The 121,896-nt window shown below is 38.6% G+C and overlaps 5 protein-coding genes and 2 pseudogenes across 6 annotated transcripts; 3 read left to right on the plus strand and 4 right to left on the minus strand.

Annotated features, from left to right (window-relative positions):
* Positions 1-11,379, plus strand: part of LOC138316689 (uncharacterized) — a 25,072-nt pseudogene extending 13,693 nt beyond the window's left edge.
* Positions 11,380-11,718: 339 nt separating this feature from the next.
* On the minus strand, positions 11,719-15,011 carry LOC138315803 (uncharacterized). Its single transcript, XM_069257075.1, has 5 exons — positions 14,775-15,011; positions 14,450-14,535; positions 13,587-13,648; positions 12,868-12,932; positions 11,719-12,471 (listed from the first exon to the last, which is right to left on the minus strand). Exons 1-5 carry the CDS (start codon positions 15,005-15,007, stop codon positions 12,408-12,410), a joined length of 510 nt encoding a protein of 169 aa, XP_069113176.1. The 5' UTR covers positions 15,008-15,011; the 3' UTR covers positions 11,719-12,407.
* Positions 15,012-26,389: 11,378 nt separating this feature from the next.
* LOC138315804 (uncharacterized) lies at positions 26,390-45,179 on the minus strand. The gene is made up of 12 exons (XM_069257076.1): positions 44,429-45,179; positions 43,679-43,896; positions 43,362-43,491; positions 42,948-43,090; positions 40,822-40,926; positions 40,497-40,623; positions 39,586-40,223; positions 39,277-39,420; positions 38,925-39,099; positions 38,303-38,408; positions 37,818-37,966; positions 26,390-27,327 (listed from the first exon to the last, which is right to left on the minus strand). Exons 1-12 carry the CDS (start codon positions 44,667-44,669, stop codon positions 27,221-27,223), a joined length of 2,283 nt encoding a protein of 760 aa, XP_069113177.1. The 5' UTR covers positions 44,670-45,179; the 3' UTR covers positions 26,390-27,220.
* Positions 45,180-48,590: 3,411 nt separating this feature from the next.
* On the minus strand, positions 48,591-64,104 carry LOC138315805 (partitioning defective protein 6-like). Its single transcript, XM_069257077.1, has 3 exons — positions 63,944-64,104; positions 61,911-62,133; positions 48,591-54,563 (listed from the first exon to the last, which is right to left on the minus strand). The coding sequence occupies exons 1-3, from the start codon at positions 64,004-64,006 to the stop codon at positions 53,824-53,826; spliced, it is 1,026 nt and encodes a 341-aa protein (XP_069113178.1). The 5' UTR covers positions 64,007-64,104; the 3' UTR covers positions 48,591-53,823.
* Positions 64,105-65,682: 1,578 nt separating this feature from the next.
* LOC138315806 (serine-rich adhesin for platelets-like) lies at positions 65,683-94,469 on the plus strand. Of its 2 annotated transcripts, XM_069257078.1 has the most exons (12): positions 65,683-65,918; positions 70,074-70,180; positions 71,785-71,878; positions 75,160-75,248; positions 77,413-77,466; positions 77,906-78,198; positions 78,914-79,012; positions 89,496-89,648; positions 90,474-90,514; positions 91,187-92,216; positions 92,871-93,178; positions 94,040-94,468. In XM_069257078.1, the coding sequence occupies exons 1-12, from the start codon at positions 65,802-65,804 to the stop codon at positions 94,151-94,153; spliced, it is 2,499 nt and encodes an 832-aa protein (XP_069113179.1). In that variant the 5' UTR covers positions 65,683-65,801; the 3' UTR covers positions 94,154-94,468. The 2 variants fall into 2 exon arrangements, with proteins under 2 accessions (XP_069113179.1, XP_069113180.1); XM_069257079.1 differs by lacking the exons at positions 65,683-65,918; positions 75,160-75,248 and having other exon boundaries at positions 94,040-94,469.
* An 887-nt stretch (positions 94,470-95,356) lies between these two features.
* Positions 95,357-98,545, minus strand: LOC138316690 (short-chain collagen C4-like; annotated as a pseudogene).
* A 3,049-nt stretch (positions 98,546-101,594) lies between these two features.
* Positions 101,595-121,060, plus strand: LOC138315807 (zinc finger protein 142-like). Its single transcript, XM_069257080.1, has 4 exons — positions 101,595-101,688; positions 107,361-113,908; positions 114,238-114,264; positions 115,916-121,060. Exons 2-4 carry the CDS (start codon positions 107,369-107,371, stop codon positions 116,162-116,164), a joined length of 6,816 nt encoding a protein of 2,271 aa, XP_069113181.1. The 5' UTR covers positions 101,595-101,688; positions 107,361-107,368; the 3' UTR covers positions 116,165-121,060.
* Positions 121,061-121,896: the final 836 nt, after the last annotated feature.

A 121,896-nucleotide genomic window follows, 5' to 3' on the forward strand; every position in this document is an offset into this window, starting at 1 on the left:
TAGTTTGATGGTGACGGGTTCTTTCTGACAATAGTTTGATGGTGACGGGCCCTCTCTGAGAATAGTTTGATGGTGACGAGCCCTGTCTGAGAATAGTTTGATGGTGACGGGCCCTGTCTGACAATAGTTTGATGGTGACGGGCCCTGTCTGAGAATAGTTTGATGGTGACGGGCCCTGTCTGACAATAGTTTGATGGTGACGGGCCCTGTCTGAGAATAGTTTGATGGTGACGGGCCCTGTCTGAGAATAGTTTGATGGTGACGGGTCCTGTCTGAGAATAGCTTGATGGTGACGGGCCCTGTCTGAGAATAGTTTGATGGTGACGGGCCCTGTCTGACATTAGTTTGATGGTGACGGGCCCTGTCTGAGAATAGCTTGATGGTGACGGGCCCTGTCTGAGAATAGTTTGATGGTGACGGGCCCTGTCTGAGAATAGTTTGATGGTGACGGGCCCTGTCTGAGAATAGTTTGATGGTGACGGGCCCTGTCTGACAATAGTTTGATGGTGACGGGCCCTGTCTGACAATAGCTTGATGGTGACGGGCCCTGTCTGACAATAGTTTGATGGTGACTGGCCCTGTCTGACAATAGTTTGATGGTGACGGGTCCTGTCTGACAATAGCTCGATGGTGACGGGTCCTGTCTGATGGTGACTGGCCCTGTCTGAGAATAGTTTGATGGTGACGGGCCCTGTCTGAGAATAGCTTGATGGTGACGGGCCCTGTCTGAGAATAGCTTGATGGTGACGGGCCCTGTCTGACAATAGTTTGATGGTGACGGGCCCTGTCTGAGAATAGCTTGATGGTGACGGGCCCTGTCTGAGAATAGTTTGATGGTGACGGGCCCTGTCTGACAATAGTTTGATGGTGACGGGCCCTGTCTGACAATAGTTTGATGGTGACGGGCCCTGTCTGACAATAGTTTTGATGGTGACGGGCCCTGTCTGAGAATATTTGATGGTGACGGGCCCTGTCTGAGAATAGCTTGATGGTGACGGGCCCTGTCTGACAATAGTTTGATGGTGACGGGCCCTGTCTGACAATAGTTTGATGGTGACGGGCCCTGTCTGACAATAGTTTGATGGTGACGGGCCCTGTCTGGAATAGCTTGATGGTGACGGGCCCTGTCTGACAATAGTTTGATGGTGACGGGCCCTGTCTGAGAATAGTTTGATGATGAAATGTTTGATGGTGACGGGCCCTGTCTGACAATAGTTTGATGGTGACGGGCCCTTTCTGACAATAGTTTGATGGTGACGGGCCCTGTCTGACAATAGTTTGATGGTGACGGGCCCTGTCTGAGAATAGTTTGATGGTGACGGGCCCTGTCTGAGAATAGTTTGATGGTGACGGGCCCTGTCTGAGAATAGTTTGATGGTGACGGGCCCTGTCTGACAATAGTTTTGATGGTGACGGGGGCCCTGTCTGAGAATAGTTTGATGGTGACGGGCCCTGTCTGACAATAGTTTGATGGTGACGGGCCCTGTCTGACAATAGTTTGATGGTGACGGGCCCTGTCTGAGAATAGTTTGATGGTGACGGGCCCTGTCTGAGAATAGTTTGATGGTGACGGGCCCTGTCTGACAATAGTTTGATGGTGACGGGCCCTGTCTGACAATAGTTTGATGGTGACGGGCCCTGTCTGAGAATAGTTTGATGGTGACGGGCCCTGTCTGAGAATAGCTTGATGGTGACGGGCCCTGTCTGAGAATAGTTTGATGGTGACGGGCCCTGTCTGACAATAGTTTGATGGTGACGGGCCCTGTCTGAGAATTAGCTTGATGGTGACGGGCCCTGTCTGAGAATAGTTTGATGGTGACGGGCCCTGTCTGACAATAGTTTGATGGTGACGGGCCCTGTCTGAGAATAATTTGATGGTGACGGGCCCTGTCTGAGACAATAGTTTGATGGTGACGGGCCCTGTCTGACAATAGTTTGATGGTGACGGGCCCTGTCTGACAATAGTTTGATGGTGACGGGCCCTGTCTGAGAATAGTTTGATGGTGACGGGCCCTGTCTGAGAATAGTTTGATGGTGACGGGCCCTGTCTGAAATAGTTTGATGGTGACGGGCCCTGTCTGAGAATAGTTTGATGGTGACGGGCCCTGTCTGAGAATAGTTTGATGGTGACGGGCCCTGTCTGACAATAGTTTGATGGTGACGGGCCCTGTCTGACAATAGTTTGATGGTGACGGGCCCTGTCTGAGAATAGTTTGATGGTGACGGGCCCTGTCTGACAATAGTTTGATGGTGACGGGCCCTGTCTGAGAATAGCTTGATGGTGACGGGCCCTGTCTGACAATAGTTTGATGGTGACGGGTCCTGTCTGAGAATAGTTTGATGGTGACGGGCCCTGTCTGACAATAGTTTTGATGGTGACGGGCCCTGTCTGAGAATAGTTTGATGGTGACGGGCCCTGTCTGACAATAGTTTGATGGTGACGGGCCCTGTCTGAGAATAGTTTGATGGTGACGGCCTGTCTGAGAATAGTTTGATGGTGACGGGTCCTGTCTGAGAATAGTTTGATGGTGACGGGTCCTGTCTGACAATAGTTTGATGGTGACGGGCCCTGTCTGAGAATAGTTTGATGTGACGGGCCCTGTCTGACAATAGTTTGATGGTGACGGGCCCTGTCTGACAATAGTTTGATGGTGACGGGCCCTGTCTGACAATAGTTTGATGGTGACGGGCCCTGTCTGAGAATAGTTTGATGGTGACGGGCCCTGTCTGACAATAGTTTGATGGTGACGGGCCCTGTCTGAGAATAGCTTGATGGTGACGGGCCCTGTCTGACAATAGTTTGATGGTGACGGGTCCTGTCTGACAATAGCTTGATGGTGACGGGCCCTGTCTGACAATAGTTTGATGGTGACGGGCCCTGTCTGACAATAGTTTGATGGGTGACGGGCCCTGTCTGACAATAATTTGATGGTGACGGGCCCTGTCTGAGAATAGCTTGATGGTGACGGGCCCTGTCTGACAATAGTTTGATGGTGACGGGCCCTGTCTGACAATAGTTTGATGGTGACGGGCCCTGTCTGACAATAGTTTGATGGTGACGGGCCCTGTCTGAGAATAGTTTGATGGTGACGGGCCCTGTCTGAGAATAGTTTGATGGTGACGGGCCCTGTCTGACAATAGTTTGATGGTGACGGGCCCTGTCTGACAATAGTTTGATGGTGACGGGCCCTGTCTGAGAATAGTTTGATGGTGACGGGCCCTGTCTGAGAATAGTTTGATGGTGACGGGCCCTGTCTGACAATAGTTTGATGGTGACGGGCCCTGTCTGACAATAGTTTGATGGTGACGGGCCCTGTCTGAGAATAGTTTGATGGTGACGGGCCCTGTCTGAAATAGTTTGATGGTGACGGGCCCTGTCTGAATAGTTGATGGTGACGGCCTGTCTGTTTGATGGTGACGGGCCCCTGTTCTGACAATAGTTTGATGGTGACGGGCCCTGTCTGACAATAGTTTGATGGTGACGGGCCCTGTCTGACAATAGTTTGATGGTGACGGGCCCTGTCTGAGAATAGTTTGATGGTGACGGGCCCTGTCTGAGAATATTTGATGGTGACGGGCCCTGTCTGACAATAGTTTGATGGTGACGGGCCCTGTCTGACAATAGTTTGATGGTGACGGGCCCTGTCTGAGAATAGTTTTGATGGTGACGGGCCCTGTCTGACAATAGTTTGATGGTGACGGGCCCTGTCTGAGAATAGTTTGATGGTGACGGGTCCTGTCTGAGAATAGTTTGATGGTGACGGGCCCTGTCTGACAATAGTTTGATGGTGACGGGCCCTGTCTGAGAATAGTTTGATGGTGACGGGCCCTGTCTGACAATAGTTTGATGGTGACGGGTCCTGTCTGAGAATAGCTTGATGGTGACGGGCCCTGTCTGAGAATAGCTTGATGGTGACGGGCCCTGTCTGACAATAGTTTGATGGTGACGGGTCCTGTCTGACAATAGTTTGATGGTGACGGGCCCTGTCTGAGAATAGCTTGATGGTGACGGGCCCTGTCTGACAATAGTTTGATGGTGACGGGTCCTGTCTGACAATAGTTTGATGGTGACGGGCCCTGTCTGAGAATAGTTTGATGGTGACGGGCCCTGTCTGAGAATAGTTTGATGGTGACGGGCCCTGTCTGAGAATAGTTTGATGGTGACGGGCCCTGTCTGACAATAGTTTTGATGGTGACGGGCCCTGTCTGACAATAGTTTGATGGTGACGGGCCCTGTCTGACAATAGTTTGATGGTGACGGGCCCTGTCTGACAATAGTTTGATGGTGACGGGCCCTGTCTGACAATAGTTTGATGGTGACGGGCCCTGTCTGAGAATAGTTTGATGGTGACGGGCCCTGTCTGACAATATTTGATGGTGACGGGCCCTGTCTGAGAATAGTTTGATGGTGACGGGTCCTGTCTGACAATAGTTTGATGGTGACGGGCCCTGTCTGACAATAGTTTGATGGTGACGGGCCCTGTCTGACAATAGTTTGATGGTGACGGGCCCTGTCTGACAATAGTTTGATGGTGACGGGCCCTGTCTGAGAATAGTTTGATGGTGACGGGCCCTGTCTGACAATAGTTTGATGGTGACGGGCCCTGTCTGACAATAGTTTGATGGTGACGGGCCCTGTCTGAGAATAGTTTGATGGTGACGGGCCCTGTCTGACAATAGTTTGATGGTGACGGGCCCTGTCTGAGAATAGTTTGATGGTGACGGGCCCTGTCTGACAATAGTTTGATGGTGACGGGCCCTGTCTGACAATAGCTTGATGGTGACGGGCCCTGTCTGAGAATAGTTTGATGGTGATGGCGGCCCTGTCTGAGAATAGTTTGATGGTGACGGGCCCTGTCTGAGAATAGTTTGATGGTGACGGGCCCTGTCTGACAATAGTTTGATGGTGACGGGCCCTGTCTGACAATAGTTTGATGGTGACGGGCCCTGTCTGAAATAGTTTGATGGTGACGGGCCCTGTCTGACAATAGTTTGATGGTGACGGGCCCTGTCTGAGAATAGTTTGATGGTGACGGGCCCTGTCTGAGAATAGTTTTGATGGTGACGGCCCTGTCTGAGAATAGTTTGATGGTGACGGGCCCTGTCTGACAATAGTTTGATGGTGACGGGCCCCTCTGAAATAGTTTGATGGTGACGGCCCTTCTGAGAATAGTTTGATGGTGACGGGCCCTGTCTGACAATAGTTTGATGGTGACGGGCCCTGTCTGAAATAGCTTGATGGTGACGGGCCCTGTCTGAGAATAAGTTTTGATGGTGACGGGCCCTGTCTGACAATAGTTTGATGGTGACGGGCCCTGTCTGAGAATAGCTTGATGGTGACGGGTCCTGTCTGACAATAGTTTGATGGTGACGGGCTCTGTCTGCCAATAGTTTTATGGTGACGGGCCCTGTCTGAGAATAGTTTGATGGTGACGGGTCCTGTCTGAGAATAGTTTGATGGTGACGGGTCCTGTCTGACAATAGTTTGATGGTGACGGGCCCTGTCTGACAATAGTTTGATGGTGACGGGTCCTGTCTGACAATAGTTTGATGGTGACGAGCCCTGTCTGACAATAGTTTGATGGTGACGGGCCCTGTCTGACAATAGTTTGATGGTGACGGGTCCTGTCTGACAATAGCTTGATGGTGACGGGCCCTGTCTGACAATAGTTTGATGGTGACGGGCCCTGTCTGACAATAGTTTGATGGTGACGGGCCCTGTCTGAGAATAGCTTGATGGTGACGGGTCCTGTCTGAGAATAGCTTGATGGTGACGGGCCCTGTCTGAGAATAGTTTGATGGTGACGGGCCCTGTCTGACAATAGTTTGATGGTGACGGGCCCTGTCTGACAATAGTTTGATGGTGACGGCCCTGAAATATTTGATGGTGACGGGCCCTGTCTGACAATAGTTTGATGGTGACGGGCCCTGTCTGAGAATAGCTTGATGGTGACGGGCCCTGTCTGAAAAATAGTTTGATGGTGACGGGGCCCTGTCTGAGAATAGTTTGATGGTGACGGGCCCTGTCTGACAATAGTTTGATGGTGACGGGTCCTGTCTGAGAATAGTTTGATGGTGACGGGTCCTTTCTGAGAATAGTTTGATGGTGACGGGTCCCTTCTGACAATAGTTTGATGGTGACGGTTCTGTCTGACAATAGTTTGATGGTGACGGGCCCTGTCTGAGAATAGTTTGATGGTGACGAGCCCTGTCTGAGAATAGTTTGATGGTGACGGGCCTGTCTGACAATAGCTTGATGGTGACGGGCCCTGTCTGAGAATAGTTTGATGGTGACGGCCCTGTCTGACAATAGCTTGATGGTGACGGGCCCTGTCTGACAATAGCTTGATGGTGACGGGCCCTGTCTGAGAATAATTTGATAGTGACTGGCCCTGTCTGAGAATAGTTTTGATGGTGACGGCCCTGTCTGAAAATAGTTTGATGGTGACGGGCCCTGTCTGACAATAGTTTGATGGTGACGGGTCCTTTCTGACAATAGTTTGATGGTGACGGGCCTTGTCTGAGAATAGCTTGATGGTGACGGGCCCTGTCTGAGAATAGTTTGATGGTGACGGGCCCTGTCTGACAATTGTTTGATGGTGACGGGTCCTGTCTGAGAATAATTTGATGGTGACTGGCCCTGTCTGAGAATAGTTTGATGGTGACGAGCCCTGTCTGAGAATAGTTTGATGGTGACGGGCCCTGTCTACAATAGTTTTGATGGTGACGGGCCCTGTCTGACAATAGCTTGATGGTGACGGCCCTGTCTGACAATAGTTTGATGGTGACGGGCCCTGTCTGACAATAGCTTGATGGTGACGGGCCCTGTCTGAGAAATAGTTTGATGGTGACGGGCCCTGTCTGAGAATAATTTGATAGTGACTGGCCCTGTCTGAGAATACTTGATGGTGACGGGCCCTGTCTGACAATAGTTTGATGGTGACGGGCCCTGTCTGACAATAGTTTGATGGTGACGGGCCCTGTCTGACAATAGTTTGATGGTGACGGGCCCTGTCTGAGAATAGCTTGATGGTGACGGGCCCTGTCTGACAATAGTTTGATGGTGACGGGTCCTGTCTGACAATAGTTTGATGGTGACGGGCCCTGTCTGAGAATAGTTTGATGGTGACGGGCCCTGTCTGAGAATAGTTTGATGGTGACGGGCCCTGTCTGACAATAGTTTGATGGTGACGGGCCCTGTCTGACAATAGTTTGATGGTGACGGGCCCTGTCTGAGAATAGTTTGATGGTGACGGGCCCTGTCTGAGAATAGTTTGATGGTGACGGGCCCTGTCTGAGAATAATTTGATAGTGACTGGCCCTGTCTGAGAATAAGTTTGATGGTGACGGACCCTGTCTGAAAATAGCTTGATGGTGACGGGCCCTGTCTGAGAAAAGTTTTATGGTGACGGGCCCTGTCTGAGAATAATTTGATAGTGACTGGCCCTGTCTGACAATAGTTTGATGGTGACGGGCCCTGTCTGACAATAGTTTGATGGTGACGGGCCCTGTCTGACAATAGCTTGATGGTGACGGGCCCTGTCTGACAATAGCTTGATGGTGACGGGTCCTGTCTGACAATAGTTTGATGGTGACGGGCCCTGTCTGACAAAAGCTTGATGGTGACGGGCCCTGTCTAACAATAATTTGATGGAGACGGGCCCTCTCCGAGAATAGCTTGATGGTGACGGGCCCTGTCTGACAATAGTTTGATGGTGACGGGCCCTGTCTGACAATAGTTTGATGGTGACGGCCCTGTCTGACAATTGTTTGATGGTGACGGGTCCTGTCTGAGAATAATGTGATAGTGACTGGCCCTGTCTGAGAATAGCTTGATGGTGACGGGCCCTGTCTGACAATAGTTTGATGGTGACGGGCCCTGTCTGACAATGGTTTGATGGTGACGGGCCCTGTCTGAGAATAGCTTGATGGTGACAGGCCCTGTCTGACAATAGTTTGATGGTGACAGGCCCTGTCTGACAATAGTTTGATGGTGACGGGTCCTCTCTGAGAATAGTTTGATGGTGACGAGCCCTGTCTGAGAATAGTTTGATGATGACGGGCCCTGTCTTACAATAGTTTGATGGTGACGGGCCCTGTCTGACAATAGCTTTGATGGTGACGGGCCCTGTCTGACAATAGTTTGATGGTGACGGGCCCTGTCTGACAATAACTTGATGGTGACGGGCCCTGTCTGAGAATAGCTTGATGGTGACGGGCCCTGTCTGAGAAATAATTTGATAGTGACTGGCCCTGTCTGAGAATAGCTTGATGGTGACGGGCCCTGTCTGACAATAGTTTGATGGTGACGGGCCCTGTCTGACAATATTTTGATGGTGACGGGCCCTGTCTGACAAATAGTTTGGTGGTGACGGGCCCTGTCTGGGAATAGCTTGATGGTGACGGGCCCTGTCTGACAATAGTTTGATGGTGACGGGTCCTGTCTGAGAATATTTGATGGTGACGGGTCCTGTCTGAGAATAGCTTGATGGTGACGGGTCCTGTCTGACAATAGTTTGATGGTGACGGGTCCTGTCTGACAATAGTTTGATGGTGACGGGCCCTGTCTGACAATAGTTTGATGGTGACGGGCCCTGTCTGAGAATAGTTTGATGGTGACGGGCCCTGTCTGAGAATAGCTTGATGGTGACGGGCCCTGTCTGAGAATAGTTTGATGGTGACGGGCCCTGTCTGAGAAAAGTTTGATGGTGACGGGCCCTGTCTGACAATAGTTTTGATGGTGACGGGCCCTGTCTGAGAATAGTTTGATGGTGACGGGCCCTGTCTGACAATAGTTTGATGGTGACGGGCCCTGTCTGACAATAGTTTTGATGGTGACGGCCCTGTCTGACAATAGTTTTGATGGTGACGGGCCCTGTCTGACAATAGTTTGTTGGTGACGGGTCCTGTCTGACAATAGCTTGATGGTGACAGGCCCTGTCTGACAATAGTTTGATGGTGACGGGCCCTGTCTGACAATAGTTTGATGGTGACGGGTCCTGTCTGACAATAGCTTGATGGTGACGGGCCCTGTCTGACAATAGTTTGATGGTGACGGGCCCTGTCTGACAATAGCTTGATGGTGACGGGCCCTGTCTGAGAATAGTTTGATGGTGACGGGCCCTGTCTGAGAATAGTTTGATGGTGACGGGTCCTGTCTGAGAATAGTTTGATGGTGACGGGTCCTGTCTGATGGTGACGGGCCCTGTCTGAGAATAGTTTGATGGTGACGGGCCCTGTCTGACAATAGTTTGATGGTGACGGGCCCTGTCTGAGAATAGTTTGATGGTGACGGGTCCTGTCTGACAATAGTTTGATGGTGACGGGTCCTGTCTGACAATAGTTTGATGGTGACGGGCCCTGTCTGAGAATAGTTTTGATGGTGACGGGCCCTGTCTGACAATAGTTTTGATGGTGACGGGTCTTCTGACAATAGTTTGATGGTGACGGGCCCTGTCTGACAATAGTTTGATGGTGACGGGCCCTGTCTGATGAATAGTTTGATGGTGACGGGCCCTGTCTGACAATAGTTTGATGGTGACGGGCCCTGTCTGAGAATAGTTTGATGGTGACGGGCCCTGTCTGACAATAGCTTGATGGTGACGGCCCTGTCTGACAATAGTTTGATGGTGACGGGCCCTGTCTGAGAATAGTTTGATGGTGACGGGTCTGAAATAGCTTGATGGTGACGGGCCCTGTCTGACAATAGTTTGATGGTGACGGGCCCTGTCTGACAATAGTTTTGATGGTGACGGGCCCTGTCTGAGAATAGTTGGTGATGGTGACGGGTCTTTGATGGTGACGGGCCCTGTCTGAGAATAGTTTGATGGTGACGGGTCCTGTCTGAATGAATAGCTTGATGGTGACGGGCCCTGTCTGAGAATAGTTTGATGGTGACGGGCCCTGTCTGACAATAGTTTGATGGTGACGGGCCCTGTCTGACAATAGTTTGATGGTGACGGGCCCTGTCTGAGAATAGTTTGATGGTGACGGGCCCTGTCTGAGAATAGTTTGATGGTGACGGGCCCTGTCTGAGAATAGTTTTGATGGTGACGGGCCCTGTCTGAATAGTTTGATGGTGACGGGCCCTGTCTGAGAATAGTTTGATGGTGACGGCCCTGTCTGAGACAATAGTTTTGATGGTGACGGGCCCTGTCTGACAATAGTTTGATGGTGACGGGCCCTGTCTGACAATAGTTTGATGGTGACGGGCCCTGTCTGAGAATAGTTTGATGGTGACTGGCCCTGTCTGAGAATAGTTTGATGGTGACGGGCCCTGTCTGACAATAGTTTGATGGTGACGGGCCCTGTCTGACAATAGTTTGATGGTGACGGCCCTGTCTGACAATAGTTTGATGGTGACGGGCCCTGTCTGACAATAGTTTGATGGTGACGGGCCCTGTCTGACAAATAGCCCTGTTGATGGTGACGGGCCCTGTCTGAGACAATAGTTTGATGGTGACGGGCCCTGTCTGGAATAGCTTGATGGTGACGGGCCCTGTCTGAGAATAGTTTTTGATGGTGACGGGCCCTGTCTGAGAATAGTTTTTGATGGTGACGGGCCCTGTCTGAGAATAGTTTTGATGGTGACGGGCCCTGTCTGACAATAGTTTGATGGTGACGGCCCCTGACCAACTAACAATCTAGAATTTGACAAGTTTGATGGTGACGGACGGGCCCTGTCTGACAATAGTTTGATGGTGACGAGTCCTGTCTCCTGAGAATAGCTTGATGGTGACGGCCCTGTCTGAGAATAGTTTGACGGGCCTGTCTGACAATATTTTGAGATGGTGACGGGCCCTGTCTGACAATAGTTTGATGGTGACGAGCCCTGTCGTGCCTAGGTGGTGATGGAGTCGTTGCCCTTGTCTGACAATAGCTTTGATGGATGCGGGCCCAGTCTACAATAGTTTGTGATGACCGGGCCCTGTCTGACAATAATTTGGTGGTGACGGGCCCTGTCTGAGAAAAGCTTGATGGTGACGGGCCCTGTCTGAGAATAATTTAAATGATGACTGGCCCTGTCTGAGATAAGTTTGATGGTAACGGACCCTGTCTGAGAATAGCTTGATGGTGACGGGCCCTGTCTGAGAAAAGTTTTACGGTGACGGGGGGCCCTGGTCTATATTGCACTGTACATCTAATTATTGGTTTGTACAATGATCCTATTCTGAGTTTATTCATGTCCTTGTTATTAATAGAATCCGTGTTCTACACCTACATAAAAAACGCCAGTGTGATCGGGCCTTAAGTAATGCTTTATTGTTTTCTTGTAGAGACAACCTCGCCAAAAACGATGGAGTATCTTACAAAGCGAAAGAACATTCTGACTCTCTAGTGGACGAACTAGGCAAAGCCATCTTCAAAAAGAATAAGTAAATCTTCTAAATCAAAGAATAGACCAGTTCATTATGAAATTTCAGGGGTAAATGAGTTAAACCTTGTATACCTGTAACGTGTAAATGAATTGTTAGATAGGTCCTGTGTAGTAAATGAAAGACGTAAATTTATGCCAATGTCAACTTGATAACGTGATTTTCATATTAAATAAATAGTTATGTGAAAATGGATGATTAATACTATTCAGTTTTGATGGTTCGGGACATAGCCCTCAGAAAACACACTGACATTGCCAAATAGAGCGTAGCGTCCATGCTTTAGCAAATATTGATAGCATAAATCAATATCATGTTTCTAAACGAAAAACAGCAATAAACGATTGTTTTGTAAATATTTATTTACAGAGATGTTTAACACAGCACGGCATGATAAAATAATAGTTACTTAACAACAATAATACTGATGGTTATGAACATAACAGGCTTCATGGTAAATATATGATCAACTTCTATAAAAAAAAACCAAACATTTCAATATTATAATTCTATATCTATATCGTCAATAAGGATTTAATTACCAAAAATAAATATTGTTATTTTTTCAATCACAATTATTTTCATTGTCAAATATTTTTATAGACATAACTTGTCTGGTTCCGACTTAAGCTTGATATAACGAACAACGAGTATAAAATGGTGTATGTATAGTATAAATATCACAAAGAAATAAGAGTTTGTAAACAACAGTAGAAATAGGCCTCTTCTATATGTAAACTATGATAAAATGAAACATATAACAACAAATACTGAGATGGGTTTATCAAATAATACTTTGGGGTATTTCGAGATCCACATCTTACCGTAGTGATCATTTATGTTCTCGTTCGGCTGTATGGATACTGATTTATTTTTTAAATATTTGAGCAATGTTTATAATCACATGTTTACAGTTCTGATTGGCTAAAACGTTTTGTAACAAAATTCAGCATCAGTCCTTAAGATATTTTGTCACACATCTTCTGATTGGATATCTCCTTTTGAAACAATGAATACTATTGGTTGGATGGTTTATCTCCATGCCTCTGACGAGATATTTCTGCTATACTGTGGGTAGGTGTCCCTGTATCGAGCACTGAATAAAAAAACAATAATTTAAAATAACTTTAAAAATCACAATTAACAGTAATTTGTCATAATTAGCAGCAATGTGTATTTAAACTGTATAATACAGCAAAAACAACAAACTCGCAAGATACATCATCAATTAAAATACAGTTTTAGTTCAGTGTATGAACCAACAAGCTGATAGAGTTCTATAACATTATGCCTGTAATGAGTTTGAGTTTATGATTAAACAAAATAGTTTTTGCCATGTTAAAGTGAAGGATTATTTTGCATATAACACATCCTACTAGAACGTTTTAAACACAGACAATCGTTTTTCCCATTATAAATTAATGTTGTCAAAAGCTGTGGCCCAAACATTATAGACATGGTGCATATTATAAAAGTGATGCCATTAACTTACAAGACGTTAGCGGGCATTGGCCTCTGTCCGTACTGGTCCAGTGTTGGCTCCTGTTTCAGTGTGTACTGCAAACAAAATATACACTTTAAGTCTCAATTGCATAAGTTATTAAAATACATGAAAAAATAGTAGTTTATTATTATTGGTTTTTTTTAATCATTTTTACCCTTTTTTTCCGAATTTCCTTTGCTATGACAGAATATCCAGTATATACTTCAGTATTACCGAGTTGTTAACCTTCTCATAAACCAATTAAAGCTACCAGCACGGACACTAAAGCCTTTCGTGTCCTGGATAATTCACTATCAATTTTTTATGTTATGCTGAAAATTTGGCGGAAGTGTCCAACACATGAAGAGCTAATTCGAGAGTTTTTAGTCTTAAAGTTTGTATACAACATCATCGTATTGTGATTATCTTTTACATATTCTTGCATTATAAGCAATATCAAAAGAACTGAATCAGAAAGGATTACTTAATTTGACCAATAGCAAAGGAATTTATGCTGAAGACACGTTCGATTTCAACCAATCATGAACGAGTTTACAACACAAAACAGCTCATTTTACATAAAATCACGAATGGCCATACTGCACTGACCAATCATAATGGGGCTTATTGCACATGACCGGTCACGAACGACCAATCGTAAACTCGCTGTTGACGGAGAATGTTTATCCTCTATAACAAAGTTTTGAAGTTTGCCTATAAATGCTTACCCTCCAAGATTTGGTGATTTCTGGTCGGAGGTATCGTACAGAGTATCCTAAAAATCTTTGATCTGTAAACAAATCAAATTAATGTTACAAAATTGATGAATAAATAAGTTTCAACGAACATGCATGGCATTAATATGATAACATAAGCATTCGATATTGAAAACAACTGAATATGTACAATAAAAGTCAAACTGTAAAACTCAAAAGAACTTGACTCGCAGTAACCGCTGCAAGCAACACACGTCCCCTGCCGCCAGTTAAAGTCTCTAATCTATGGCCAGTTATTATTGGCAGTGCTTAGTTATGCTATCATTGTTTGAAGTTTGAACAAAATTCTGTCTCAAGTTATCATCCGGAAACGAAAATTTGTGAAACAAATTATTTTTAGTAACAGTGACCGTTTGACCTTAAATTCAATCCCAAGTTATGTTTTCTCCTATGTATTTATTGTATGAAATTTGAACAAATTCCGTTGATGTGTTATCAAGTTATCGTCTGGAAACGATTTTTTTCAAGAAACTATTTTTTGTAACAGTGACCTTTGTAATAGACGTTTTTACCCCAAATTCAATCCCAAGCTGTATTTTCCCATGTACTACCATTGTGTGAAGTTTGATCAAAATCCGTTGGTTTTTCTCGTCTGGAAACGAAATCCGGACAGACAGACGGGAACAAACACGATAGTCCCCTCCGGTTTCACCGACAGGGGACTGAAAATTGGTCTTAAGAAGTTCTACTAGTAATATTTTGTGACAAAATTTAAGTTAAATTATTAATGTTGCTTGTAATTAACACTGACTGAACAAAATCACACACAAAGTATTTGTTCATACTTTATTCATTCTATTAAAAATATTACATACCTTTGCTGTCTGGAAGTTCAGGCAGTTTAATGTTAAAACGTTCTGGAGATCTGTTCAAGAAATCTGACCATTCCTCTTTCGCTTTCCTATTAATAAACACAAAATGCACATGATAAATTCAATTTGGCATAACCTTTGACTACATCCTGGCAACGGCACCGTTTTGTATTTTGTGCATTATTTGAAAATCCTGGTCACGGCACCAATATTTGAAATATCCCAAATAATTTATAACGAAGTCAAATTTTGTTCAGTGATTATTCTGAGATAACTTGTCTATCGTTTTGGGTTTCTTTGAGGATAGGTAATACATTTAAATACTTACTTGAGTTCATCGGGAGTTGTGTAGTGTCTGTGTAACTGTTTTCCTGTTTGGATGTGATTTCCTGTCAAACAGAATATTCCCGTTAATACATTATATTGAAAACCATAGCCCAGAGAATGATAACAATGGCAGATGATTATACATAATGTATACGTCGACAAAAAAACAAAATACACTGTAGATAAAATAGCAGGGTATATCAAATAGAAAAACGTAAGAGAATTCACATACATCTGTGTAGTGTGTGTATTACACAGGGACCCGATAAACACTTCTGTACTGTAACAGTGGTGTGTGTGTGTATTACACAGGGACCCGATATATACTTACTGTAATATAACAGTGGTTCGTGTGTGTATTACACAGGGACCCGATATACACTTACTGTTCTCTAACAGTGGTTCGTGTGTGTATTACACAGGGACCCGATATACACTTACTGTACTGTAACAGTGGTTCGTGTGTGTATTACACAGGGACCCGATATACACTTACTGTTCTGTAACAGTGGTTGTGTGTGTATTACACAGGGACCCGATATACACTTACTTACTGTTCTGTAACAGTGGTTTCGTGTGTGTATTACACAGGGACCCGATATACACTTACTGTTCTGTAACAGTGGTTCGTGTGTGTATTACACAGGGACTCGATATACACTTACTGTTCTGTAACAGTGGTTCGTGTGTGTATTACACAGGGACCCGATAAACACTTCTGTACTGTAACAGTGGTGTGTGTGTGTATTACACAGGGACCCGATATATACTTACTGTAATATAACAGTGGTTCGTGTGTGTATTACACAGGGACCCGATATACACTTACTGTTCTGTAACAGTGGTTCGTGTGTGTATTACACAGGGACCCGATATATACTTACTGTTATATAACAGTGGTTCGTGTGTGTATTACACAGGGACTCGATATACACTTACTGTTCTGTAACAGTGGTTCGTGTGTGTATTACACAGGGACCCGATATATACTTACTGTTATATAACAGTGGTTCGTGTGTGTATTACACAGGGACCCGATATACACTTACTGTTCTGTAACAGTGGTTCGTGTGTGTATTACACAGGGACTCGATATACACTTACTGTTCTGTAACAGAGTGGTTTGTGTGTGTATTACACAGGGACCCGATATACTTACTGATATAACAGTGGTTCGTGTGTGTTACACAGGGACCGATATAACTTATGTTTAACAGTGGTTGTGTGTGTATTACACAGGGACTCGATATACACTTACTGTTCTGTAACAGTGGTTTGTGTGTGTATTACACAGGGACCCGATATACACTTACTGTTCTGTAACAGTGGTTTGTGTGTGTATTACACAGGGACTCGATATACACTTACTGTTCTGTAACAGTGGTTTGTGTCTGTATTACACAGGGACTCGATATACACTTACTGTTCTGTAACAGTGGTTTGTGTGTGTATTACACAGGGACTCGATATACACTTACTGTTCTGTAACAGTGGTTTGTGTTGTATTACACAGGGACTCGATATACACTTACTGTTCTGTAACAGTGGTTTGTGTGTGTATTACACAGGGACTCGATATACACTTACTGTTCTGTAACAGTGGTCGTGTCTGTATTACACAGGGACTCGATATACACTTACTGTTCTGTAACAGTGGTTTGTGTGTGTATTACACAGGGACTCGATATACACTTACTGTTCTGTAACAGTGGTTTGTGTGTGTATTACACAGGGACTCGATATACACTTACTGTTCTGTAACAGTGGTTTGTGTCTGTATTACACAGGGACTCGATATACACTTACTGTTCTGTAACAGTGGTTTGTGTCTGTATTACACAGGGACTCGATATACACTTACTGTTCTGTAACAGTGGTTGTGTCTGTATTACACAGGGACTCGATATACACTTACTGTTCTGTAACAGTGGTTTGTGTCTGTATTACACAGGGACTCTCGATATACACTTACTGTTCTGTAACAGTGGTTTGTGTCTGTATTACACAGGGACTCGATATACACTTACTGTTCTGTAACAGTGGTTTTGTGTCCGTCGATATACACACTGGTCGATTACACTACGTATAACTTTACTGTAACAGTGGTTTGTGTCTGTATTACACAGGGACTCGATATACACTTACTGTTCTGTAACAGTGGTTTGTGTGTGTATTACACAGGGACTCGATATACACTTACTGTTCTGTAACAGTGGTTTGTGTGTGTATTACACAGGGACTCGATATACACTTACTGTTCTGTAACAGTGGTTTGTGTGTGTATTACACAGGGACTCGATATACACTTACTGTTCTGTAACAGTGGTTTGTGTGTGTATTACACAGGGACTCGATATACACTTACTGTTCTGTAACAGTGGTTTGTGTGTGTATTACACAGGGACTCGATATACACTTACTGTTCTGTAACAGTGGTTCGTGTGTGTATTACACAGGGACTCGATATACACTTACTGTTCTGTAACAGTGGTTTGTGTGTGTATTACACAGGGACTCGATATACACTTACTGTTCTGTAACAGTGGTTGTTGTGTGTATTACACAGGGACTCGATATACACTTACTGTTCTGTAACAGTGGTTTGTGTCTGTGTATTACACAGGGACTCGATATACACTTACTGTTCTGTAACAGTGGTTTGTGTGTGTATTACACAGGGACTCGATATACACTTACTGTTCTGTAACAGTGGTTTGTGTGTGTATTACACAGGGACTCGATATACACTTACTGTTCTGTAACAGTGGTTTGTGTGTGTATTACACAGGGACTCGATATACACTTACTGTTCTGTAACAGTGGTTCGTGTGTGTATTACACAGGGACTCGATATACACTTACTGTTCTGTAACAGTGGTTCGTGTGTGTATTACACAGGGACTCGATATACACTTACTGTTCTGTAACAGTGGTTTGTGTGTGTATTACACAGGGACTCGATATACACTTACTGTTCTGTAACAGTGGTTCGTGTGTGTATATTACACAGGGACTCGATATACACTTACTGTTCTGTAACAGTGGTTTGTGTGTGTATTACACAGGGACTCGATATACACTTACTGTTCTGTAACAGTGGTTTGTGTGTGTATTACACAGGGACTCGATATACACTTACTGTTAATATAACAGTGGTTCGTGTGTGTATTACACAGGGACCCGATATACACTTACTGTTCTGTAACAGTGGTTCGTGTGTGTATTACACAGGGACCCGATATACACTTACTGTTCTGTAACAGTGGTAGTGTGTGTATTACACAGGGACCCGATATGTACTTACTGTTCTGTAACAGTGGTAGTGTGTGTATGTGTGTGTGTATTACACAGGGACCGATATAACACTTACTGTAATATAACAGTGGTTCGTGTGTGTATTACACAGGGACCCGATATATACTTACTGTTCTGTAACAGTGGTTCGTGTGTGTATTACACAGGGACCCGATATACACTTACTGTTCTGTAACAGTGGTTCGTGTGTGTATTACACAGGGACCCGATATGTACTTACTGTTCTGTAACAGTGGTTCGTGTGTGTATTACACAGGGACCCGATATATACTTACTGTAATATAACAGTGGTTCGTGTGTGTATTACACAGGGACCCGATATATACTTACTGTAATATAACAGTGGTTCGTGTGTGTATTACACAGGGACCCGATATACACTTACTGTTCTGTAACAGTGGTTCGTGTGTGTATTACACAGGGACCCGATATGTACTTACTGTTCTGTAACAGTGGTAGTGTGTGTATTACACAGGGACCCGATATATACTTACTGTAATATAATAGAGGTTCGTGTGTGTATTACACTGGGACCCGATATATACTTATTGTAATATAACAGTGGTTCGTGTGTGTATTACACAGGGACCCGATATATACTTACTGTAATATAACAGTGGTTCGTGTGTGTATTACACAGGGACCCGATATACACTTACTGTACTGTAACAGAGGTTCGTGTGTGTATTACACATGGACCCGATATGTACTTACTGTTCTGTAACAGTGGTAGTGTATGTATTACACAGGAACCCGATATGTACTTACTATTCTGTAACAGTGGTAGTGTGTGTATAACACAGGGACCCGATAAACACTTCTGTACTGTAACAGTGGTGTGTGTGTGTATTACACAGGGAAGATAGGAATGATAGTTTAATGCTCAAGGGACCCGATATACAATTACTGTACTTTAACAGTGGTTCGTGTGTTTATTATTACAATGACCTGGTTAGTCTTATGTGTATAACAGAGGGTCAGGTGGTCAAATGAAATGTCTTGAATGTCGTATTTTAAGAAAAAATAGAAGAGCCCATACGATTTTATGTATTATTTCCTTTCTACTTCTAGTTTTCAAACTAGGCCTCTGCTGGTGATGTTGTATTTGGTCAAAATTTTATGTTGAAATAACAAAGGATTTTGCATCTATAATCTATCATTCGTTATCGTCAAGGATGGAACAGCCATTTGGACAGCCGTTTTCCATGGTCGCTGTCACGACAATTGTGACGTCACAATGATAATGACGTCATAATAAGCGATTCAAGTTCATAGTCTGTATGATTGCCAAATGCCCTTGGTAAGTTTACATAGTGCGACTGTGCACAGTTAAAATGTAAGTTTAGCTTGTAGAATTGTGACGTAAATAAAAAAGAGCTTATACGTAGATCTATAGAAGAAACATCCGAAAGTATATCTGTATATGTGATTCACAGCAGTTATATTGACACCATATCTGTGTTTCTTGTACCCTCAAACCGCTATATACTTAACGAACCGTTATTCAAGGTTTTATATACTTGTTATGAAGTCATAATATAACTGGTCATGCTTGGATGATTTACTGTAAAAGGTTTATCAATAATAGGCTTAGAACAAGCTATTAAGTCTTTTACACTCATATAAGCCTTGCCAAACCTGATATTTTACGACCTTAAAATTAAATTCCGTTATATACTGTTGAAAGCGTAGTCTCTTAATATATACGAAATGGGGTTTTATGATCTAACACTTATAGTGTTGTAACAAATAACGGAGTCATGTTCATTTATTCCAGATAAGGTTATAGGCATAGCCTTATTTTCATCTTCGATATTCGATTTATTTATCTATTGACAACAACTGTTGAATAATTATTTTTCGTTTGATTTATTTTAAAGGTCTCAAACAATTTTTGAACATGAATTTAATGTATTAAAATATTTTTATGCACATTAACTCTAAATTATCAAGATTTGTTAATTTCACTCAAGTTACATGTTCACGTTTGCTTAATCAAAAGGGGTTATAAAACGGACAAAGACTATTCATAGGAATATAATAGAATTCCTTATCTCATTCTCAACACCGTCTTCTAAAACAGGATAATGTGCCCGCAAAGGTCTCGCTTCTTTAATATCCTTACTTGCTAATTTTCATGACCAAACAAGAATAAGATTTCAACATGTGTGTCTAAGTGACATGAACGGAATACGAACTGATCATTCGCCATTACGAAATGAAAATGGGAAAATAATTTAGGACCTACTAAAAGAAGAATAAACACTCGAAGAGCTAATTATTATCACCAGGCGCTCGAACATTAGCAAGAACACACCTAGAAATAATGTTTGTACTTCTTTCTAATTCTGTCCTAGGCGACACCGCCAGATCTCCAGGTGTGCTTACACGTTACAAAGGTTGTGAAAATCCTATTCAGATTTACTTAAATGCAGTCCACCTTTAATGAATATATACCTACCGTAAGTCCATTACATGAAAAGTGTAGGAAACCATTTAGAACGTCATGACTTACCTAAGTAAATATACAATAGATGGATTTACCGACTAACACTGGGGAGACGTGTTAATGGTTTGGATATATTTTATCTAACGTCCTATCAACATATAAGGGAATATTAGTTAAGTCCGGTTCTCCTAAACACGCCATATTAATTTAAAACTAGGGGAGATAATAGTATATTGGGCGAGATAATCTTGCATTAGAATTCAGCTGAGGAATGGCCTGGTGGCCAGTCTAGCTTCTGCACGCGATAGTATTTCTGTCGCTGTGTGATGTCGTCTGTATAGCGTTATCACACTGAAGCATACCACCGAATATAGTTCTAGTATCATACACAAAAGTGATATAGATTTGTATAGTGAATGTGTTTACGTAATTTCTTATAAATATGCGAGCCCGAATGTACGAATGAATAGGATTAAAATTCTTTGACGAAGGAACTGTAAGCCGTTAATTCAAACGTCGATTTCGATCAAATCTGAAAAGGGGAGTTATAAATATATAGGGCAGCAGTGACAGTGGTCTCTACCATAGTCAATACTAGCGAGACACGAATACAAAGTGTACAGCTGGCCTGAAATACATTAAATCTTATGTACATAGCGTTTATATACAATGATACGATATCTTGTTTCATTGATTGAGTTTGTAAAGCAACACAATGCCAGCAGTTTTCAGTATAAACGTGTATGTTTTACAGGGACTTGTGTTGTATAGATAGTTATATATGTGTGTATCAGGTTTTGTGATTGTCTTCAATCAATCTGATTATAAACTACAGATCTCTATTATACAATTACGTATGTTAAGTTCATCAGAGTAGTACTTTAATGTTAAAACGTATATAAAATTAGTCCGTGTCAGGGTGCCGATATGTGTACGTGTATATTAGATTTGAGATTGTCTAAAATTGGTGTCGGAGTGACGAAATGTACACGTATAATATGTTTTATTCTATGTACAATGTGTATGACTGAGTCACTCGGACATTGTAATAAATGTATAAAGCCAATATTTGCAGTACTTGTAGTGTAATTTATATCCATTGTAGTAGGTATTAAAATGGATGTCTAGCCTTAATGAAAACAAGAGTACATAAATTCCGATTTTCACATTATTAGTTTTAAAGGAGAAGAGGATCTCGTTTAAAACGTATTTAACTAGATATACTATAAAATACATTCATGTGATTTTATTTACTTGGGACTTTGATAATTCAATTTAAAATCGGCATGTAACCACAGGAATACAGATGAGTAAATAATATGGACCCCATGTAGAGTATGATTTTTATCGTTGTTTTTTTATCTATACCTCTAAAACTTCTAAAATTGTCTCAGGGCACTCTGGTGGGTCCATGATTATATAATCTGTAACTAATTCTCAGATCCCTGCCGAGAACTGCTGATGTGTTCCAGTTTATTTTACAGGTTCAGAACATTAAGTGAATATGCATGGAAACATGTATTGTAATGATTTTAGATTGAGAAATCTTTACTGTAGACCAAACGTTTATAAAACTGTCCTTTCCCAGGCTAAATCAGCCCGAAAATCAACAGAATCGAACAATTAAATCGCTAAGTTTATCGTATTTTTTTCGAAATGCATCCAACAGTCCTCTCGAGTATGTTTTTTTTTTAGAAATGTTGGCAACAGTTATTACATAAACATGAGGACCTTTATATCAATGTTCTCTGCTTCAGATCCGCTGAAAGCAATGCATTAACCTCTATATTTAAGTCACATAGCTTGTACAGCCTTCAACATGATCTATTGAAAATGGACCCCTTCAAAGTTTACCTTCTTTGAAGGCCACGTCGGTCCTATCTATATGTAAAATAAATTATACATAAACTTTTCCATAAAGGTAGCATGATTATCCAGATCGCCTGAAGCCCTTATTGTAATATTGAACTCACAAGCTTCAGTAAATAGGAAAACCAGCTTTCATTTGACGTACAGTGTAAAAGTGAATTAATTTGTGAATGTAGCAGCTCGATAATTATTCATTGAAATAAATGTATACGTCTACACCATTATCATACATATCGCTAGGCCTACATGAACAAAAGAACCTACGTACATTGTCTTCAGTAACACGAAGCGTGAAGTTATAGTAACGATAACTAAGTGACTACCGCCCGGTACGTTTTACCTGTGTCAGCTGCCGTACCAATCGATGGCCGATCAGCCGCTTAGTCTTTGTACTAAATAATTGAACAATCGGGTTAGGGAAGTGGTTTGTAGAATTATATACCGTTATACTGAATAGTTATTGTATTGTTGTCAACATTTGTAGATTAGCTTAGATTTGTGTTTCTGTCTCTGCCTATATCATAATCACAGGCTTTTGATTCTATAGTCATACAGACACCTATATGTGTGTAACAATTCTGGTATTATACATATATATATGTAGGTGTATGTGTAAGTATACCGGTATAACCAAAAGCCTGGGACCTCAGTTCATTCTCTCTTTACAAATATATAAGTTATTTATTCATAGTTAAACCAGAATCGTATCTGAATGAGTTGGACTGGAGAGTCGATGTTAATTGTGTCCGAAAGTAAAACAGCGAAAATGAATTATTGATACGAAATAGGATTAAGTTAAAACCCTTCTGGAACATGGTGCGTTTGGATTATTTGTCCTTCTGCGACTATGTGTATCAGTAGTTATATTGTATTGTATAAATGTACTTTGTACTCATATGAGATTAAACCAGTTTATCAGCTTAAAAAGGTTCGCCAGATACATGTACATATATATAGTATTACACACACAAGATTGCAGTAAAAGAAATTCAGACCAAAACAACAAAATATGCTTGTACGTCTTGGAAGGAGGGGGACATAAAGTCTAAATGTGGTGACCTTACCTGGGCCACATGTGGTGGTGGTCCTACAGTGTTCGTAGGGAAGTTTGTGCCCGGCTGTATCCATATCCATCCTGCGGAAGCTGGGGAGTTTTGGATGAAAAAGCCCCTCCTTCACGGCAGCCAACTGGACTTTCCGATGGGAAGGATACTGATAGGAGTAACTGGGAATCTGCATGGGCTGAGCCCGATTGCTATATCCCGAATCTACGCCCACAGTAGTCATCTTCCTAGACGAATAAAAAAAATCACAAGTTTTTTAAGTCCTCAAATATATCCGATCACATATATATTTGGCGTCTATCCTTGTAGTATTCAAGTTATGAAATGATGTATTTCCTATTTGCTTTTTGTACCTACGTATTATTCCGTCTCGTGTGTATGACACTCAACTGCTATTTCTTACCTTTATTGTTCCGTGAGTTAACGGTAGACAAAGTACACCACTGCCAATGTTTGCCGCCAACTGGACGTCCTAGCCACCGACAACGTCACTCATAGCAACCGACAACAATGGGATTGTTACGTCACAGTTAAACGATAAACCCCGAGGAGTAACGATACTTTGGGTAACTTCTTCATACAGATTTTGTTTTGCTCAATCTTCGGATTTTCAAAGCATTAAGTGACACGTAAAATTGAATAAAGCGATAATAGAAGATATAGTTATTCACGGAAAGAGATAAATGGCTACGTAGGTATAGGTATTTCAATTAGACAATCGATCGGGTGTATTGGTAGGGGCGGAGGGCCGTTTGTACACCTGACAAAGGGTCTCAATAGTAAAGAATCACGACTGTTTATCGTCCCTCATTGTATAGCGCGTTATCTACAAGACCTTACAAATGTTGAGGTACCCTTTTAAAAAATGACAATAAATCACCTCGGCTAATATTTCAGAATATATCAATGTAGTGCCACGTGGACAAGTAGTAGCAAAAGTGGCACAGGATAAATTTGGTCCATAACTTTATTAATCATCCGTGGAATATTTGTCATTGAGAATTATACCTGGAATTACATTTGATGTTATATATTTTACTGCGAGGAAACTCTCGAAGTTTTGTGACAACATACACTGGTGGAGAAGGAAGGTCCGTATTTCTGTTACATGTACATGTACAGTACTTGATCCATAATCCGCTGAACCTGCCTATATTACTAGGCTTTTTTCTTTAAATGAAGTTTTTTGCCTTATATAAACATAAAGAAACCTTATGATATATTCAGGTTTTGTGGAATATTGAATCACGGGCCTTTGCTATTATAGATCTTTTTTCTCTATAGAGGCAAACGCCAGTGGTTGAATATGAATTAGTATTTGTCATTAATGTATTTTGAGGACTTTATAATTCAAGAACTACATTATATCTGTTAATATGTGTTTATTAATATAGTTTATATGTAATGATGGATTTTAAAATTTTGAAAATATTTTCATTTATAGACTCTTAACTCTTTATGTCATGTAGTTGGTGGGTCATCCGTGTTTTAATAAAAAGTCACCTTTGAAATCATAATCATTCATACGTGTCACAGTTCTGTATGGGTTAGTTTTGTTTCTTAATGCATTTTCACAACACACGGTATCATTATTACAATTGTAGAAGTATAGACAATAGTAAACATGTCGTTGTCTGTTGACAGTCCAAAACTTCCAACGTAGGGTCAAAGTACGGGCGATTATCATCGTCCGTGTATATTTGAACCACCTACAAAATTAATGGAAGTTAGGTGAAAGTTTAAAACACAGCTGGAGAGAAAATTATTGAAAATGAAATCCAATTTTCACAAAAATCTTATCATGATTGATATAAGACAACCCTTTGTAAACACAAAGAAACTGTATGGATTCATCCTAAATTACCTTCTCCCGACGTTCTTGGCCACAACTTTGCAGGCACATACGAGTTAGCTCCCTTAATCAACTTGAATTTTTCCTTGAAAGATGCTATGGCATTTATTCTCTATCAAAAACAGTTGCAGGCAAATTTATATGTTTCTTTAGTTACAAAAGTTACTTACTTTACATCATTGAAAGTTTGAGCGTCTTATTTTACTTCGAGATAAAAATACTAAATAGTCATCTAACGTTGTTGGGTAATATCTTTATGAGTTCTTTAACAAGATATTTAATTACCGTGTAGGTTATTTATGTTGAATATAACTATGGATATAATAACTATGTCCTTATGTGTCTACTATGTATAAGGTTATAGTTTAAAACGGTAACAGGCTCTGCCCTGCAGGTAGGGCGTTAGAATTGTACCTGCCGCCCCTATTGCATGATCGTAAAAGGCGACTAAATTAAGGATATCTTTTTCTCTTCTTCCTAGCTGACTTAATCTTTCATAATGCCTCCCTTAGCACTGCCTCAGCACTGCCTCACTTTTGGCCTTGAGTTGAACGTTCGCACCTGTGAGGAAGGCTCTGGGTTCTGTCCCCCTGGCCGTGACACACCAAAGTCTATAAAAGTGGTAGTTTCTGCTACTACTTAGCGCTCAGCATACAGTGAGCGGGACGACTGGTTCACCCGTTGTCATTATAATGTGACCGGGTGGGGTGTGTTGCTTGGTGTCTTCAGCGGCATGCTTCAGTGATATAGCACTATAAAAAGGGCAACAATTCCACTATACAAGAAGACACTACATGAATATACCGCAGTCTCCCAAAACACGCATCCTCGCACAACATACACGCAACACATGTAGCATACATGGGAGACCGTCCTTACATGACCATAGCTGTTAATAGGACGTTAATTAAACAAAAAACAAAAACAAACTATGATTCTTTGTTGAGGTCAATATGGTGTGATAAATCCCTGGTCAAATCGAATAATGACAGAGGGACGGCATCATTTAATACATTTTATGCACAGGTCCAATATCAGGATTATTAAAAAAACAACTAAACTACTGATATCTACAGACGTTTTTATATATAAATATATAAGAATTTTGGCTTTAGCGACAAGAGTAAGCAAAATAATGAGTATTCACACCACAGGGGGTCAACTCAATAAAAATGGATGTTGTCATACATCTTTTTGTATTTGGTGGATTGACTGATGAGTACATGAAAGTCATATGATTTTTTCAGAAAATACGAGATTTGATTTTTTTTAATCTGGATATTTACTATGAAACAGGGACTTTCTCTGTTTTATAGTAAATATCCCGATTTTTTTAATGATTTTTCAAATCTCGTATTTTCTAAAAAAAATCACATGACTGTCATATATTCATCAGTCCATCCACCAAATACAATACAAATGTATGACAACATCCATTTTCATTGAGTTGGCCCTCTGTGAATTGCGCGGACATCGATTCTTTTGTCGTACATCGAAACTGCGGTCACCGAAATATTATTAACAAAGAAACGATATTCACATACGTTGCAATTGCCATTTTAGTACATAACCTTAAGTACCTGTTGAAATAATTCCACTTTTTTATTTTCATTTGGAACAAATGTTCCACGGTGACACAAAATATTATATCGGAATTGGAAATAAATCTTTAATCAGTTACAATATATTTTTTCATTTACATGTATAAAATTTCGTAGATTCTTACACCATTCTGACAACAAAAGTGAAGGAATTATAGTTTCATTTTGGCGGATTTAAACCGTAAGAAAATATCCCTTTCAACGAAATCTTCATTTGTGTTCGTGGCTGATTCTTTTTTATCTCTGCTGAGGTAATACTGGTAAGTATGCCTTGTTGTTTTTTTTGCAATGTTCACATCAATCTTCCCCTTTGGTGAGGTTGGGGAGGGGCCCGAGCTGTATGGCTACAGACAGCACAACATCATATGCCTTGCCTCGGAGAGCTACACTTTCCTGGTAGATATCTGAAGATTCAGAATGTTTTCTTTGCTTAATTTCATTTTCATCATAAAATAAGGAAACTAAGCATGATTTTTTCAGAATATACGGTGTAAGGACAGTCGGACGAGGTCAGTACAGAATATACTGTGTAAGGACAGTCCGGCGAGGTCAGTACAGAATATACTGTGTAAGGACAGTCCGGCGAGGTCAGTACAGAATATACTATGTAAGGACAGTCAGACGAGGTCAGTACAGAATATACTGTGTAAGGACAGTCAGGTGAGGTCAGTACAGAATATACTGGGTAAGGACAGTCAGGTGAGGTCAGTACAGAATATACTGGGTAAGGACAGTCAGGTGAGGTCAGTACAGAATATACTGGGTAAGGACAGTCAGGTGAGGTCAGTACAGAATATACTGTGTAAGGACAGTCAGACGAGGTCAGTACAGAATATACTGTGTAAGGACAGTCAGGTGAGGTCAGTACAGAATATACTGTGTAAGGACAGTCAGGTGAGGTCAGTACAGAATATACTGTGTAAGGACAGTCAGGTGAGGTCAGTACAGAATATACTGTGTAAGGACAGTCAGGCGAGGTCAGTACAGAATATACTGTGTAAGGACAGTCAGGCGAGGTCAGTACAGAATATACTGTGTAAGGACAGTCAGACGAGGTCAGTACAGAATAGACTGGGTAAGGACAGTCAGGCGAGGTCAGTACAGAATATACTGTGTAAGGACAGTCAGGTGAGGTCAGTACAGAATATACTGTGTAAGGACAGTCAGGTGAGGTCAGTACAGAATATACTGTGTAAGGACAGTCAGGTGAGTCAGTACAGAATATACAGTAAGGACAGTCAGGTGAGGTCAGTACAGAATATACTGTGTAAGGACAGTCAGGTGAGGTCAGTACAGAATATACTGTGTAAGGACAGTCAGGTGAGGTCAGTACAGAATATACTGTGTAAGGACAGTCAGGTGAGGTCAGTACAGAATATACTGTGTAAGGACAGTCAGGTGAGGTCAGTACAGAATATACTGTGTAAGGACAGTCAGGTGAGGTCAGTACAGAATATATACTGTGTAAGGACAGTCAGGTGAGGTCAGTACAGAATATACTGTGTAAGGACAGTCAGTGAGGTCAGTACAGAATATACGTGTAAGGACAGTCAGGGGTCAGTACAGAATATACTGTGTAAGGACAGTCAGGTGAGGTCAGTACAGAATATACTGTGTAAGGACAGTCAGGTGAGGTCAGTACAGAATATACTGTGTAAGGACAGTCAGGAGGTCAGTACAGAATATACTGTGTAAGGACAGTCAGGCGAGGTCAGTACAGAATATACTGTGTAAGGACAGTCAGGTGAGGTCAGTACAGAATATACTGTGTAAGGACAGTCAGGTGAGGTCAGTACAGAATATACTGTGTAAGGACAGTCAGGTGAGGTCAGTACAGAATATACTGTGTAAGGACAGTCAGACGAGGTCAGTACAGAATATACTGTGTAAGGACAGTCAGACGAGGTCAGTACAGAATATACTGTGTAAGGACAGTCAGGTGAGGTCAGTACAGAATATACTGTGTAAGGACAGTCAGGTGAGGTCAGTACAGAATATACTGTGTAAGGACAGTCAGGCGAGGTCAGTACAGAATATACTGTGTAAGGACAGTCAGGTGAGGTCAGTACAGAATATACTGTGTAAGGACAGTCAGGTGAGGTCAGTACAGAATATACTGTGTAAGGACAGTCAGGTGAGGTCAGTACAGAATATACTGTGTAAGGACAGTCAGGTGAGGTCAGTACAGAATATACTGTGTAAGGACAGTCAGTCGAGGTGAGGTCAGTACAGAATATACTGTGTAAGGACAGTCAGGTGAGGTCAGTACAGAATATACTGTGTAAGGACAGTCAGGTGAGGTCAGTACAGAATATACTGTGTAAGGACAGTCAGGTGAGGTCAGTACAGAATATACTGTGTAAGGACAGTCAGGTGAGGTCAGTACAGAATATACTGTGTAAGGACAGTCAGGTGAGGTCAGTACAGAATATACTGTGTAAGGACAGTCAGGTGAGGTCAGTACAGAATATACTGTGTAAGGACAGTCAGGTGAGGTCAGTACAGAATATACTGTGTAAGGACAGTCAGGTGAGGTCAGTACAGAATATACTGTGTAAGGACAGTCAGGTGAGGTCAGTACAGAATATACTGTGTAAGGACAGTCAGGCGAGGTCAGTACAGAATATACTGTGTAAGGACAGTCAGGTGAGGTCAGTACAGAATATACTGTGTAAGGACAGTCAGACGAGGTCAGTACAGAATATACTGTGTAAGGACAGTCAGGTGAGGTCAGTACAGAATATACTGTGTAAGGACAATCAGGTGAGGTCAGTACAGAATATACTGTGTAAGGACAGTCAGGTGAGGTCAGTACAGAATATACTGTGTAAGGACAGTCAGGTGAGGTCAGTACAGAATATACTGTGTAAGGACAGTCAGGTGAGGTCAGTACAGAATATACTGTGTAAGGACAGTCATGTGAGGTCAGTACAGAATATACTGTGTAAGGACAGTCAGGTGAGGTCAGTACAGAATATACTGTGTAAGGACAGTCAGGTGAGGTCAGTACAGAATATACTGTGTAAGGACAGTCAGGTGAGGTCAGTACAGAATATACTGTGTAAGGACAGTCAGGTGAGGTCAGTACAGAATATACTGTGTAAGGACAGTCAGGTGAGGTCAGTACAGAATATACTGTGTAAGGACAGTCAGGTGAGGTCAGTACAGAATATACTGTGTAAGGACAGTCAGGTGAGGTCAGTACAGAATATACTGTGTAAGGACAGTCAGGTGAGGTCAGTACAGAATATACTGTGTAAGGACAGTCAGGTGAGGTCAGTACAGAATATACTGTGTAAGGACAGTCAGGTGAGGTCAGTACAGAATATACTGTGTAAGGACAGTCAGGTGAGGTCAGTACAGAATATACTGTGTAAGGACAGTCAGGTGAGGTCAGTACAGAATATACTGTGTAAGGACAGTCAGGTGAGGTCAGTACAGAATATACTGTGTAAGGACAGTGGAGGTGTAAGGACAGTCAGGTGAGGTCAGTACAGAATATACTGTGTAAGGACAGTCAGGTGAGGTCACTACAGAATATACTGTGTAAGGACAGTCAGGTGAGGTCAGTTCATAATATACTGTGTAAGGACAGTAAGGTGAGGTCAGTACAGAATATACTGTGTAAGGACAGTCAGGTGAGGTCAGTACAGAATATACTGTGTAAGGACAGTCAGGTGAGGTCAGTACAGAATATACTGTGTAAGGACAGTCAGGTGAGGTCAGTACAGAATATACTGTGTAAGGACAGTCAGGTGAGGTCAGTACAGAATATACTGTGTAAGGACAGTCAGGTGAGGTCAGTACAGAATATACTGTGTAAGGACAGTCAGGTGAGGTCAGTACAGAATATACTGTGTAAGGACAGTCAGGTGAGGTCAGTACAGAATATACTGTGTAAGGACAGTCAGGTGAGGTCAGTACAGAATATACTGTGTAAGGACAGTCAGGTGAGGTCAGTACAGAATATACTGTGTAAGGACAGTCAGGCGAGGTCAGTACAGAATATACTGTGTAAGGACAGTCAGGTGAGGTCAGTACAGAATATACTGTGTAAGGACAGTCAGGTGAGGTCAGTACAGAATATACTGTGTAAGGACAGTCAGGTGAGGTCAGTACAGAATATACTGTGTAAGGACAGTCCGGCGAGGTCTGTACAGAATATACTGTGTAAGGACAGTCAGGTGAGGTCAGTACAGAATATACTGTGTAAGGACAGTCAGGTGAGGTCAGTACAGAATATACTGTGTAAGGACAGTCAGGTGAGGTCAGTACAGAATATACTGTGTAAGGACAGTCAGGTGAGGTCAGTACAGAATATACTGTGTAAGGACAGTCAGGTGAGGTCAGTACAGAATATACTGTGTAAGGACAGTCAGGTGAGGTCAGTACAGAATATACTGTGTAAGGACAGTCAGGTGAGGTCAGTACAGAATATACTGTGTAAGGACAGTCAGGTGAGGTCAGTACAGAATATACTGTGTAAGGACAGTCAGGTGAGGTCAGTACAGAATATACTGTGTAAGGACAGTCAGGTGAGGTCAGTACAGAATATACTGTGTAAGGACAGTCAGGTGAGGTCAGTACAGAATATACTGTGTAAGGACAGTCAGGTGAGGTCAGTACAGAATATACTGTGTAAGGACAGTCAGGTGAGGTCAGTACAGAATATACTGTGTAAGGACAGTCAGGCGAGGTCAGTACAGAATATACTGTGTAAGGACAGTCAGGTGAGGTCAGTACAGAATATACTGTGTAAGGACAGTCAGGTGAGGTCAGTACAGAATATACTGTGTAAGGACAGTCAGGTGAGGTCAGTACAGAATATACTGTGTAAGGACAGTCAGGTGAGGTCAGTACAGAATATACTGTGTAAGGACAGTCAGGTGAGGTCAGTACAGAATATACTGTGTAAGGACAGTCAGGTGAGGTCAGTACAGAATATACTGTGTAAGGACAGTCAGGTGAGGTCAGTACAGAATATACTGTGTAAGGACAGTCAGGTGAGGTCAGTACAGAATATACTGTGTAAGGACAGTCAGGTGAGGTCAGTACAGAATATACTGTGTAAGGACAGTCAGGACGAGGTCAGTACAGAATATACTGTGTAAGGACAGTCAGGTGAGGTCAGTACAGAATATACTGTGTAAGGACAGTCAGGTGAGGTCAGTACAGAATATACTGTGTAAGGACAGTCAGACGAGGTCAGTACAGAATATACTGTGTAAGGACAGTCAGACGAGGTCAGTACAGAATATACTGTGTAAGGACAGTCAGACGAGGTCAGTACAGAATATACTGTGTAAGGACAGTCAGGTGAGGTCAGTACAGAATATACTGTGTAAGGACAGTCAGGTGAGGTCAGTACAGAATATACTGTGTAAGGACAGTCAGGTGAGGTCAGTACAGAATATACTGTGTAAGGACAGTCAGACGAGGTCAGTACAGAATATACTGTGTAAGGACAGTCAGGTGAGGTCAGTACAGAATATACTGTGTAAGGACAGTCAGGTGAGAGGTCAGTACAGAATATACTGTGTAAGGACAGTCAGGTGAGGTCAGTACAGAATATACTGTGTAAGGACAGTCAGACGAGGTCAGTACAGAATATACTGTGTAAGGACAGTCAGGAGAGGTAGGTCAGTACAGAATATACTGTGTAAGGACAGTCAGGTGAGGTCAGTACAGAATATACTGTGTAAGGACAGTCAGGTGAGGTCAGTACAGAATATACTGTGTAAGGACAGTCAGGTGAGGTCAGTACAGAATATACTGTGTAAGGACAGTCAGCGAGGTCAGTACAGAATATACTGTGTAAGGACAGTCAGGTGAGGTCAGTACAGAATATACTGTGTAAGGACAGTCAGGTGAGGTCAGTACAGAATATACTGTGTAAGGACAGTCAGTGAGGTCAGTACAGAATATACTGTGTAAGGACAGTCAGGTGAGGTCAGTACAGAATATACTGTGTAAGGACAGTCAGGTGAGGTCAGTACAGAATATACTGTGTAAGGACAGTCAGGTGAGGTCAGTACAGAATATACTGTGTAAGGACAGTCAGGTCGAGGTCAGTACAGAATATACTGTGTAAGGACAGTCAGACGAGGTCAGTACAGAATATACTGTGTAAGGACAGTCAGGTGAGGTCAGTACAGAATATACTGTGTAAGGACAGTCAGGTGAGGTCAGTACAGAATATACTGTGTAAGGACAGTCAGGTGAGGTCAGTACAGAATATACTGTGTAAGGACAGTCAGGTGAGGTCAGTACAGAATATACTGTGTAAGGACAGTCAGGTGAGGTCAGTACAGAATATACTGTGTAAGGACAGTCAGACGAGGTCAGTACAGAATATACTGTGTAAGGACAGTCAGGTGAGGTCAGTACAGAATATACTGTGTAAGGACAGTCAGGAGGTCAGGTCAGTACAGAGTACAAATATACTGTGTAAGGACAGTCAGGTGAGGTCAGTACAGAATATACTGTGTAAGGACAGTCAGGTGAGGTCAGTACAGAATATACTGTGTAAGGACAGTCAGACGAGGTCAGTACAGAATATACTGTGTAAGGACAGTCAGGTGAGGTCAGTACAGAATATACTGTGTAAGGACAGTCAGGTGAGGTCAGTACAGAATATACTGTGTAAGGACAGTCATGTGAGGTCAGTACAGAATATACTGTGTAAGGACAGTCAGGTGAGGTCAGTACAGAATATACTGTGAGTAAGGACAGTCAGAGGTCAGTACCCTTTAATGTCTAAGGGTCAGGTAGGTCAGTACAGATATACTGTGTAAGGACAGTCAGGTGAGGTCAGTACAGAATATACTGTGTAAGGACAGATTAGGCAAGACAGGTGACAGAGAGGGTCAGTCTAAGAACAAATATACTGTTGTAAGGACAGAGCAGGAGTGTTAGTGCCCAGGTCAGAATTGTGACAGGTCATCGAGGATAGGAATGTCTAAGGACATTTATGGCTGTTTAGGTCATGGAAGAGAAACCGTCGTGAGATTTTAGGCCCAGGACAGAATTGTGACAGAGAGGGAATGTCTAAGCTTTCCCATTTACAGTGGTCCTATAGTGTAGAAGGAAGAGAGCCAACCGTGTCAAGGCCAGAGATTAGGCAAGACAGAATTGTGACAGAGAGGGAATGTCTAAGAACAATTATGGCTGTTTAGGAAAGAAGAGAAACCGTCGGAGTTAGGTCCAGGGCAGAATTGTGACAGAGAGGGAATGTCTAAGGACATTTATGGCTGTTTAGGAAGGAAGAGAAACCGTCAGAGTTAGGCCCAGGACAGAAGGAATTGTGACAAAGAGGGACAGAACTTAGCCAGGGATTTACAGGCGAATGGTCTATATTGTCTCATGATAGCCAAGGTAGAGAAACGTCGGAGTTAGGCAGACAGAATTGTGACAGAGAGGGAATGTCTAAGGACATTATGGCTGTTTAGGAAGGAAGAGAAACCGGTCGGAGTTAGGCCCAGGGCAGAATTGTGACAGAGAGGGAATGTCTAAGGACATTTATGGCTGTTTAGGAAGGAAGAGAAACCGTCGGAGTTAGGCCCAGGACAGAATTGTGACAGAGAGGGAATGTCTAAGGACATTGATGGCTGTTTAGGAAGGAAGGGAAACCGTCAGAGTTAGGCCCAGGGAAGAATTGTGACAAAGAGGGACAGAACTTACCGGGATCTACAGTGGTCTATATTTGTCTCATGATAGCCAGGTAGGCCAGGACAGAATTGTGACAGAGAGGGACAGAACTTACCGGGATCTACAGTGGTCTTATATTGTCTCATGATAGCCAGGGTAGGCCAGGACAGAATTGTGACAGAGAGGAACTTACCGGGATCTACAGTGGTCTATATTTCTCATGATAGCCAGGGTAGGCCAGGACAGAATTGTGACAGAGAGGGACAGAACTTACCGGGATCTACAGTGGTCCTATATTGTCTCATGATAGCCAGGGTAGGCCAGGACAGAATTGTGACAGAGAGGGACAGAACTTACCGGGATCTACAGTGGTCTTATATATTGTCTCATGATAGCCAGGGTAGGCCAGGACAGAATTGTGACAGAGAGGGACAGAACTTACCGGGATCTACAGTGGTCCTATATTGTCTCATGATAGCCAGGTAGGCCAGGACAGAATGTGACAGAGGGGAATGTCTAGGACAGATGGCTGTTAGGCCAGGACAGGAGAATTGTGACAGAGAGGGACAGAACTTACCGGGATCTACAGTGGTCCTATATTGTCCTATATTCTCTATAGCCAGGGTAGGCCAGGACAGAATTGTGACAGAGAGGGACAGAACTTACCGGATCTACAGTGGTCTTATATTGTCTCATGATAGCCAGGTAGGCCAGGACAGAATTGTGACAGAGAGGGACAGAACTTACCGGGATCTACAGTGGTCCTATATTGTCTCATGATAGCCAGGGTAGGCCAGGACAGAATTGTGACAGAGAGGGACAGAACTTACTGGAATCTACAGTGGTCTTATAATGTCTCATGATATCCAGAGTAGGCCAGGACAGAATTGTGACAGAGAGGGACAGAACTTACCGGGATCTACAGTGGTCCTATATTGTCTCATGATAGCCAGGGTAGGCCAGGACAGAATTGTGACAGAGAGGGACAGAACTTACCGGGATCTACAGTGGTCTATATTGTCTCATGATAGCCAGGGTAGGCCAGGACAGAATTGTGACAGAGAGGGACAGAACTTACCGGGATCTACAGTGGTCATATATTGTCTCATGATAGCCAGGGTAGGCCAGGACAGAATTGTGACAGAGAGGGACAGAACTTACCGGGATCTACAGTGGTCCTATATTGTCTCATGATAGCCAGGGTAGGCCAGGACAGAATTGTGACAGAGAGGGACAGAACTTACCGGGATCTACAGTGGTCATATATTGTCTCATGATAGCCAGGGTAGGCCAGGACAGAATTGTGACAGAGAGGGACAGAACTTACCGGGATCTACAGTGGTCCTATATTGTCTCATGATAGCCAGGGTAGGCCAGGACAGAATTGTGACAGAGAGGGACAGAACTTACCGGGATCTACAGTGGTCCTATATTGTCTCATGATAGCCAGGGTAGGCCAGGACAGAATTGTGACAGAGAGGGACAGAACTTACTGGGATCTACAGTGGTCTTATAATGTCTCATGATATCCAGAGTAGGCCAGGACAGAATTGTGACAGAGAGGGACAGAACTTACCGGGATCTACAGTGGTCCTATATTGTCTCATGATAGCCAGGGTAGGCCAGGACAGAATTGTGACAGAGAGGGACAGTCTAAGGACATTGATGGCTCTACAGTGGTCCATATATTATCTCATGATAGCCAGGGTAGGCCAGGACAGAATTGTGACAGAGAGGGACAGAACTTACCGGGATCTACAGTGGTCTTATATTATCTCATGATAGCCAGGGTAGGCCAGGACAGAATTGTGACAGAGAGGGACAGAACTTACCGGGATCTACAGTGGTCCTATATTATCTCATGATAGCCAGGGTAGGCCAGGACAGAATTGTGACAGAGAGGGACAGAACTTACCGGGATCTACAGTGGTCCTATATTGTCTCATGATAGCCAGGGTAGGCCAGGACAGAATTGTGACAGAGAGGGACAGAACTTACCGGGATCTACAGTGGTCTTATATTATCTCATGATAGCCAGGGTAGGCCAGGACAGAATTGTGACAGAGAGGGACAGAACTTACCGGGATCTACAGTGGTCTTATATTATCTCATGATAGCCAGGGTAGGCCAGGACAGAATTGTGACAGAGAGGGACAGAACTTACCGGGATCTACAGTGGTCATGATATATATTATCTCATGATAGCCAGGGTAGGCCAGGACAGAATTGTGACAGAGAGGGACAGAACTTACCGGGATCTACAGTGGTCCTATATTATCTCATGATAGCCAGGGTAGGCCAGGACAGAACTGTGACAGAGAGGGACAGAACTTACCGGGATCTACAGTGGTCTTATATTATCTCATGATAGCCAGGGTAGGCCAGGACAGAACTGAGACAGAGAGGGACAGAACTTACCGGGATCTACAGTGTTCTTATATTATCTCATGATAGCCAGGGTAGGCCAGGACAGAACTGAGACAGAGAGGGACAGAACGTACCGGGATCTACAGTGGTCTTATATTATCTCATGATAGCCAGGGTAGGCCAGGACAGAATTGTGACAGAGAGGGACAGAACGTACCGGGATCTACAGTGGTCTTATATTATCTCATGATAGCCAGGGTAGGCCAGGACAGAATTGTGACAGAGAGGGACAGAACTTACCGGGATCTACAGTGGTCCTATATTGTCTCATGATAGCCAGGGTAGGCCAGGACAGAATTGTGACAGAGAGGGACAGAACTTACCGGGATCTACAGTGGTCTATATTGTCTCATGATAGCCAGGGTAGGCCAGGACAGAATTGTGACAGAGAGGGACAGAACTTACCGGGATCTACAGTGGTCTTATATTATCTCATGATAGCCAGGGTAGGCCAGGACAGAACTGTGACAGAGAGGGACAGAACTTACCGGGATCTACAGTGGTCTTATATTATCTCATGATAGCCAGGGTAGGCCAGGACAGAACTGTGACAGAGAGGGACAGAACTTACCGGGATCTACAGTGGTCTTATATTATCTCATGATAGCCAAGGTAGGCCAGGACAGAACTGTGACAGAGAGGGACAGAACTTACCGGGATCTACAGTGGTCCTATATTATCTCATGATAGCCAGGGTAGGCCAGGACAGAATTGTGACAGAGAGGGACAGAACTTACCGGGATCTACAGTGGTCCTATATTGTCTCATGATATCCAGAGTAGGCCAGGGCAGAATTGTGACAGATAGGGACAGAACTTACCGGGATCTACAGTGGTCCTATATTGTCTCATGATAGCCAGGGTAGGCCAGGACAGAATTGTGACACCGTCTTCCAGTTTCATATCCCAATGGCCACGTAAACATTTTGTCGTCTTCGATTTTGCAACACATACACCACCGAGTCTTATCCTGAAACACCATCAATGTTTAGTACAGAAAGGATACCGAGTAGAAAATCCGACTGAGCCGAATGAGATAAGAGAGAAGGACGAAGTTACCAATAACATTAAAATAGTTTATACTGGCTACAATAAGAAATAATGTGTAGTTTAAACAATACTTATACAGTTGGAAATCGGTAATGAGGCAACATCCCTTTGCTTTATTTCAGTTAGTGAAGTGATTTAGTTCCCCATACTTTATATAATAATTACATTATAAATTCTATGTCAATGGTGCCATTGTTTATGTACACAACAAACACCTGTAATTGCTGGAGTGTAATAATTTTACGCAAGTTTTTACCTGGCTGGTTTCAGGAATTCGTTGAGAATATATTTGTATCGTATGAAATCCTCGTTTGTTTCATCAACTTTTACCACTGTATTGGATATAGACAGAATTTGGTGATCTAGAAATAAAGATAAAAACAGTTTGTTCAATATGTTTTCATTTGCCAGCAAAAGAAAGTTCGTTAATACAATAATTGGTTTGTTTACATTGTTGTGAACGGACAATGTTACTGTCCAATATTAATACAAAGGGCCATGTTTTAGGAAGGGTAGAATCCTAAAACGGTCTATAATGTGAAAAAATGAGCTGTCTTTGGCTTCTATCCATTACTTAAGCCTCTTTTTTTCTTTTTTCTTTTTATTTTCAATATCTCTGGACAAGTAGCGTCTTATTCAGTTCTAGTTCCAATAGTGGTCCTCATCTTTCATTTATGAGAAGGACCTTGGGGCCCCAGTTTCAACAGCATTCCTTAACTTAAAATCCCCATATGAAAACATAACAAAAGGAAATCGTAACGGTTGTAATATTTCCTATGGAATTTTTTACAGTTAAGTAAACTGGGCCCAGAACTATTGTAATACTCCAATGCTTTTGCCAGAAGAGCTATAGATAAACACCTCGTGACGTGTTTTACCTTGCTGAAATGGCTCTAACGACTCCATAATGAGGATGTCACATCCTCCAAGCCAATCCTCCATACAAACTTGGGGGGTACTCTTGAGCCAGTTCTGGGCCATGTCGTCACTTTCAAACGTAAAGATGGCCATGAGGCTAGCCTTCTCCCACTTACCAATGGACACAGTCGAGACCTAAATTGCATTACAAGAATATGAAAACATTTTATTATATTTACCTACATAGATACTTTAAGGCAGTCTGATTTTCCTTTACCTCAAACACCTGACAGCAATATGTATGATAGGAAACACAAACTGGCAATCTGGCAATCTAGAATCGTATTGGTATAAAATGGATATATGACTTGCCTTGTGTTGTAGAGCTGAAAGGTAGCCGTGGAATTTTTGTAGCCCAGTACTGTAGTTTTTCATGGTATTGATAAATTCCTCACGCTTTGCAGATTTGAATCGGATGAGCAAAAAGACCTTTCCTGTGGACGTGTCTTCTTCTTCCTAAAATGCAAATAGACGCTTTTAATTGATATGAAGTAAAATATGTATTTAAAACACTAAAAAAACTGACACTTTTCTCAACAAAGTCATATCATATGAAGAATTCAAAAGTATCTGTAACAGTGATTGAAAATATTAAATTTAGCAATATCGAATGATACTTACGATTTTTCCTTCTGCTTCCCCCTGACCAAATAGCTCCTCATAGGAAGGAAGAGATATCCCCGTCATTTTATTGGCCTCGTTTTCATCAGAGAACAATGGTGGTGCAGATGGCTCTAACCGACCGGTAGTTCCTGTCGCCACTGTGTTAGAGGGAGATCCCGAACCTTGGACAGAAGTCAAACTATTGGAAGCTTGTGTGGCAGAAGGCTTGGACACCATTGACCTAGTGGCAGCAGAAGGTCGGACTCCAGTGGTATTCGTTGAGGCCTGTGCTGCAGTTGTCACTGATGCTGTACCCACAGCTCCAGAAGCTGCAGACTGGGCCCTGGCTGGGCTCGTTGTAGCTGGTACTGTTGTAGCCACTGCCTTTGTACCAGAAACTGCTGAAGAAGATGATGTGACTGTTTTTGGTCTCGATGCTGGTGCTGTTTTAACCTGAACAGCTGCTGATTTTTTGGCGGCCACCTGTTTTAGAGGACTAATTACTGCAGTCTTGGGTTTGTACACGTAGTTTGGTACATAGACACACATGGGAGTGTAACAAACATATTCGGGTATAGCGTTGTCAGTTGACAAGCTAAACCTCTCCCAACCTCGGTTACATCTGGTGTGGGTCAGTGTATTGGAAAGATCAATCACTGGAACAGAAAAAGAGATACGTTTTAAGGAAAGTCCAGCTATACACCTACAGAAGATACCAACTGTGACGACTGAAAAGTCTGGTGAACGTCCAACTGCTAAGATCAAATCAATGGCAGTTCTTTGTAAACATTTCAGAAAAACTATATAACTGTAGAGAAAGACAAATGAAATTTAACTATAAGAATAATAAAGAAGTAATTTGATCATATGTCATTAAAAGATGATACCAAATTCGACTACTACATTATGCAATCACTTGAATAACCTACCCGGTATGTTATGAGTCGCAGCAGTCGCTGGTGCAGTTTTCTTGTAGCCTTGGTGATATGTTCCTATGGTGATCGGCAACCAGAGGACAAGATCTCCGCCACTCAAAAACGAAATGTCAACATATACCTGGAAATATGAATTGAGATTCATTAGTACAGAGACCTTCACAAACAGATTCTCAGATACCAAATGTTGGTATCATCAAAATTTGTACACCATAATATAATAAAAACTTACTTAATACGTGTATATGTATAGAAACTCAAAACTCCTCATACAAGAGAACATGAAAACAAATAATGGACATAATGACATTGTACTGACCTTGATGTAGTAGGAGACCAGCAGACAGTACGAGGCCCTCATTCGGGTAGACGGGGGGACAGCATCTATATGTATTAACTCATCTTTCCAACTTCTCGTCTGTCCCTGATTAACCATAGAAATTAAACACAAATGTGGGTACTCTAAACTAACTTTCTTTAGCGTGCGTTTTATTTTCGAGAATTTTGCGATCAAGTTAAATTCGCAAAAAGTTAATCTCCGCGAAATAATATCTTAGACCATTCTTAAACAATTAAATGAAAATCTCGAAATTCAGCAACCGCGAAAAATAGTTGGTTTACAGTATTCTATTCTCAATCTCTCAATATTAAATCAGCAACCACACATTGTATGTTAGAATTCCGATACTTTATTAGTTATTTTGACCTTGAACAGGGACCAGTTCCATCCATTGGAAGCCCTTCACAAGTCTTAAATGATGTCTCTTGAACATTCAAGCCGTCCCAATTCAGAGGTAATGCGTCAACTACTCTAAATTGTGTGCTGGTAGCACGGGAGACAAATGCGTGCTCAGTGTTTATGACCATCACATCAACATGTAACCTGTCCCAAACCCATACCATCTGAAACAACGACGGATTCCGTCACCATTCTGTCATTCTACGTCTAGGTTATCAGTCAAGATGTCCAAACAGCTTAAAAGAAAATTGACGTTTGTAGAGAAGTCCGTCGCCAGACAGATAATCAACAGGACAGATCAATGTTTAGGGAATATAATGTATGTGCACCAAAGAGTCGGACAAAATATGCACGCCCAGGAAAGCGCCCTACCCGGTCATGGAAATACTTGTGTGCAGGGTCGTGGTAAGACTGAGCCTTCGAAGAGGAACTCCTCGCAGGACATTGTCCTGTTTGGTCCGCAAAGAGGCACAAAGTCTTTCACTGACCGGGTTAAGGGAAGCATCGCTTCCCATTCCTTAGATACTGGTATCGAAAGAAACCTGGTCGGCGATAACGAACATCTGCAGAGGAATGTCTAAACATTCCAATCGGAACACAGCTGCGAAGGAGTTGGGATAATTTAAAAGTCTGAGATACCAACCACATGAACGTCTTGATTAGGTTTGGAACCAAATATCGAGCCTGATGAAAGTCATCTGTTGGAAAAATCATCCTAGGAACCGTTCACAAAGAATTATTTTCTGAGATAACGAAGCATAGCTATCTCCGGCAGAAGAGGGGCAAGCGAATATCCTGATCGTGTGCATTGAGGGAATCATCAAAGTTAATATAAAAATATATGCTCCGAGAAAGAAAATAGTTCAGAACCACCTGTAACAGCTTAGTAATTTCAGATGTACCGACAAGGCTGTGATGAGACGGAATGACGTGGCCCGGAATACCCTTCTGGCGCAAGTGAAACAGAGCTACTTGCAGACTTCTTGGAGATATGAAAATAGGTATCCTTTAGATCAACAAAGTTGCCCACATACTCTTACCTACGAGATCAATTATACTCCGTAGGTTCTCCCTCTTTAAAGCGAAAATATTTCCAATGCTCGTTGAAAGCACTCAGGCCGATGATGGGCTGCCATACTCAGGATTTCTTCCTGAGAAGAGACAGGAGTAGACACAAAGCGTACATCCAAGCAGAGGAACCTCCTCGACCGCATCCCGATTCCTTGGGTGAGGAAGAAAATTGGCTTGGCCGACAGGGAGAGGGTCCAGAAAAAAAAGGCATCCAGCAGATCGCAGAGAGTATGAATTTGGCTCCTAAAAACATATTAACTCTTGTGTTTGAAGCATATGTCTATTTGTCATTTGTGTTGACTTGACTCTTCAGATTTCTGAGAAGTTTTGATTTGACTCCTGAATCTGCTGAAAGTCAAGGGTCAACTGTATGCCCTTAATGATATCCCTCATCCCTCCGATACCACTGACAGAACACATCTATCCTCAATGACCTGCCTCAGATGAGAAAAAATAAAGTAAGACAACCACCAACCCGGTAATGTAAAGGTCCAGGCCCTTCCAAACAGGAGAACACTGTTTCAAAAACCCCGGAGCATACAGATCTGAAAGGACACAGACCGAATCATTTCACAGCTATCATAAAACAAGCCATCACCTCAACTCTACCCCTCACGAAACATGTTTAATAATACCTGTTTGATCGGATCCGATCCGGTCTTCGTGTAAATTACTGTATTTTCTACTTTCTGCTCTCCATTTGCTTTATAAACCACTTCTTGTACAAGGGAGACCTTCAGCTTACCCAGGTCTTTCGAGGAGGAATTGACAGCGTCCACTTCAAATGAAAATACCAAAATTAAAATAGATTAACTTCTCACTATATACAGCCATCTTCACTACTAGACTCGGTTTCCTCTCAAATACGGTAAGACCTTTTGAGTCCTGACATCCGAGTTGCTATTTTTTCGCAATTGTTGTCTACTAGACGGACTTCAAATTGTACAGTAATTTAACGTTCTATGCCTAGTCATTATGATTCTAAATAGCTTGTCCACGCGTATTGAGAAGAAGTTGGTTTTAGCAGGAAAACTGAAAATAGCTCTTACCAGTAACCGGTACCGCCTCGCCAGCACAATACCCAGTCCTGTTGATCTTGGCTGTGAGAGTTACTACCCCTGCGTCACCAAGTCCCAACATCTTTGACAATCGTGTGGATTTTTTTCTTGTGAGTGGTTTCTAAATATCAAGAGGAAATATTTGTTTAATGCATGTGTTGTGTCTGTTCTCTATTAAAATACGCATTCCATAATGTTTTATACAGAATGTGCAACACTCGTGCAGTCCGAAAATAATCCAATAGCTCCCAAGGACAAAGATGAAATTACCACAGCTTACCAACACAATTTGTTAGTTAAAGACTTACAGCATAATATTGCAGATTTATATCCACGTCATCAGTAAATGTGATACATCTGTCACTGACCACATCTCTCCATGGCAACGGTCGGGAGATCTTCAGGTACAACCAATACCGTGAACAACCTCTCTTACCCTCAAACGAGGATGGCATTTTGTCGTTTGGTAAGCGATAGCTGAACGGGTACTCATGTACCCCTGCCTCCAATGATGTTTTTTCGAATACTGAGATTTGAAAAGAAAAATCGTCAGTTTAACTTCTTGTTTTTTTGCAAATATATCATGTGCATTTTTTAAAAGACATCTTTGACCTTTCTAAATGAATAACATTAAACATTTAATCCTGCAATTGCATATAAAGAGTTATGTACCGTCGTTGTGGTAGAAATAAGTCAATAATTATAAACAAACATAACATTACGTATACATGACTAATTTTATGTTATATTTGAGTGTATTAGTTATCAGTAAAACGGTAACTTATGAATTGTGTCCAATACCTCTGTTATAATGCATTGATTGTTGCCAAATTGCTAACATTATCTTTTGATGCCTTATATGATAAATTGCTTAGAGATAAATATTAAACCAAAACTCAATACAATGCTGTGTCCCTCAATTTCTTGATGTGATGCATTTCTTATTATCATGCAAAAGGGAAGAGCAGATTCAAGTCGTCAAGTTAACAAAAACACCCTGTGTAATTTGTTAGCTTCGCCAATTTATGATAATGATAGTTTAAAATACTGAAACTTACCAACATATTTTATCTCCCTAGTGTACTTTTCTCGTGATATGAATTTAAGGTCGGGTGCCCTTACTTCGGAGTTGGTCTCTGTCCATTTCACATAGGACTCTCCGTGGAAGCTGTGATAGATATCGTCAACCGTCACGCGCTCATTTACATTAACGCGCCACACACCCTTCACCTCATCTCCTGCTCGATATACCTCCTTCCCGCCATCGATCTCAATTGTTATATCGCCGATTTTACCCATCACACGATGAACGTAAAATTGTATTTGATAGTGACACTCTAAGTTTGAGCTTATATGTGAATTTTATCTTGACCTATCCCTTGGGTGTTGAAATATACATCTACCCCTTAATCAGTGATTATTGACAATCTAAAGTTAACCTACTTTCGGTTTGAGTGTAACATGCACTACCAGTCTATATCACTGTTTCGCAATATATTCACGAGACTGAATGTTTCAAGCTCTTACTTTATGTACAATTTAGTAATATAACTTCGTGAGGAAGAATATCCACCTTTTTTCTTAGTAAATAAAGCTTTGTTGTTTGTTTAAGATATTGTGTTTAAATCATCCGAAAATCTTCATTTTGAATGTTGCTGCTTAATCAACTAGTCACGATTCTGTACTTGATGAAAGTGAAATAAGCAAAGTTCAATAAATAACTACTACAGAAATTCTAGCTGCGATGACGTAGCTCTGAACGGCGGACGGGAGATTTCAGACAGATGGTCGTCGTCAGGGTATGATTATTCGTTCCACAGAAATTCAGGCACTGATTATTCGTTCCATAGAAATTCAGGCACTGAATCATAAGACTGTAAAAACCATTCTAAATGTCCAAGTATAACGCAGTGTTGTGAATCTATATGTGACACCTATACTCGGTGGCAAAGAGCGTGCCATAAAGGTTTATTTGCCGACCTAGATAAATTGTTATAATAGATAAAGGGTTTGTATCCTTAGATTAGAGTGAGTGACGATACACCAACAGGGATCTGTAATCCTGGTTCAATGCAACATCTTTATATGATAAATCACTGAAAATGTTATATTTTACTAAAGCTATTTACTTTGATTACAGTGAAACATCAACCATAGAGCAAATCTACACATTTTAATTTGGGATCTTGACCGTTCGTGCGGTATATATTGAAACTATAATACAAGTATTTAACCAGTTTTCATATCTGGAACTGCTATAGATATGTCAGGACAGGTTGAAATACAGATATAATTCCGTGTCCTTGACAATGACCAGACCACTGTAATGTATTAATTGGTATTGTTACAATGGTGTTAGTAAGATATCTTGAAAAGATCTTGGTCCGCCCTCACTATTCGTAAATGGAGGCAGCGGTGGGATTCAAATTATTTTAGCACTTGACATAACCAGGACATGAAATACAAGATGATTTCTCCAATGATTACCTAAATACAACCTCTGGATTGCAGCTCCATAGACGTCATCAGTCAGGTCCACCTTTCCCTAAACGTTTCGACTTCTAACCTGGAACGTCCTCAAGATGGCGAGTCGACAGTGATTGGCCAAATCACTGCCCGTCTGTGGATAGCTTCCAGCTCATGGGTTGTCGTCTCCACCACAGCCAGCTGGACGACTTCTCTGTTGTTCTTGACAGTCAGTCCACTGCTGCTGTCTCCGCCCTTCACACTCAGTGCTGCAAACATTCTCCATGTTGAATGTGCATGAAATCCTCTGCATCCGATCTCCAGTGGGAAGACCCAAACACTCCACCCTAGGGCCCTGATGTATCCTACTAATTCTTCATACTTCCCCTTCTTTCGCTCAAATGCCTCCTCACATCTTTTTTCCCATGGAACTGTCAATTCCACCATGATTATCTTCTTTTTCCCTGCGTTGACCATATGAGGATATCTGGACGCAGATTGATCTGGATGATGTCGGGGAATACCAGTCTCCTATCTAGATCGACCTTCAGATTCCTCCCTGGTGAACAGTTGAAGAAATGTGTCCTCCCTCCCCGCCTCGTACAAAGTTGATGAATGTACAACCCTTCGCAAGCTTCCGCTTCTTAGTCCTCTCCCTCTCCAGGATGTCAGCCAGTTGTCATGGCGCTATCTGTAGCGTCCTTGCTTAAGGGCGACATTGCATCCAGATAGTACATGCGCAAGGTCCCCTGGTCGGTTGCACAATGGACAGTCTGGAGTCTCAGTCAATCTCCACCTATGAAGGTTTGTAGGCAAGGAAGCAGGTCGTAAACTGACCTCAGCAGGAACTGGATTCGTCAAGGTTCCATACACCAGATGTCCGACTAAGACAGTCTTCTGTCTGTAGGTCCCCACCTCGTCCATGCTCCCTGGGCTCCCATCTCCACCATTTTGGCCTTTCTGATTTCCTCCTCCACTTTCCTTATGTTCTCCTGTACCATCTTCATCTTGCCAGCTTTATCTGATGTCCCCCAGCGCTGCACATGACTTGTACCCAGTCCCTAGCGTCCTACGCACGTTGTACCAACGATGTCTTGATGTCTAAGGCGGCTCTCAGCTGCTTCTTCTGCGTTGCTTGCACACCATTTCCTCCCCGTTTTTTGTCTCTATGCCCGCGAGTCTGATCTTATCGTCTTTAGAGTCCCTCACAGTCATCACCTGTCTTGTCTTAGCCACCTTGAACTCCTCAACCAGTGATGAAATTGGGAGCTATAGTTTGGCTGATGAGCTGTACAGGCCAACGCTGGTGAAGCTTGGGGGTACTCCTAGAACGAATATACGTACCCGGCCTACTATACCTTCGGCCGGGTACGAATTGATCCCTATGTGTTGTAGTGGAGCGCTGCCTCCGAAAATCACTCACAGTTTTCTATATTTTTTGTAGGTTTCCAATTATTTTATGTGTATACATGCATTTACACATCATTTTTTTTCCAAAACAAACATAACTACCATTCTTAATCTACCGTACCGCTCACAAGACGTCAAATTCACAATTGTGGACTTGCCGTATAAATTCCCTTCAGAAAGACCTTCATAGGTGTTATGTAAAAAATAATGCCTCGATGAGAATTTGATATTTTATGAGGTTCAGTTTTATTGCCGAGTAGGTAAGCGATATCAAACAAGTACGATAAAATGCAAACAAACGTTTTATAATGGTTTGCATAATCATTACTTTGCTCCATGAGCAGTACTAGGCACCAATTGAAGCTTTAAAGACGACACCATTTTCTGCCAAAAAGTCTTTTAAGCTACAATATTGCAGCTAGGGTACTCCTAGCCATCTTTCCAGTGCCTCTACTGTCGTTGTGGTAACCTCATACAATATGAGCGGCCACGTCAGATGAGGTAGTCCTGTCTTGTCGATCGCTCTGAGTCCTTCTTTTACCTGTCCTTGCAGCTTCCTGATGTTGTTAGAGTCATTTAGGCTAGCATCGAACCACTTTCCCAGACACTTAATCGGGTTGTTAACGATTGAGGAAATGAAAGCATTTCCCTCTATTTCCTTTTCAATCGACTTATCAAATGCTAAAGATTTGTCTTGTTTCTTCAAGTTTGAGCTGGAAATGTGTTTGATATCATGATATGTAGATTTGTTTTCATACATTTTAAACAACATGTATTAATAGTTTCCTGAAGTTATCTATATATTCAGTACTTGCATAATAAAAGAACTCTTGTCAAAATCACTGCTATCTTGTGTTTTGTGAAAAATACCACACCACAACTTCGCTAGCCAAAGATACTCAGGCCGATACTCTCAGGTAGAGAATAGGACTAAATACCCTTGGCTAGAGAAGTTGACCACACCACACCTTTTATATCCCAGACAATACTCTTATGTCATATGAATTAGTCACTAGCTACTGAAAGGTCAAGTCACATTAAAATTTCTGTTGTATTTTTTCTGGGTTATTAACCAAATTATTATACTCACAATATAATTTAAGTGAGCATAAATCATCATTCTTTTGTGGTTGCTAAATTTTGTTAATTCCGTTTCAAAAGCAAGTTTGCAAAGATTGATTTTTTCACATTTAACAAACAAAAGGAAAGTTGATTTACAGTAAACACAGGTACACAGATCACAGTGTTACATACTGTACACATACATTTCTTTAAATTCTATTCTCCTTATTTAGTGAATGACCAACATTAATTCATATCCAGAAACACAACAAACTAACAAAATTCTTTTTAGTCTATTAGTTTTATTGCATATATAATGGTATATCATGGTAAAAACTGTTTATAACATCAGTGATGTATGACATCTCATAAAAGTGGAATCATGCTTAATGAAGACACCTTACCCCCAATGCAAGGTCTTATTGACACAACACCTTAACCTCAAAGTGAGGTCTTACCCACAGGACACCTCATCCTCAAAACTCGCTCCCTGGCTATAAACATCAAATGAGATAGATCTTTTATCTTTACATAGTTAACATTTACTGTCAGATACAAAATTGCTTCCGTTCGGAAAAGAAAAACTGTGTAGTAATTGTGAAGACACAAATATCATTATGGCAAGATTTACAGACAAAATGACACGTGGTAATGTATAAAGATGTGATCATGTTGTGTGATATGTGTCGATAAAAAAATAAAACTAGTTGACACCTCTCCTCGTCAATAGGAATAAAATGTCTGTTGTTCATGGCAGGACAATATTAAAGGCACATACGGCTAAAAGGACTGTCTGTGTCAACTAATTGTACTTTAAACGTCGCAGAAATACTAACTTGTATTAAAAAAGGTAATAATAATAAGTACATATACAGAGCATATGTACAGACCATTTAAATGTTAGCAAGAGATAAAGACTGATCTGAAACTTTAGGCATGATTAACATATGTCTTAAAAAATGTTAAGTTTGCATGAAAATATTTTAACAATTAATATACCAAGGACAAACTCACAAAGTGCAAGGGGAATTTGTTATGTAAATAACCAAAGATATACATGCACAATGCACAACTCTTAAAGAAAAGATGCCCTTGAGTCCCCGATTGCAATGGTATAACGATATATACATGTATGTAAGATATAAAATCACAACCTTTCGTTAGTCACATAAAAATTGCCCTAACTTCAAAATAACAATGATAAATATTTTAAAAAGTTACAAATGGACATGCATTAATTACTGAAGTCTTTTCTTTTCTTTAAAAATTGTATAATAAAAATATTCTGACAAAGAGCAGGTTTATTTAGAAGCTTCACTATACCCGGTAGTATACAAACACTTGATAAGTCCTGCTCACATCAAACTCAACAATTGTCCGATAGTATGTTATATGAGTAATAGAATTGATAATTTTTGAAATTAGACTTTGTAAATTCAAATATAACCACCAATTTTCTATAATTTTTTTGGTCATTTTAATTACAATTCAGACTTTAAAAGACTGCCTTCACCATCTAAATCCTCTACATACTTTCCTTAAAGGCCCACTTCCTTTCCGAAACGGCTTTTAGTTTCTAAAATGGGAAAGTAAAACGTGATCGATATTTTTGTATAGTCGCTAAAGTTATTAACTTACCGTTAATACTACACGTGTCATCACATTCTGAACAATTTGATTAAAATCAATAAAATGTAAATTTTCATAACGCAGGTCGTCTTATGTTTCCCGCCATTGTCCTAAATACAGCGCGGTAGTTGACTATCACTGCGCCAAACGGCAAAACAGCGACAAAACTCTCCAATGTTATCAAACATTACGCAGGAAATCTTGCATATGTTTGGTTTTGTAACCTCATCTTAGGCCATTGATATATATTTTCTGATGTTATCAATGTTTTTAAGAAACCTTTATGTTTTCCTCCGGAAAGGTAGTGGGCCTTTAACTGAAAAATAATAGTTTTAGAGAAATATTGGAGTAGCTTGACACATCAAAGCTAAATTATTGAGATTTCTTTACCAAAATCAGTTCTATGAAGTGTACATCCAAAATCTCAATTGTCTTAATTAACACAAATCACTTTTTTATAAAGTCTTACAGTGAAGTGATCATTACTGAAAAATACAAAGTAATAAATTTATAACAAACTTTACATTCATGCACAATTATGTATATGGTATCTATATTTAGATATACTATTTCATTGATCTACAATATATATACATTGATTAATAACTAATAATTAAGACATTATATTACTCTTCTATCTACAGTGGCTTTGCTGCACAACTATTAAATGTTCGGTAATAATTTGTCATAACAAATTTACTAATTATGCCAATGATCAGTCTAGTAACCGTACACTGGACTTTTTTTCTACTTTATATTTAGGTATAGAAATGCCTTAGGATACATTGTTAGCACACAGATAGTATGATTTCATCATCAAAATTAAGATATTGATCACAGATGAAAATTAATTAATGTTTAAATCTAAATGTTAATAGCTTGATTAGTTTTTCTTATTTACTGCTGTGAAGAAAGATATCTGTACTTTGACATTTAAAAAAGCAATCAATAATGAAATGAAAAGAAAAATAGTATTCCTTGACACCTGTAGAGAAAGTATCCAATAATGGAGAGAGAAAAAAATGTTCTTGTTTATATTTTCGCAAAAGATTTAGATGAAATAAAGACCAAGAATTACAGAAATGACATAAATGAAACATATACTTAAGTAACTTATTCCCAGTTCATACTGCTTAATGCTTAAAATAAAGATGCACTAAACAAACTCATGAAAAAAAACTTGACAACAGAAAATGGTCACATCAAACAATTGCAAGTCAACTGTCAACTACAGGTATATCTTAGTAATTACAGAGTTACCAGTACTTCCCTTGTGGGTATTGTGACGTCATTATTTTGTGAACAAAACTTATGTTGTTTTCTCTGAAAAGTATGTTACACTCGCAACCATTACAATCAAATACCTACTCACAAGGGCAAATAACTCTGTAATATGCAAATACGGAATATAATCTTACAATTTGGTCTTAATTATCTCCCTTGACAATGTCAATGTTTGGACCCAATTTATTTGCAACGATACTTTATGTCTTTAATTTTATTGCGCTAGCCTCAAAGAATCAAATAATTCACTTGTAAATACCAACATATGACTAATAAAATGAGTTACACGACATTAAAATACTATTAAATGTGCTCATTGTTTTCCAACTAAAAAAATTAATCAAAACATTTACAAGGATTTGTTCCTAAACAATCAAATGCCTGTTTTTTAACTATAGCACATAACATATTCGCAATGAATTTGATTAAAGAAAATCAAATTATAACACATCAAATACTCACATGTTTTGACTACCGTAGTAAAATTATTTTTTACATGGACATGGATTAATTATTAGACTTACTACGTTTAGAAAAAAAATGTATAAACATCATAAACACAAGATTTGTAAAAATGAAATATTAAACAAAAGAATGACAGTGTATAAGATAGGAATGTATAGAACGGAATACAACAATACAATGTGTTAGTTTATAACAAGGTACTTGTCACATCTACCGTAGGTATTTCTTGGGTCAGTCGTGGAAAATTATGTAGTTGTGACTAGTGCCTGTAATTCTGAACTTCATAATAAGTACATATAGGGTTGTTATGTGTATAAACAGTGCATTATATTGGCATCATCACAAAGATGATCTGTCAAGGGGGACATATAAAGGGCTGCTAATGTAAGAAAGCATAGCAACAGGGAGGTAACTCAATACTTCCTTCTATTATATTATATAAATGTTTGGTTTAAAGTCATACTAACAGCCAGGGATGAACAGGTGATTTAAGGATGTGCCAGGATTAGGTAGTGGAGGGAACGCCTCAGTGCATGGAAAAGACCTGCCAACTGGCAGTCAGTACCCGGCAAATGCCCCACATAGGATTCAAATTTGTGACCAAGAATTAGAGGCTGTTGTGGTAATCTGTAGGGATATCTAAACCCAACTCCTAATGACCATCACCGCTTACATGATGGTGTTGCATGTGCTAATGAAAAACATGTTATAAGGTTGTTTTCAATAATCAATAGCTTAATTACATCTGAAATGTGTCTTTGTTGCATTTGAATTCATAGTCATTGAAAGCCAGAATCTGCTTCTGATTTTCCATTCAGAGGAGACAATGATTTCAGCATTTCATATTTACTTCTGACAGTTGAATGAATAAGAAAAATAATACTGCACAACCAGAAAATAAATAATAGTATACAATATTGAAGTTTTTGTAAAACAAAATTTGAAACTATCCAGAATTTTCCATCTGATTGCATAAAATGTATGTATATATATAATGGTTAAAGTTTTGTGTATATCAACTTGCAGATTTAGCCAGGTTTACTCTCCAAATGTCCCTTATCCTATATCTATAACACTTCTTTTTGAATAAAGGTAAATCATTGCTTATAGTAGGCCTAACTTTTCCAATCTTATACTCACGATCATTTCAAGTCGGTCAAGTGTTACACAAAAATAAATTGTTGTACAAGTATTTGTAGTTATTTTGTATTTTTGGGAAAAAATTAAATAAATCCACAAAATATTTCCTTCTCATTTCTGACGAAGCAAAAATTAAGTATCTACATTGTATAGTGTTGATATGTCATATTAGAGATACATGTACATGTATACAAAATACCTGGTATATGCCAGGCTCAATTCAATTTTAAAATTTATATATGATCAGTATTAGAAATCATTTTGATGGTTATCTTATATCACATGATTGATCTAGTTTAGATTTAAATGAAGTTTAGATTGAATATACATGATAAAAATAAATTCAATAAACAAATGTCAATGTGATATTTGTCCTGCTCCAGTAAATGGAGTAAAACTTGTAAACTCTCGAATAAGGCAGAAAACATATCAAAATAGTATAATGTACCTTAAATCACATTTACATCATATGTACATTTGTAGTTCCACAAAAACTCTAAAGCATGATTTTCACTATTGGATAAACATTTCATAATTCATTAAAAGAAATTAATTACTCAGTGTGCCAAAAAGTTGTGAGTGTTAATGTTAAGTACCTAAAACCTTGAGTAAAAACCAAGAAACAAAATCAACAACAGCTAATTACAGATACAAGCGTGATCAACAAAAAAGCAGATTGCAACACCAGTGTTCCATAAAAACTCACACTTCTATACAAAACTTTAAATTTACAGCCAGAAAAAAAAGTTCATTAAAGAAGAAATCCACATCAAAGGTAAAATTCATCATTATTTCTAAAAGAAAATTTCTTTCTTCAAAGATGGGACTAAAATAGACAGGAAGCGCCAACATATCACATGATTTAAGTTAACTTTAAAATGACTTTTAGGGCAGTAAAATCTAGCTATGTAATTTTTTATCATAAGCTAGAATACACTAGCTAGTATTAATGTTTACCCAATAAAATGGTTATCCTACATGACATGCAGTAGACAAGCTATAACGTTACAACAGCACTGTCTTTACTCTCCGTGTCCAGACTGGCATTGCTGTGTTGACTAAGACTGTGATCACTTCCTTCTCGTCTAAAATGGTCACTTTGTTTGGTGAGATGGTCCTCAACCTCATCATCCTCATCCTCCTGTTCATGAATCAGGGGAATGTCACTGTCAAATGACTTGGAGGAATGGTAGGAGCCCTGTGACTTTTGTGAACCAGTGGACATTTGGGAAGTGCGAGCTGATGACCCACGCATCGGTGCCAGGGTCATGCGCTGATTCACCGGTTTCACAGTTATGATAAGGTTGGAGCTGTTGGCTACCATCATGTCTGTAACTTGATCAAGGGTCTTGCCTGCGACCTCAATACCATTAACCTCTAGTACCTCATCATTCACCGCCAGGAGACCTGTGCTCTCCGCCAGGCCACCTGGCACAAGTCTTGAAATAAAGATACCAGGCACTTTCTCTAGTCCATGTGGTGTTACACGCACACTTGTGCCATCTCGAATATAGAACCCTAAAGGCTTGTCCGAACCATTCTTCATGAGTTTCACACGCCGGTGAGTTTCAGGAACAACATCAACATCGATGATGGCAGACACCCTTCTGAAGTCCTCTGGCATGCTGATGTTGATTCGAGGTTTCGGAGGAGCCTCAGCACTCATTAACTTGCTTATCGGATTACGTCGCTTCACACCAAGTGTGCCATAGCCGTTAGCCTCACCATAACTTTCACCTTCAACATATAACATAATCAAACTTATAGTTTCTAAAAGGTTGTCAAACATATTTTTCTTCTTTTTTATATATTTTAAGACAAAGATAATTTTATATTAATAATTTTTAGCAATGCAATCAATTTAACCAATGGCCAAAAATAATATTTTCCTATCACAAAGATATAACATCATGAACACGCCGAAAAAGCCTTTCAAATCACACATACACGTGTATAATATCCATTTAGTGTCTCTGCCATAGAGAATATCTTATGTACTAAATACACTGCCAGTCTGTGACTTTAAAGTGACAGTCGGGCAAGGATGGCTAAAGTCGGTAAAAATGGTGTGAATGTATCCCGTATAATTTCTTATGAAATGGAATAACAAAATCTCTCGTCAAAATCTGTCTGCGTACGAAGAAATTAATTTAAAGTATGGGAATTCTAAAACGTCCTCCCGGCTCACTATGTCCGTGGTTACATTTCCACGCAACCTCGCTTTCAATGCTTTCAACTTTTCTTTACTTTAATGGTCAGAACTGGGAAACTATGCAGAACTTGACCGTCGTATTAATATGCGAGAACTTTTGGAAGGCCAATGAACGCATTTAGACTGGTTTTCTTTGCTCGACTATTCACTTTAAAGTTATATTTCCAGGGAATTTCACTGTAACAATATTTCACTTAAACATTTGAACATGGACATGTAACTTGATGACTTATAGCTCCCCAAAAGCATATGTCGGCCTATAAGAGAGCCGAAATCTAGGGATCATATATTCCTGGTTTTGAATAAAGTGCCTTCAATCACTGCCACATTTAGTATCTTCGTGTTTTGTCAGAATTCCGAATCGTATCATATGACTGACGTCGACACACCTGCACATGGTAAGCCAGGTAACCAGCATAAGCACACATGTGTTTGTTTACATTTTCCTTCTGGCTGATTATATATATAGTGATACCAGCAAATCATGCTGGTATATGTCCACAGAGTGAGTATTTGAAACATCTAATTACATTGACGTAAAATATTGTGTGTATCAAATATAGGTCGACCACATGTTTTGTTTATGAAAAATTGTTGACATTTTCTCTTGGTTTCACAACTTTCGTGTTCTTTCGAGGTTGTCGCGACGATGTTCGGCAGAGTTCGGAATGATTCAGCATCTTTTGAGACTATTTTTCACGTGTAAACGTTAAAAAGATTTTTTACTTTTATAATTAAAAATACTCCCAGTGCTGCAACTTTATAAAAAAGTGGTAAGGCCACTCATAGATGCTGTGACTGAAGGACTCAAAAAGGAATAAAAGAATTGGTTTATCATTTATATTAAATTTAGTTAACATGTTGTAGAACATTGTATTTATATAATGTACACGTGTACAATGTTGAATTTTTGAGTTAAACAAAGTTGATTCAACCACCACAAGTTAAATAGGTTTTTTTTCCTGAAATGACTGAAATCTATTTTATATATTAAAATTTCTTATTTCTGAAATAAGTAGATTTATTAAACCAATAAATCTGGTAAAAATCTGAGTGCCATTTTCGTTTAATACATGTAAGTAATCTATATACTAGTACACATACTAATTACTGAAATTATCAATTTCATCAATGTCTCTTTAAAAGAAAAGAAAATGAGTTAATTAATATCCATTTAATAACAACAGAAATATATTGCGATTTCCTTGTTAGAAAGACTAACATGGCTGCTTGCATGTGTACCACTTTGCTTTGCCGACTTTTGACTTATAAATCATGGCCAGATACTTTTGTCAAATAAAAAGTCATAATTTGGTTACCTTTTACAACAATCCTTTGATGTTATGGAACATTGTTGCAAATATGTTGTGTATCTTTGTTTAAACACGGCTTGAACAAATAGAACAGCAAGTGTTATGCAGTGCACTTTCACTACGATAATATAGTATTGAGGTTTAAAGGGAGGCAACTCGAGCTTTAACATCTCTAGATGGAAGAGAGCGTAGTAATTTCAATTGACACCACATGTATAATTTCTATATGAATTTGTTTGAATTGATCTTAGTTAAATAATTAAAAGGTAGCTATAAATAATTAATTCCTGCAATGAAAGGCCTAATAGCAATGACGTTTAAAGTGAGGCAACTCGAGATTTCACATCTCTAGATGGAAGAGAGCGTAGTAATTTAAAGATATAGTTCGCAACGTCAACTAAACAAAAGACTTTTGCAAACACATTTAAATCTTATTTTTTGTATAAATCATTAAAGCAAACATAATTTATCATCATTTATAGCATCAATTTTGTACCATTCACCTAGATAGATAAATAAAGAAAATCTACTGCGGATGAATAAATTAAGAAGGCGTTGTGTGTGATTTTCGGGAATACACAAGATCTGAACCAAGATCAAAACGAAATAGTTCTAAGTAAACATTGGAAAACATCACCGATTGCGTAATTGTACACATCGATTATCGTTGTGACAATTATTATATGTGTGTGTTTTATTATTTTATACCTTCAATTAGGGTGTGAAAGTAACAAAACAGCATTTAATTTTCATCGCGGATTATTATTGTTGTTTTGATGTGCTCAGGCTTGCTTAGCGTACCTATGATTGCTGTTTCGCTGCAACTTTATAAAAAAGTGGTAAAATTAGAAAGTTTTAACCTCAGACAGACAGAGAACAAGAGATCCCAGAGGGATCTTGGCGCCCACCAAAGAATGATCTATGTCTGACAAACGAAAGAGGGATCTTTCCTCTGCTTTTCAAACTTTTACTACATATTACTACATATGAAATTTGAGAAAGATCCTTTGAGAACTATCTGAGATATATAACGGTAACAAATATCAATTATCAAATTCCAAGATGGTGGCTTGTCGGCCATCTTGTTGACCGATTGGTCCTAAAATTCAACATGCACAACTAGACCAGTAGGGGAACCTGCAAAAATTGGAGACAGATCCCTTCAGTACTTTTTGAGAAATAGTGGTAACAAGCTTCAACTAACAAAATCCAAGATGGAGGCCTGTCGGCCATCTTGTACATCAATCGGTCTTGAAATGCAATATGCACAACTAGACCTCTAGGGGAACATGGACATGCAGTTTGAGACAGATCCCATCAGTACTTTCTGAGAAATAGTGGTAACAAGCTTCAACTATCAAAATCCAAGATGGCTGCCTGTCGGCCATCTTGTTCACCGATCAGTCCCAAAATGCAATATGCACAACTAGGGCCCTAGGGGAACCTACATGTGAAATTTGAGAACAATCCCTTTGATGCTTTGTGAGAAATAGCAGTAACAAACTTTATCTATCAAAATCCAAGATGGCAGCCTGTCGGCCATCTTGTTCATTGATCGGTCCCAAAATGCAATATGCACAACAAGGGTCCTAGGGGAACCTACATATGAAATTTGAGAAAGATCCCTTCAGTACTTTCTGAGAAATAGCGGTAACAAACTTTAACTATCAAAATCCAAGATGGCGGCCTGTCGGCCATCTTGTTGACCGATTGGTCCCAAAATGCAATATGCACAACTACACCCCTAGGGGAACCTACATGTGAAATTTGAAAAAGATTCCTTCAGTACTTTCTGCGAAATAGCAGTAACAAACTTTAACTATCAAAATCCAAGATGGCCGCCTGGCGGCCATTTTGTTAACTGATTGGTCCCAAAATACAATATGCACAACTAGGGCCCTAGGGGAACCTACATATGAAATTTGAGAAAGATCCCTTCAGTACTTTCTGAGAAATAGCGGTAACAAGAATTGTTAACGGACGGAAGGACGGACGGACGGACGGACGGACGGACGACGGACCACGGACTAAAAGCGATTTGAATAGCCCACCATCTAATGATGGTGGGCTAAAAATATGTATAACACTTACTCCACCACCGACGGAGCATAAATGATATAAATCATTTGAACAATAATTGGTGATTAATCGTGTATGGATATGTCTAAAAACACAAACAAGAGATCCCAGAGGGATCTTGGCGCCCACCAAAGAAAGATCTATGTCTGACAATGGAAAGAGGGATCTTTTCCCTGCTTTTCAAACTTTTTCAAACACATGACATATAAAATTTGAGACAGATCGCTATAGTACTTTCTGCGAAATAGCAGTAACAAACTTTAACTATCAAAATCCAAGATGGCCGTCTGGCGGCCATTTTGTAGACTGATTGGTCCCAAAATACAATATGCACAACTAGGGCCCTAGGGGAACCTACATATGAAATTTGAGAAAGATCCCTTCAGTACTTTCTGAGAAATAGCGGTAAAAAGAATTGTTAACGGACGGAAGGACGGACTAACGGAAGGAAGGACGGACGACGGACCACGGACTAAAAGCGATTTGAATAGCCCACCATCATCAAAAATATGTATAACACTTACTCCACCACCGACGGAGCATAAATGATATAAATCATTTGAACAATAATTGGTGATTAATCGTGTATGGATATGCCTAAAAACACAAACAAGAGATCCCAGAGGGATCTTGGCGCCCACCAAAGAAAGATCTATGTCTGACAATGGAAAGAGGGATCTTTTTCCCTGCTTTTCAAAACTTTTTCGCCAAACACAATGATCCATATTAAAATTTGAGACAGAATCGCAAACCTTCATGACATATGAAATCTAAGGTGGCGGCCGGTTGCGCCATTGTTTGAGACAGATCTAAAAGGCTATAAAGGTCAGAAGTACACATAAAATTTGAGAAAGATTTCTAAGAAATAGTGGTAACAAACTTCAATGGCCGTCTGTTCACCCTTCTCCAATGGGTCGGCCATCAATCCATGTTTACCGATGCGGTGCCCCCGGGGGTCCAATTTATACAATTAACAATTGGCCCCGCCCCACCTGCCCCAGGGGCTCAGTGCCAAATATATACAAGTTCAGTTCACCTTTCTCCGAAAGATTGTTAGTGGCCAAATTCGGTCACAATCCAATGCATGCACTCTAGGACAATTGGGCTCCGCCCCCTCCTGCCCCCAGGGGCTCAGAGCCAAAAATTTATACAATTCTGTACCATCTTCCCTAGCTCAAATTTGTCCTCTAGACAAGTAGTGATTTAAAGGATTTACCTTTATTTCCCCTAATGGGTGGGCCCCCCCCCTCTGCCCGGGGGCTCAGGCAAAATTTATACAAGTTCTGTTTCCTCCCCACGAAGCTGGGCCAAATTGGTTACAAACCTTCATAACTTACCTTTTATTTTCCCTATGGGCCCTCCCCGCCTCCTCCTGCCCCCAGGGGGTCAGAGCAAAATTTAAAATACAAAGTTCTGTTCCCCTTCTCCTAAGGAGTTTGTGGGCCAAATATGGGTCCAAACCATGCAGACTCTAGGACCAAGTAGCCGATTTTGATTTACCTTATTTCCCCTATAGGGCCCCGCCCCTCCGCCCCCGGGGCTTACAGAGCCAAAATTTAACAAGTTCTGTTCCCCTTCCCCGAATGTTTGTGGCAAGATATTGGTTACAATCCATGCAGAACTCTATGACTAGTACGTGGCAAAATTTGTCACCAAATCCTGCAAGAACTCTATGACTATAGTACGGACTGGACCGACGGACGACGGAGCGCCGCGCTCATGGCATAAGCTCACCGGCCCTCTTTGAGAAATCTAAGATGGCGGCCGGTTGGCGGTCAGATCTCCCCCAAAGGCGTAAAAGATCCCTTCAGTACTTTTTGAGAAATAGCGGTAACAAACTTTAACTGTCAAAATCCAAGATGGCCACCTGTCGGCCATCTTGTTCACCGATCGGTCCCAAAATGTAATATGCACAACTAGGGTCCTAGGGGAACCTGTATATGAAATTTGAGAAAGATCCCTTCAGTATTTTTGAGAAATAGCGGTAACAAACTTTATCTATCAAAATCCAAGATGGCAGCCTGTCGGCCATCTTGTTCATTGATCGGTCCCAAAATGCAATATGCACAACAAGGGTCCTAGGGGAACCTACATATGAAATTTGAGAAAGATCCCTTCAGTACTTTCTGAGAAATAGCGGTAACAAACTTTAACTATTAAAATCCAAGATGGCCACCTGTCGGCCATCTTGTTGACTGATCAGTCCCAAAATGCAATATGCACAACTATGGCCCTAGGGGAACCTATATATGAAATTTGAGAAAGATCCCTGCAGTACTTTTTGAGAAATAGCGGTAACAAACTTTAACTATCAAAATCCAAGATGGCTGCCTGTCGGCCATCTTGTTGACCGATCAGTCCCAAAATGCAATATGCACAACTAGGGCCCTAGGGGAACCTATATATGAAATTTGAGAAAGATCCCTTCAGCACTTCTTGAGAAATAGCGGTAACAAACTTTAACTATCAAAATCCAAGATGGCCGCCTGTCGGCCATCTTGTTGACCGATCGGTCCCAAAATGCAATATGCACAACTAGAGTCCTAGGGAAACCTACATATGAAATTTGAGAAAGATCCCTTCAGCACTTTCTGAGAATTAGCGGTAACAAGAATTTTTAACGGACGGACGGAAGGGCGGACGGACCACGGACGAAAGGCGATTTGAATAGCCCACCATCTGATGATGGTGGGCTAAAAAATAATATAAAATAATTCGTTTCACCTTTGGTGCATGCTCAATCAGTACTTCATTCCATATAGGATATAGTGACACTGAATTTTTTCAGGATGCAATTAATTATTTTTCATATTTTTAACTTGAAGTAAAATTAGAACCTCAAACTTTTCAATGGTGGTAATGGTGTAAAGTAAGTAACTTTTGTAACTGAAGAAAAATACTGAATTTTCTGCTCCTGTTATTGATAGTGAAAAAATAACATTTTTCAGCGGTGGAGCATCTTTAAACAGTTTTCACTATGACAAAAAGAGCGAAAGTTATAGACCAATGACCATACAACTTTAAGCACTAGTTCTATGGCTAGTCATTTTACAGCCGGACTAGAGAAAATTGTAATGAACAGATTGGACTAGTGACTCCCCACCTGATTAAAATCGCTAAATATATTATATATACAGGGCAGTGGTAAATTGCATTTTTCAACACAGTTTGAGTGCATAGCGATTATTTCAGTTTGGATGCATGATTTTGTGAGAATTTGCATTCATGAACACATCCACACTGTAATTTGGGTCAAAAATCGTAAACTGATCATGACTGAAATGCTGAAGCAAAACAGCTGTATATTTAATTTGGACTAGTGATTAAATAGTCGGACTAGTATTTAAAAATTTTGGGGTTTAAAATTTACTTGTCCAAATGACTAGCAGTGAAAATAATTAACGTCACAGACTGCACTGCTGTATATATATGTGTGATGAATTCTTTTAGTCCAGTATATGTTTATATGAACTACTTTACCTTTACGTTGGACCATGACCCGCAGTAAAGGTTTGGCCATGCTGACAGCTCTGTAAAAGTTGTCATCATTGTTGATTGGTAGAAGGTCCCCATTGCTGTCGGTATACGTGACAATGAAAGGAATATCCTTCAGGCTGTGGATTTTACCAAGCGTCGCCTCAAACTGGGTGAACTCGCACTTCTTGGTGTTGTCAATTGCAAATCTTCGGAATTCAGCATCAAACTAAAACGATGCAAGTTTCAATAACAATCTATTTCGATACACAAAATTATATAATTTTACACACAAACACTATTGTAATACCAGATAATTTTTGAAATTAGACTTTGTAAATTCAAATATAACCACCAATTTTGAATTTTCTATAATTTTTTTGGGTCATTTTGATTACAATTCAGACTTTAAAAGACTGCCTTCACCATCTAAATCTTCTACATACTTAACTTAAAGGCCCACTACCTTTCCGAAACGGCTTTTAATTTTTAAAATGGGAATGTAAAACAAGATTGATAATTTTGTAGAGTCATAAAAGTTATTAAATTACCGTTATTACTACATTTATCATCGCCTTTGGAACGATTTGATTAAAAATAAATAAAATGTTTATTTTCATAACGCGGGTTGTCTTACGTTTCCCTTAAATACTGTGCAGTAGCTGACTAACATTGCGCCAGACGGCAAAACAGCGAATTGACTCTCCACTGTTTTCATATATTACACAGGAAATCTTGCATATGTTTGGTGTCGTAACCTTATTTTAGGTCATCGGTATGCATTTTCTGATGTTATTACTGGGTTTTATTAAGAAACCTTTATATTTTGCTCCTGAAACAGAAAGGCAATGGTCCTTTATGGACTCATAGGATCTTATTATAATATGTCATATTGACTTCATTCCAGACTGAAAAAAAATAATCAAATTTAAGCTGTATTTCCCAAAAATGCAGTGTACTCTAGCTAGGAAATTCTTTTCAAAATGAGGGAAAAAATACCCCTTTCCAAGTAAGTGAAAAAAGTTGTTGTATCGATGAATACAGTATTTGGTTTCTGTGTTTAAATTTGTCATTGACTTGTAATTAATATTGCATGTGCAATACTTCATTGAATGACAAGGTCTGAAATTGCATAAACTGACATAACTATATCACAGACATGGGTCTTATAACTTAAATTTTAAGCTAATCGCTTCTAGGATTATTGTTTAATTTAATTTCTGTGTGTGAGACATAATATGAATTGTTTATTTTTCTAATGTTAAGCCTTTTTTAGATAAAATTAATGATAAAAAGGCACTTCGTCAAGTTAATCAAAATTGTCAATGGTGGAATCGCCATTTCATCATTATATCTTTGTCATTCGTTTACACACACCTAAAACAAGCTATTGAACATAACGTTAACTTGCAATGGTTAAAAAAAATCCAATCGAACAATGCCATTCATGTAAGATTGTATTCTTAGATTTGTTTTCTTAACGAATGACTCACGTTCTAGGCATGCAATGAAAATTGACAAACCTGCAAGTCTGTTGTAGTGATTGACAGAAAATGTAACAGGTGTTACAGCAGGTTGTGAGCAATCATGCGAAACGCGATTGAAAAACATCTAGATCTAGAGCTATCTCGTAAACTTAGTTTAAACGTTGCAAATACTCTGTGATTGCAAAGCAAACGTATTAAAGTCGTGTATAAAAAACCTAATGAACATACATTTTTATATGTAAAATGGGTTGAAGGATCGGCTGGCGTCAATTTAAACTGCTAGTAGTGTTGTTTGGCCAGGAAGCCATAGGTGAAATAAGCCATTGCTCGGTTAACAGACTAATCACAATACTTTTTGTTTATCTTATATAAACAAGTAAGGCTGATGATTGCTAAAATTGTACATGTAATTTTAATCAATTGTTGGAATGTAAACAAATGGATGTACGCTAAAAATAGAACCCAGGAAGCGAGAGAAACTTTGGTGACACACCTAGGTATTCGACCTTACCTGTGCATTGAATTAAGTTTTCATATATTGTTCAAGCTTACCTTGCTTTTTACTTCCACCATTCCGTTCTGCTGCCTAAGCGGCATCCGTGCAGACTTCGACATAGTGAAAATTTGCCCCCAAACGGGCGATTTACTTTGACAAATTCCGACAACAATATTTTTTATGTTTTAGTAAGCGCTTTCCGGTGACGTCACAACACAAAATGTGAAATAATCTTTAAAGTAACATTTTACAAATTCGCTTAATATACACTGGCTAAATATTACAATACAGTGTTTTGTAAAAAAATAAATATCACAACAGAGTGATAAAAATACCAATTTAGTAATATGCATCCTAGTTGACACTTTGGTTTGAGGTTATACGAGCTCAAAATGAGGGAAAAAATACCCCTTTCCAAGTAAGTGACGGAAAAGTTGTTGTATCGATGAATACAGTAACAACAAGGCCAAACCGTTGATGTAGTATTGTTTATTTTCTGTGTTTAAATTTGTCATTGACTTGTAATTAATATTGCATGTGCAATACTTCATTGAATGACAAGGTCTGAAATTGCATAAACTGACATAACTATATCACAGACATGGGTCTTATAACTTAAATTTTAAGCTAATCGCTTCTAGGATTATTGTTTAATTTAATTTCTGTGTGTGAGACATAATATGAATTGTTTATTTTTCTAATGTTAAGCCTTTTTTAGATAAAATTAATGATAAAAAGGCACTTCGTCAAGTTAATCAAAATTGTCAATGGTGGAATCGCCATTTCATCATTATATCTTTGTCATTCGTTTACACACACCTAAAACAAGCTATTGAACATAACGTTAACTTGCAATGGTTAAAAAAAATCCAATCGAACAATGCCATTCATGTAAGATTGTATTCTTAGATTTGTTTTCTTAACGAATGACTCACGTTCTAGGCATGCAATGAAAATTGACAAACCTGCAAGTCTGTTGTAGTGATTGACAGAAAATGTAACAGGTGTTACAGCAGGTTGTGAGCAATCATGCGAAACGCGATTGAAAAACATCTAGATCTAGAGCTATCTCGTAAACTTAGTTTAAACGTTGCAAATACTCTGTGATTGCAAAGCAAACGTATTAAAGTCGTGTATAAAAAACCTAATGAACATACATTTTTATATGTAAAATGGGTTGAAGGATCGGCTGGCGTCAATTTAAACTGCTAGTAGTGTTGTTTGGCCAGGAAGCCATAGGTGAAATAAGCCATTGCTCGGTTAACAGACTAATCACAATACTTTTTGTTTATCTTATATAAACAAGTAAGGCTGATGATTGCTAAAATTGTACATGTAATTTTAATCAATTGTTGGAATGTAAACAAATGGATGTACGCTAAAAATAGAACCCAGGAAGCGAGAGAAACTTTGGTGACACACCTAGGTATTCGACCTTACCTGTGCATTGAATTAAGTTTTCATATATTGTTCAAGCTTACCTTGCTTTTTACTTCCACCATTCCGTTCTGCTGCCTAAGCGGCATCCGTGCAGACTTCGACATAGTGAAAATTTGCCCCCAAACGGGCGATTTACTTTGACAAATTCCGACAACAATATTTTTTATGTTTTAGTAAGCGCTTTCCGGTGACGTCACAACACAAAATGTGAAATAATCTTTAAAGTAACATTTTACAAATTCGCTTAATATACACTGGCTAAATATTACAATACAGTGTTTTGTAAAAAAATAAATATCACAACAGAGTGATAAAAATACCAATTTAGTAATATGCATCCTAGTTGACACTTTGGTTTGAGGTTATACGAGCTGGCGCGAAACTTCCAAAACAAAACTTACATAGGTTAGATCTAGTAGACCTACGTCCATCATCGTTGATTTGCATCAGAAGATGTAGTGAATTCTACACAAGATGTCACTCTCCAAATTTGGCCCACGGAGAAACTGTCTAAAACAACATCCATGGATTGTAAATTGTATTTGTAGTCCAACTCGACAACAACAAGGCCAAACCGTTGATGTAGTTCGTGTAAGTAAACAGATATAGGCCTAGGCCTGACCCCCCCCCCATGCCTTAGTTTTAAAATAGCGTTTGGTTCACTCCTGCCCCCAACAACTGCAAACTATGTAGCCCATTTCTAAGGAATGAAAAAAAAATAGAAGAGTATACATATGTAACAGACTGGCTGAAGGCAAACATCACTAGCGTCTACAAGAAGGGAGATAAACACCTGGCTGAAAACTACAGACCCATATCCCTTACCTGCGTCTCATGCAAAATTCTCGAACACATCATCTGCCGCCATCTCATGTACCACCTAGAGAACAATATCATACTTACCAACCTCAACCACGGCTTCAGGAGCGGGTATTCATGTGAATCACAACTCATCGTCACCATGGAAGACCTACTGCACTCGCATGTAGAGCTGTTATCATATATCGGCATCGCGATATATCACGATTGTAGAGAAGAGACGACGATATCGTTAAAAAAACTTATACCTACGATATCGTCGTCAGCCGTAACACATCATGTGTTAGTTGGAAAGGAAACAAAAACATTGCACTGTCGGACACGGACAGAATCCGATTGACTTGTAAACAAAAATCTAATTAAAAGTATAACAAATAAATGTTTGTTTTGATGAATGTTTCACTTTATTTATTTACAAATTACACTCTATATTGTACTTTCATGATTGGCCCCCCATGACTTATATTTCCATAAATTCCTTTTATATTTTACTTGGCAAAACGATATCGCGATGCACATTTTCTCTACGATAACAGCTCTACTCGCATGATAGTAATACGCAAACAGACTGTGCCATATTTGATTTTTCCAAAGCGTACTAGGACCAATATTGTTTCTATGTCATATCAACGACCTCCCTGATTGTGTCCAATCACAAACCCGCCTGTTCGCAGACAACTGCCTCCTTTATAGGAAGATAAGATCGCACAACGACCATGTAATTCTACAACAAGACCTTAAACACCTGGAAACCTGGGCTAACACATGGGGTATCAAGTTTAACGCTAAGAAATGCTACATCCTAAGTATTAAACAAAAGACCACTCACTTCTACAACTTAGACAATACCATCCTCCAACAGGTGCGATCAAATCCATACTTAGGTATTACCATCTCTGAGGACATGAAATGGCACCAACATATAACCAACATATCCAAAAGAGCAAACTCCACCCTCGGCTTCTTAAGAAGGAACCTACGCAGCTGTCCACAATCTAGTAGGTGTAGCGCATATTTTGGATTAGTAAGACCAATATTAGAGTACGGATCAATAGTATGGGACCCATATTACCAAAATGACATCAATACCCTAGAGCGTATACAGCACCGTGCAGCAAGATTCATCACTGGAGACTATAGATCCAACAACACAGGCTGTGTAACAACAATGCTAAACAATCTGGACCTACCACCATTAGAGGTCAGACGTCGACACAACAGACTCGTATATCTATACAGGGTCGTGGAGGGGTTAATGCCAGCTATAACTCCATCAGATTACCTTATACCAAAAAAACAGGGAAGACAAATTACTGCTAAGAACCTATGTGACTTTAATTCCATCAACATCGTTCACAGATCAATATGTAACAACGACAGAGGCTTCAGAGTTAAATCGCCAAAGACTGACCAATACAAGAACTCATTCTTCACTAGAACTATACTAGATTGGAACCACCTGGAAAATACTGTAGTTCATTGCAGCAGTATCGAGGCATTCAGATCAGCACTCGAAACACGCTACTAACCACCTCCTGCGCTCTCTCTCACCCGCCGCAAAATTACCAGTATTGGGATATAGCGGCGTAACAGATACAGATACAGTAACAGGAGCAAAACGGGCCCAGTTTGCAACAATGTCAAACTACGCCCGACGCGCCCCTAGTGCAACCCAGGTTTGGGGTATTATTTAATATGCTTGTCTATTGGTAGGAGGAAGAACAAACTACTGGGTTTATATGATAAGGAACAGTTTATTATGACTATAACAGTAACTATTTACAACATACAATTGTACATCACACATACATCCACACAAATATTATGCCCAGCCCCCCATTCCCATACCTAATTCCATATTACGGTTTTTATTCCCACCTAATTACCAAATATAAAATAGTCACCTATAGTCCTAGTAGCGGAGCTGGCAGCACACAGGAACTTAAGAGTAAAGTATATAGATAAAGCCCAGTCTACTAGGACTACCCCGAATTTATCCCCATACCCGAGTCTAGGCAGCCAATCACAACAGAGAAAACAAAGACACACATTAAGGACACTTTACGAGAAATGAATGCATGATACAAACACTACCACAGTATAGAGAAATACAAAGGTCACAACACAGGTACACAATACACCTAGGGACAAAACATCTTGACTGGTTAGCTTGCCTAGACAGTAAACATATAATTAATATCCCCCGCTACACATAACTTAAGTATAGGATAAACCACGAGTCGGTGTAGAATCTATAGGCTAGAGAAAACACACCTACAAGGGCCCAAGACAATTGTATTTTCTCTGGCCTATTCTACACCAACTCGCGATCGTAGTTTATCCAACTTCAAAAATGCCCATTCCCTTTTGAACCCCATCAGACATTGCAAAATTCAACTATTCAACTGTTGGATAGTTGAATAGAACTTATGTAGAACAATGAATCTACCAATGTTCCAATGGATCAAATTTTTCATTGTGTTTGTAATGTGTTTGGTTTAGATCTGTTGTATCCATTGTAATGTTTCATGTAATGTCACAGCCGAATCTAGCTAATGTTGTAACTTCTGACTGACTTTTCCCCTGCAAGGTCCGTTTGGTGTGGAAAACAAATCAGGTACGGCTGATCATGACAATAGATTATGTCCTATCAGAATATATTCCGATCAAACATGGTTTTGATATATACCTAGATGTAAGTAGAGGATGTTATTCTAGTTGTAGACGTCGAGTTTGAATGCATTGCCTAAATACTTATAATTCATTAATTTGATTCATATTTGCGCGACCCTCACAGGTAATGTTCTCTGAGATTGGTGCATACGCGGCGGTTGTTTACAAAATGTCAGTTGATTTTAGGGGGAAAATTGTCAACACTAGATTCAAATGCATCTATCTGATTAAATACTTGTGACAAAGTTAAAAAAGATCTACGCCTACAGCTGGAATAGCATCCCCTACTAGCATCCAGGTATGTGCTAAAGGCGTGTTTTATCGGAATATATTTTGATAAGATGCGATGGTCGGTCGTACATTGTACCCAATTTGGTTTCCGACACCTTGCGGTAAAGTTATAATTAGTCAGAAGCAGGTGATATCTTTTCCGTACAACTTCTGAGTGACTTTTCCGCTACAACAGAAGCTCTTTTCATCCATACTTCACTGAGTAGCGCTGATTCAGAGTCTATACATGAGGTAATTAAAACGTAATTTGTGTAATCTTTTTACATGATGAAGCTTATGATGCCGATCATCTTATGTATATATGGTCTTGGTAATCGCCAACAGACTGTTTAGCTCCGCCCCTACATTAAAGCGATAGCCAATGGGAGCCGCGCTTACACAGCTTATTGAATATGTTGTTGGCAAACTGACTAGCTACCAATCAATGGAGCCACCTACTAGACTGGCCGTCACACGTATGCTTATTGTAAGGGCGCTGTAAAAGATATGACAGCTCATGTAATGACAGCCCGCTTCAGAAATTTAGACGGTACGCCTGGCATCTGCAAGCTATATTAAAGGTTGCGCAGGCGGATATCAAAGGAAAATCAGATGTCGTCTGACGTCAAGGTCCATGCACAAACACAAAAGTGCTTGTGATGTATTTGTCCAAAACCCAGAGTGTCAAATCCTTCGATTCTGACTTGCCAGAATCCTTGCTATTACATTGAATGCTATATATGCTCAAATTTTAAAGGAGCAATCAAACAAGACACCTTTTATAAAATGAAATGCATGGTTCTTTGTTTTTAATACATGTCACTAAATAGTGTATGTGCATGTATGGAGACATGTAGACATATATAGCTATAGATATAAGTATAATGATAACACGGAATGGCAATGCAATCTTGTATAATTATAAGAAGAAATCAATTTCAGTTGTTTTATGATCCAGGTCTAATGAATATTTATTTTCTTCAGCATGTGGAGACACTGGATGATGGCAGTTTGTTGCGGGATATAAGTGATGGCCAGGTCATTATACGGGCAATATTTTCTCCAGAAGCAGTTCAGCAATTCAAAGCAGAGTAAGTATATGGAGTTACGTACTTATATTATTATTTATTATCCCCCGTCCAACGAAGTTGGCGGGGGATATATACAAATGGTTCCGTCCGTCCGTCCGTCCGTCCGTACGAATGGTTTCCGGAGCATAACTCTAAAACCAGTAGAGATATTTCCACGAAACTTCATACACACATTGGTCTTATGGTCTCGTAGTGCCTTTTGCTATTTTCAGGTTTTCACTTTTTGTACTTTTTTCTGTAACCATGGAAACATTGCTGAAAATGGCAGATTTTTGTGTAAGAATTGTTTCCGGAGCACAACTCTAAAACCAGCAGAGATATTTCCATGAAACTTCATAGACACATTGTTCTTATGGTCTAGTATTGCCTTTTGCTATTTTTAGGTTTTCATTTTTTTGCACTTTTTCCGTAACCATGGAAACATTGCTGAAAATATCATATTATTGTACCAGGTTCGTTTCCGCAGCATAACTGGAAAACTGGATGAGATATATGCACGGAACTCCATAGGCACATTTGTCTTATAGTCTAGTAGTGCCTTTTGCTATTTTAAGGTTTTTACTTTTTGTACTTTTTTCTGTAACCATGGAAACATTGCTGAAAATGGCAGATTTTTGTGTAAGAATCGTTTCCGGAGCACAACTCTAAAACCAGCAGAGATATTTCCATGAAACTTCATAGACACATTGTTCTTATGGTCTAGTAGTGCCTTTTGCTATTTTTAGGTTTTCACTTTTTGTGCTTTTTTCTGTAACCATAGAAACATTGCTAAAAATATCATATTTTTGTAGCAGGTTCATTTCCGGAGCATAACTCTAAAACCAGCAGAGATATTTCCACGAAACTTCATAGACACATTCTTTTTATGGTCAAGTAGTACCTTTTGCTATTTTTAGGTTTTCATTTTTTGCACTTTTTCTGTTACCATGGAAACATTGCTGAAAATATCATGGTAAATGGTAAATATTACTTTGCAAAACTCCACCCATCTTTGTGTATATAATCTAATATAAATGTCAAGGCTGTATACCTGATTCAACAATTGCAGCCCCGCTCTACTTGAATTATACTCCATCTTTCTTTAGCCCAACTTCCTTTTTCCTGGTTTTTTTCATACACATAAGTCTCAACAATCAAACTTACTTCAGCTTTGATATCTCCATTGGGGGGATCTGAATGACTATGTCCTTGTTGATATCAAAAACATATCCTTAGCTTAAGTTAGAAGTGGTTGAGATATCAGTTACTTTGCTACTGTAAATTAAACATCAACTTTTGTTGTTGCACAAGTACGCATGTACAATGAATGGACAGGTGTTGCCTACCTAGTAATAGTGTGAATAGATGAAAACTTTTTTTAGAAATATACTTTGTCTTTTGTTTTTAAAACTGTTGCAGTGTGATTGTGTACTATAATCGTGATATATATATATATATATTTATATATATAAGTGCTGCAAATATTATAACAATAATAATAGAGATAGTGTTTGTTTTAGTGATTGAGATGTCCTAACATCCATTCTACCACCTACATAAACCCTGATAATAGCTAACTTATAAATAAAATATGCTTTATATATATCATAGATGTTTTGTTTCAGGATAGATGATTCTGATAGCAGTCAGATAGAATGGAACCATGCTTTGCTGCTTGTTATCAAGTACCGGGCAGAATTCAGACCTCACAGGAATCTGGTGTGTATTTTTGTGCTTTTTAGGTCATCTGACCGAAGTGTCAGGGTGACCGATATAATTATAGTCATTAAATTGCTTCATCTGTCGTTGTCAGCAGCTGTCGTGCACCGTCTGTAAACTTTTCATTCAGATGACATCTTCATAATAACCAATTGAAAGCCTCAAGGTTCTCACACCAGGCCTGTATCAAGCTAGGATGAAGGACTACCAAAATGCAAGTTTGTTCAAATTAATTACATTGACCTTAATTTAAGGTCATGTATCAAATAGGCTAAAATCTTTAAATGACTTCTTGTGAATAGCGAAGAGGCCTAGAGATACTAGACCTGATATTGAGACAGTAACGTGATCATTAATTTTGATTAGTTTAGCAATATCAGCACAATATCACACAGAAACTCATAGCATTCATTAATTAGTGAGTGCTGATTGTTTTCTCCTTTGCAGTCATGTATAATTTGGTACCTCAGTTTTAATTCCCATTGTAGTCTGGTATCATTTGGTACCTCTGTTCTAGTGCCCACCATGGTAGTCTGGTATAATTTGGTACCTCTATCTACTAGTCTGTTCTAGTGCCCACCATTGTAGTCTGGTATAATTTGGTACCTCTATTCTAGTTCCCATTGTAGTCTGGTATAATTTGGTACCTCTATTCTAGTTCCCATTGTAGTCTGGTATAATTTGGTACCTCTATTCTAGTTCCCATTGTAGTCTGGTATAATTTGGTAGCTCTATTCTAGTTCCATTAGTTGGTATATTGTAATTCTAGTTCCATTGTAGTTGGGTATAATTTGGTACCTGTATAAATTCTAGTTCCCATTGTAGTCTGGTATTATTTAGAACCTCTATTCTAGTTCCCATTGTAGTCTGGTATAATTTGGTACCTCTATTCTAGTTCCCATTGTAGTCTGGTATAATTTGGTACCTCTATTCTAGTTCCAATTGTAGTCTGGTATAATTTGGTACCTCTATATATTCTAGTTCCCATTGTAGTCTGGTATAATTTGGTACCTCTATTCTAGTTCCAATTGTAGTCTGGTATAATTTGGTACCTCTATTCTAGTTTCAATTGTAGTCTGGTATAATTTGGTACCTCTATTCTAGTTCCAATTGTAGTCTGGTATAATTTGGTACCTCTATTCTAGTTCCCATTGTAGTCTGGTATAATTTGGTACCTCTATTCTAGTTCCCATTGTAATCGGGTATAATTTGGTACCTCTATTCTAGTTCCAATTGTAGTCTGGTATAATTTGGTACCTTTATTCTAGTTCCCATTGTAGTCTGGTATAATTTGGTACCTCTATTCTAGTTCCCATTGTAGTCTGGTATAATTTGGTACCTCTATATATTCTAGTTCCCATTGTAGTCTGGTATTATTTGGTACCTCTATTCTAGTTCCAATTGTAGTCTGGTATAATTTGGTACCTCTATTCTAGTTCCAATTGTAGTCTGGTATAATTTGGTACCTCTATTCTAGTTCCCATTGTAGTCTGGTATAATTTGGTACCTCTATTCTAGTTCCCATTGTAGTCTGGTATAATTTGGTACCTCTATTCTAGTTCCCATTGTAGTCTGGTATAATTTGGTACCTCTATCTATTCTAGTTCCCATTGTAGTGTTCCCATTGTATTCTGTTATAATTTGGTACCTCTATTCTAGTTCCAATTGTAGTCTGGTATAATTTGGTACCTCTATATATTCTAGTTCCCATTGTAGTCTGGTAAAATTTGGTACCTCTATATATTCTAGTTCCCATTGTAGTCTGGTATAATTTGGTACCTCTATTCTAGTTCCAATTGTAGTCTTGTATAATTTGGTACATCTACTCTAGTTCCCATTGTAGTCTTGTATAATTTGGTACCTCTTTTCTAGTTCCCATTGTAGTCTGGTATAATTTGGTATCTCTATTCTAGTTCCCATTGTAGTCTGGTATAATTTGGTACCTCTATATATTCTAGTTCCAATTGTAGTCTGGTATAATTTGGTACCTCTATTCTAGTTCCCATTGTAGTCTGGTATAATTTGGTACCTCTATTCTAGTTCCAATTGTAGTCTGGTATAATTTGGTAGCTCTATTCTAGTTCCCATTGTAGTCAGGTATAATTTGGTACCTCTATATATTCTAGTTCCAATTGTAGTCTGGTATAATTTGGTACCTCTATTCTAGTTTTCATGGTAGTCTGGTATAATTTGGTACCTCTATTCTGGTTCTAATTGTAGTCAGGTATTATTTGGTAGCTCTATTCTAGTTCCAATTGAAGTCTGGTATAATTTGGTAGCTCTATTCTAGTTCCCATTGTAGTCAGGTATAATTTGGTACCTCTATATATTCTAGTTCCAATTGTTGTCTGGTATAATTTGGTACCTCTATTCTAGTTTTCATTGTAGTCTGGTATAATTTGGTACCTCTATTCTGGTTCTAATTGTAGTCTGGTATAATTTGGTACCTCTATATATTCTAGTTCCCATTGTGGTCTGGTATAATTTGATATCTCTATTCTAGTTCCCATTGTAGTCTGGTATAATTTGGTACCTCTATTCTAGTTCCCATTGTAGTCTGGTATAATTTGGTACCTCTATATATTCTAGTTCCAATTGTAGTCTGGTATAATTTGGTACCTCTATATATTCTAGTTTCCATTGTAGTCTGGTATAATTTGGTACCTCTATTCTAGTTACCATTGTAGTTTGGTAAAATTTGGTACCTCTAATTTAGAACCCATTGTAGTCTGGTAAAATTTGGTACCTCTATTCTTCCCATTGTAGTCTGTCATAATTTGGTACCTCTATTCTAGTTCCCATTGTTGTCTGGTATAATTTGGTACCTCTATTCTAGTTCCCATTGTAGTCTGGTATTATTTGGTACCTCTATTCTAGTTCCAATTGTAGTCTGGTATAATTTGGTACCTCTATTCTAGTTCCCATTGTAGTCTGGTATAATTTGGTACCTCTATTCTAGTTCCCATTGTAGTCTGGTATAATTTGGTACCTCTATCCTATTTCCCATTGTAGCCTGGGATAATTTGGTACCTCTATTCTAGTTCCCATTGTAGTCTGGTATAATTTGGTACCTCTATTCTAGTTCCCATTTTAGTCTGGTATAATTGGTACCTCTATATATTCTAGTTCCCATTGAAGTCTGGTATTATTTAGTACCTCTATATATTAGTGTCCATTGTTGAGTTGCTTGGAAAACGAAATATTCTGAAATCAAAATTTAAATTTCTATTCCACAGATAATTCTGTATCATGAGGTAATTACATTTTTTTGTTTTTCACAGGCTCAGTGTGAATTTGTTATCCATATTGATCACTTCAGACTATGGTCGTTCATGGATGGCTTCTCAAGGAAACGACCTTCAATATACAGGTTCCAATATTTAAATATCTCTAAATATATGATCTTACATGAGTGCTCATTTCATATGAGATTTTATGAAACAAGTCTTTGTGAGCCTTTGCAAGCATAAATTAAAACTTAGAAACGAGTTTCAAAAAGTCTCATATGAATTGAACACAAATTTAAGATGCTTTTTATCACATATCTACAAATACCTACATAACAAAATGTATTCCGAAAATCCAGTCCACGTAATCCTGACGTCATTTTATTGTTTCTGTAATGAAAATCGTTCCAGGTCATATTATACTAGTGACATACAAAAATATTACACGGGCGAAATCACTGGATATCAGGCGGATTATGTGATAAATTCTAAAATGTAATCATCTGAAGATTTCCTGAGGGTTAGAAAAACCTAATGCTGTGATAATTTAGGTGTTTCAAACTAATGGATCTGTAACATAGGATTGTTGTTTTTAAATATCTCATATTGACATTATTTTTACTGATTTATCAAATGAATTGAGTTTGAATGCTGAGTTTGCAGCTTTATAAATGAAACAAAATCTTGGAGCTAAGTACGATCTTGTTTATTCAAATTAACTAGTAACAACTTGAACAAATCAAAGTCCCTTCTGGTCTTATTCAAAGTCTTTTGTTGGTGACAAGTCTTGACCAAACTTCATCCTAAGCATTTGAATTTTGAACTCGTTAAAGTTGAATACAAGTCTATAATTACAATGTACAGTGGAACCTCCCGAAACCGATCATGGTCGGTGCACATAATTTCGGCCGGTTTAGAGAGGGTTCGGTTTGGAGAAGTGAACCGAATACCGATCATTACGATCCGGATTTAATCGATCGGAAGTCGTTTTTTACACTAGTGTACCGCATGTATGCCTAGTGTTCGTTAAAACCGACCGATATTGATTGTTAATGTGAATGTTATCACAAAAGAGAGAATCATACGTTTAAAAGGAATGGATTACAACAATCTTGATTTTGTTACCGCTTATAAACGTAGTTTAGTTAGTTAGTTGCGTGAATGTTCTTGTGGATGTTCTCGTCTGCACTAACCTACATACGGCCGATCGCTTCCGGTTACGTCAAGAATCAAATTATATGGTCTAATTACACGATGATCAGTCGATGCCGGTCATTATATGACATAGTCATTTTCTAAAACAATACATGGCTTCGGCTTCTTCATACAGATAATTTACGACATATGTAAATAAAAAAAAAAACCGTGTGATTTGAATACGAAACTATCTCTTTATTACTAGCTCTGCTTGTTTTCATACAGTAAACAAACCGCGTGCACGTGGTAGACTTTCGTTAAATATCTACCCTAAACAATAGACATGATTAAATAATTTCACCACTATCTCGGGTATAATTACCGTGTACCTATAGCCTTCACATCTGTATACATGCCCCAGGACATGGCATGCGACAACTATGGTACAGGTACGTGTGTATTTCACGGTCGGTTGATCAGACCTCAATGCAATCTATCGGTGTCGCTCAGGTAAGGCCGGTTTTCAGAAGTTTATTTTAGTTACATTTGACTATTCCGATCTCAAAATCGGTCCGGTATTCGGAATTGGGAGGGATCGGTTTTGGGAAGTTTTATATACTATTAATAAAGAGGAATTCATTCCGTACATGACAACCATGTTCGGTTTCTAGAGGTGATCGGTTTTGAGAAGGTTCGGTTTTGGGAGGTTCCACTGTACATAAAAAGTTCTTCCAGCTATAAGATAATTCATTATGATCCTTAAGATTTGAGTGTATTTATGACTTTTGGATCACACAATGTTACTGTTTCTGAGATGCATATGTTCAGGTGACTTGTTACCATATATGAAAGAGACAAAAATTCTGTTATTTCCCATATTGTGATTGATGTAGTGTGTGTTGAAAATGTATGAATTCATTCATACACATGATGATCATGAGTTTTATTTACAAATTGTGTTATCAAAAGTGCCCCCTGAAAATATTACACATTGCTTTGCATAGTAACTGAATCCCATTCATAGATCACCTTTTCCATTGATCACTAAGTGTACAAATCACATGGCAACAAGCTTAAAGGGGAATGATTTGTACAGGATGTATGTCTCTTCCATAATATGATAATTCAGTCAACCTGATGTTCATTTAATAATCATCTCTTTATTAACAGTGATGAAGACCCTAGAATCCAAAAGAAAACAAAAGAATTGTGGGAAGAGAAGATGTGAGTCTTATCAACGATAGATTGAGTCATTTTGGCTTGATTACAATGCTATAGCATACCGGTAGTGTTGTATAATCACCAGTGCAGTCCAAAATTGACATCAAGCATAAATTTTCGAAGACAACTCATACTTTTTTTTAATCATTTTTAGACTCATACCTTTTTTTGTATACTTTATGCTGCCTGGTCAATTGTCTGATCAAAGTGACGTTGTACACATCATACTGTCATTAAAATGTTGCATATGGCACATTCTCTGGTTTTGTAACAAATATCATTACCTCAAACACACTTTCCCAACCTGAAGAAATTAAAATGTTTAGAAATTGTCTTGATGTTTGTATATATATACATTCATTTAAAGTGGATTTCATAATGCAGGATATTGTTGTTGAATATTTCATATTCATAAAACTGATTTACTTGGCAATATTTTCAGGATAGAATGGCGAAGAGAAGAGGATCTGAAAAAATGCCAAGCAGCAGAATGCCATCAATCAGAGCAGAATCAATCGATGTCTAGCGAGGCAACATTAACTCAGTTACTGGAGGCTATGGCGCAGGTTGAGGAGGACTCACAGACATCTAGGGACTTAGTGGGAGAAACAACCAAGCAGGACACACAGAGAATGCAAACTAGAAACAGTTCAAAAACTACACAGCAAAATACACAGGACGGTACAAATAGCCAAACAACCAACAAGAAAACTACAAACAAGGCTACACAGAAAGGTAGGTAGGTGGTTATACTGCCACAGAACAAAGATGCATATAAGGCTACTCAAAGGTGGGTGGGTTTTATTAGTTTAACGTCCTATTAACAGCCATGGTCATGTAAGGAAGTGCAGGTTTGTTGGTGGAGGAAAGCTGGAGAAAACAGTTCCTGGCAACTGCCCCATATGAGATTTGAACTCGTGATCAAGAGGTGGAGGGCTTATGGTAATATTTCATGACATCTTAACCATTCCTTTACCGCTGCCCCAAAACTACTCAGAGGTAGGATGGTTATACTGTCCAAAAAAAAACAGGTCAAAGATCATTGGGCCACACAAAATGGTAGAATTTTTATTGTCAAATGTGGTTGGGTGGTGTAGTGGTTAAGCCTTTCATCTAGCCAGGGTTAGATCCTGGCACAAACATGAAAAAGTCAGGGGTCATCTGCTCAATCATGTGTTGTTTTTCCAGACTCACCTATATCCTCCCATTTAAGACCCACTTACATCCTGACCATCAAAAGTGATTTGTTGAAGTTATATGACTGGTTTTGCAATCAATTTCAAATCAATCAAGCTTCATTGGAAGTCTGTGGTACTGACAAAGTTACAAATCTAGCTGTCAAAGTTGTAAATAATTGTGATCATGCCAATAATACTAGTACATTGTATATAATTATAAATAAGACAAATGACTGATGAAAATAATTTAATCTTATGGTTATCTTTTACAGAAAGAAGTGGTAAAACCATACAAGATTTCAAGAGGCCCTTTGAAATGATGGAACTTTTGATACCAAGCCATGAACAAGTCATTTTACAGGAAATTGCAGGTTTGAATTTTTAATTATGTTAACCTTAGAATGATTTCAGTTGATGTTGGAACAAGTAGTAATAACTATGTCTGTCTGTTTGTCCTCAGTCGGTTTTCAGAGATTTGCTCAAAGAAGTCCAGCCAAATGCTTTAAAATTTCACATGGTATTACTCTTTAGTATATAGATGTGCAGTAGGGTTTATAACCCACTATCATTAGATGGTGTGCTATTCAAATTACCTTTTGTCAGTGGTCCATCCGTGAACAATACTTGTTACTGCTATTTCTCAGAAAGTATAAAAGGGAACGTTCTCGAAATACATATACATTACCCTTTTGGATTGCATTTTGGGATTAATCCGTCAACAAGGTGGCTGACAAGTAGCCAACTTGGATTAAGGCCGCAATGAATATTCAAGTAATCGTGGATCGTGTATTTTTCAAAAATGATTTACCCTGCATAATGTTAACATGGAATATAATAAAATACACAGGAAGGCTGAATTGTATCAATGTTTTCATTAATCTGTTGCTTTTGTTTCACTTACCCACAAGTACATATTTATGATGTCATTAAATAAAGCTAGATTTGTATTCACACATCAGTCCCATTTTCACTATATATTAATCTGTCGTGGTTCGATCTGTGAATTGTTTTGGCCTGAATTGCTAATTGGATCTAATCACCACTTACTTCACAATCCACAACGCTAGCCCTATCTTGGACTTTGATAATTAAAGTTTGTCACCACTATTTCTCAGATAGTACAGAAGGTATCTGATTCAAATTTCATACTTAGGATTCCTATGGGCCTTAGCCAGTTGTGCATATTGCATTTTTAGACTGATCTATTAACAAGATGGCTGCGGCATTGGATTTAGATAGTTGAAGTTTGTTTCCGCTATTTCTCAAAGAGAAATTCTGAAATGCATTTATTTTGCGTATACTGTATTGATTTAGATTTAATTTTAAGTTTCTTGCATTTTTGAATAAGCATAGCAATATTTATTAGTTCCCCTGCCAGTGAAACCAAAGGGAACGACAGTGTTTGTTCCCGTATGTCTGTCTGTCCTGATTTAGGTTTCAGATAATAATTAATTGATGGATTTTGATCAAACTTCACACAATGGTAGCATATGGGAAAATACAGCTTGGGATTGAATATAGGGTCAAAAGGTCTACTGCAAAGGTAACTGTTACTAAAAATAGATTGTTAGAAAAAAAAAATATAAAAAAAATTGGTTTCCAGATAATTACTTGAGAACAAATCAACAGAATTTGTTCAAACTTCATTTGATGGTAGCATAGGAGATAACATAGCTTGGGAATGAATTTGGGGTCAAAAAGTCAACTTCAAAGGTAAGTGCTACTAAAAATAGATTGTTTCGCAAAATATTAGTTTCTAGACAATAACTTGAGAAAACATCAATGGATTTTGATCAAGTTTCACACAAAGGTAGCTATATATATAACATAAGAATAAATACAGCTTGGAATTGAATTTGGGGTCAAAAAGTCAACTAAAAAGGTCACTGTTACTAAAAATAAATTATTTCACAGATTTTAGTTTCCGGACGATTTGTTCAAACTTCATACAATGTTTAATGTCTATATTTTGTTGACCATGTTGTTTGGTATTATAAGTGATAATGGTGTTGATGAAAGTGTTGATGACGGTGTTGATAATGATGGTGTTGATATTGATATTGTTGATATTGATAATGTTGATGTAGGTGTTGATATTGATGGTGTTGATGTTGATGTTGATAATGATGGTGTTGATATTGATGTGTTGATAATGATGGTGTTGATGTCGGTGTTGATAATGATGATGTTGGTGTTGATAATGATGATGTTGATGTTGATAATGATGTTGGTGTTGATGTTGGTGTTGATAATGATGATGTTGGTGTTGATAATGTTGGTGTTGATAATGATGGTGTTGATAATGATGATGTTGATGTTGATGATGTTGATGTTGATAATGATGATGTCGGTGTTGATAATGATGATGTTGGTGTTGATAATGATGATGTTGATGTTGATAATGATGATGTTGATGTTGATAATGATGATGTTGATGTCGGTGTTGATAATGATGATGTTGGTGTTGATAATGATGATGTTGATGTCGGTGTTGATAATGATAGTGTTGATGTTGGTGTTGATATTGATGGTGTTGATGTTGATAATGATGGTGTTGATATTGATGGGTTGGTGTTGATGTCGGTGTTGATAATGATGGTGTTGATGTTGATGTTGATATTGATGATGTTGGTGTTGATAATGTTGGTGTTGATAATGATGGTGTTGATGTCGGTGTTGATAATGATGGTGTTGATAATGTTGGTGTTGATATTGATGGTGTTGATGTTGATAATGATGGTGTTGATATTGATGGGTTGGTGTTGATGTCGGTGTTGATAATGATGGTGTTGATGTTGATGTTGATATTGATGATGTTGGTGTTGATAATGATGATGTTGATGTTGGTGTTGATAATGATGGTGTTGATGTCGGTGTTGATATTGATGTTGTTGATGTCGTTAATGATGATGTTGGTGTTGATAATGATGATGTTGATGTTGATAATGATGATGTCGGTGTTGATAATGATGATGTTGATATTGATGATGTTGATGTTGATAATGATGATGTTGATGTTGGTGTTGATAATGATGATGTTGATGTTGATAATGATGATGTCGGTGTTGATAATGATGATGTTGATGTCGGTGTTGATAATGATGATGTTGGTGTTGATAATGATGGTGTTGATGTTGGTGTTGATAATGATGATGTTGGTGTTGATAATGTTGATGTTGATAATGATGATGGTGTTGATAATGATGGTGTTGATGTTGGTGTTGATAATGATGATGTTGGTGTTGATAATGATGATGTTGATGTTGGTGTTGATAATGATGTTGATGATGTTGGTGTTGATGTTGGTGTTGATAATGATGGTGTTGATGTCGGTGTTGATATTGATGATGTCGGTGTTGATAATGATGATGTTGGTGTTGATAATGATGATGTTGGTGTTGATAATGATGATGTTGGTGTTGATAATGATGATGTTGGTGTTGATAATGATGATGTTGGTGTTGATAATGATAATGATGATGTTGGTGTTGATAATGATGGTGTTGATGTTGATGTTGATATTGATGATGTTGGTGTTGATAATGATGATGTTGGTGTTGATAATGATGATGTTGATGTGTGTTGATAATGATGATGTTGTGTGGTGTTGATATGATGATGTTGATGTTGATAATGGTGTTATTGTGTGTTGATAATGATGATGTTGATGTTGATAATGATGATGTGTGTTGATAATGATGGTGTTGTGTGGTGATGATATGATGATGTGTGTTGATGATGGTGTTGATGAATGATGTGTGGTGTTGATAATGATGTGGTGTTGATATGATGATGTTGATGTGGTGTTGATATGATGATGGTGTTGATGATGGTGTTGTGTTGATAATGATGATGTTGGTGTTGATATGATGATGTTGATGTTGATGTTGATAATGATGATGTTGGTGTTGATAATGATGATGTTGATGTTGATAATGATGATGTTGGTGTTGATAATGATGATGTTGGTGTTGATAATGATGTGTGTGTTGATAATGATGATGATAATGATGGTGTTGTTGATGTTGATGATGTGGTGTTGATAATGATGATGTTGATGTTGATGTTGATAATGATGTGTTGATGTTGGTGTTGATAATGATGGTGTTGATGTCGGTGTTGATAATGATGATGTTGTGTGTTGATGATGTGTTTGATGTTGATATGATGATGTTGGTTGTTGATAATGATGATGTTGGTGTTGATAATGATGATGTTGATGTCGGTGTTGATAATGATGATGTTGATGTTGATAATGATGATGTTGGTGTTGATAATGATGGTGTTGATGTCGGTGTTGATAATGATGATGTTGGTGTTGATAATGATGATGTTGATGTTGATAATGATGATGTTGATGTTGATAATGATGATGTTGATGTCGGTGTTGATAATGATGATGTTGATGTTGATAATGATGATGTTGATGTTGATAATGATGATGTTGATGTTGATAATGATGATGTTGTTGGTGTTGATAATGATGATGTCGGTGTTGATAATGATGATGTTGGTGTTGATAATGATGATGTTGGTGTTGATAATGTGATATGATGGTGTATGATGATGTGGTGTTGATAATGATGATGTTGTGTTGTATGATGTGTTGATGTTGGTGTTGATAATGATGGTGTTGATGTTGGTGTTGATAATGATGGTGATGTCGGTGATATAATGATGTGGTGTTGATAATGATGTGTTGATGTTGATGTTGATGATGTCGGTGTTGATAATGATGATGTGGTGTTGATTGATGTTGATGATGGTGTTGATAATGTTGGTGTTGATAATGATGATGTATGATGTCGGTGTTGATAATGATGTGTTGGTGTTGATGATGTGTGTTGATAATGATGTGTTGATGTCGGTGTTGATATTGATGGTGTGATAATGATGTGTGTTGATGATGATATGTTGTTGTGTGTTGATAATGATGATGTTGGTGTTGATAATGATGATGTTGATGTCGGTGTTGATAATGATGATGTTGGTGTTGATAATGATGATGTTGTGTGGTGTTGATGTTGATATGATTGTTGAGGTGTTGATAATGATGATGATGTGGTGTTGATAATGATGGTGTTGATGTGGTGTTGATAATGATGGTGATGTGTGGTGTTGATAATGTTGATGTTGTGATGATGTTGATTGATGTTGATAATGATGATGTTGGTGTTGATAATGATGTGTGTTGATGTCGGTGTTGATAATGATGATGTTGATGTTGATAATGATGGTGATGTTGATATGATGTTGATGTTGATAATGATGATGTGAGTGATGTTGATAATGATGATGTTGGTGTTGATAATGATGATGTTGGTGTTGATATGATGATGTCGGTGTTGATAATGATGTGGTGTTGATAATGTTGATGTTGATAATGATGGTGTTGATGTGTTGATAATGATGATGTGTTGATAATATGATGTTGATGTTGATAATGATGGTGTTGATGATGTGTTGATGTTGTGTTGATAATGATGTGTGATGTTGGTGTTGATAATGATGATTGGTGTTGATGTTGGTGTTGATATTGATGGTGTTGATAATGATATGATGATGTTGATAATGTGTTGATGTGAGTTGTTAATGATATGTTGGTGTTGATAATGATGGTGTGATGTCGTGTTGATAATGATGTGTTGATGTCGGTGTTGATAATGATGGATGTTGATGTTGATAATGATGATGTTGATGTTGTCGGTGTTGATAATGATGATGGTGTTGATAATGATGTGTTGATGTGGTGTTGATGATGTTGATGTCGGTGTTGATAATGATGATGTTGGTGTTGATAATGATGGTGATGATGTTGATAATGGTGATTGTGTTGATAATGTTGATGTGTTGATAATGATGATGTTGATGTCGGTGTTGATAATGATGATGGTGTTGATAATGATGATGTTGTTGATGATGTCGGTGTTGATAATGATGATGTTGGTGTTGATAATGATGGTGTTGTCGGTGTTGATAATGATGATGTTGGTGTTGATTGATGATGTTGTGTGTGTTGATAATGATGATGTTGATGTTGATAATGATGGTGTGGTGTTGATAATGATGGTGTTGATGTGGTGTTGATAATGATGTGATGTTGATAATGATGGTGTTGATGTTTGATATGATGATGTTGATGTTGTGTTGATAATGATGTGTTGATGTGTTGATAATGATGGTGTTGATAATGATGGTGTTGATGTGGTGTTGATGATGATGGTGTTGATAATGTGATGTTGATGATGGTTGATGTTGATAATGATGTGTTGATGTCGTGTGTTGATAATGATGGTGTTGATGTCGGTGTTGATAATGATAATGATGTTGGTGTTGATTTAATGTTGTGTTGATGTTGTTGATGTGGTGTTGATAATGATGATGTTGGTGTTGATAATGATGATTGGTGTTGATAATGATGGTGTTGATGTCGGTGTTGATATGATGATGATGTTGATGTCGTTGATAATATGATGTTGATGTTGATAATGATATGATGGTGTTGTGTTGATAATGTTGATGGTGTTGATAATGATGGTGTTGATGTTGATGTTGATGGTGTTTGATGATGTGGTGTTGATAATGATGATGATGTTGTGTTGATAATGATGATGATGTTGTGTTGATAATGATGATGTTGATGTTGATAATGATGATGTGGTGTTGATAATGATGTTGTTGATGTCGGTGTTGATATGATGATGGTGTTGATAATGATGATGTGATGTGTTGATAATGATGGTGTTGATGTGTCGGTGTTGATATTGATTGGTGTTGATGTCGGTGTTGATAATGATGATGTTGTATGTGTGTTGATAATGTTGTTGATGTGATGTTGTGTTGATAATGATGGTGTTGATGTTGTTGTGTTGATAATGATGTGTTGATGTGTGTTGTTGTATGAATGTCGTGTTGATTGATGTGTGTTGATAATGATGATGTTGATGATGATTTGATGATGATGCGGTGTTGATAATGATGGTGTTTGATGTCGGTGTTGATAATGATGATGTGTGGTGTTGATATTGATGAGTTGTGGTGTTGATAATGATGATGTTGATAATGATGGTGTTGATAATGATGATGTTGTGTTGATAATGATGGTGTTGATGTTGATGGTGTTGATGATGTTGGTGTTGATAATGATGATGTTGGTGTTGATAATGATGTGTTGATTTGATGTTGATAATGTGTTTGATGTCGGTGTTGATAATGATGATGTTGGTGTTGATAATGATGATGGTGTTGATAATGGTGTTGATTTTGTTGATGTCGGTGTTGATAATGATGATGTTGATGTTGTGTTGAATGATGATGTTGGTGTTGATAATGATGGTGTTGATGTCGGTGTTGATAATGATGATGTTGTATGATGGTGATGATGTTGGTGTGATGATGTCGGTGTTGATAATGATGATGTTTGTGTTGATAATGATGATGTTGGTGTTGATAATGATGATGTTGATGTGTGTTGATAATGATGATGTTGATGTGGTGTTGATATTGATGATGTTGATGTCGGTGTTGATAATGATGTGTTGATGTGGTGTTGATGTTGATAATGTTGATGTTGGTGTTGATAATGATGGTGTTGATGTTGATAATGATGATGTCGGTGTTGATAATGATGATGTTGATGTTGGTGTTGATAATGATGATGTTGATGTTGATATTGATGATGTTGGTGTTGATAATGATGATGATGTTGGTGTTGATAATGATGGTGTTGATGTCGGTGTTGATGATGATGGTGTTGATGTGTGTGTTGATATGAGTTGTGTTGGTGTTGATAATGATGTTGTGATTGATGTGATTGGTGTTGATAATGATGGTGTTGATAATGATGTGTGTGTGGTGTTGATATGATGATGTTGATGTTGTGTTGATAATGTGAGTGGTGTTGATAATGATGATGTTGGTGTTGATAATGATGATGTTGGTGTTGATAATGATGTGTTGATGTCGGTGTTGATAATGATGATGTTGATGTTGATAATGATGATGTTGGTGTTGATAATGATGATGATGATGTTGGTGTTGATAATGATGATGTTGATGTTGATAATGATGATGTTGTGTTGATGTTGATAATGTTGATGTCGGTGTTGTTGTTGATAATGATGATGTTGATAATGATGATGTTGGTGTTGATAATGATGATGTTGGTGTTGATAATGATGATTGTTGATGTCGGTGTTGATAATGATGATGTTGTGTGATGATAGATGATGATGTGTTGATAATGATGATGTTGGTGTTGATTGTTGATGATGATGATGTCGGTGTTGATAATGATGATGATGTTGATAATGATGGTGTTGATGTTGATAATGATGATGTTGATGTCGGTGTTGATATTGATGATGTTGATGTCGGTGTTGATAATGATGATGTTGGTGGTGTTGATAATGATGGTGTTGATGTTGATAATGATGATGTTGATGTTGATAATGATGATTTGTGGTGTTGATAATGATAATGTTGATGTTGGTGTTGATAATGATGATGATGTCGGTGTTGATATTGATGATGTGTTGATGTTGATAATGATATGTTGGTGTTGATAATGATGATGTTGATGTTGATGGTTGATAATGATGTGTTGTGTTGATAATGATGATGTTGTTGATGTGTTGATGATGATGTGTTGTCGGTGTTGATAATGATGATGTTGATGTTGGTGTTGATAATGATGGTGTTGATGTCGGTGTTGATAATGATGATGTTGTGTTGTGATGATGTTGTGTTGATAATGATGATGTGTTGATAATGATGATGTTGTTGATGTTGATAATGATAATGATGGTGTTGATAATGATGATGTCGGTGTTGATATTGATGATGTTGGTGTTGATAATGATGGTGTTGATGTGTGGTTGATAATGATGATGTTGATGTCGGTGTTGATAATGATGATGTTGGTGTTGATAATGATGATGTTGGTGTTGATAATGATGATGTTCGGTGTTGATAAATGATGTTGATGTGTGGTGTTGATAATGATGATGTGGTGTTGATAATGATGAATGTTGGTGTTGATAATGATGATGATGGTGTTGATAATGGGATGATAAGGTGTTGATAATGATGATGTGGTGTTGATGATGATGTGTTGATAATGATGATGTTGATGTCGGTGTTGATAATGATGATGTTGGTGTTGATAATGATGGTGTTGGTGTTGATAATGATGATGTTGATGTGGTGTTGATATAATGTTGATGTCGGTGTTGATAATGATGATGTTGATGTCGGGATGTTGATAATGATGATGTTGATGTTGGTGTTGATAATGATGTTGATGTTGATAATGATGATGTTGGTGTTGATAATGATGATGTTGATTTGATAATATGTGATGTGATGTTGATAATGAATGATGTCGGTGTTGATAATGATGATGTGTTGGTGTTGATATGATGATGATGGTGTTGATAATGATGGTGTTGATAATTGATGTGTTGATGATGTTGGTGTTGATAATGATGGTTGTTGTGTTGATAATGATGATGTTGATGTGGTGATAATGATGATGTTGATAATGATCGGTGTTGATAATGATGGTGTTGATGTTGATAATGATGATGATGATGTGTGATGGTGTTGATAATGATGATGTTGAATGATAATGATGTGTGGTGTGTTGATGTGTTGATGTTGATAATGATGATGTTGATGGTTGATGTTGATGAATGATGGTGTTGATGTTGGATGTATATGTTGAGCGGTGTGATAATGATGGTGAATGATTGTTGATAATGATGTGTTAATGTTGATAATGATGTGTTATGTGATGTTGATGATTATAGGATAATGATGATGTTGTGTTGATAATGATGGTGTTGATGTTGGTAATGATGATGTTGAGTGATTCGGTTGATAATGAGTGTTGTGTTGATATTGATGTGATGGTGATGTTGATGTTGATTTGATCTGTTGATGTTGATAATGATGGTGTGTTGATGGGGGAATGATGATGTTGATAATGATGGTGTTGATGTTGATAATGATGATGTTGGTGTTGATAATGATGTTGATGTTGATAATGATGGTGTTGATGTTGATAATGATGATGTTGTGTTGATAATGATGGTGTTGTGTCGGTGTTGATATTGAAGTGTTGATGTCGGTGTCGATAATGAATCAGAACTGTATTTTGAATACTTCATTTTATTTGATGTCTATAATGATGAAGTTTTGATCATTTGTTTTGTATTATATGATGATTGGTGTTGATAAGGCAGTGATGATGACTGATGTTGATAATGACGGTGTTGATGTTGATGGTGTTGATAATGATGGTGTTGATGATGATGATGGTGTTGATAATGATGGTGTGTGGTGTTGATAATGATGGTGTTGATAATGATGGTGATGATAATGTGTTGATGTGGTGTTGATAATTTGATGTTGATAATGATGGTGTTGTGTCGGTGTTGATATAATGTTGAAATGATGTGGTGTTGATAATGATGGTGATGGTGTTGATAATGATGGTGATGGTGTTGATAATGATGGTGTTGATGTCGGTGTTGATAATGATGATGTTGATGTTGATAATGATGTTGTTGGTGTCGGTGTTGATATTGATGGTGTTGATGTCGGTGTCGATAATGAATCAGAATCTGTATTTCTGAATACTTCATTTTATTTGATGTCTATAATTTGAAGTTCTTGATCATTTTGTTTTGTATTATAAGTGATTGGTGTTGAAGGCAGTGTTGATAACTGTGTTGAGAAATGACGGTGTTGATGATGATGACGGTGTTGATTATGATGACAGTGTTGATGATGATGATGTTGATGATGACGGTGTTGTTGATGTTGATGATGATGATGATGATGATGTTGTAGAATGGAAGGAAAGCTACATGCCGGAGAGAAGTACGCCTGGCAGTTCTGAGGAGACTGGGTCAGGTGACAAAGCTCCCAGCTACGTACCACACACGTTGGTGGATGATGAGTCTAGCATTGAGACAACTGGCCAGCCCTCACCGACTAAAAAACGTGAGTATTTGGCAGCGCATTACAACCCTGTGATTGTATTTACATTGTATGCTTCTGGTTTCTAGCAGGATAGGAATTTAGCATTAGCACCAAGGACAGTAGTAGGCTATAGTAGCACTATGGGGAGATACCTGCTAGATACTATAAATAGCTGCAGCGAGAAATGAAAAACATGAAAAAAATGTTGTTTCCAAGCAATCATAAAATATATTAATGTTTTACCCTTTTGAACAATATGATTTATCTCAGTTTCTGAATATCTTAAATGGTTGTCTTTCAATAACTTATTGGAAGGAAGGACATATATTAAAAGTAATTCCATAAGAACAGAATTAAGTGACTGTTTGGGTTGGAGTCCACTGGGAAGCTGCGCGTTATTAGATATAATACATGTAGTATATGATGTTAACAGTCCTGACCAGTTTTGTTTTCCTTTGAAAGCTCCGAAAGATTCAATGATAATTCAGTAAGAGCCTTTAAGAAATCAAAGCAGGGTCACAATATATAAATGATTAAATGTTATTGTGTAAACACTGACCACTTTGATATAAGTAACTACACCTATGGTAATTAAGTCAGAGCCAGTCCAGTGACCAAATGTGTTTTAATATTGATATTAAAAGAGGATTTTCTAGAGACCTGACCTGATATAAGGCCAGCTTTATTATAAATTCTAAACTGGGGTAAATATTGCCAATGTAATACTGGAAAGTATGGTAAGTACTCTAAAAAGAGTTCAGACTCATTGGGTCATGCTACATATTAGATAATTGGTTGGGACAGAATTTACATGCTATTGTACAGTACAGTATTTGACTTTTACAGGGAAACAAGACCGTAGACCTGTGGATGGGACAGACAATCTGGTGAATATGTCTTAATATATTACATATGAATAAATCAAAGTAGTGGCCAGGTCTGAATAAAACTCTTAATATATAGAAGATAATACTGACCTTTGACAATCCAAAAACAAAAATCATAAAAGAATTTCTATTGTTATCCTTTATATCTAGCTTTTCTGAGTTAATTGTGGTTTAATTAATATTTTATTCAATTTCTCAACTTTTTAATCTCAGATAGACCGTTAAGATATCTAAAGCCCACTTTTAATTTTAATAATGATTTTTCAGTGCCTTGAGATTAAATTGAAATTTAAAATTACTAAAATTTAATTTTTGAGCATAACATCATATATTGCATATTGCGCACAAACTACAGAGGTAAAATGATCAGAATGATATTTTCACTGTCAATGTTGCATTCCGATTGGTCAAAAGCGAGTGAAAGTATAAAAATTGATATTGTCACTGGAGTGAAGTATATCACTTCTATGTCCTCCGTTAAACCTTATATTTCAGTGCGGAAAATGTAAAAACACTGTTATACAGTCAAACCTTATTGTTATACAGTCAAACCTTATTACCTTAAGGAAAAATTGGTGCAGACCAACCAAATGCTGTGACATAATGTTCAACTTAGTTAGGTTTGACTCAAATTATGTTTAAATGCTGATAAAAGCCTCCCTTGTGTTTCAGGAAAAGTCAGCAATTCCACAGACATTGTCAGAAGGAAATTCAGACCCTGGAACTCAACAGCAAGCCAAAACATCCGCCCCGCCTGAAACCAGCCAGAATTTGTCTACACAAGGAAATTCTGACCCGGGCAGTCCGCAACAAGCGAAAGTATCTGCCTCGCCTAGAACCAGACAGAATTTGTCTAAACAAGGAAATTCAGACCCGGGCAGTCCACACCAAGCAAAAGTATATGCCTCGCCTAGAACCAGACATAATTTGTCTACACAAGGAAATCCAGACCCGGGCAGTCCACACCAAGCAAAAGCATTTGCCACGCCTAGGAGCAGACAGAATTTGTCTACACATGGAAATTCAGCCAATACACAACCATTTCAGGAATCCCAGGGGTTTGTACCATGTCTTTCTCCTGAGAATGTTTCCTCAGAAAGAGTTAATGTGCTTTTAGAACAGTTAGAAATGGAGGAAGAGGTCAGACTGAGAAAACTAGCAACACCAAGTGATAGTTTCCGAGGGTACAATTCCAAATCTTTGGAGAAATTTGTAAATGATCATCAAGAATCCACTATTAAAAAAAGAACTTGTCACATAAATAGTGATAGGGACACAAATGAGGACGAGGCATTTAATGATACAGTTGTGGACAAAACAAAAACAGGAGAAAAAGTGTATAACTCTTCTTCACAAACAGATAGTGATTCTGACATTCGCGTGACAAAGCGACGTCGTCTTGCGTTCTCTAATGCTAAACAAAAACTTGGCACAACATCATCGCCACATAAGAAAAAAAACATAGATAGAACTTTAATAGGCCATGACATTACAGGCCAGTCAAGTCTTGAAGAAGATGTACTAGTTCTTAATTCCCCAGAGTCACAAAAACAAGACCAACTCAACAGTGAGAACACATCAAATGGGACTGATGACAACCTCCAGCACCCAGAAACAACGACTGCTAAAAACTCTAATAATGAGACTATTAAAATTCCTGGCAGCTCGGAGAGTATGTCTTCAAGTGAGAATAGCCCCTCAGGTAAACTTTTATAATGTATCACATTATCTAAAAACACCTGTATTAAAATTGCCAGCCTGCATCCCTGATGAGCTTATGCAATGGTGCTATATCCATCCATCCCTCCTTTAATTGTCCACTAGCCATGAATAAATAAGCTTTTTAGAATTTTAATTAGGTGATTTGGTTCAGTTTGTTTGATTAAACGCCTGATAAACAGCCATGGTAATTTAAGGATGAGTCAGGTTAAGGAGGTAGAGGAAAGCAAGAGGACCAAGAAAAAAACCCATCAACTTCTTCAGTATCTAGCACATGCCCCACATAAGTTTTTGACTCACAACACACAGATGGAGGGCTTGTGGCAATATATCGGGACACTGTGGCACCATGGCCCTGTTCTGGGTTTTTATAAGGAATTAAATTTTACATTGTATATGCAAGTCATTCTGGCCACCACTGACCTGGTCAATTGCATTGCAGTAGGCAAAATTATGTGGAAAATCCTTCTTCCTCTGTAGAAATATAGAATATTTAGCATTAATCACTGCAAAATACATTCAGTTGAACAAGACAGGAAGTTACACATTTGTAATAAGTGATTCATATATGAAAAACATTAAATTCCTGTAGTCATCATATATTTTGTAACATTTTCAATTTTTTGTTGCTTTTCAGTTTTAACATTCAAAAGGAGGAGAAGAGAGTCTGATTTGATTTCTTCTTTGCCATCTTATCAACCACCAATGCCTAACCAATCACAAGATGAGTTTTCTCAGCCAGAGAACCAATCACAGAAACTGTCTGTTCAGACACTACCGAGCCAAGCACATGATTTGTCACTGGAGACACTCCCTAGCCAATCACAGGACCTGTCTCCACATGAATTACCTAGCCAATCATTGGGTCTGTCTCTGAATGTACAGACACAATCTAGCCAATCACAGGACTTGTCTCTTTCAATGACACTTGAAGATAAAGTCAAGGTAACTGATTATTATATCCCAGAGGGGTAGGGAGGGCTCACATAAGTGTTTTCCATGCATGGCAGTAGAGTCCATTTAGAGTAACCATTTACATTTATTTATTGTACATTTATTGTGATCATATGCAGGTGAAACCAGATCTAGAGGGAATGAGTGTTTCCTTTTCCCTCCCTCCATCTGCCTGACGTTTATCAATGCTATTGTCTTTTCTAAATTATCCATGCATTATCATCAAATTTCACGCATTTACATAGAGAAATCAAAATGTCTGACTATAAAGGACTATGTAGGTGCCTTTTTAGTACATCCCTGATTCACTTGTAATGGAAGTTAAATTTTGTAGCTTAGGATGTCTGGTAACCATTCGAAATATACAGAAATTAGGCTTATTTGACAACTTTATCATTTGTACCATTATTTTATAAATTTTTCGTCCTAGAAGCAATAGATTGCAAAAACTGATAGAAGCAGATACTTTGATACATCTTCAGAAGAATTGTAAAATTTGTTCAGCTTTAGATCAATTAATTACAAATGAAAAACTTGGTCAGAGTTGACAGGTTGACAGCTGATTTGCACATTGTCATGATTTACACATGTTTATGATGGTTGCCATAGCAACTTTAACAGCAGTATCAAGGAAGTACTAGTTATTTGAATGATAGATTTGAAAATTTGACAGATTTTGGGGCCAAAAGGGCTTAAACCATTCAGTCTTTTTGGGCTAGATCCAAATAAGGTTAAAATTAGAGTTAGGTGCATTTGAATTCACCATCAAAGTAATGTTCTCAAATTGTTCAGAGTGTATATATATGTGTATATTATATATAATTCAGTAATAAATAAACCCTTTGATTTCAGCTCCTGTGTTCGATTACAGACATTACACCAACAGGAAGAAAACTGCTGGAAATGAACTTTTGTGATAGGTTGTTAGAGCAGATCACTACGTACTATATAGACCATGATGTATGATATATATGTTTTGTGTGATTTATAGCCAGTAATGAAGATCATGACAATTACATACAGTAGGTGTGAAAAAACGTGTGTGTAACTTATAATACTGAATTTCTAGATAATGTTTTATATACTCGTATGATTATATAAAAATTGATTTGTCAGTTTTGAAGTAATGAATTCTACTTATATACAGAGTTTATACAACAGCTTGATTTACAGTGAATAGAAAAACCTGACTAACTTACACCTTACATCTAGTTTCTTGGTACACTTATTACCTATTACTTTGTTTATATTGAAATGTCCTTATTAATATAATCATTTTTGATTAATGAAAAAGGTTGATTTGAAGCCTATGGTTTTTACATATTTTGTTGCTTTGTTAATGATACAAGAGTTGACTGAATTAAACAGTTGTTAATGTGAAATTCAATAATAAAGTTTCTGGTGTTTTGATAGGCGATATATTAATGATGACAATTGCACGTCGTTTTAACTTTCCAACAATCGTTATAACCACGTGCACCGGCTCATGAGCGAAAGGTTACAATGGTCATAGCAACAGACAGTCTACAACTACTTCTCTCTTTCCATGGTGACCGACTGACCCTGGTAAAGGAATACAACAGTGGCTGATTGAGTGGTTGAAGCCTTCCACTTCTGAGCAGTATTGGCCAAGTGATAATGTTATCTGAGCTTTTTCGGCCAAGAGATCAGATATCCAGCATTTTACCTCTAGTCTTCCACTCTGGGCTGTTGCGGCCGTCACCAGGGTATCCAGTATTCTACCACTAACATTCTGGTCTTTTGTGACTAAGTGATCAGGATATCCGACAATTTACCACAAACCTAACACTTCTACTCTGTTGTAGCCAAGTGATCAGGTTATTGGCATTCTACCACTAACTTTCCACTTCTGGGCTGTTGTAGCTACATGGTCAGGAGATCCCAACAATTTACCACTAACCTTTCATTTCTGGGCTGCTGTAGTCAAGTGGTAAGAGTATTCAATATCTACCATGTTACTAATCTTCAATCTCGACGATAGCTGAGTGATATAGGTCTAAGGTGCTGGATATTTCATCACATAGAGAACCACTGTGATAAAAGATTCTTTCATTTGCCTTCCACCGCAGTGTTAGACTGTAAGGAAAGAAGTGCAGATACCATGGGAATAAGTTTTCCGACCTTCTAACAGAACAACAAAAATGGATATGTGTGAAAAGTTATATCATGCAAACAACGCATGACAGTACTTTATTGTTCACGTAAGGTGGACATGGCAACGATCCACATTGTGCCAACACAGCGTAGAATAGACGACCATTATCATTAGTGTTGCCTCCTCCAACAATAGCCTGGGGATTGCCATCCATACATAGAAACTCATTGGCTGAATGACTTTTAGGGTACCCGGATGTGAGAAGTCCCCCATATGCCTCTGTCCAGCCTGGGTAGCATGTGGTCCGACCGGGTACCATGTTGATGATTGAATGTGCCGAGTTCCTACACACAGCACAAGGAACATCTTCGTTGTAATCTGTCATACCGAATACGGCCTTTTCATCGTACTCCGCCCCATATAAGTAAGACGGGTAGGTGAGAGTTGCGTTCATATGGGGTCCCCAACTTGGGTCCGGGGCATACACAAGGCATTAGCGGCAGCACCACTGGCGTCATACCAGGATCCTCCGGCGTAACCTAGACAACAAGAGGCATTTGTCAGATAAGGTTATTCCACCACTGTTGTTTCTGCTTTATGTTGTTGTGTTGTTATATTTAACCTACCAGAGTAGACCAACTGATTGTCGTTGCCTTCTGGACAGTCCATCCTTCCCCATCGGATATATACGACGCCTTTCCCACCTAGAAAATAAAAATGTCAGTAGATTGGACATGTGCGCGTTTTTAGGAAAAAAAGTCCCGCAAAGCAGAACCTATTTCAATCATAAATCGAGTATTAATTGATGGAGTTACACCAAATTTGGTCAGAAACATGTTTGGAGGAAGGAGATAAGATTTTACATAAGTGTTGACTGGGCCTCTTGTTGGGAGAGAAGGATATTCACTGTCTGAAATGGTCCCGACCGATGATGTTATTTTTCGTATCGATTCATATTCAAGATGGCCTCAACAGCCGTCGTCTTGAAACCACATTTTCGAACTCCTTAAGTTCTACCAGTGCGATTTGGCTAAAATTTGTCTAATATTATCCTGACATGACCAAATATTATTTTTCAGATTGATTTGAAATCCAAGATAGTCGCCATTTTGAAATTCTTTTCAAATTGTAACTGTGCAATTTGGCTGAAACGTGCCTGAAATGATCCTGATACGGTCCTGAACTAGTGTTATTATTAGCTCGCCTATTCGAAGAATAGGGGGAGCTAATGTTGTCACCCCGGCGTCAGCGATGGCGTCCCATTTCACGTTAAAGTTTTTGAGCAAGTTTCTGTTTCGTCAATTGTTTAAGCTTAAGTCATCATAAATGTTTATGATTTTATTTTCCTAATGTGTACGGGTGCTGAACGTGATAATACAACCAATTTGGGGTCCTTTAGGTTTTTTTTGAGTCTGTTAATTTGTCATATTTCCATGTTAAAGTTTTTGAGCAAGTTTCTATTTTGTCTATTGTTTAAGCTTAAGTCATCATAAATGTTTATGATTTTATTTTCCTAATGTGTATGGATGCTGAACGTGATAATACAATCAATTTGGGGCCCTTTAGGGGTTTTTTGACTGAGGGCACTGCTTGATATTTTTAACTAGTAAATACTTGAACATCAACTTTGCTGTTCTCCAACAGCTCTTGTTTTTTAAGTTGTTCCCAAGGTGTGTTCTCCATTTGCCCACTTTTTAGAGAACAAAGGAAAGTGTTGGTACAGAGAGAACAATGGAACCCAATTATAGTCAGTTCTATATTAATTTAACCTGTGCTTACCTGTATTCGTTTACCTGAGCTACATATTGTATGTAAAAAAGTGGGGAAATAGAGAGATATCAATATATGTTTCATGTCTTTTCAGTTAGTAGTCAAAACTCTTTTCCCGAGGTGTTGGGACCAACCTGATGAACTGTTTCCCAGAGGCCGAGGAAAACAGTTTATAGGGTTGGTCCCAACACCGAGGGATGCATGAAACAACTGTTTTGTTACCTGAACCGCAATCTTACCCTTATCACAACATTTGGCGAGAAAGATTTCGTTGAAAGAATATCGTTATTTGGTCCGGTGTTTATGACAACAATTTAAAACGCATGCAAACAGTCAAACCATTGACCGGTTAATAGTATACAGTTGTTGACTTGGGTTGAGGGCAACAGATGATTTGTTGGCCCCGAAAACAAACTGTTGCCCGAGGGCAACAGTTTGTGTGAGGGTCTAACAAATCATCTGTTAACCGAAATCCCAGACGATGACTCAAAACAATGCATTGACGTCGCGAATTGTAGGCGTGACGTCACCCTGGTCCAACAGCACATTTTATTAGTAACAGTCGATTTTAACAGTTCTTTGGTCCGCTCGACGGAACAATTTATTTATTGGCATTTTTTTTTGTCATCATGCACCGTCCGTAGTCATGCGCCATCCGCCGTCCGTAAACTTTTCATTCAAACGACTTCTTCTCAATAACCGAAAGGCCCAGAGAACTGATATTTGACCTGTAACATGCTGGGATGAAGGGCGACCAAGTTTGTTCAAATGAATGACCTTGACTTTCATTCAAGGTCACAGGGGTCAAAAAGGCTAAAATCTTTAAACGACTTCTCAAGAATCGGAAGTCCCAGGGTACTGATATTGGGCCTGTAGCATGCTGGGATGAAGGGCTACCAAGTTTGTTCAAATGAATGACCTTGACCTTTATTCAAGGTCACATGGGTCAAATAGACTAAAATCTTTTAACGACTATGTTGTATTGTGCTAATAGTCAGATGACCGTTAAGGCCCATGGGCCTCTTGTTGTTTTTCCAAACTGTTGCAATTTCAACGGTTTACTCTGAAAATCTGTTTGAACCATTTACGTTTACTAACATCCCATCGCCAGCAAGTCATTTAAGACCAAACAATTAAAACAATTATATAACTTCTAAAAGATATTTAAAGTAGTTAAGTGTGTTCTAAAAAGCGGCGTTTCTATGGGCATTTAAAATGTTGTGAATATGTGAATAAAATAACAAGCATAGCGATAAACCTTGAACCGAACCAATGAAAGGAAACTTCAAACGAATTCAGACATTTTGTGGGCATTTTCAAAATGTAAACACTTAAATGAAATCAACGGAATAATGTGTCCTATACTTTCCTTGACTGGTCAGTGTAGTAATGACCGATTGTTGGCTCGCTATAGTTTGCTCTTGGGTTGACACATTTTGCCTGAAGTTGCTGTAATTCAGACTGAAGGTGGTTCAGCTCCTGTGCCACATAAGTAGGATCGCTCATCAAAATACGTTTGTCGTTGGCGGACGTCAAACAGAGGAGAGACACGATGGACAAGAAAACTGTAAATATATAACGGCACATCCTGGTGTGGTGAAATACGAGGGAATGCTATCAGAATAGGTTTGGTCTATAACAGTATAGGGCCTGTCTCATAGATAGGCCGTGTCAGGGAGATTATTTGATTTATTATTATTTGCCAATGTAAGCCTTAACAGACATATTTTTTGGCCTTATCTAATCCGTAACTTACAGCAGCTCACATCGATGGCACCAAAAGGACATTACAATTTCAAGACAGATTGTACAAAATACTGCATGACTTCATTCAGTCCTGCAGTAATCGTGCTGATGGTTTGTTGGTTATTGTACGTATTACTATTGCGTTCGACGTGTGGACTTTGACGGAGCACATTGTATAACCCATGTGGCCTGGGTCATTGTAGTGTGACAGTCGCATCATCTCGGAGAAATTTCCGGCAATCTTCGGAATATATTCAAATCAATCCAACTTTATTGATTGTTGGCATCCATTCAAAAAGGATCGATAGCAAAACATATTACACACTGTAGATTAAAACAACAACTAAAACATTTTTTCAATCCAGCTTTCCTCAGTTCAAAGGACTTAAACAGGCCTAAATCCCGAAGAAATTGTAGATAATTAGAAGACAAGAGTCGTATCAAATTTTCAAGATCTGTTAGATGATTGTTAATTACATCTTAATGTCTTTTAAAGAAAATCATTGTTGTGTTAACGGAACACTTAAAAAGTGAAGTGGGTTTCATCACCGCAGAGGACGGGGAATCGTTTTTACCCTACCCGCCTCGATTTTTAAACTGGTTGCTAATTCGCAGTTTTGCTTGCAATTTTCTTAATTCAAAACCCTTTATAGAAAGATAGGTTTCTTCCTTATAGTTTAAAAATATTATTGTTATCAGACTACATTTATCTTAGTTGTAAAAATGGCTTTGAACATACCTTTTATCGATTTCTTGAACAACGACAGTTTCCGAAGGTATCACATGAACCTGGCACGAAATTTCTAACCAACAGTATGTATACTGTTGGTTAAACAAATCGTGGCAGATACCACATTTACTCAAAGCACGCACTTCGTTCTGATTGTACAAAGGTCGGATATAAATTGATATAAGAGGATACTCTATTACCATTCCAAATGATGAAGCATAAACCAAACGGGATGAGTTGACGGATGAATGTTTTAAACCTGCTAAACAACGGATGTGGAATTTAATTTTAGATATGTTCTCGTATATAGGGTAATATTTACTACTGTAACTTTATAAGCATATAGTCGAATGCTATCAAGGTGCGTCTGTATTCGTTTTAACATATTTTATTGTCATACTAGGATTGGGCGTTTGTAAGTTAATTCTAGCTTACAAACGCCATCTCTAATTTGAATTTTGTGGAAATATGCAAAATTGCACTAAAGAAAGAATATAAAATTTTTGTGGCATAGGCTCAACAAAGAACATCTTACATATATAGTGTTTTCAAATGTGATTTGTGAAACTGTAATAAACAATATATAGTTGTTCGCTAGAAACAAGGGTGTGGATCGGGTGTTGTGTATTGTGAGGTAGCCAGCAGCGATCCAAGATGTCACTTTCTAAATCGCGGTACCAGAACGTGAATGCAGTCCCCTGATCGCTCCATGCATGGTAGTGATATGTATGTATTTATGTCACGGGGGAAATCATGGAATTCGAAATGATTTATTTTGCAGCGGCGCTATTCAGTCATAGGTGTTTAGCACGACAATATGGAAGAGAATGGATCGTCAAATTATTTACCATCGTGCTTTTTTACACAGGACTTACAGTCTTTGGCAAAGGCAAACAAAGTGTGACACGCGTATACACGTAGACTAGTATAAGCACAGGCGTTTGGCTCTATACACATTTTCTCTCTATATATTTAATAATTGTACAAAGAGAGTTGAATGTCTATAGAGCTAAACGCCTGTGGTTAAGCGTGTAAGTAATTATAAGAATGGATTTCTTACCCTGCAGTCTTGTGGACAGAATTATGCAACTGACACACGACATATACATGTAGTATACATGAACGGTATCGGGTGTACTAATGTGGTATAGAAATAATGATAGTAATTATAAAAAAAATGATATAAGTCAATATGATGCAATATTCTGCTATTGAAATATAAGTAAATCTCAATGTGTTAGAGATATGTACTGTACTGTATATATCATATGTCATATTTATAAACGATCAATAAGAACTTTTGGTAAGTGCACGTATGTGATTTGGCGCCAAAATTATTCGAATTACAAGACTTACAATGTTGCATTGAATTTGAAACTTCAGAAGATAAAACAAAAAACATGGACGCAGGCGTTTTGTTTTTAAGAAAGATACTATAATAGATGTCGTGGTGATATTCATTATTACCAAGACATGCTTTCAGATTATTGTTTTAGGCTGAAAATGCCTGTGGTCAAACATTGCCTGACTATTAATTCATCTAACAGATTTCAGCCATTCGTAATCATACTCATACAGAAAGTATAAAGTATTTCGACTTGATATAAATTTATTAAATTTCATAAACAGATATGTTTTCCTACAAAAGAGAACAGATTTTATGATACGTTTCTTACACGTGTATTGTATCCATGAACATGTACATTTGTATAAACATTCATTTTGGTGAAGTCAGAACTTTGGTCAAAACTGAACATTACTAAATAATTTTTAAGTATAAAGAATTATTTGGTAATAGAATGTTTTGTTTAGTAATGATTTTATAAAACATAAGAGCTTATTTTAATCAGATAAGTATAGAATGAAGTCATGTGCGTAATTACATGTAAGCCTAGCAGGTGCACGTTTCGGCCAATCTAACAAAGAAAATGTTTTTTTTTTCTTAAAATAAATTGTGTTGTGTCTATTTATTGATTATTTAAGGTATAGTTTATTGCTTGTGTCATCTTACAGCTAATTATAGAAGTGTTGGCATACAGTCACGACGTTTTTGGGCACCCGTCCTGTTTGCGAATCTAATCAATATGCGGATGACCTAAGCGGCCTCGTCATGACACGGAGCAAGCGGAGTCGGTCGAGGTAAGTGTGCGGTTGCCTTCCTGTTCATTTGTATGTGTATTTCTCCGAGTTTCCGAACCAGAATCACAATTATTTTTATGTCATCTTAAAGATAAATCATTCAGTTTAATTCCTATTTGTTTATTTTGTCTAATACATGCCTCTCGTTTCCACATCATCGACATGTTTGTATCATGGGCAACCGTGCGAGCTCTCTCTTGCCAGCAAAGATGGCTCCTTTCTCTTTGTTTGCCCTTCGCATATAGACGTCTATAGGCCTAGCCACTTCGGCGTAGACCTAGTCCGAATTGTTGTGTTTAGAGTATATCTGGCATGGAGTTGAACAATCAATACTATTGGTAAATCTTTGAGTATAACTATACAAGTTCACATTCATGTAGGAGTGATTTTAACTTCTGTCGTCTGCCTAAGACTTGTAGAGCATTGGGCTGTCAGGCGTATATTGTTAGTCTATGTGTAGCCTACTTCGTTACACGCGGCCATTGATAATGCACGTAATCTCGTCTCGTATTTCAAGCGTCTGCATTGCAAGCTACACACAGTAAAAGGTGTTTGGAGCTAGCAAGACGTTTTATGTTTGTTGCTACATCAACAGGCATACGATTGTTGTATTGTCTTCTTTGTGCTCTTGCCTACTGCTAAGACCACGAGCATGATAAATATGTCGTGTTGAGGTTCCTTTTGTCCGGTGAAGTACGTCATACATAGGGTTTAGACAACCAATGATTGTAATGTTCTAGGAAGGTTACCAAGCTTGTATTGCATTCCATTCATGGTTCTGTGCAAAATCTTTACTTTTAGGTTAGAAGAATACAAATTTATCTAGACCTAACAGTTGTGAAAAAAAGTTTCTCAATATTATTTTATTTTTTATATGCTTTTTCCACATATATAATAGTAAAGATTACAATGGACATTAGTCTCTCACTAATTTCTCATTCATTCATTCATTCAGTTTCTCACTTGGAAAAAGTACTAGTACTACTTTCTCAATCTTTACATTTACTGAATCTCCCATCAGCTTGTTCAGCCATAGTTGCTCTTTATATAAAAAGAGTCATTCCATAAGTTTTAGCCCAGTCATCATTAATTCCTACTCCGACATAATTAGATGTATACAGCATGACACAACTCTTTTGAAAAATTATGTCTAACGTCCACATGCAGTCAGCAAAATAATGTCTGATTAGAAATTGATGATCAGTGGACTGTTATGAGCTTCTGGGAATACTTTCATTCCATCCGTATGGGTGCCGTCTGGCCCAAACTCATTGAAAATTTGCTGTTGTCAAGATACTTAAAGAATAACATTTTTGTTAACCTTAGTCAGTGTCAATTGATAACACTGGCATATTAACCAGGGAGTGACCAATTCATTTCCACTATCTATCAAAATCCAGCAGTGTTAAGTTTATATATATGTATAGAAATAATTTTGAAAGAGCTATTTTAATAACGGGTTATTAACAAAGAACTAAAGAAGTTTCTTTTACTTGCTGATCACTGATCAGGCCATGCCCAATTGTGGGATGATAATAATATTCGTTGTTTGACATTAAAACGAGAAAAAAAGAAAAAACAATGAAGATTCATTTCGCTGTTTTGCTGTCTGGCGCAGTGATAGTCTACTAATGCTCGGTAATAAGGTCGGCATCAGGAAACATAATACAACCCGCGTTATGAAAATTTACATTTAATTTATTCAAATATAATTGTTCAGAAGGTGATGACAGATGAAGTATTAAAGGCAAGCTTGTAACTTTTGCGACAAAATTATCAATCTCGCTTTACATTCCAATTTTGAAAACTAAAAGCCGTTTCGGAAAAGTAGTGGCCTTCAACACTTTGTTTAAATTTAGATTTAAAAGGGAAAAAAATTATATGTATTATTTTGTTAATTAGCCATACATACATGATTATTTAAAGGGCAATTGAAGCAACTTTTACACATAACCATGAAGCAAATTATTGCATAGAACTATTGTTCTACTCCTAATGACTATACAACACAAAAAATTAGTGAATTACACATATAATTAAGAATCTTAATTGATATATATAGCATTGAAATTCTTGATCATATAGCTATATGATTAAGAACTGTAGGTCAGTGTATGCTATACTGATAACAGAGCCAGACTTCGGATTATTTATGCTCGGTTGGTTGTGAAGCATGCATCTTTAAGCTATATGTAATAAAGTTAATTTTTGCGACACCAGCAGAATGTTGTCAAACTTTGGTTTGTTGACCAAATTAGACTACATTGGAATTATTTATTAATTTTTATAGGATCTATTTATTTATACCAGTTGATAAAAAATGTTTCTTTGTATTGTAAGTAATTTAATATTTCTCAGATATTCCATGAAAATATTTATACATATATGTATTTTATAAAGATGTTATAATGGGGGTTTAGATTAATTATACACAATGTAATATATTGGACAGGCCAATAGACCAATGTTTCTGATCTAACGTTTGATAGATTATCTCCCTCTACTTTTTGTTCAAAGCCTCCTATTATGGTATATACCACCACTGGGTATGAACTATGAAGTGGACAGCTTAATCCTGTCAGCCACATATACATGTACATGATATCACATAATTTATCATAGTAAATAGATCTAGATCTATCCATCATTAGGCATAATATTGCAGTTTGATATGTTAAATTGACTAGACCTTATATCATGAGCCCCAGGCTCTAGAAATGTATGTACATTGTACCGGTAGGTCAGTTTGGGTCAATGTTACTGGAATTTCAAATTCTCCCTAAGGGCAAACATGATAAAAAATTTTTTACATGGACTTTAAATATTATTGATTCACTTAAATTGTGTATTTTATTTTTTTACACAAAAAGTTTTGTCAGATAGCAATATGAGTGACACATAAAAGTTCAGAACTTTTATTACCATATATTTTATTTATAGAATCTTATATACCGTATTTGACCAAATAAAAGCCCATGTCAATATAACCCCCCCCCCCCCCCCCCCATTTCAGGCCTCCATTTCAATTGCCCAGGCACAAATAAAGACCAAATCTACACAAAACTGTATAGATTTGCACTGATTTTGTCTTATTAGCACCTTCCTTTGCATTTTCTACAATGTTTTAAATACCCTGGGCACTTGTTGGGTTGAAATATGGTATGTATAATTATATGGGTCTGTCAAGTGGACAGGGATGTCTCAATCTGAGGCTTGTCCACTACAATAGTCTCCGCACATATCAGTGACATCACTTCATTGTCAAGCGTGCGTGAGCTGTCTTTTACCTACCTCCATGGTATAACCCTGTATGGGAGAAAGCATAGTGACATTTTAGAAATTTTACTACTGGGTACTGTAGGTATGAACAGTTGTGTCCTTGTCACTCCAGATCAGATGGTTGAGATATTTGTACTTCAACAGATGATATACTAATTATAAGGCCAATGATCATGAGTCTCTCTAAAGCTTGTTATCAGTGAATCGAATGTATCAATTATCATAATGAACTTGTCTTCAAACAATCAATAGTGAATACTGGGGTACCATTACCTGGATTATCTGCATGGGAAGACTTCAGGATATATGTATACATGTTTAATTTTAATTGCTCATCATGAAGACAGCAAGCCAGAGTATACCTAATAAAATGAATGAAATATGATGTCCATTTATTAGTACAGTCCTTCAGTCTATAGAACTCTGCAGTAGGTTATTAACCAGGTATACTACAATTTACAGTATTATAACAGTAAACAATACTTGCTTTAATTTGCTATAACTCAATTACTGTATACGTATCTTACAGAGTACTGAAAGCTTTATTTGTATGTTGATTGGTTTCATTAGTCCCCAGCTGGCCAGTACCATTTACAGTACTTACAGATAATTTTTTTAGGGATGGGCAATTTTACTTGCACTTTTGAAAGAGAGGGTACAACTTTGACTTCTGTCTGAACCCAAAACTAACACAGATATTTCAATAAAAGTTTTGTAGGTATAGTGTAAAGTAATCGATGATAAGTTAGCAATCGGGCAAATATCTATCTGAATCAAGAGCACAAATTATGTAGACTCTTAAAAATAATTATAATTAACCTGATTTTTAGCCCACCATCTGATTCAAATCGCCTTTCGTCTGTGATCTGCCCTCCGTCCTTCCTTCGGTCCGTTTACATTTCTTGTTACCGCTATTTCTCAGAAAGGGCTGAAGGGATCCTTCTCAAATTTCATATGTAGGTTCCCGTAGGTGCGCCTAGTTGCGCATAATGCATTTTGGGACCAATAGGTCAACAATGGCCGCAAGGCACCCATCTTGGATTTTGATAGTTGAAGTTTGTTACCGCTATTTCTCAGAAAGTACTGAAGGGATCTCTCTCAAATTTTACCTGTAGGTTCCCCTAGGGCCCTAGTTGATCATATTGCATTTTCGGACTGATCGGTGAACAAGATGGCAGACAGGCCGCCATCTTGGATTTTGATAGTTGAAATTTGTTATCGCTATTTCTCAGAAAGTACTGAAGCAATCTGTCTCAATTTGTATAGGTAGGTTCCCCTAAGTCCCTTGTTGTGCATATTGCATGTTTGGACCAATCGGTGAACAAGATGGCTGACAGGTCGAAGTTGAAGTTTGTTACCGCTATTTCTCAGAAGGTACTGAAGGGATCTTTCTCAAATTGTATATGTAGGTTAATTCTTCTAGGTCCCTAGTTGTGCATACGCATTTTGGGACCGATCGGTGTACAAAATGGCTGGCAGACGCCATCTTGGATTCAGACAATTGAAGTTTTGTTACCCCTATATCTCGGAAAGTAATGAAAGGATCTGTCTCAAATTTCATGTGCAGGTTCCCCTTGTTCTTTTGTGTGCAATTTGCTTTTTCAGACTGATCGGTGTAAAAGAGGGCCGACAGGCCGCCATCTTAGATTTTGATAATTGATGTCTGTTCCTGCTATTTCTCAGAAAGTACAGAAGCAATCTGTCTCAAATTTCATGTTTAGGTTACCCTAGGACCTTAGTTGTGCATATTGCATTTTAGGACCAATCGATGAACAAGATGGTAGACAGGTAGCCATCTTGGATTTTGATAATTGAAGTTTGTTACTGCAATATATCTTAGTAAGTAATGAAAGGATCATTCTCAAATTTTATATGTAGTTTGTAGTAAAAGTTTGAAAAGCAGAGAAAAGGTCCATCTTTTGATTGCATTGTCAGACGTAGATCATTCTTTGGTGGGCGCCAAGATCCTTCTGGGTTGATTACTCCATCTTGAATTTTAATAAAATTGCTTAAATCAGAGGTTTCTCATTGTTATAAGATGTATCAATTACAAAAGCTCTGTCTTATACCTGAGGAATATCATTCAGTGCCATGTGTCAAAATTCCTCTAATTAATTCATATATTTTGTTACTTGTCAAACCTGATGTCACGGGGACCAGCATATTTGGCCATTATAGCCAGGATTCAGGATTATACAGGTTTTAATCACTATAAATTCAGAGGAAAAATGCCTTCCATTTATGTGGTTATAGACAGGGATCTGAATTAGACAAAGGTGTGTTTTGTAAACTTAGACTTCATTAAGTATTTTTTCCCATGATTATGAATAGTGATAGATGCATTGTAAATAGTTAGATATTATTGTAACATTGCATTTGTTTGTATTTTTCAGACTCGAGAATGGGGAAGAAGAACTCCATGCTGACTCTGTTAAAGTGTGACCTGTGCTCCGTGTTCTCTACCAAGAATGCCTATATCTTCAAACGCCACAAGATCCGATGTAAACGAGAGAGATATACCGAGGCCCATACCCCTAAACAGGACAAAGTGAAATTTAAACTATCTGGTGCCTCTTTGTTTGCATCAGCATCAACATCACGATTGACAAAATTGGAACAACCAGAGCCAATCTCTCCAGCTGAAGAGTTAGTTGATGACTTGCCTGTAGAGGGTGAAAAAGACCCAGACCCTGATGACCCACAATCTGAGAACTTTAGGAAAGGACATGTTTACTGTAGAACATATCGTTGTACCGATTGTACATATTGGACCAACAAATCAAAAACTTTCCTGTACCACCTGATCGATGCACATAACAAGAGCCTCACTATCTTTGCATGCAACTTCTGCGAGTATGCCTGTAAACATCGCCACAAAGTGCAGCGTCATCTGAAATTGGTTCACCACTATAACATTGATATTGATGATGTCAAGATAGAGTACCAAAGTGAGATGTCGGCTGCCAACTACAAAAACAAGTCTCCAAAAGCATCAGCAGAAAGCCCAGTAAAGAACATTGCCCCACTCAAGGTAAAGATTGCCTTGACCACTACAGCTAGTCGACAGGCTGCCCGCGGTAAAGAGGTTCTGCCGGTTGGCTATGAAAACCACATAGTTGAACTGACTTCAGGAGGCCAGAAGCTCTTCAAGTGTAAATACTGTTTGTTCAACAATGCAGATAAATATCGTGTGTCGAAACATGTCCAATGCATTCACATCAATGCCAAAACCTATAAATGCAACATATGCCCTTTTACTACTGTGAAGAAAAAGGACTACTATGCCCACAAGTCTTCACACAGCGGCAAGACTGCATATAAATGCCACGAGTGTGACTATACCTCAGACTTCAAGCCTAACCTCGACCGCCATAGACTCAACCATACTAACAAATACAGTATCAAATGTAAGTTTTGTACCTACTCCTGTGATCATGAGGGTACGGTCAAACGTCATATGGCCAACAATCATACAAACAGTGCAGAGAACGTGTCCTTGATTTTTCCTGATGCTGATACCTCTGTCGAATCCGTCATAGATGAAAATCCTCCGCAAAGTCTTCAGACAGCAACAGACTCACCAGTTTCTGGCAAACAAAAAGACCAAAATACATCCTTGAATATATCGGACACAGAAATATTAGGAGAGGGAATTCCCAAACTTCAAACTCTGGAAGGAAGTTTCTTCTGTCCTATTTGTGGACTCAAATACAGACGCTCGTCAGACCTGAATCGTCATATGAAATTAAAGCATAAGGTGACAGTGAAGCAGTATTTACGTGACATAGACTTGTATGCAAACACTGCGGCTGAGGTTGGCCCAAATCAGCTTGAACTAGAGTCGTATCAGCCGCAGGAGGAGGCAGATGGGGACATACCATTAGACTTGTCTGTATCCTCAAATAAGGATCTAGACGACAGCATGGACAATGACAGTCTCAAATGCTGCTACTGTAGCTACCAAGCTAAGTGGCCAAGTGACCTCCAGCGGCATATGGTTGTACACACTGTGGAGAAACGCTACAAGTGTCCACACTGCAATAAACAATACAAGTATGTGGGCGACCTCAATGTCCATCTCCGACGCGATCACAAAAAGGAGCCTGGCTCAGTCAAGCATGTTAAGGTACCTACTATTCCAAATCGCAAGTCCTCACCAGCAATATTCAAATGTCCATCTTGTACATTTACATCTCCCTGGAAGTCTGAGGTAGACCGACACTCTAAACTCCATAAGGGTGACAAACCATTTTGCTGCAAGCACTGTATATACCAGACTCACTGGAAGGGAGACATTCGCCGACACATGTACAAACATCACCCCGGTGTTATGGTGGACGATGTCGTGCTGGATGATGTTATCACAATCCTGGCCGACAAGCTCCCAGGAAAAGACAAGGAGGCTGGTGAACTGTTAGATGATGAGAGAATAGAAAAGGAAAGCGACACAAGTTTTGACACAGAAAATGTGTTTGATGGAGAGGATGATGACAGTGGATCTGAGTCACCTCCGTTAAAGCCATCACCCTCTGGTCTCTATCGATGTAATTTCTGTGACTTTGTAACCAATGCCCAGTCCAAGCTGAAGTATCATGAATCGACCCACACCAATCTTAAGCAATACATGTGTCCGGTGTGTGGTCGACGTGCTAACTGGAAATGGGACATCCGAAAACATATCAAGAAAGATCATCCGATCAGTTCTCTGGATGTTATAAAGCTTAGTCGTAAAGAAGCTGAGGCAACCATACAGGCCTACCTGGACACCATGCCTGTTGTCAGACGGGAACACCATCTCAATGTTCCCACAAACACTGAGGTCACAGATACGGGCGAGGAGGCAAGCAAAGCTGGCAATAGTTTTGTCTGTAGTGCCTGTGACTTTAACTCCAACACTCGGGTCGCTGTGAGTAGGCACATCCGTACAGCACATAGTGGCTTGAATGTAGACATCATCTGTTTAGTCGAGGAAGATGTGGATGATGAGATTCAGATTAAAATTCCTCGTATGAGCTCTGAGATAAAGACTTCTACTCCAGTCGCAGTGACTGATTCTGCAATCAACAATCATCCGTCATTTTACAACGCAGAACCAGACGACAAGCCATACAAATGTGTAGAATGTGGGAAAACCGGTAACATAAAAGCAGACATTCGAAAACATTACCATTACCGTCATCCAAATCAACCGATCAAAATTTTGTACACTGATGAGAGTGGCACCAAAATGCTTCCAGAAGAAGCCCCAATGCCTCGCAATAATAAGAGGAAGTTGTCCTCATCCTCGGATGTCTCCAACATGCTGGATATGGAAAGAACCCCAAACAAGTCCATGACTAACGAGACCGAGGCCACACCAGAAAAACAAACTCCTGATGTGACACAGAATCGTGTGTCTGCAGCCAGCCTTATCAAACCCTTTATGTGTGGGGATTGTGGTAAACGTAGTTCTACAAAGGCCGACATTAAAAAGCACTATAACTACATCCATCCAGGGCTGGAAGTTAAAGTAGTTTATCAAGAAAATCCAAACTCTCCGTATGATAGATTCAAACCTGCGAACACGACACCGACTGCTCCTGCTTCATCTCCAGCAAAGAGTCCCTCACCTGGCTCTGCTGGCAGACGCCCTTACAATAATTACCCAGGAGGTCTGCCGATTGCGTCCGCTGATCCTAAAGTCTTTGGGTATTGTAAACCATTCCAGTGTTCAGACTGTGGACGTCGATCCAACTGGAAGTGGGACTTGAATAAGCACATCAGATTAAAGCATCCTGGAAGCACTACAGCTCACATGATTGCGTTAACTGAAGCTGAGGCCCGTGCCACTCATGATGAATACATGGCTATGTTCAACCAGACCACACACGTTTCTAGTGCCTACAAAAGAGCCGTCATGCAAGAGGCAGAGGAGGCGGAGAAGGTCCAAAAGATAGAAAGAGACACAACACCAGAGACATTAGCAGATACAATAGCAGATACAACAACAGATACAACAACAGATGAAACAGATAAAATGGATACAAATCCACAAAATATTCCCAGCAAGGGAGTCTACAAGCAGTTCAAATGTTCAGGATGTCCATACAGGTCCAACTGGCGAAGCGATATTGTACGTCACACTAAACGTAAACATGGTGGCCGCTCAAGATTAGTTGTCATGGATACTGAGGAGGCCAAAGTCTCTCTAATGGAATATAACTACAATCCAAGGAAAAAAAGGGAAGGGGATGATAATACTGTATCAAAGCACGACAATGGATTGACAAACATTTGGAAATGTGGAAAATGTTCTTTCAAAAACCGTGACCGAACAGTTGTTATCAACCACCTCAGCATGCACAATGTCAAGGCCTATAAATGCTCTCTTTGCAACTACTCCACCAATTATCGAAGCTCTGCCTGCCGCCATATAAGGGTTAGACATCATAGTGAAAACTTGTCTCTGTGTCGATCAGCAATCAAATGCGTCAAACAAGGCAAGGATGGTCAGGTGCTGGAGCCAATCTCTAGTACAGAAAAAGAGGACTTTGACTGGAAGGATGCCGAGCCAAATAACTTTTACGATATGTTCAAATGTAAACTGTGTGGATTTCAGTCCAGTTGGAGGTCATGTGTGACACGACATTTACGTGAGAAACACAAGGGTGGAGGCAGCAAAGGTAAAGTGCTCAGGGTACGTAAATATCTGAAGGATGATCAGAAATCCAAAAGTGCTGTTCGCATCGCAGACCGGCGATTCAAGTGTGACGTGTGTCCCTACCGAACAGACAAATCTAATCTTCTCCAGTTCCACATGAGTTGTCACAAGGCTCAGCCAGATACACAGCAGGTTAAGTGTCCCTACTGTCCATATTTTGTCGTGGCTCAGCGACTTCTCCGTCAGCACATCAAGCTTCACGAGGAAAATGTTTACCCAGAAACTACTAGTAAAAAAGAAGCGCCAGTCTTCTCTGCACCTACAACCCCAGTCAAGAATGTCACACCTGTAATTCAGACCACTCCGAAACGTCACCGCTGTGAAAAATGTCCTTATACCAGTAACAGCAAAAATGATTATCTCTATCATAAGCAGTTCCACAAGCCAAAGGAGAATGCTGAATTCAAATGTCATTTATGTGACTACTGGGTAACTCACAGGCGACTGTTGAAGCAGCATATGAAAGTACATGAGGTTTATCACCCGTCGCCTGCAGCAAAAAGCACCAACAGCTCAGCACAGTCGTCGCCATGCAAGTCTGACTTCTCAGAGTCCAGTAGTATCTACGACATGGTTCAGCTAGCCAACTACAAACAAAAGGTCATTGCGTCAAAGATAATGCCTAGTATTTCCCAAAAGCCTCTAATGTCGCCGATGAAGATTGCTTGCTCGGTTGGTAATAAGCCAGGTTATGTGTTCAGGAATGGTGTCTACAAGAAACTCCAAAAATGTAAAAAGTGCCCATACATGACTGTTCGTCTCAGGAACCTGAAGTTGCATGAAATGATGCACAATGTGAGGATATCTAGGAATCCGCTGCTAAAATGTCCACATTGCGACTACTATGTAGGATCCAAAGGTCTGATATCCCACCATCTCAAAGTGCATCAACCTGGCTATATGATGGATTTCTCAGATACTACAATCTCTGACCTTGAGGCAATAGAGAATGGCGGGGCTGAAGAAGACGTGGATGATAAGTCAGACATTGTTGATATACCCTATGAAAACAAAGTCGACACTCTTTATGAGATAGCCAGGTTTAAGAAATACAGCTGTGAAAAATGTCCTTATGCCAGTGCTAAACGATCGCATTACGAACATCATGTGGAGCTCCATGGCAGCAAGCAGCGTTGTGGATGTCGTTACTGTGACTATAGTGTGCCTTCACAGAATTTGTTGGCCCAGCATGAAAAACTGCATAGAACTCCGAACCAGAACCTTATGGTTGCTCAGTCCTTGTCCAACCTTCTACAGCTACCGGAGGTTCCTGCTGATGTAGCCTTAGCTAGTGCTTTGCCACCACTGGATACCAAAGAATCCTTCACTGTAAGTGTCACACATGATCACCTGGAACTGTTCGAGAACTCTGCTGACACCGATTCTGAGCCGAAGAAGCTGTATCGTTGTGATCGCTGTCCATATGCCAATGTCAGACGTGATCACTTGTTGTCTCACCTCAAATTCCACATGATACGCAGTGATCTGGCATGTCCCTATTGTGATTACACAGCTTCCAAGCAACACCTGCTGACACAGCACATCAAGGTCCACTTCTCTCCCCTGCCAGAACTCTCCAATTGGCTGGCCCAGAATGGACAAATGGATCGGATGAAGCAGTCAAAGGAACCAGACATTACTGAAGCCCTTCATGTGGCACAATTGATTCAGGGAGAGATTAAAAAGGAGGGTAATAAGAGAGGTTTGGTGACTGATCACTCTAGGACTGGAGAGAAGACTGGCCAGGCTGTCAGTGCTTCCAAGAGTAATCTGTCCGATATCCCGTCCAGTAGCTCTGACTGTCAACTGTCAACTACAGAACCTGTAGCTGTCAAACCTGCTGTAGAAGTGTTGGAAAAATCAATTGAAACTGAAAAAGCTGCACCAGAAAGACTCTCCAAAGAAACCCCTGAAACTTCCGAAAATAATGCAGTTGATGTGGTCAAGCCTGTCACTGACCAACCAAAATCTATTAACTCATCCTTGGAATCAGATATGGATGTTTCAGTCAAAGAAGAAAAAGCAGATGAACATCCTTCTGAAAATAAAACAATAGAAAAAGACACAGGTTCCAAAATGTTGACCGAGCCAGCTATGGAGCTTTCTGAGGTCCAGGCTGAACAGGAGGAGACGAAGGAAAAACTAGACGGCTACATATGCCAGTACTGTGACCGAGAGTTTGCTGCCTCCGGACATTTGGTCATGCATGAGATGCAGCACCTTATAGGCAACAACTTCAAGGTAAGTTATCCAAACAATGATAGGACTGAACGAAGTGAAATTATCTTTGGAGTTTCACTTAATCACAGTTAAGCAATTCTGAATTCATGTACCTTATTTCAGCTAGAACACAAATTCTTAGCACATGTCATATGAACAAGTAGGCTCTAGTCGATAATTTCTTATAGACTGACTTAAGAGTTGAGTCTTGGCATTAAAATTTAGTTTATAACAATAGTAATATGACAATATGGATGACCATAAGCCTGAAACATTATATTTAAAAATTGTATTTCAATTCTATGCTTTCATTCTTACTAATGATGTTTTTTCCATTTTGTACTTTTTAGGACTATCTTACTGAGAGTCAAGTGCAAGTGAGTATGATACATGTGTACTTTTTTAGCCCACCATCATTAGATGGTGGGCTATTCAAATCACCCTGCGTCCATCGTACGTCGTCCGTCGTCCGCCGTCCGTCATCCGTCTGTAAACAATGCTTGTTATCACTATTTCTTAAAAACTGCTGCAGGGATTTTGTTCAAACTTCACATGGAGGGTCCCCTTGGTCCATATTTGTGCCATACAGATTTTGAGGCTGATCGGAATATCAAGATGGCCGCCAGGCAGCCATCTTTGATTTTGGCGGTTGAAGTTTGTTATCAATATTTCTTGAGAACTACTGAAGGGATTTCGTTCAAACTTCACATGGAGGTTACCCTTGGTCCCTAGTTGTGCCATACAGATTTTGAGGCTGATCGGAAAAACAAGATGGCCGCCAGGCAGCCATCTTTGATTTTGGCAGTTGAAGTTTGTTATCGATATTTCTTGAGAACTACTAAAGGGATTTTGTTCAAACTTCACATGGAGGTTACCCTTGGTCCCTATTTGTGCCATACAGATTTTGAGGTGATAGGAAAAACAAGATGGCCGCCATGCGGCCATCTTGGATTTTGATAATTAAGGTTTGATATCCCCATTTCTCAAAAAGTGCTGAAGGGATCTTTCTCAAATTTAATATGTAGGTTCCCCTAGGGCCCTTGTTGTGCATATTGCATTTTTGGACCAATCAGTGAACAAGATGGCCACCAGGCAGCCATCTTGGATTTTGTTATTCAAAGTTTGTTATCGCTATTTCTCAGATAGTACTGAAGGGATCTGTCTCAAATTTCATATGTAGATTCCCCTAGGGACCTAGTTGTGCATATTGCATTTTGGGACCGATTGGTTAACAAGATGGCCGCCAGGCAGCCATCTTGGATTTTGTTATTCAAAGTTTGTTATCGCTATTTCTCAGAAAGTACTGAAGGGATCTGTCTCAAAATTCACATGTAGGTTCCCCTAGGGCCCTAGTTGTGCATATTGTGATTTGGGACCGATTGATCAACAAGATGGCCACCAAGGAGTCATCTTGGATTTTGATAGTTGAAGTTTGTTACCGCTATTTCTCAAAAGGTACTGAAGCGATCTGTCTCAAATTTTATATGTAGTATGTTTGAAAAAGTTTAAAAAGTAGAGAAAAGATCCATCTATCCTTTGTCAGATATAGATCATTCTTTGGTGGGCGCCAAGATCCCTCTGGGATCTCTTGTTATATTTTACACAAATCTGCCATGCAAAATGCTTACTGTTTACTACTCAAAGAAGCTATATATTGCTATGATTATTTACAAATATATCCGATAGAATATATATGTAACATGCACTTTTATGTATGGAAGCTTAATATAAATGTCACAGTAAAATTGCACCTCTTAAGAGTTTGTTATGTGAAGTGAAATTTCTTATAATATTCTAAATAAGACAAGCGCTTACAATTTAAAAAGACTAGTTAAGTAATATTTTAAGTTTCAATTTACAGAATCACCAATGTAATTGGTTTGAGATTTGAAATAAAAATCTTAATGTTCTTGGATATAATAAAAATCAATCGGTTGCTGTAACTATTTTATGGGAACCTTATTTTGAATTTGCATATTACAGAGTTATCTGCCCTTGTGAGTAGGTAATTTTTCTCTTTGGTTCCAGATAAAGACTGAAGAGGTGGAAGTGATGATAAATGGAGAGAGTGAAAAAGTGGACAAAACTGTTGTAGATGAAACAAAAACTGACAATACCAAAACTAATGAAGAGGTATGCCCTAATAAAGGAGCAAACCCTGTAGAGAACGGTGTAGAGGATGGACAGGTGGACGAGCCAAAATTAGATGGACAAGAGACAGTAGTAAGTGATGCCAAGGAAAACGAACAGGAAATTCCAATGGAAATTGACCAATAGTGTTTTGCAGATTTTTTTTTTGTTCTTCAACAGTGTGCAGAAAGGCATATATAATGTAAATAATGAAAGCTATAAATATTTATGAAGCCAAAATGAATTTGTATAGCTATATCTAATGTTTTGTAAATAGCAGTATGCTACCCAGTTTCATACTGGAAAAGTGTTATCATCTTATGTTGTGAAAGATTTTTTTTAAATGACTTGATGAGCACAATTTTTTTTTTTTTTTTTTTTTTTCTGTGGCTCTGTTGGTGCTAAGCCATAGCTTTAACCTTTCCTATTTACAAACTTGTGTCTTCATTAGTGTGATTTATAACAGAATGTCAGTAATTCCATGTCTCCTCTGCCAAAGTCTTCAATATGGTTATATTTTATTAGGGATGACAACGTAACGAACATATTCGTTTGGTAGGTTGGTATTAAATAGGAAAACAATATAAATAATATTTGCAAGATAAATCAATTTTTAGTTTGGCTTATTCCAAATTGATTTCCTTAAAGACCCAATTGCAATCTGCTTACTCTAACATATATACATGTATAGGATCTTACATGAGTGTTCATTTCATATGAGATTTTATGAAACGAGTCTAAGAAGTTTTTAGCCCACCATCATCAGATGATGCGCTATTCAAATCGCTTTTTGTCTGTGGTCGTCCGTTAACAATTCTTGTTATCGCTATTTCTCAGAAAGTACTGAAGGGATCTGTCTCAAATTTCATATGTAGGTTCCTCTAGGACCCTAGTTGTGCATAACGCATTTTGGAACCAATTGGTCAACAAGATGGCCGCCAGGCAGCCATCTGGAATTTTGATACTTAAGGTAGCTCCATACTTTTGGGAAAACCCATGTCATTTTTTTCTAACAGGTCTTATTTTCTTGCATTTTTCATGTAGATTTCAAAACTGTAAAGATAAATGGGTGTTCTCGAACTACTTTTTGAGATATTTAAGCTTGAAATATACCATCCATGCATATTTGCTGGCCGAAAATAGAAAAATTCATAAAACTATGCTTACTGTAATATTATGGTGAATGTAGTCTCGATTCTGTTGATATTTTGTCCTAAATTTCTAACGATAGAACACTATACAAAACTCTTGTATTTTTACAAATGCTGACTAACTTTTGTTATTTTCCAGGACCGTTTCTATACGTAATTATCATGTTTTGCCATATTTTCGCCCGTAAAAAATTAATGAATAGGCCAAAAAGGAAATGAAAACCCATGTCAATTTCACAATATTTGTATATGATATGCCCAAGATAAGATATTTTTCATATATCATATAAAAACATGGGGTCCTCGATCAAAATTTCACAATTTTGTAAGCTTGAAGTTTGTAACTCACAACCCTACCCCCATTTCATCCAGTGCTAAGATGGGTCATATTTGACTATTTTTTGAAAATCATGCCGCAAAAAAACATTCCACATCGGTTCATATGTTTTAGTGATAGTATATCTGGTTTATGTCTGTTTGTTTTTATGATTTTCTCCAAATTTTGTGTTTAAAGGAAATTCGTACGTGATATTTTTAGAATTCCGGAATTTCGGTCCGGCCGGGTCCCCTCTTATCATTTATAGCGACGAACGGCACTTCCGGTGTTTGAAAATCCATTTCCATTTACGACAGGGAACGCAAAATCTTCAGAGATAGCATATAATTTTCACTTCTGATTTATTTGATGATTTTAAACATTCAATATTATATGTAGACAATTTACACCTATTGAAAAAATATCCAAGTGGGATGTCGTGGCGTATCGGAAACCATTCTGGAATTCAAAACAACCTCCGCAACTTCGGTAAAGCGTCATATGAATTGGCGCGGTTTTCAAAAGTATGGATCTACCTTAATGTTTGTTATATCTATTTCTCAGAAAGTACTGAAGGGATCTTTCTCAAATTTCATATGTAGGTTCACCTAAGGACCTAGTTATGCATATTGCATTTTGGGACTGATCAATCAACAAGATGGCTTCCAAGGAGCCATTTTGGATTCTGATAGTTGAAGTTTGTTACTACTATTTCTCAGAAAGAACTGCAGTGATCTGTCTCAAATTTTATATGTAGTTTATTTAAAAAAGTTTGAAAAGCAGAGAAAAGATCCATCTTTCCATTGTCAGACATAGATCGTTCTTTGGTGGGCGCCAAGGTCCCTCTGGGGTATCTTGTTATTTTTGCCAGCCTTGGCGAGCAAAAATAAAAACTTTGAGGCGGGTTTCATAAAATCTCATATGAAATGAACACAAATTTAAGATACTTTTTATCACATATTTACAAATACCTACATAACAAACGATTTAACGTCAAAATGTATTCCGAAAATCCAGCAGAGGCCGCCATTTTGTCCTGCCGTCTTTGTAATCCTGACATCACATCATTTTTCCTAACGTTATTTTATTGTTTCTGTCTGAGGTCAAAATGAATTTCCAGCCAATGAAAATCGCTCTAGGTCATATAACACTAATAATTAATTTTTATTTGCTTTCATACTATATCCGACTTTCTGATTGACAGTTCCTTTTACTTCATATACTATGAAGAAAAAATCCAAGAATGACGCGAAAACCCGCTTTATCATGACATCCCAATAGAGACGTCGATTTATAAAAAATAATTCTTTGGAAAATCAATGGAATCGTACGTTTAAATGTATTTTATATTAACAAATAGTCTCAAAAATTCATTATAAGCATTGATGTAACTATTTTTTAACTTCATCAGGTTTATAAATAAATTTTGTTTGCAAACTTTGTGAGAATTAGGCGAGTGGCCATCAGGTTTTGAAATAAATTTTGTTTGCAAACTTTGTGAGAATTAGGCGAGTGGCCTAAGAAATTTTTTGGTTACATGTGTAATTCATTTCTACAGATAGCACTTGGATTTCTAGTGAAACAATTATCAATCTAAAACTTAACTCTGTTGCTATTGATTTTTGTTTATATCACTATAAAGTCTATGTATGATCACATTAGCTGTGATTATAGTTGTACTAATAGCCTTACACTCATTTACTCCAACTGTCTGATAAATACTGTGTATTTATGATAAGAGGCTTATCATTTGTCCTCTTTGTCCTGGAGACAGTTTATAAGCTTAGGTATACATGTATACAGGTATTTTATAGTTTCGGTGTCTGTGTGCTGTGAGTCCAGAAATTTAACAGCATTAACACACATTGAGTACATTTGTTATGAAGATTTGTATTTCATTGTTTAAGTAAGAATGTTTCTTTCTGTCTAGAGCTGCAAGTACATTTGATTTTTTTTCGGGAAAGTAACTCCAGTTTGAAATAAATTTGTAATAAGATATTGTGATTTTATCTCTTTAAAAAGTTATCACAACATGAACTATTTATGACATTGTTTGTAACATCATGTCAATAACACAATTTATATCAAGTGGTATTTTGCAGAGATTCTGTACTGTAAACCACTTTGATTTCATGTGTATAAACAAAAGTTCTTGTCTTCGTTATTTTGAGCATTTTTGTGAATACATGTTCATAAAATTTACAACAGATTCCGCATTCATTCATGTTACAGTATTCGTTTTATATATAAGTATTCACAATACGTTTGAACTCATGTTTGAGTTTGCTCACAAAATTATGCAAAAAATTGTATCAGGTGAAAATAAGTGGTTTACAGTGATTGTTCAGTATTCTATACCAAGTAATAATATAACCATGATCTAGTGGTTTACAGTGATTGTTCAGTATCCTATACCAAGTAATAATATAACCATGATCTAGTCATGTGGCATTCTTATTGGCACATAGTCAAAATTGAAAAAGGGAGAAAAATACAAAGAATTATGACTTAAGAAGAAGAACAATGAATAAGAAGTTCTTAAAAAAAGCAAGAAAGAACAATGAATAAAAAGTTCTTAAAAATACAAAAAACAAAAACATGTTGATCGTCGACAAAAGGTGTTTTGATAAGAATTATCTAAATATGTGGTTATATGAACAGACAATATTGCCTGCTTGCAGGATGTAAATCCCAGGTATGGATGTTTTATGATTTTATTATCTAGGCGTGCCTTTATCTTTCTGGAGTTGTCTCCCTTGTATATAATGTTAACGTTCTGTCAGGGAAAAATCCCACTATCTTTGAAAATTTACTCTAAAATTGGTGAAAGTTTTTCAAAAGTATTTGTAAGATAAAAGTGTATTTGACCATAAAGTCACTAACTTTAGGTTTTTGGTATACCAACAAGTGCTTCATACTATGATGTATTTATATAATTATATCTATGCATGTTTGAAAAATCTGTTACTAATGTATTGTGATAATGATCAATGAAATTGCAATAACACAGATGTACATTTTCTACAGCTTTAATCTCTTGAAAAAGACTAAATGTTATATATAAGGTTTAAAATATTCATTTTAACCATGTACATTAACCAATTTTTACCTTAATGGTTCAACTTTGGAAATGTTTCATTGATATTTATGAACTTTTATTGAATTCTTTAGCTATGGTAATGAAACCAGTATCAGTGCATATTTTACATAAAGCACTCTTCAAGACACTAGGGAAATTATAAGCTATTCAAATTTTGTTTTTGTCTATAAATAATATTTTGATGGTGAATTATGGAAGAAATACCTTATCAGGTGATGTATGTACACATCCCTGGTGTAAAAGATGTGTTAAGTTGCGTAGATTTTAATAATTGGTCACCTCATCTTTAGAAAATGCATGTGGTCTATGAACATGTCATTTGGAGAGTGGTTTATTGATTCGTACTTATGTCTTTCAACAGACTTATACTTGGCGAGAAGTTTTTGTTGATAATGTATATTGGTGAAATAGTGAAAGGACTAATCAGTTACATGTTAAGACCATTGATATAACGAAATAAAACATATAATTATGTACCTATGCCTTTGTTTGTGATCTCTGATGTAAATTTGTTTTCCAGCATCAAGTTCTTTCCGTCCAAAGTTTCCTTGAAACTGGTTCACTGGTACACCAACGAGGTATACATTTAAAAATTATCTGATCATCCCAACAGCTACGGCCAATTGGTTAGTCAATGTATTTGGCATCATGAGACCATCTCTGGATTGTGGGTTTGTGCAGAAACATATATTGGAAAGATTGGCAAATCCGTCATTTTCGCATATTGCAGATTTACCTCTGTATGTGGCTTTTTTTTAGGTCTCCTGACCATAGGTCACGGTGACCTATTACGATATTCTTTTGTCTGTTGTCCCTCGTCTGTCGTGCTTTGTCCAGTAACATTTCCTTGTGAAGTTCACAATGTGAACGCGATAACTTGAGTAAATATAAACTGAGCGGAAATTATGTAGACTAACATTGGAAAGATCTCGGACAAGTTAAAAAATCAGCATGATTAGATAGAGTTATTGCCCTTTGCACTAATAATTATTATTGGACGTTGTGAATGCGATAACTTGAGTAAATATAAACTGAGCTAAATGAAACTTTGTATGTAGACTAACATTGGAAAGACCTCGGACATGGTCGAAAATCAGCTTGATTCGATTGTAACTTACAGAGTTATCGCCCTTTGCAATAATAATTGAACCTTGTGAACACGATAAGTTGAGTATATACCAAGCTTAATGAAACTTTGTATGTAGGCTAACATTGGAAAGATCTCGGACGAGTTCGAAAATCAGCTTGATTGGACGGTAATTTACGGAGCTATTATTGCGCTTTGCACTAATAATTATTATTGGACCTTGCG

The sequence above is a fragment of the Argopecten irradians genome, chromosome 2 (genome assembly GCF_041381155.1).
Source record: "Argopecten irradians isolate NY chromosome 2, Ai_NY, whole genome shotgun sequence".
Taxonomy (NCBI): domain Eukaryota; kingdom Metazoa; phylum Mollusca; class Bivalvia; order Pectinida; family Pectinidae; genus Argopecten; species Argopecten irradians.

Excerpts from the sequence above, each read along its gene's own strand:
- LOC138315803 (XM_069257075.1), bottom strand. The coding sequence starts at position 15,007 with ATGTATGTGAATTCTCTTACGTTTTTCTATTTGATATACCCTGCTATT. Across the intron at positions 12,933-13,586 it reads AAATCACCAAATCTTGGAGG|TACACACTGAAACAGGAGCC; the intron begins GTAAGCATTTAT and ends TTTTGTTTGCAG. Across the intron at positions 12,472-12,867 it reads CCAATGCCCGCTAACGTCTT|TGCTCGATACAGGGACACCT; the intron begins GTAAGTTAATGG and ends TTTTTTATTCAG.
- LOC138315804 (XM_069257076.1), bottom strand. The coding sequence starts at position 44,669 with ATGGGTAAAATCGGCGATATAACAATTGAGATCGATGGCGGGAAGGAG. Across the intron at positions 40,224-40,496 it reads TGCGACTCATAACATACCGG|TGATTGATCTTTCCAATACA; the intron begins GTAGGTTATTCA and ends TTTCTGTTCCAG. Across the intron at positions 39,421-39,585 it reads GGGAAGCAGAAGGAAAAATC|GAAGAAGAAGACACGTCCAC; the intron begins GTAAGTATCATT and ends TTTGCATTTTAG.
- LOC138315805 (XM_069257077.1), bottom strand. The coding sequence starts at position 64,006 with ATGTCGAAGTCTGCACGGATGCCGCTTAGGCAGCAGAACGGAATGGTG. Across the intron at positions 62,134-63,943 it reads TGGTGGAAGTAAAAAGCAAG|TTTGATGCTGAATTCCGAAG; the intron begins GTAAGCTTGAAC and ends GCATCGTTTTAG. Across the intron at positions 54,564-61,910 it reads GGTCATGGTCCAACGTAAAG|GTGAAAGTTATGGTGAGGCT; the intron begins GTAAAGTAGTTC and ends TATATGTTGAAG.
- LOC138315806 (XM_069257078.1), top strand. The coding sequence starts at position 65,802 with ATGTCACTCTCCAAATTTGGCCCACGGAGAAACTGTCTAAAACAACAT. Across the intron at positions 78,199-78,913 it reads AAACAAGGCTACACAGAAAG|AAAGAAGTGGTAAAACCATA; the intron begins GTAGGTAGGTGG and ends TATCTTTTACAG. Across the intron at positions 92,217-92,870 it reads AAGTGAGAATAGCCCCTCAG|TTTTAACATTCAAAAGGAGG; the intron begins GTAAACTTTTAT and ends GTTGCTTTTCAG.
- LOC138315807 (XM_069257080.1), top strand. The coding sequence starts at position 107,369 with ATGGGGAAGAAGAACTCCATGCTGACTCTGTTAAAGTGTGACCTGTGC. Across the intron at positions 113,909-114,237 it reads TTATAGGCAACAACTTCAAG|GACTATCTTACTGAGAGTCA; the intron begins GTAAGTTATCCA and ends TGTACTTTTTAG. Across the intron at positions 114,265-115,915 it reads TTACTGAGAGTCAAGTGCAA|ATAAAGACTGAAGAGGTGGA; the intron begins GTGAGTATGATA and ends CTTTGGTTCCAG.